The sequence below is a fragment of the Scardinius erythrophthalmus genome (genome assembly GCF_964197995.2).
Source record: "Scardinius erythrophthalmus genome assembly, chromosome: 1".
NCBI lineage: Eukaryota > Metazoa > Chordata > Actinopteri > Cypriniformes > Leuciscidae > Scardinius > Scardinius erythrophthalmus.
This window is the reverse complement of record NC_138221.1, coordinates 18,592,163-18,736,341: the sequence shown is the minus strand read 5'-3', so window position 1 is coordinate 18,736,341 and position 144,179 is coordinate 18,592,163. Positions and strand designations below refer to the sequence as shown.

At 38.2% G+C, this 144,179-nt stretch overlaps 3 protein-coding genes across 5 annotated transcripts; 2 read left to right on the top strand and 1 right to left on the bottom strand.

Annotated features, from left to right (window-relative positions):
• Positions 1-63,470: 63,470 nt before the first annotated feature.
• On the top strand, positions 63,471-82,261 carry LOC308704560 (uncharacterized protein). The gene is made up of 5 exons (XM_081388964.1): positions 63,471-63,484; positions 64,717-65,613; positions 67,227-68,102; positions 68,966-69,427; positions 80,757-82,261. Exons 2-5 carry the CDS (start codon positions 64,722-64,724, stop codon positions 81,896-81,898), a joined length of 3,372 nt encoding a protein of 1,123 aa, XP_081245090.1. The 5' UTR covers positions 63,471-63,484; positions 64,717-64,721; the 3' UTR covers positions 81,899-82,261.
• A 2,056-nt stretch (positions 82,262-84,317) lies between these two features.
• LOC308699855 (pregnancy zone protein-like) lies at positions 84,318-104,333 on the top strand. Of its 3 annotated transcripts, XM_081380969.1 has the most exons (35): positions 84,350-84,426; positions 85,238-85,407; positions 91,902-92,085; positions 92,158-92,314; positions 92,428-92,480; positions 92,615-92,635; positions 92,724-92,889; positions 92,965-93,049; positions 93,121-93,235; positions 93,307-93,427; positions 93,534-93,643; positions 93,718-93,888; positions 93,987-94,211; positions 95,363-95,575; positions 95,654-95,803; positions 96,020-96,169; positions 96,258-96,333; positions 100,525-100,630; positions 100,711-100,936; positions 101,017-101,140; positions 101,211-101,332; positions 101,411-101,462; positions 101,557-101,640; positions 101,729-101,905; positions 102,016-102,091; positions 102,178-102,334; positions 102,412-102,486; positions 102,711-102,873; positions 102,951-103,135; positions 103,207-103,428; positions 103,509-103,630; positions 103,737-103,818; positions 103,894-103,977; positions 104,053-104,158; positions 104,237-104,333. In XM_081380969.1, exons 3-35 carry the CDS (start codon positions 91,909-91,911, stop codon positions 104,275-104,277), a joined length of 4,194 nt encoding a protein of 1,397 aa, XP_081237095.1. In that variant the 5' UTR covers positions 84,350-84,426; positions 85,238-85,407; positions 91,902-91,908; the 3' UTR covers positions 104,278-104,333. The 3 variants fall into 3 exon arrangements, with proteins under 3 accessions (XP_081237094.1, XP_081237095.1, XP_081237093.1); XM_081380968.1 differs by having other exon boundaries at positions 84,318-85,407; XM_081380967.1 differs by lacking the exons at positions 84,350-84,426; positions 85,238-85,407 and adding an exon at positions 91,138-91,344.
• A 12,574-nt stretch (positions 104,334-116,907) lies between these two features.
• LOC308700775 (uncharacterized protein) lies at positions 116,908-123,790 on the bottom strand. The gene is made up of 2 exons (XM_081382545.1): positions 123,679-123,790; positions 116,908-119,138 (listed from the first exon to the last, which is right to left on the bottom strand). Exons 1-2 carry the CDS (start codon positions 123,755-123,757, stop codon positions 117,913-117,915), a joined length of 1,305 nt encoding a protein of 434 aa, XP_081238671.1. The 5' UTR covers positions 123,758-123,790; the 3' UTR covers positions 116,908-117,912.
• Between the last annotated feature and the right edge of the window lie 20,389 nt (positions 123,791-144,179).

Sequence of the window (144,179 nt, the reverse complement as noted above, 5' to 3'; positions counted from 1 at the left end):
AGATTTTATGTGGGCTCAATAACCAAGGAAACACTCAAATACCCAAAATGAGTCAGATGCAAATGTAACAATTTTATTTTTGTACTATCATAGTATTAAAACAGCAGGTTGATGCAATCATGACCATGTATTTGAAATGAATGATAATCAGCAATAAGTTAGATTAGAGATGAATAATACATCTACGGACATTATAATATATTCAGCAAGTGGTTTCAAAGGTTGTTAAATACATACATTAAATCAGTTCATGTGATCACCTAACATGCATAATTTCATTGCACAGCAAACCTCAAAGCCATATAAATATTAATGTAGGTTTAGGAAGGATGGTTGGAAAACAAGCATATGTGGAGAAGTAGAAACTGTGAGCCATGCACTAATGGACTGTTTATGTCATCGTACAGAAAGAAATCTCATGTACTCAGAGCTGTCAGAAGATTAATTTCAAGTTATTTATTAAAAATCAGTGCTTTGTACTAAGGACGACGAGACAACAAAACTTGTTATTGACTTTTTGCACTGGACTAGACTATATATTAGGATATAATCTGCTAAATCTATTAATTCTTCAAATGAACTGAGGAAGGCAGCAATACGCCATTGTATACGCCAAATACCAAAAGAAGAAGAAGAAGGTGAGGAGAGCAGTTCACGTTATCTGACACACCCCTATGCAGTATTGTATAAATGTGAATATTAGATCATTGTCATATTTAATCACTTCAGAAACGGGATTTGTGCCTATAATGCCTTGAAAATAATAATTGAAATATCAATGTACCTAATTCATGCAATTAATTTATGAAAACACACCAGAATTATGATATTTTATACAATAATCGTGATATTCAAAGCATGAAATATTGACATCATGTTAATTTAGAGTGTGACAATATACTGGTATTGTTGATAACCACAATGTTTAAAATGAACAGGACTCTTATGATAACATGACGCGCAATTACTCCAGCGCCAGTACCTGGTTGACCTCTCAGGTGGCTGTATTGCACCTATACCTATCAAATAAGAAGACGACGCAGCGCACGCCCGCGCAGCTAATCTGAGAAGAATGTCGTCTGAGCGAGAGAGTGAAACACTCTGTCCACACCCGAAAAAATTAAGCTCACAACATCTCCTAAAGAAACCATCTCCTTAAAGGGGGTCGCGCACGAGAAGCGCACGTCTTTAAAATTCGAACGCAGTATTTTCTATGAGTGTACACACACTGGCAGAATGTTAATTACATTAATTCACAGAAATCAGCTGCTTGAATGAGAATTGCTGATGTTATCTGATTTTCAGGTGAGATTCTCAATTCATTCAGTTAACGGATGCTCTGAGGTAAAGTGTTCAGATCGCAGACTCAGCAACTATTGTATTTAATTGTACAATACAATCATGACATAGTACAGACAGGCATTATCTTCATTTCATAATGTTCTTAGACATAACAATATTGCTGGCCATAAACTGAGAAAGTGCGTGTCTGGTGTGCGATACCTCGAGTTGTCCTAGACGCGTCTACAACACGCGCTTTTGCACCTCCTGCTGGTGAGGTCGACTAACAGCAGATGAAAAGTATGCTCGGTAATCTACTGCTTTTCCTGCAGTTCCTGGACGTCAATGTTGAATTTACTGTCGAATTTGAACCACTGAATTTGTGGAAGCGAATTTGCAAAGCGAAATAAAATGGACCGAAAATTGCCTGTTGAATATTATAGGTTGTATTTTTAAACAGTTTAAATATTTTGGAAGTGAAATATGAAAGGTGAATATGGATTATTACATTTTTAATAGTGAAAATGTGTTTGAAATATTTTTAATTGAAATATTCACTGCTTAAATATTCAACCATGTTGAATTTCAGCCCATAAAAATGCAAGCCCTAAAAATACAATGCATTAAAATGCAAGCATGGTTAATGCAATGCCTATTTTTTTCAAGTAGTGCAATTCAACAGGCTTTTTATTTCGAAAACATTTGACATTATTTTACTTCCATAATTTTTTCTGGCGTCTTCCTACTGAAATAAACATTTAGTGCAGCAGCAGCGAGCATGAGGAGAATATGTTGAGTTCATTCAGACCTGAGCGATTTTGTGTTTGTTTGTGTGATTGTCTCGATGTTTGTGTGAGAACTGTTAGAATGTCAAGTCGAGTTAAAGTGGTCATATAATGTAATTTTTGTACAAGCTAATATGATTATTTAGGGTCTAAATTAAAAGTTTGTAATATACTTTAATTAAAAATTCTCATTAGTATTGTAAGAAAACACAAATTTTACCTGGTCAAAAACAGCTCTGTTTTCAGCACGCCGTTTAAGTGCATGTGTCTTTAAATGATAATGAGCTTTGCTCACCCGCCCCTCTGTTCTGTGCGTACACCGTTTTTAATAATAACACAATAACCATAATGCGTTGTTCATTATAAACGTGGGTTTATGAATTATATTGAGAACGTCGTACATAGAAAACATGCCGTAATGTACCCTGAGTGTAAACAGCCGCATTCATCGTGAAGCGTGCAGCAAGCGATTTGCAAAGATTAATATAAATATTAATATAAAGGTTAATAAAACGTTACACTCACTTCTTCTTCTGTAGGTTCAGCAGGAACACGAATCGTTGGTACGGATCCTATTTTCAGGAGCAGCTTCTTAGCAAAACCAGCTTTATATTGACCTCATTTGTAAAGCAGTCTGGTGTGTGAAATGATTCGCGCAAACATGAAAGCATTGATGTTGATCGTGGGGAATTTTTCCCTTCGAAAACAAACTCAGCCACTGCGTCTTCAGCGGTTCGGATTTAGGAACATCAAAATGACTGCTGTGTTCGTTATTACACCCAAGAACAGAACAACACAATCGCTTAGACGCCATTCTGCTCATAGACAGTGCTCCAGTATCAACAATAACCGCGCCAATGATTGCCAGCCCCTTACGAAAGAAAAATATATTTACCAATATATTACATGAAATATATTGTAATATATTGTAATATATTATTTTTCCTTTCTATTTTCCAATATATTATATATTAGAATACATGGAATAATATATTTGTGATACATATATTATACAATATATTATATATTCATGTAATATATTGCAATATATTGCAAAATATACAAATGATTGCCGCTTTCAATATATTTCAATATATTGAACATGAATGTATAATATGTTTATATATCCCAAAATATATGCAATATTATATTTATAAATATACACCATAATGTATTTAGATGTATATGGGAAAATGTTTTGGTAATATATGTAAAGATATAGTGTCACATATATGTTTAATATATGGTAGAATATATTTAAAATATATGTAAAATTATATGGAAATATATACATGAAATATATGTACAGATGTGTGTTCAATATATTGTGGAATACATTTTAAATATATGTAATATTATATGAAAACATATGTACATATATATTGTAAAATATATACACAATATATGTGTACATATATGAGAACATGCCGAACAATGTATGTACATATATGGTGATATATACAGTATATGTACATGTAACATCTAAAATAGGAATACTTAATAAATATTCAACCTGCAATATATGTGCAAACCTTTATACAACATATTAACAGACTAATGGGTCATCTATCAAAAGCCACCTTTATTTTCTTTTAATCAGGCACAGATACTAAACCCAATTTGAGGTAGAGAGCTACACAGGCCTTGCATATGGTCAGACAAAGGAAATGTGATTGAACTCTACATTGCGTAAAACAGTTTTAAAGAGTGCCACTGAACAGAAAATATACAAAACATAAATAATAATTTAAAGCAATTTCAATGACCAATGTCTATTTCAAACCTTCAGCAGTGCTGTTATAAAATATAAATAAAATATCTATAACAAAATGCAAAAATAATTATGAATAAATAAAATATACAAACATTCATGGAACTGTGGAAAAGCAAAGAAATAAATTGTCAAAAGAACAGTCCGTTATCCTGGTTAGGAGTCCATCTTGGTTCTTCGCTGATTTAAACGACTTATCGTTTTTTAAACGACCACGCTTTTGCACTTCACCTGGTGTCTTAGCTCGCAGATTCTACTGTTGATGGATTTTCTGAAATCAGCTTCCTTGGCCGTTGGAAACTGGTTTACAACAGCATCTGTGGAACAGAACAACGATTACTCTCCCGCTCCTCACTCCTCCTGCTGCCCCTCTGGTTCGCGAAAATCTCGACCCCCTCCCCCCGTCTGGCAGAGATGCAATCAAAACTGGAAAGCACCAGCTCTGAAAACTATTTACCTTGCAAAGTTTGAAGTTTCCTCGGGTCGAGAGCCTGCCGACGATCAGCAGAGGGATCCAGCTTGCTGACTCCTCCTTTCAGGTTGGGCTTGAGGAGGACATCCACACTGAAGAGCCCCATCAGTAGCACCCGTGCCATCCCATTGGGGGTGGTACAAGCTTTTGCAGTCTCCCAACAATGTGACGAGACAGTGACGGTTCCATCATTCCCTATTTTCACCTTTTGTAAACAAATAAACAAAATTAATAAAAAAATAAATAAGAGCATAAGCAAAGAAATAAACAAGGAAAATCACCACAAGCAATAGAATGCAACGAAGGGCAAAAACAAAGGTAATTGCCACAAGCAATAGAATGGCAAAAATGGTTTAAGTTTTAATGTTTGTTCGAAATTTACTAATTAATAAATACTTACTTGTGAAGGTCTGCAAGGTGTGCAAAGTGACGTTTCACCTGGGCCGTCACTCTCAGCATCAGGGTCATCAACATCTTTGTTGGTGGTGTTGTTAATGGAAACAACCTTTCTCACATCCACCAACAACGCTGGAATTTCTAAGAAAAAGTGCTACAAGATTATACAGACAGCAACCATAGAAGCCAATATGTGCCTGAAAACCACATCTCCAGTTTTCTAATATTAACCCATTTAGAGCTGAACTTGTCCAAGAAGCTACAAATCAATTGACGTATTAACATAAACGCATAGAAACAGGAACAAGTGAAAGGACTGACACTGACCTCCATGAATGTACAGTATATCATTCTTGTTTGCACACATGGCTCATTAGACAGTAGCAATCAGTATAATGATACAGACTGTTGACTAGGGCTGTAATCTCCCAGTCGATTAGTCAATTCTGATTGGTCGATTTTTTGCCGCGTTCATTCATTTCATCAGCACTAATTGCTAATGGGGGTGTTTTCAGAGCACCCCTGTTTCACAGGTAAGAGTCTGTCTTCAGAACACCCCCCTTGTTTTCACTTCTTTTGGATTAGCCCAACCCACTGGAGAAGAGCGACAGATTGAAGAAAGTAGGCTACTAGAAGGTTTGCTGTACACCTTTATTACTTGATCTGGTTTGTTTAATAAACATTCTTTTTTTATTATAGTGGACGTGCCTTTTGTGTTTAAGCAGGGGCGTGTCTAGAGCATTTTCAGTGGGGGGGGGGCATGCTGGGGCACTGCCTCCAAACGGGGTGGCCGCCAGTGACCAAAAAAAAAAAGAAGCTAAATTCTACAGTAGCCTATATTACGTAAATCCTACTGATTTTATTTTTTTAACTTGAATAAAGTTACTTGTAAACAAATGTAGTAATAAAGCACATTTTTTATTAATTTAGTTTTTTGTCATCCCTGCATCCATTAAGTTAAATTTAAGAGCCAGTGTTTATTATTTTTTGTGTTTTCATAAAACTAACAAGTTTATAAAATAAAAGCAATTTTAATAATGAGCCATTTTAAAAACCCAGAAGCAGAAACGATGTCAACTATTTTCTTTTAATTAGTTTGGCCATTACAATATACAGTAGTTTTATTCACAATCTCTTTCAAATAATAATAATAAACAAATAAAATAAAAAAAATTCCCCCCACTGTAATAATTCAAATGGTTTGGCCAAAACATCAGTGTTTCATTCAGCATTTCTTTCAGACTCATTTACAAAAAAGCTGAGTAACTCAGAGTTAAAGGGATGGTTCACTTTGAAATTAAATTTTGGTATGTTTTAGCTTACGTATGTTTAAGGGCATTCAAGATGTAGGTGTCTTTTTTTTCCGCAGTAGTTTAAATTTTGATATTTTTAGGTCAAACCGTTCTTGTCTGTCAGTCATAATGCAGGTCTATGATCACTATCTCAAAGAGCATGCACAATGAAGTCCAAATTAAACAATTCCCCATCGTAAGTACACATTGATGGCCTAAGACACAAAACGAGCGGTTTGTGTGAGAAAAAGAGCAGTATTTATATCGTTTTTACCTCTACACAACCACGTCCAAGTGATCTGAGGGCGCGTGCGCTTCCTGGTGTGTGACGTGTGCGCGCGTTCTGGCTTAGTCTGCGCAAGCTCCGGAAAGAGCCGGATGTGTACAAGAGGTAAAAAACGATATAAATACTGTTCGTTTTCTCACACAAACCGCTCGTTTCGTGTCTTAGGCCATCATTGTGTACTTAAGATGGGTTACTTACTCACAACTTGCGACCGTTGTTTCTCTGGCGTTGTTATAATTTTTATATGTATGCAGTGTCATAACTACATCTCTGACGTTTATAACAAACCAAACCGTTTGAAAATCGGTAGAAAAATGAGCAAGTTATGGTTATTTAAAAGTACATGCACCATTGAAGTAGTGAGCGAGTACACTGTCGCAAGATGGCCGCCACGTGCGGACGTCGACCTCCATTGGCCAGCAGTGCGCACGAGACATCTAGCCTTTATATATGATATCTATGGGTGCCCCCCCTGGCCACCACGTAGACCCGCCCCTGTGTTTAAGAGTAAAAGCTTTAAGTTAATAGTCTATTCGTGTCTCAGCCACAAAGCTGAGCTCCTATGTTCAGCCTCTGGCTGAAATTATAGTGTCTGTCAGTTATTATAATACATATATGACAAAAACAATTGTCTAAATTATGTTGCATATTCCTCAAAAGTTCTTGTGATATCACTAGTTGACAACATAGTACTATTTTCGGAAATCATAGGCTCTGATATTGCGCAGGTGCACGTGATGCAGACGTCAGAGCCGACTCGTGTGTCAGACTCATTTCAGTGCAAAATAATGAGGTCAAAAACGATTTAATATACTGCAAATAGCCTACTATTTTTTTATGTTTATTTATAATTCATTTAAGCGGACAACAAGGCTACCAATTACTGCGCACAGTGCGCATCTAATTAATTTAACGTTTTTTTTTTCTTAACGTAATTTTTAGTCGATTTTTAGTTGCAAATTTCAGGCCTTCAGTCGACCAAGATTTTCTTTGGTTGATTACAGCCCTACTGTTGACCGATGGTTGTTACTTGTTACTTGAACAATCACATGGAACAAATTGCAACCTCATTTCCTGCTTATACCTGTGTAAGTGAGTGACAAATATGTTTCTTCAAGGGTCAATTCCTCAGATTTCCCACATTCTCAAAACCCACCTTTTTAGACTTGCTTTCCCCTCCTAATTTTAATTCTTCGTCATTTTAATTCCAGTGATATTTGTTCATTAAGTTCTTAGTATTTTAAATAGTTATTTCTTAATAAAGTTTCTTTCTTTCTTTCTTTTGTGAAGCGTCTTTGAGTATTTTGAAAAGCGCTATGTAAATCTGAGGAATTATTATTATTTTTTTGATTCTTCAAACATGCTCTGAAAATGTATGCGGCCAACCTATCTGACCACATAGGTGGGCAGCGAATGCCTTCTAGATTTAGAAAGCGTATTTAGAATCACTTTCAGGTCTAAATGGATTAATACCATTTGATATAGAGTAATATTTGATGATTTAATACTCAATACTTGCCTTTAACTGCCATGTTCCGCAGTTTGGTGTTTTCTTTCTGTAAGGCCTTGATCTGGCTCTGCGGGTCTCTGGTAAGGTCATTGTTTTCCTGGCTTGACGATTCTGCTCTGAACTGACTGTCCTCTGAGAGTAGTTCCGCCTGTCTTTGTGCAGCAACCTTGGCCTTTTTCCATAGGGCAAAGATGTTCATTTGTAATATTTAATCATGGATAATCCAATACACAAATGATCCCTAATGTGATATCAATCTTTGCTGTTTAATTACCTGTTTTGGATTTCCATAGCCAGAGTTTTTGTTGCCAATACTGGTATCTTCATCACCAAAGTCTAGGCATTTTGCTTTTCTCACCCTCTTGCCCGGCATGTTATCTGGATAGAGTTCCCGCTCAGCAGCTCTGAGTGTAAAGAGTGTAGCCTCTTTTTCTACATTCATATAGAAGGATAGATTTTCTTAATGCCAATAATCAACACCATACAATGAATAATTATAAATACTACAGAATAAATAAAAAATAATTATGTGTCCCATTTTCAGACTTCTTTAAAGAAGTAGTGCCATGAATTGATTTGTTTTTTTAATTATGTATGTGTCTATGGATAGAATTGATTTTAGTCCTGTAAACCACTTGGCCAATGGACCTTGCAGTGATATACTATAGTGATCAACAAACTTAACACTTACTGTATTTAAAAAAAAAAAAAAAAAAAATGTTCCTTTGTACATAATCTTGAAGGTAGGGTAAGTGATTTTCTTTTGTTAAAATAATTGTTAAATAGCTTTATAGAGTTCATTAGAGTTCAGTAACAGGAGTTGTTTGTTTAGTAACAGGAGTCTCCATGTCTCTCTAGATCTTTATTAAACAGAAAATGCATTTTCAGTTTAGTTTCAGTTCCAATTTTGTCCAACCAGGAGAGAGAATTCACACAGGTTACAGATTAAACAATTTAAATTGGAAGTGATGACATAAAGAATTGAGCTGACAAAATTAGAACTGAAACATCATAAAATTAAAGCTAATATTGGGCTGACATTTGTCACTGTGAGAAATAAAGTTATTCCAACACGAAGTGCCTTTTCTTTCCGTCCTTTATTTGGGTAGTGAATGAATAAAACAAAAAGAAAGAAACCAGCGCTGGGAAGCTCAGGAAGATAGCTTAGGCTTTCCAAGAGTCTGGACAAATATATACTGAAAATGTATAGGGAGTATCACGATCTCAACCAATAAAATCATCCATGATATCATAGGTATCATATATGCTTATATAACAATCCTATAAATGGTAAATATCCGGTAAAGTTTTCCTTCTGAGCCTTGTGGTCCAAAAGGCTTCTGTAACACACAATGCATAGAAAACACACATCTCTCTCCCCCCTTCTATATTTGGGGGTGCTTCTTAATATGAAACAGATGTGCATTACATACATACAAAAGAATGTGCAAGCAAGGCTTTCTTACTGTACAGGGCCTTTTGTTCTCTGGACACAACTTATGCTCTGGACAAAACATAGTTATGAATAAAGCTATTGCATGGACAAAGCTGAGATAAAGAAAATACATTTCTGACAATGGCCCCTTTGATAAGATAATTATCATGTAACAGAATTATCATATCACACTATTCTCAGCATGTCCATTATTTGTAGGATAATACAGTGAAACATTCTTCATTCAAACATTTCCTTCAAAATTATTAAGGTTTTACAGTTCTATTCATCATAGCATATTGAGAAGATACAAAAGTATTCATAGCTTGAATCTCAGGAGTTGATGATCCATAAACACCCAAAGTAGATAGAGGGTTTGAAGATGTTTTGGTACACAATTCTAAATCAAATTTTCCTTCTCCCGACAAACAGCTAAGACAACAGGGCATGTTTCGTACTTCACAACGGCGATATATTTGCTTACATTTACTCTCAGGAATTGTACCTAGTGTTGCAGCTCCTACTTTTCTTTCAATACAGAACAATGAGTCTGGAATGGGACCTACAGTTGCCACTTTAACATGTACTTGTACTGCAACTGTCACTTTCTTGTTGCTATCAGGGCAAGTCCAATTTACCGATGAATTTTGAGGTGCAACCATTCCAATATTACTAATGAATAAAGGGCAAAATAAGTCTTCTTCTGTCGTTGGTGATTTAACACTTACATGAGGTCCGGCAGCACTTTGCGGCATTTTTGTGCAAACATAACAGTCACCCTTTTTTCCTGTAGACTTAGCAGTGAAGTTGGCTAACCTCCACCACATATTGGAGGCAAACGCATGTGGTTCGTCTTCGTGGCTCAGCCAAGTTTCATTACCACTGCTAACAAGGGCTTGTGCATAAATGAGTATGCTTGTCAGCACGAACAGGTGTAATATCAACTTTGCAGACATGGCTTAGTTGATTCAATGATACTTATTGCCAATCTCAATCAGCAATCTCGTTCTTCGTCTACTTCTCTTCCTCGCTCTCCTTTCGATCAGTGCTGGAGGTTCACTTCCGCATAGGCTTATGCGTTCCCCTGGGATGGAGCTGCCTTCACTCTGCTAGCGTGGATCCACTGCGGCTGGAGGTCAGTCAGAACACCAGTCCTCGTCACAGCGATCACCGTGGCAGGCCCCAGATAGTTTGGTTCCCCAAGTTTCGTGGGCTTCAGACACTTTATCAGCACCTGTTGTCCTGGAACGAAAGGATGAGTTGGCTTTTCTGAGGGAAGAGGGAGAGACAGAGAAACATCACCATTTATGCCATTCAAAGTTCTAACAAGGGAATCCACATAATCCGCGATGATCACCTCCGTGTCACCTGTGGAAAGATTGCCAGCGCGACCTCTGACCCAAGGGGTCGGGAAAGGTCTACCCATGAGAATTTCGAATGGAGACATTTTTGTGGTGGCTGATGGAGACATTCTCATTTCTGTCAATACGGCGGGCAACAAATCAACCCAATTTCTGCCCGTATCTAGACATGCTTTATTAAGACGTTCTTTTATCGTTTTATTCGTCCTCTCTACGTTCCCAGAAGACTGTGGAGCGTAGGGAATATGAAAATGCCAATTAATATTAAGCTCTTTGGCTAATAATTGTGTCACTTTAGAAGCAAACGGAGTTCCATTGTCACTTGCTATAACGGTTGGAATGCCGAAGCGCGGTATAATTTCTTTTGCAAGAACCTTTACTACTGTCTTTGCATTTTCTTTTCCACACGGAAAAGCTTCTGGCCACTTAGAAAATCGATCAATAATCACAAGCAGATATTTGTTATTTCCACATGGAGGCATGTGTGTAAAATCGATCTGTAAATATTGGAAAGGAAGTTCCGGATGCGGTAAAGCATCATGGGCGATTGCCTTGTGCCGATTTGTTCGTGCACACACCAGGCAAGCATCCAATATTAACAAAGTATTCCTTCGAACGTTCGCTATGCAATATGATTGATTCAAATTTTGTATCACTTTCTCTTTCGATACATGCGATACACCATGATAATGCCTGCACAACATTACAATGGTGGATGCAGGTAGTGCAATTCTACCTTGTTTATCTCTCAAAATACCAGCTTGGTCTGGTTTTACTTCATTGGCTGCCCAATGATTCAAATCATCTTGAGTAGGATTCGCTTGTAGTATTTTTATGTCCAAATCATTAGTCAATGACGAATTCATCATTGGCACTTCAGTGCTTTGGTCATTTACATGTGGGCTACGTATCGCCTCTTTTGCTGCCCATTTCGCTACTTCATCTGCAAATCTGTTTCCTTTGGCTTCATCAGATTCACCTGTCTTATGACCAGCTACTTTAATGACAGCAAGCTTTAATGGCTGCTGTGCTGCACTAATCAGCTCGGCCACAATATTATGATGCGAAATTGGTTTTCCATCGGAGGTTTTGAAATTTCTTTCCTCCCACAATTTAGCAAAATCATGGACTACGCCATACGCATATTTAGAGTCAGTGTATATGTTGATGCACTGACCTTTCGCCAATTGACAAGCTCTTGTTAACGCAATTAGTTCTGCAACTTGTGCTGATTTATGTGGCAGCGAATATGCTTCAATTACATTGTCGGGCAATTCAACAATAGCATAACCACACAAATATGTACTGTCGTTTGGCTTAAAGCAGGATCCATCAATAAAATAATGCTTCCCCTCCTCCAGGACAGATGTAGACACATCTGGCCTGCAAGCAGTTGAAGTCTGGATCCTGGTCAGGCAGTCGTGGTCGTCACTCTGAAATTCACCTTGTGTCAGCAACCTGTGCAAATGTACAGTGGGACCATGAATAACAGAGGTTACTTTCAATGTTAAATTAGCAGTAGCTAACAATATAGCCTCATAGCCTGAACGGCGTTGAGCAGTCATATGCTGTGTAGAAATATTATGCATAATAGCTCCAACCTGATAAGAAGTATGTACAGTTAATGGATGTGATAAAACAACCTTTTCAGCATCCTGTACCATGATCGCTGTAGCAGCCACTGCGCGCAGGCAGGCAGGGAGACCCCTGGCCACTGAATCAAGGGTTTTGGACAGATACGCAACGGGGCGAAAACTACCACCATGGTCCTGGGCCAGGATTGCCGCGGCCGTTCCGCGACCCTCGTGCACATATAAATGAAATTCGCGAGAATAAGAAGGGAGGCCAAGGGCGGGAGGCCTTAGGAGAGAGGATTTCAAGTGTCTGAATGCCTGATCCATTTCAGCAGTCCATGTAATGTCCTCTTTATCACCCAGCGTAGCTTCTCGCAAGATTTTGTCATACATGGAGCAATTAGGAACCCATAGCCTGCAGTAATTCACCAGTCCCAGAAAGCTTTGCATTTGCTTCCGTGTTGCTGGATGCTTGAATGCAGCGATGGCTGTAACCCTGTCAACAGACAGGCGGACTTGGCCTTGTGACAGTTCATGGCCCAAGTAGGTGACTTTTCTCTGCACCCACTGGAGTTTCTCTTTGGATGCCTTAAATCCAGCCTCAGCTAGAATATTGCAGACAATTGTGGAGGCAGCAGCACACATCTCCGCAGAGGCGCCAGTAACTAGGATGTCATCCGCATACTGGAGCAGACAAGTCTCTGGAGGGAGTTTGGCATCTTTCAGTGTCGCTTGCACTACGGCGGCAAAAACGGCCGGGCTATCCTTAAACCCCTGAGGAAGGCGGGTCCACATAAATTGACAATTCTGAAAACAAAACGCAAACAGTGGCTGAGTTTCACGATCAACTGGAATGCTGAAAAAGGCAGAGCTTAAATCAATAACAGAAAAAAATGCATGTTCTGAAGGAATAGAATTAATTATAGTCTGTACATCTGGCACAATTGGTGCAAGTGGTTTTATCAAATCATTAATTTTTCTCAGGTCTTGCGTTAGACGCCAAGAACCATTTGCCTTTTTGATAGGATTAATTGGTGTATTATAAGGTGAATGAGTGCGAACCAGGATGCCTTGAGCCAATAGCTGTTCTATGAGGGGGGCAATTCCCTCCTCTTTTTCCTTTGAAAGCGGGTATTGCTTTTGAAACACAGGTCTATCAGTTATCAAATTTGCCCTGTAGGGCCTGACATCAATTAGCCCTACGTCATCCTTGTGTTCCGCCCACAATTGAGGATTGACGCCCGAAATGTCCTGTGGCAGCACAGTTGCAGGCAAATCAGCGACAAGAGCACTTCCTGTGTCGGTTGTGATGGAAAAAGCTGCAGGAAACATAAGTGTCAGAGAGTCAGCATCAAAATCCAATTTCATACCAAGTTTATGCATTAAGTCTCTACCCAACAGGCAGAATGGTGAATTCGGTATAATTGCAAAGTCATGCATTTTAAACAAGGATGATACATCCTTAGAAGTAACCGGTAAAGGTGGCGTCATTTCACATTTCACGGGAACGTTGTCAATCCCGACCGAACTGATTTTCTTCCCCGTGATCAGACCCTCATAAAAGTTTGATGACAATGATGATACACTGGCACCTGAATCGACGAGAAAGACATATGGTTTATGATCAACATTTAATTCAATGAATGGCAGAACATTTGACTTGTTACCATAATTTAATGTAATCATTGAAAAGGCAGGCTCCTGTGTATGCACTCGTAGTCATTGTTTCCTCCATTCAGTTGGATACTGTCTCCCTTGGTCGGAAGAGCGCGAGGAGGGGGCTCTTGGCCCGCAGCCATCAGAGCGCTGAAACATCTGGTTTCCATTAGCAACTCTCCTTCTGCAAAACTTGGCAATATGCCCAGGACGGCCACAGCAGAAGCAAGTGAGAGGCTTTTTAGAGGTATTGAACGGACGAATCGGAGCCTTAACCTGTTCAGGGTTAACTTGCAACATTAATGGAATTTTACCTTTAGAGTCGAAAGCACCGGCACATGAAAGTTCACGTAAACGCTTGCCAAGGTCATCAACTGACATCGTAAAAAGATTATTTGTCGTAAGCCGAATTAATTGTGAAGTCTCACTGTGCATGTTGTTCAGAAACGTGTTCACAAACAACAGACAATTGTCATCATCGATCGGAAGTGCTGATTCCTCAATCCACGCACGCTTGAACCTATTAAAAAAAACTGTTGGCGTCTCGCCTGATTTTTGCTTTGTATTAGCGGCATGCGAAATATCTTGTTTAGTAGATGACAACTTCAGCAAAAATGAAGTTAATTGTTTAAAAAAGAGTTTAAGTTTGCTAGGGGTCGCCCATAGCCATTCATTGTCCAAATTTTCGTCTTCGTCGTCGTCCTTAAATCTCAAACCACGAACTGATTTAGAGAGGTCAATTGGTTCAGGGTTTGTTTTCACAAGACGACGTGACGGCGGTACATCATTAACAGGATCCAAAAGATCAACCGCTTCAATTAATTCGTCCTCCGTAATGTCAGCAGGAAGAGTTTTCGTTAATATAAATCGATAATCACGCCCAGTCAACTGGCTATAGGCAGTCAAACGCTTCAAAACAGAAACATAATGATGCGGGGTTTTGGACGGATCTGGCAGTTCTTTACAGATAGCCATTACTTCAGAGATATTTAGCGGATGAACTTTAAATCCATCTGAAGTTTCAACGAAAGGAAACGCAGTCGCTTGCTTTAAATCTGGGTATAATCTATTTTTAACGGGTGCTTCAGCGGGAGCCTGAATGCTCTCATATTTGGGAGGGAGGGGTTGCGGCGTCTGTGTCTCTTCCAAGAGAGACTTTTTTTCCGTGTGCAGGGAACTCTTCTCTGTGTCTGACGGAGAGACAGAGACGGCAGAAACTGCACTGTTCCGCACAGCCAATTCAGGGTATGATAAACTATTATTTTCAGTACTCTTAACTCTTACTGGACCTTGATCCCAGTATTTTTTCATGGTTTGCCAAGTTTTAAAGGATTTCTCCATATAATCCCCGGGCCAGAAAGGGTCCCCCCATCCGTTAAAAATCATATTTTTGGCACTTTGCATGTCGGCGTCTTTAAATGAACCCTCTCGAGGAAATGGGTCTAATTGTGTTTTGCCAGTCGACCACCCTGCCAGGTTCGACAGGTAGGGCTCAGTATAAAAAGCCTGATCGTTTCTGATCATGAAATCTTTTGGAGATTCATCAATTAACGGAGGAGATATTTTATTGCCCATTTTAAGCCACACAAAAATTTCTCCTCAAATTCAAAGCAAACAAATTTCAAAACAGTCAAATAGAGAATGAAAGAAAACAAGTCTGCAGTTACAATTGTTAGTACATTTGGCCAAAGAAACAAAGAAATAAAAAGAATAGAAAAGGAAAGGATCAAAATAAACAATGTATTGTATCATTCACTCACAACCACAAAAAAGGAACGGAGCACTTTGAAATATCTCGCGACAATATTTCCTTCTTACAAAAGTAAGGTAAAACCAAAAACGCAGAAAAAGTGATCAATTTTTTTCTCACGCTCTTCTTGTATTAATTAAAACACAAGGAACACCCAAAAAGTAACGATAAAAGATCACTTTCTTTTGTCGTTCTTCCCGTCTTAATTAAAGCACGCCTTAATTAAACACGAGGTTAACCATAACGATAAAAGGACTGATCAGGTCACTTTACCGTTCTTCTTGCTAATGCAAGGATATCCAATCATAGCTCACGGCACGTTTTTTAAAATTCATCTATCTCAGCAGATAGTAATAAACTGTTCTTATTAATAAAAGAAATCTGCTTTACCATCTGGAGTAGATCGGACGAGCTCCCATTTGTGAGAAATAAAGTTATTCCAACACGAAGTGCCTTTTCTTTCCGTCCTTTATTTGGGTAGTGAATGAATAAAACAAAAAGAAAGAAACCAGCGCTGGGAAGCTCAGGAAGATAGCTTAGGCTTTCCAAGAGTCTGGACAAATATATACTGAAAATGTATAGGGAGTATCACGATCTCAACCAATAAAATCATCCATGATATCATAGGTATCATATATGCTTATATAACAATCCTATAAATGGTAAATATCCGGTAAAGTTTTCCTTCTGAGCCTTGTGGTCCAAAAGGCTTCTGTAACACACAATGCATAGAAAACACACATCTCTCTCCCCCCTTCTATATTTGGGGGTGCTTCTTAATATGAAACAGATGTGCATTACATACATACAAAAGAATGTGCAAGCAAGGCTTTCTTACTGTACAGGGCCTTTTGTTCTCTGGACACAACTTATGCTCTGGACAAAACATAGTTATGAATAAAGCTATTGCATGGACAAAGCTGAGATAAAGAAAATACATTTCTGACAGTCACCTACCTGAAAAAATATTTTCTGTTTATTAAAGAGCTGGAGAGACATGGAGACTCCTGTTACTGAACAAACACTCTTTAGCAATGATTACTATCAGAATATAGCCTTTTAACTTTTTTTTGTTTTAAATGGCTCATGCTGTAATTACTTTTTAGCAAGTTCGACCTCTAGAATTTAATTGTATGCAATTTTATCTGCAGGGTGCAGTTAACAACCTCAAGCTTTAATGAATATGCATCTCTCAGTGCAATAGTCAGATGTGACTCTGTTGTAATAGTTTAAGTGTAAAACAGCATGCACTTACTTTTCGTGTTAATACTTTGTATGTTTCCACATCATAGATAGAGGGAAAGTTGCACTAAAACGAAGTATCAATTTAGTAAAACATTCTCAAACAGAAAGACTATCACTTAAATTCTTAATTTCATTTATTTCTATAAACACTGAATGTTGACAGCTCTCAAATAAATGTCTTCACCTAAAACACGTACAGTCCAACATACAAAATGTGAAACAGTGTCGTCTGCTGTCTGAACAAGATGACTAAATCTAGTGGAGTAATAAAACCATCATTTGCGATGGTGCTGTCATGGTTCAGAAGAAAACAGTCAAGGATTCAATTACGAGTTACAATGATGTTTATTAACACAAAGTAGTAGAAGGTAGAGCAGGTCAGAATGGAAGCAGGTGGGATCTCTCAGGCTCGGCAACGCAGGGACGCAATGGGCAGACAACGAAGCTGGAAACAGGCAGATAATCCTTCGGAAACACTCAAGTCCACAGCATGGGACGCAGGAGAATACGGTGAGTAGTAGGGCTGTGCGATATGGACAAAAAAAAACCTATCACGATTTCTTGATTTTTTTTTTCGATTTCGATTCTAATCACGATTTTGACACAAACAGACATGCTTTACAGTTTTAAAGCATTCTGTGTGAATTTGAAACATATTTCCAAAGGAAACCAATTAGAATTAGCACGTCTCTAGAACAGACATATGGCCAAAATAAATAAAGATATAGCTGGAATGCACAGATACTTTTGAGCAAGCTTGCTCAATCTTGGGAAGTTAATTTGATATAGTTTCCACCATTGAAGAGGATCTTCCTCACTGTCGATAGAGGGAGTAAGCAGGTAGCTGTTCATCTCAGAGGCAATGGCATCTTCAAGCTGCAGAGATGCTGGCATGGCTGAGACAGTCTTAAAAAAGCTTCCCAGAGACTTCTTTGTTTTTTTTGCTGATGAAGGTAGATCTGTGTCTACATTCTGTCTCTCTGTGGTGCTCTCAGAATTCACTGCATCCTATGAGAACAAACACAACAGACAACAGAAAAATATTAAACCATAATTATACATATTGACCCGTGACACTACCAGTCAATTTACCCATACACCAACTCACCTTGGCCTTGATGTTTGGAAGTTTGTCTACAGCAATGTAATTTGTCTTGAATCTTGGATCTAGGAATGACGCCATATCCAGCAGTTCTTGGGTATCTTCATCATCATAATTTTTATTAATGTACTCAAGAACATTGGATTTTATTGCGTTGGTCAGGTCAGAATCCTCATCATTCACAGCCAGTATCTTTGTGTTGAACAGATGAAGAACTGGCTTCAGATATAAAACGCTGACATAGTCCTCGCCAGACAGGGCATCTGTAAACTCCTGCAGGGGTTTCAGTGCCTTGCTCACAGATTCAAGAACATCTGTGTCCTGCCATTGTGGAACCAGGTGTCTTGTTTTGCGATCAGCTAAAAGGACCTGAGACAGAGCCTTCTGTTGTTCCAAAACTCGTTCTATCATCCGTTGCCTTGAGCCCCACCTTGTTGGACACTCTGTTATGAGTTCATGCTTTGGAAGATGAAGTTCTTCTTGGACTTCAGTTAATGCCACCTTCTTCTTCCAACTATGAGAAAAATGCCCAACCAACTTTTTGAACAAACCTGTGGCTCTGGAAATGTGAGAGTCATCCTTAACTGCATTTTCTAAAATAAATAAATAAGACAAAGTGCATTTAAATAAAAAGCATTATCATTTAAATGAAAAACATCTTATACTGTACCAAACCTTTAAATAAGAGAAAACTAATAATGATTACAATACTGATTACATTACTAATGATGATTGCAATTCAGTGTTTTCCACAGACCTGCACTATATTTGTTGCGGCATATATTAGCAAATTATAATTTAATTTAATTTAATTAAAAACACTGCAATTATATAGGGCTGTGTAGAATATAATAGCAACTGAACACGCCGGAACATGTTCCGTCACCTCCGAATTTTGTTTTGTAGAAAACCTTTCTTTAAAGTGAATTTCGTTTTGTATAAATTGTATCTTAATTTTAACAAATTTTTCATCAACCAATTGCCTGGATTTAATAAGAAATATAACAGACAACAATGGAAGCGCCCACGGGGTCACTTGCACTACACGTTAACTGGAGTGCATCTCATCCTAACTTAACCAAACTCAGTGTATGCCTCACACAGACATGAGAAATACATCAAATACACAAAGCTTGAAATGTCTTTAAACAAAAAAATTAAAAAAGAAAAAAGAAAAAGGCTACTCTCTGATTATGTAATCCACTGAATAGCACCACATACTCTAGTAGTCTGAACATGGATCCTATTTTAATAACTTAATTACAATTTTAAAAGCTGTTACAATGACTAAAGATTTCTAAAAATATATACATTTTATATATGAAAAACGAAAACAAGCAGGACAAATTATCAGATGATTTTCCATTAATACACTACATTTTCATATTTTAAACGAAACAGTATATCTAATGAAACTTACCGATTGCAAGAGGCAGTCTATGTCCAAAGCATTGTAATCTTCTCCATTTGTTTAGAGCGACAGCCTTCACAATGTTCCTCACAAAGTCCCCAGGAAGCCAGAGCATCTCTCAAACCCTGAGACAGATTCTCTCCAGTGTGGTCATCAAGGAAATATGACGTTTGCAAGCATCGGCTTTTCATTTAGAAATCGTCATTAATAAAGTGCACCGTTAAACTTAAATAAGGCTCCGATGTTCTGCTTGACCACATATCTGAAGTAGTTGTGTAGTATTTCACTTGTTTTAACTCCGATTCAACACTGGCCTTGAATTTGGAATACATCTCAGGGATGGCAACTCTTGAAAAATAACTTTGCGATGGCAGTTGATATCTCTTATCAAGGGTCTGAATCATTTTATGGAAGCCGGCTTTACTGACGATATTTGCGGGCATAATATCTTTGCATAAATGGTACGTGATACTGGGATGTTGGAGCCGGGAGCGCAAAAAAAATAGTGCTATGAAGCGATTTAGAAATCGTGCATGCTCAAATCGCGATTTTATTACGATTTCAATTAATCGCACAGCCCTAGTGAGTATTCCCAGGGAGAACCTCCACAACCATCTGACAAAGACAAGACGAAGTGACAAACAATATATAGGACATCCTCATTCAGAACAACTGGCGCTGATCGGCTCATCAGCGGAGATAACGAGCCGTGCTGATGAGCCGTGCCCATTCACACAACATGCACACTCATAGCAAGGGCGAGTCAATAAATCCATGAACCGAATTCGTTAACCGAATAAGTAGGCTCCCCATCTACAAGTCGCGGCGGGGGAGGGAACCGGGGCAGGCGGGTTAAGACGAGAAGGAAACACGGTTTTATTTTAGATACATGAAAGGCGGGGTGAATTCTCCTGTACGCTGGAAGAAGGTTGAGGCGGACTGTCACCGGACTAATGATCTTGGTGATAGTGAACGGGCCAATGAATTTGGGAGCAAGCTTATTAGAAACGGAGCGGAGAGGAATATTCTTGGTAGAAAGCCACACCTTTTGACCACCTTTTGATCAGCCTTAGCCTTGGTGCGCGCCCCCACCTGGAGCAAAGTCTCACGGGCTCTAGTCCATGTGCGGCGACACCTCTGGACGAAGGCCTGAACGGAGGGGACCGTGACTTCGGATTCCAGACTGGGAAAAATATGTGGCTGGTAACCTAAACTACACTCGAACAGAGATAGGTCCGTGGATGACACTGGTAACGCATTGTGAGCTGAACAGTGTGTGACCGGGGTGTGATGAGTCCTGTATGATGGTTTTGGCCTTTTTGAAATATAACTTATGACTACCAGAACACAACAGGTATGAAGATATGTTTGGTTTTTAACTTTTTATTCTAACTTTAAAGAAAAGTGTAATACAGTATTTGATTTTAGGGGAAAATCTGGAAATCTGGTTCTCCCATCAGGTCTAAAAGAAACTTTAAATCATGTGACATATCAAATGAGAGAAAAAATGTGAAATAAAAAGTGAAGCCATAAGTCAAGATCACTGATGAGTTCAATAGTCATTTTAAACCCATTAAATTCTGTTTGAGGATGGTTCCAAACATGACAGGGTTTCAGGAACTTCATGCTAACCTTTAAATAACATTATATTAACATTCAGGAAACTGGACATTTTTATGTTCTTGGAATGTTAGAAATCAACTGATGATTTCAGACTACGGTGATGTGGTTTCTCCACTGCATGTATCTTCATGTGTCGCTTCAGGTGACTTTTAAAAGAGAAACTTGTCCCGCACTGATCACACGTGTGCGGCTTCTCTCCAGTGTGGATCCTCTCATGTGTTTTCAGATGTCCTGACAGACTGAATCTCTTGTCACAGTGTGAACACTTGTAAGGTTTTTCTCCAGTGTGGATCCTCTCATGTGTTTTCAGAGTTGCTGACCGACTGAATCTCTTGTCACAGTGTGAACACTTGTAAGGTTTTTCTCCAGTGTGAATTCTCTGGTGCAGTTTTAAACTGTCCACTGTAATAAAAGTCTTCTCACACTCAATGCACATGTACTCTCTCACACCAGTGTGTATTTTCTCATGTTTATGTAAATGTTGCCGCAGTGAAAAACTCTTTCCACACACAGAACATGAATGTGGCTTCTCCTTCATATGAACTGTCAGATGTCTCTTCAGGTTTGCTGCCACAATAAATGTTTTGCCACACTGATCACACGTGAATGTCTTCTCTCCAGTGTGGATCCTCATGTGAACATTAAGGCTTGATGATAGTGCGAAGCTTTTCCCACACTGACCACATGCATACGGCTTTTTTCCAGTGTGGATATGCATGTGCTTATTAAGGTGAGTTTTTTGTGTGAAACAATACCCGCACTGATCACACGTGAACGGCTTCTCTCCAGTGTGAACTCTCATGTGAAGGTTAAGATGTTGTTTGTCTGAGAATCTCTTTTCACACTGATCACATGCATACGGCTTTTCTCCAGTGTGGCTTCTCATGTGAATCTTAAGGGTTGCTGAGTGCATGAAATCTTTCCCACATTGATCACATGTGAACGGTCTCTGTCCAGTATGAATTCTCTTGTGAATCTCAAGATTATGTTTGTGTGTAAAACTCTTTCCACACTGATCACACGAGTACGGCTTTTCTCCAGTGTGGATCCTCATGTGGCCTTGAAGATGTTGTTTTTGTGTGAAGCTCGTCCCGCACTGATCACACGTGTGCGGCTTCTCTCCGGTGTGAACTCTCATGTGAATCTCAAGATGTTGTTTTTGTGTGAAGCTCGTCCCGCACTGATCACATGTGAACGGCTTCTCTCCAGTATGAAGTCTCATGTGAAGCTTAAGACTTGGTTTGGTTGTGAAACTCTTTCCACACTGAGTGCAGGTTGCAGATTTCTTGGCTCTTGTTTTCTTAAAAAATATAGTTTTAGTCTTTGAGCGACTCAAAGGTTTTCCTCCAGGTTTGACATGATGTACCTCCTTCACTTCACTCAGTTCTCCACTCTCCTCCTTCACTTCCATCAGGCCTGAAATCAAAAAGAAAAGGTAATTACATTTTCAGTACAACAAAAATAATTCAAAGAGAGGAATATGAAGTGAAAGGACATAAAAAGAGCTCTGGGGCCGTATTCACAAAGCATTTTATCTTACCACTAGGAGTACTCCTAAATCGCACTAAAAGATTTTAGCTAGGAGTTTTCTCTTAAAAGTTATTCACAACACCTTTCAGACCTACTCTTAGTAAAGAAAAATGACAACTCCTAAACTAAGAGCGAGTCTTCGTTGCTATGGATGACGTCATTACTCATGCACGAGCTTGACTGAAGTGACCACCTTGATTGGCTGATGATTGTAACGCGGGAATGATTCCAAACACCTCCCCTACGATGATGAGTGACAGGTGACAGGTCTGAGAATGCGTGCGCTACACAAGTAGTGCGAAGGACGGAAGATGATGAATAACTGAATAAATAGCCTAAATGAATAAAGAGTAAGGCAAAACAAATAGCCTAGTAGCCTAATGAAACATATGGATTGATGCAATATCTTTGCAACATTATTGAATTAATCTGTCACTATATGCCTTTGCCTACGTTTGCAAAGAGAAGAACATTTTAATTTGATTCACAATGAAACGTTACAATTAGTTTACATGCAATGAGTAGCCTAGTTTTGGTTGTTGTTGGTGGCGTTATTGCAGCCCTAGTTATGCCTACAATGCAAAATTGTTCCCTCGCGATTGGAAGCTCCTGTAGCCGCCGTATACGCATTTCAAAACATCGCAACGTGAAATGCCACAAAAAGCGGTTTGTGAATAGGTCTTAGTGAGTTAGGAGTCCTCTCAACTTCTTTTAAGCTGTCCCAGGCTTAGGTGCTACTTTTAGGGCTAAAATGCTTCGTGAATTACTCTTAGTAAAAAAAATTAGGAGTCCTAAAGTTACGAGAGACACGCCCATTATTTTTAGGAGTTGCTCCTAAATTCGCCAGTTAGGAGCTACTTTTAGCCTTAAAATTCTTTGTGAATACGGCCCCTGATGTAATAACAAAAACTACTTTCCATAAATGAGGTACATTGATCTTCTAATAATTATTTAAAAAACATTATAGACACAAATCCCATGTTCTGTAGCAAGAACTGTTAAATATATTTGATCAATGGCACAATTATCTAATGTATTATTAGCATTAAAAATTATACAATAGTGTCATAATGTTGATACCAATGTTTAGATTGATATTTAATTTATTTTACTTAAAACTTATTTTATTTAAAACTTTTATTACAGTCCAGTCACACTGTAATTGTGACTGGACTTTTAGACTTTTAATTCCAATGACTCCAATTCATCATTCCAGAAAATAATCCCAGTCCATTTTTACACAAACTGTAGCATTGACTGTATTCATCAACCCTTTTACCAAAGTTATTGTAAGAAGAATGATCTCTATAACGGTATAACTTATATCATTTATGATTAATTAATACAAGTTATACAAATAATCGCTTAAGTTACGCTAACAACCCTGTCAGCCATCCTGGAAATGTAATTTCCTTAATACAGTTGATTGTTTATTGCTTAAAATATATATTAATAATTATAAAAATATTGAGAAATGTCCAACAAAAATTGCGAACCAAGTATAAACCAGAGCTAAAATTTTACTTTGTTTGACCTGATATTGACAATAAATATGAAAGTTTCCCCTTTACTGAACATTTTTTGAAGTGTTCCCTTGTCCCATTTCACAGTTTAACTGTTTATCTAAAAGTGATGAAGTGCTTGAATGTTTCTAACATGAATGTTCTTCAGCATCATGAATGAATGAAGAATAAACACCAACCTCTTTGTTCTTCAGGATCTTCAGTGTGTTTCATTCTGCAGGGTTCTGGATCACTCATGTTCTCACTGTCCTCTTTAATAAACTCAGTCTTTGCAGATTTCAGCTCTTCCTGATGCTTTGATGCTCGCCTTCCCTTTGTAGGATGATGGGAATATTCCAGTATTTATGGGTGAATTGCTGTGGGAGGGGCTTCAATGACCATGTGACTGATGTGGGAGGAGATTCATTGGTGATGTAAATTACATGGGAGGGGCCTCAGTAATGGTAAATTTTAGTGGGAGGAGCTGATCTGCCCAAAATAAAAATAATATATTTACGTTACTCCCTTAAAAATAGCTAATAGCGTTACTTAGTTACTTTTTTAGAAAAATAATGTGTTACGTTACTTTTGCGTTACTTTTTTTTAACTGGGCTGGGCTTGTTTTTTTATAACAAAAAAAACAAAAAACAGACACTTTCACACCAAAAGTGAAATAATACCAATATAAAATAAAAAATCTATAGCTTTTACTTGTTTACTTCTGGTTTAACTGAATCATCAAGAAGCAAGTACATTGGTCAATAAGATTAAATGCATAAAATTGTATGTTTTATTTGACATATTTAGTAATTGGAGGTTTGCATAGGTCACGGCCGAGGGGAAGCATATAGAGAATGAACAGGGTGGGGCCGAGCACCGAGCCTTGAGGGACACCACAGGTAACGTTGTGTGTCAAGGATTTAGCGTCTCCCAAGGCAACATGCTCAGCTCTCCCAATGAGGTAGGATGAAAACCTGTTATGAACAGAGTCAGAAAGACCCACAGTGGAGTGTAGACGATGGAGGACAATGTTATGATCCACATTTTATTTTACTTTAAGTGTCAATTTACAGGAGATCTGAAGACATCAGCATGAATGAGGTGAAAACAGGATCTATTGTGTCTTCTATATGTGTTTCTAACAGCAAACACTCAGAATAAAGTGAGATGATCTGCTGATGATCCTGAATGGCTTGTTGAATGAGTGTTGATAGTCTGAGGCTCATCAATATTAACAGATCTGCTGAAAACACTCTTTATTTCATGACAATAGTTCCTGTTTTCACCTCATTTATTATGCTGATGTCTTCAGATCTCCTGTAAATTGACATTTAAAGCTCATTTCACTGGTGTCAACAGACTGAGGGGATTTGTTGGCTACTATATGTGTTTATTTCTGTGTTTTTACGTTTTCATATGTTTTTTGGTTTTTTTGCAGTTCTTTAACACTTTTCTAGATATCTGCAGTTATTTTAACGAAGAAAATTAATAATGTTAGAATTGAAAATAAAGAATTGTGAATTAGCATCAGTTGTTTTACAATAGACAGACAGACTGATATAAATGCTTAAATGTGTCAAATAGTATTATAGGTCAAAGACAAATATTGCAAAAAAATCTTTTCAGGCATATTAAGAAGAATAATTATTTGATGACATATTCAAAGACTGTATTTAAGGATCATAGTTAAACCACAAAATACTCATTCATTGTAAATTGAAGTATTTATACTTCCCTTCAAACCACTAGGTTTGAAATATAATTTAAAATATAATACAATTTAGTATGATCACGTATTTTATATATTTCAATAAGTACAGGTAAGAATAACTATGTAATTTTATTTTTACATAAATATATTTTATTTCACCCATATTTTGACATTTTGTTTTCACCAAGGTTATTTGAAACATTATAGTTTTTCACAATTGCTACGACACATTTCACAAATGCCTCACATTGTCAAATGTGTTTTAGTGAGTGAGAATGTGTTTAGAGTTTTGCAAACAGTGTTTTAACTGCCTGAACTTGTTTAAGGTTTTGCAGAAAGAGTGATTTATTCAACAAATTGATTTAGACTATTGAGAATTTAGTTCAGGGAATGGAGTTGTATCTAAGCAATTGTGAAAAACTGTAAAATAGACACTTTACATTGAATGGGTTTTCTGTTTATAAAAAAAAATAGTAAATTTAATTCAAAAATTAAATCAGATACAGACATAATAACTTGAAATCCGGTATTTGACCCTATTAAAACAAACAAAGTAAAGCCCCTCCCATGTCAATCACATCATCAGTGAAGCTCCTCCCACATCAATTCTCCAATAAATGCTGTAAATTCCCATCAGCTACAAGTGAAGACGAGCATCAGAGCATCAGGAAGAGCTGAAATCTGCAAAGACTGAGTTTATTAAAGAGGACAGTGAGAACATGAGTGATCCAGAACCCTGCAGAATGAAACACACTGAAGATCCTGAAGAACAAAGAGGTTGGGGTTTATTCCCAATTTTAAAAAATGCTCTGTTTTTAAAAGGAGGAAAATCAAACACAGTTGAGTGAAACGTTTAACACAGATAATTCTAATAAAAATCATTTATTAAAAACTTGTTCAAGGGGTGCTATTATGCTTTTTCCCTTTTCCAACTTTAGTAAGTGTGTTAATTTGTTTGTTCAAGCATTGCAAAAAAAAAAAAAAAAAAATCCCTTTGGATTGGACTTTGAGCTTTGTACCAAGAACTACAACGAACTGCTCGTTTGGACTACAACACGTTTTTTCTGGATCTTGTGAAGTCATAATTTTACTCATTTAAATAATCTACGCCAACAGAGGACAAGGCCTGTTTGAGTTGCACTAGTGAAGATAGAGGGCCCTATTTTAACGATCTGAAATGCAAGTGTCAAAGCGCAAAGCGCAAGTAACTTTGTGGGCGGGTCTCGGCGCTGTTGCTATTTTCCCGGCGGGATAAATGACTCTTGCGCCTGGCGCAAATCTAAAAGGGGTTGGTCTGAAGTAGCTTCATTATTCATAGGTGTGGTTTGGGCGTAACGTGAAATAACCCAATCAGAGCATCATCTCACATTCCCTTTAAGAGCAGACGCGCTTTTTCCTTGGCGTATTGCTATTATAACGGCGGATTTGCCAGGCGCGCGCCAGGAGCGGTTCACAGCCGAGGAGAGCAACGCTCTCGTCACGGCCGTAAAAGAGAGAGAAGTCAAGTCAAGTCAAGTCAAGTATATTTGTATAGCGCTTTTCACAATACAGATTGTATCAAAGCAGCTTCACAGTATTAAATTAAAATAATACAACAAGGTTTGTTTCTAGTGGAATTTATTGATTGATAAAATCAAATTAAATATCCCCAGAATATCCCCAGTGACATTGGGGATCGAGAAACACACCCAAATTAGCTTCGGTTAAACAGGTATATAATAATGTGGGTAAATGTGTAAGCTAGATGTATGATTTTATAATAATTATCTATCTATCTATCTATCTATCTATCTATCTATCTATCTATCTATCTATCTATCTATCTATCTATCGTTTGTAATAATATGATTTGCAAAAATGAAAACGGCTGCTTCTGTGTAGATTAGAGAAAGTGTATGCGCGTTGTGCACGCGATACATTATGGTCAAGCATGCGCCCTTAAAATAGCCTAATGAACAACGCGCAACGCGCCACTGACTTTAGACTAGGTTTTTTCTGGCCAGTGGCGCAATTGTTTTATGGAACAGTAAAATAGCACCAGGGATTGTTTGCGCCGGAACACGCCTCCTTTTTTGCGCTGAACCGCCCAGGGAGCGCAAGTTCATTCCCTAGTTTAGCGACGTGCTTCTGTGGAGGGAAAAGCGCGCTTTGCGCGGGTGCAAAATAGGAATGAAACATGCGTCGGTGTACAAAGTCAATTTGGCTGGGGGCAAGATAGGGCCCTAAGAGTGTTGTCGCTGTTCTTTCAACGTTTGTCTGTGCGCTATTTGTGACTTTTAGTCTGTCCATTTTCAATGGTTTTGGCATCAATTTACCCCCATAGTATGGACTTCATACGGTGTTCTGTGAAGTGGAGGCCATTTTGAATGATCGGCCTATTACTAAGCTCTCGGATGATCCCAGAGACCTGGAACCTCTTACTCCTAACCATCTTCTTCTTCTGAAGGGTAAACCAGCTTTGCCACCTGGAGTGTTCTATCCTCACGACCAATACGGAAGACGACGTTGGAGACAGGTACAATACCTCTCGGATCTTTTTTGGAAGAGATGGATGCGAGAGTATTTGCCCTTGCTTCAAGAGAGGCAAAAGTGGAATCAAAGGAAGAGAAGTTTGATTGCTGGGGACATTGTGGTAATAATGGATTCTTCAGCTCCCCGTGGCTCTTGGCCACTTGGCAAGGTTCTGGAGGTTTTTCCCGACAAACATGGGCTTGTGCGTTCTGTAAGATTACAGACTAAAACAAACATCTTGGAAAGGCCAGTGACTAAGCTTTGTTTGCTGCATGGATTATAAATATGTTTGTTCATGCTGGGCTTGACTGTATTTTGATGGATTGTAACATTTGGCTCTGTTTTTTTTTTTTAATTGTAATGACTGCTGGTCAATAACAATTAGGGGCCGGTGTATAGAAGCCAAATGTGGTGTTTGTGTATCTAGATATTGGGTGTTGTTTCTTGTTTTGTACAGTGGGTGTCGCTCTAATGTTAACTGAGGTCCAAGTTATAAAGGAAGTATCAAACTGCCAAAGGGGAGGGGGGTTTGACCCGGTAGGGCAAATGGTTTTTGACCGCTGTGGCGCATAGGCGCTAGAAACTGATTGTTGACAAGTCTGTGTGTGTATATGTATACGGATGGTTTGCCGTTGAAACTGGATAAATGGACATTTACCTCTGCACGGTAAAACAAATAAACGGAATAATCAGCAACACAACGAAGCCTGCATATTCTTAAGATCAGTATGGTAAGAGAACAACAAGGACACAGCGCGTCAGCCAGGCATACCGGGGATAAACCACCCCAGCGGTCAGTATTAGACTGAACGGCTACAGTACCGCATTACTGCCTGATGAACGTTACTGTGAACTCGTTCATTCTGGTGTCTGTGAACACCACGCTCTCTCAGTTTAAATTCGTTCAGTAGGATGCCAGATTTCTAAAAAGCCTTCCAGGCGAAAACCCACCTAAAACACACCGTAAACCGGCCTTAATATGTAGCGGAAAAACACCCAATCTGGCAACACCAGCCACCAGACTCTCTCTCGTTCATCAAAATCAACAAATCTTTTTTCGAGTCATTTCGTTCATTTAAGGGGCTTTAAATGTTACTATTAACTGACAAATTCCCCAAACACATCCACCTACGCAATCTTGATCATATTCTGAATTAAGAAATCATTATAATGCAGTCAAAAATCGTTTACAGGGAACATAAATAATTACTTCACCTCGAGTCTTTCGTTTATTTGTCTAACTTAGTGACAGACGCAATAGCATAACTTACAATAGCCGCATCAGCAGTTAGCTGCTGTTTGTTACACACAGTAGAGCAATAAACTGTCTTACCGTTTCAATTGTAGGCAAGTCTCTGATTGTTGGAATGGCGCTTTTCCCGAGCTTCGATGCCAACTTCGCCTGAGATTGCCCCAAATTTGTGAAGGATTCCGGCGTACAATGTTTAGCACAGCACAGACACCTAACGATAAGCCAGTGGGAAGGGTTGAAGGAACCACGTCATTAAAAATGAATTTAATCCACTGGTCCCTGATAGCTAGGTCCGTTCTTGGTAGAGAAAACACATTTAGCTGCTACATGTTGATTCTGGCAGTCAACAACAGAGCAACTCACGTGTGCACTACGTTTCTGCATCTTTCTCGACTGAACTGAATATGAGGGGGAGAGGGGCAGGGCTTCCTGCAGCGGTGTCCATATATGGTATATCCTGCCCCGTCTTGACGTCAAGACGGGGCAGAAATCAAAATCTCGTTTTTTAGTGCGCGTGCACGTGGGCTATTTTACAAACCCTGAGGTAAACAAACGCTTCACTTTTAAATATCGGCTTCCCGGCCAGTGTATAATCATTATGCAATCATAAAATACATTGATTCTCGTGGAAAAGTGAAAATTGTAGGTTATGACTCCTTTAAGGAAAGTCTTGTGTTCAATTTCTTTAAAAAGCATCAACATTTCACGCCGAGCATAGTTTCAATCGAGTTACGTCGACCTACATATTTCGAACTGTTACTGATTAAATGTTGATTATTATCGAACCGTTTAAACCTTGTTCATGTTCATTTGACAGTGCTTCCCTAGATGAAACGAAAAGAAAGAATTCAGAACTCGAATTCTATTAATTCTATTAATATGAAAGCTACTGGCGCGAACGAAGCTAACGTTGACTAACGTTAGCTGCGCTGTTTTTGCGCTAGCAGCTCATTTTCGTTCTGCTAGTTGGCAAAGAATTAGTTGCTAGGCTAGACACCATTTTTATTGAATGCAATTTACGTGAATAATATTTACGAGCACAGTCTTTGATCTGTGGAAGAAAATAAAGTGGAACAAATGTTAAAGGCCAATTCATACCGGACAAACGCCAACAAACATGTTTTGTCCTAAAGTATGTGCACATTTTGATCCTGTAAGAAAATATTTATTTTTCTTATGTAAATAGAGGAATGATGTGGGACTTTGGTCTGCTGAAAGCTGGGTCATGTCTGTTGCTGAGTGAGATCGGGACTCTTATTATGAAAATGAACTGAGGACTCTTATAAGCAGCTGCGCCGGCCACCTCACAGTTGCTGGGGATTATGATTTACGCTAAAACGTTTGCTCCTGGTTTTACAGGTATGATACAATATATGTTCATGCTGCAAATATTTTATGTTCTCGGTTGTTAAGATCTATGTGCAGACCGTCCGCCATTTTGTGAACGCTGTGTATGACGTCGTGAAGTGCATTTAATGGCCTTTTGCACAGGGGCCTGTAACAGATGCACTCTCGACATTTAACAAAATATAAAACGAGAAGAAAGTTGTGTCTGAAAGCTGCAATCTTTTACTTGTATTGGTTAAAATGAATGAATATCTCGTGTTTTTCCGTGGGTGCTTGAGTTTGTCGGTGTCTGTTGGGGCAGTGTGAACATGACACTTATTTTTCATAACATTCTGAATACAACGACCAACTTTTGTTGGTGACTTTTTTTTGTTGGTGTTTGCTGGCGTTTGTCTGCGGTGTGAATTGGCCTCTAGTTGTACTTATGGCGCCAACTGAAATCGCACTTTATAGCTAACATCAACATTACCTTTGGCTAAATGCGGTACAGACAGGTTTGAAAAGTTTATTAGCTACCCTAGGGCTGGGCGATATGACTGAAAACTGTATCATGATGATGTAAGCGTTTCATATCGGTCGATAATATTGATATTTTTTATGACCTAGCCTATTTAAAATAAGGACCAGGAGAAAAATATATTACATTCAACATTTTTATTTTAAACTTAACCTTCCTCTGATTATAATCCCCTCAGTTATAAAGGCAGAAATGTCAACACAACCATGGAAAACAACACCATGGAAGACACAAAAGACAGGTCTTCTCGGGAGGCTGTGCCCACAGGTAGGAATTCTACAAAGTGATCTCTCTCGGTTTACTCTGACATATCTACGTACAATGTTTTGCTACTAATCTGTTATGCCTGCTTTTTCTTGTGTCTTACAGCAATTGCTAAGGAGATCCTCATCCAGCTTGATTCTATCAGAGAGCAGCAGTTGCTCATCCTGATGCAGCTCCAACAAATCTCCAGCAGTTCCAGACTTCATTCCAGACCCAACACATTTTGGGCTCCCACTTTCAACTATTGAGGAGCTACAATGCTTGGAGGAGACATTAAAGAATCCAGAGGAGAAGAAGAATTTGGTGAGTTAAATTATGCATTAATCAGATCATTCCTAAAAGTCAGTCCCCACTCTCACTCATGCTATATTCCTTAAATAACTAACGAGTTACATGTCTTTGTTTCAGACTGTTCTCCTTGGAATGGTCGGAGGCATGACTCTTAAAGACACTGTGGGGTGGGTCCTGAAAAGAGCAATGAACACTTCGCTGGCGAGACTCATTAAAAGTGTGGTTCTGGGTGAGTGTCAGTGCTGGATAACTGCACTGTGGTGACATCCCAGGGCTCTACAGTGCAACCTATTTATTTATTTATTTATTTATTTAACTGGCTGTGAAAGTGACAAAGTATTTAAGAGCACCAGTGCGACTGACCTGAGCAGGTTCTATGGGTGCACCCTCCATTGAAACTAGGGCTGTAACGATTCCTCGATTAAAGTCGAGCACTCGATTTAAAAAAAATCCTCAATTGCAATTTACCCGTGTTGAGTAACCGGCAAAATACCGGAAGTGGCGCATTCCACAGACGAGAATCCATGAATAACATTATTACACCGTTTTCTAAGGCTACGCGATCTATTTAAAACCATTTACAATCATAATATAGCATAGTGCTATCATGAAATCACAAAGGCTGTGATTTAGTTAAGAAAAAAAAATGCCCCGGCAAGTAATTTTATCAAATATCGCCTTTTAATGGGTAGGTTAATTTCTCATTGATCAGAAGGTGCTCCTAAATTTTTCACTGTGCTCCTAAACTTTTTAAATTAAAAAGAAATGTAAGTGTAGAGCCCTGCATCCAAATTAAGTTTTGGTGGTTGCTGAGTAACATCACGTGGTCATGCTGCCCTCTTCTATCTTGTGTTTTTCTCAGATGCAGTCCACCGGGATGCCCTGACCAAAGATTCTACAGAAGAGGAGACAGAGCTGCTCATCACCAGGTGTCTGCAGTTAGCCTCTGATAGGGATGCTGGCCGAAGCCAGAGGGCGAACAGGCAGACAACGTAGACAACTCAAACGCGGTGGGCCAGAATTAAATGTTTCAAAGTTAAAAATGTTGATATTGGAAAATGGTATTTGAACTCCTTGATTCTACATTAATGCTGTGATATTATTTCTATTATATTCTTTTCAATTCAAATCTGTTATTAAAAAGTGTGTGTGCATAGACGACTCAAAAACGCAGTGGGCCAGAATTAAATGTTTCAAAGTTAAAAATGTTGCTATTGGAAAGTTGTATTTGAACTCCTTGATTTTACATTATTGCTGTGATATTCTTTCTATTCTATTCAAATCTGTTATTAAAAAGTGTGTTTATCCTATTTTTGTAGTGTGGTCCAATAAAAAATGCATTAAACATGAAACCTGTCTTCCTTGTGTGCTGTTTTACTTTGTTTATCTTGCATAAATAACGGCTGCTAAGCAATTTTAGTATTAACCTGATATGAATGGAAATCATAGTTCAAAGTTCAAATAAGCCCAAATAAGGAACGGGATTGAAGGCGAGTTTACGTCCTCTCACGGGTTTCCGCAATCGGGCCGCGTCAAAACCGAGCGCTCGGCCGAGTGTCTTTAGCCTTAATCGGGCCGCGTTAAAACCGAGCGCTCGCAGAGCAATCGGACCTAGATTCATGCCGAGGATTGGCCGAGTGTTATAGCCTTAATCGGGCCGCTTTCGGCCCGCACATTTTTTGCTAGCTGGGGGAGTCCCGAATGTCTAGCGTTAGACACTATTTCTTGACCGCAACCTGAGAGAATCAATCTACTAGCACTTTAATCTTAGGTCGTTTTCTTAATAAGATTTGCACCAGTTCAGCCAGAATTAGGAGATTGTGTACTTGCGTTTTGGATGTTCCTGGGCGCGTGCGTTCCCATCTGTGACGAAGTTGCTGGAGGGAATCTCTTCAGAGCTGATTGGCTGGCAGTCGGTCGATGATGCGTTCTGAGGGACAGCACTCGATGGTGAGTGGTTGGTTGGCCTTACCGGGTGGCGCTTCGTTCGCGGGATTTCCTGGATTGCGGGTTGCTATGAAACGGAGTTTCCTCTGAGTCTGGAGCGACTCTGAGAGGGTTTCCTTTGACGAAGTTCAACGAAGGATCTTACGGAAGAGTTGATGAGTTTTGAGTGAGCTCTTGTTGGTTTGAAAAGTATGTAAGCATACACACTGGACGATGGAAAGGTCAGCACAAACATAAGCAAGAGCAAAAGTCACTGCAAAAGCAAGGCAAAAAGCAACGCCTAGCTGCTTGTCATTGGGTTATAAGCGTGTCCATCTGACCCGTCCTTCTTAGTGTGACAGCCAATCAGATATTGTCTTGGGCGGGACCTACGCGTCGTTCTCCGGTTCTTGCATATGTCCACGTGATCGCGTGTGCACTCGTGTGAGTTTAGTTAAACGCTTTAATAAGCATAATAGTTTAAATATGGTGTGCATCCTACACACATCTACTTTATAACAAAATTCTAGAAATCATTTACCCATCAAGTAGTATGAAGGTAAATCAGTAGCAAAACTCGAGAGCACGTAGATGCCCAGCCAGCACAGCCATGTGGGGCCCAAATGGGTTTGACCTGGGCTATCTAACTGGGACCCAGCCAGTTTTGTCCTCGGTTTCCATGTAGGCCCCACATGGGTTTGCCCAGATGAAATGAACACTGCTTAGTATGCACAGTACAGGCTGTTTAATGTAACACTGAATCAGTGTTGGAGGTAATGAGATAATTAAGTGATTGAATAATGATTGTGCATTAATGATGAACACCTGCTGTTAACAAGCAGAATCACTGAAGGAAAGAGAAACACAAGAACTACTTCCAGCCACTGCCTTGGATGAAATCAACTGAAGATAAAATACATTAAATCTCTCAAGATCTGATTAAACAACTCCACAAACAGCATTACCAGCTTCACTTATTACTAACCAGACTGACTTTATTTCTGTCAGACGTCTACAGAAAAGAATTAAGAAGAGGTTTAGATGTTGATTACTTATTTGAAAGTAATAGTTTGATTTGATGTTACCATTGTGGCGATCAGTGTGTGCTTTAGTCAGGCTCTTGACTTTTTAACATTAGTTTTTCTCTGGCAGCTGTATCTGTTTGTTGTGGTGAGAACAGCAAGAGAAAATATGATCAGATGCTGTAAGCTGATTGATGATATGAATATGATCGTCATATAGTGGCTTAACTCTTTGATTATTTGTGAGGTTCATACGGTAGTATGTTATTCATTTTGTTTTATTGATGTGATTCTACAACAAGAGAATAATAGAATTTAATCAGAACGTCAAATTATTTTTAAAACACCATTTACATATTTTGGGCTCCTCCTAATCTTACTCACACACAGACATCAAGAATCAACATATGAATCTCAACAATGGTGACATGCTTCATGCTGCAATGCATTCTGGGAGCCATGGATAAGTTTTGTATGATGCACTCAGAATGCATTGCAGCATGAAGCATGTCACCATTGTTGAGATTCATATGCTGATTCTTGATGTCTCTGTGCAAGTGGAACTTTCTGTAGTCCAACATGTGTAAATGGTGTTTTAAAAATCATTTGATGTTCTGATTAAACTGTGCTGGATCTCTTGCTGTAGAATCACAACAATAAAACAAAATGAATAACATACTACCCGTATGAACCTCAAAAATAATCAATGAGTTAAGCCACTATATGACGATCATATTCATATCATCAATCAGCTAACAGCATCTGATTATATTTTCTCTTGCTGTTCTCGCCATAACAAACAGACACAGGTGCCAGAGAACAACTAATGTTAAAAAGTCAAGAGCCTGACTAAAGCACACACTGATCGCCACAATGGTAACATCAAATCAAACTATTACTTTCAAAAAAGTAATCAACATCTAAACCTCTTCTTAATTCTTTTCGTTAGATGTCTGACATAAATAAAGTCAGTCTGGTTACTAATCAGTGAAGCTGGTAATGCTGTTTGTGGAGTTGTTTAATCAGATCTTGAGAGATGTAATGTATTTTATCTTCAGTTGATTTCATCCAAGGCAGTGGCTGGAAGTAGTTCTTGTGTTTCTCTTTCCTTCAGTGATTATGCTTGTTAACAGCAGGTGTTCATCATTAATGCACAATCATTATTCAATCACTTAATTATCTCATTACCTCCAACACTGATTAAGTGTTACATTTAACAGCCTGTACTGTGCACACTAAGCAGTGTTCATTTCATCTGGGCAAACCCATGTGGGGCCAACATGGAAACCGAGGACAAAGCTGGCTGGGTCCCAGTTAGATAGCCCAGGTCAAACCCATTTGGGCCCCACATGGCTGTGCTGGCTGGGTGTGAACTTGAGAACTTGTACAATAAATATTCGTACTTGTACATGAACATTTACACTCACAGCTCCAATGTGAAAACCTGTAAAATAAAAATCTGAAGTTGAATGTTGAAATTTGCACTCGCAGACAATAGTCACAAACCTGTATTCTGAATCTGAAGCAGCAGACAAGTAGACACAAATGTGTAAAATGCCATTCACAGAAATACAACGACAGACACAAACTTGTAATATATATTTTGCGTTTAATCTTACATTCACATTCGCGGTACAACCTCAATTAGGCACTTGCATACTACAGAAAAGCAGATGAGCACAGAATATGACGAAAGAAGCAAATGTGTGTTCAGTGCAAATAAACTTGCTGCCTGTGTTTTATTAATAATGCAACGAATTATGTTTTTTGTTATTGTTTTTTTTTTATATATATATAACTGTTGATCCATTAAGCCTCATTAAGCGTTTTCTTGGTTTTCTATGGGAAGAAAACGTACAATTGTTGCGTTCATATTCTGTGCTCAATTGCTTTTCTGTGTGCTTTGTTTGTATGGTGTTTCCTGAGTTTGGTCTTTTAATACCACTGTCTCAATTAAACGCGTTGTGTTCATATTCTGTGCTCATCTGCTTTTCTGTAGTATGCATTATTAGCATGGTGTTTACTGAGTTTGATAATATTGTTTATTTCTTTTAATATCAGTCTAATAGCGTTTCAGTGCACGTGGGTTTCGTGACATCATCGAAGTCCCATTTCATTGGCTAGGTGCCAACCAATAAAACGGCTCCTTTGACCCCCCCTCCTCCCGCCCCCCTTTCTCTCTCACCGCCTCTGAGTTTCAAGTGCACAAGTTAGTTTTGCACCTGATATATCGCGAAAAGAGTAGCAAAAGTCAAGGCGCGAAATTTGAAATTGCAGTGACAGATTTGAGAAGTTGCAAGTGCCTAATTGAGGTAGTACTGCGAATGTGAACGTAAGATTAAACGCAAAATATATATTACAAGTTTGTGTCTGTCGTTGTATTTCTGTGAATGGCATTTTACACATTTGTGTCTACTTGTCTGCAGCTTCAGATTCAGAATACAGGTTTGTGACTATTGTCTGCGAGTGCAAATTTCAACATTCAACTTCAGATTTTTATTTTACAGGTTTTCACATTGGAGCTGTGAGTGTAAATGTTCATGTACAAGTACGAATATTTATTGTTCAAGTTCTCAAATTCACATCTACGTGCTCTCGAGTTTTGCTACTGATTTACCTTCATAAAGTAGGTACCAAAATACGGATTTATCTGTTAATGTGAAAAGTGTTTAACACACAAAATTAACTTGAGTAATATAAAGCATACATAGAGGATACACATGTATGAGGCAACTTCTAGTGATTAGTTCCTATAACTGAGGTAGACAACCCTATACGAATAGGCTGTAATGAGAGTTAAACACACAGAAAGAACTCCACAGGTTATATAAAACATACATGATACTGAAGATATATGTGAGGTAAATACTGGTGATCAATTCAGTTTATTGGAAGCAATTTTGAGACTGTTGTTTGTATTAAACCACAATTAAGTGGGTTAATTTCAGTCTATTGGTTTTGGAGACAAAAGTCTCTGTAATTTACAGCTGCAGGAAGGAGGTTCCCTGGTTTAAGATTTGTGGCCATGGGAATGCCTTAGCGTCCTTCGTTTCCTGATAAGGCTGTGGATTTATGCATTGGGGTCACCACAGGGTTTCTTGGCCATTTGGTCTTAAGTTTGGGGAACAAAGAGAAATCTGTTCCTGCTGTACTGGCATCGCTGATATGAGATTAGACACGCACAAAAAGGGGAAGGGGGGTGACATCTCCTTTAGCCATCTCGGCACCATGACTGTGTTTTATGACTTACTAATGGTTCAATGGGGAATCGTTCCGAACTGTGGAATGCGGTGTTGGGTTCATATGAAATGGACTGCTCAAGGATAATCCATGCCTTTGCACTGCATTATGCTCAAAACTGAGCCACTAATATATTTATAAAAGTAAATATAAAAACATAGAGGTTATGCCCTTAAATGAGCCACCTAAAAACAATTAAAGGGGTTCACCCAAAAATGGTTCAAGGTGTTCCAAACCTGTTTGTAATATTCATTTGTTCATTCATGTCTAGTATGAATGTGTATGTATGTTCGAATCTGTAGTTGATTGGTTCACTTTAAATTGGTGAAAGGGTATCACCTAAGCTCTAAGCTGATATTAACATTTTCAATGATCTGTTTGATGTTGTTGTTTTTATTAACCATTATTATTTTTTATTAAAACATGGCTCAGTTTAGGGCATTACCTGTCAGCTGTTCTAAAGAACTTCTGATAATACACTTATATTTCATTTTAAGAATATATTAAAAGGATAGTTCACCCAAAAATGGTTCAAGTTGTTCCAAACCTGTATGAGTTTCTTTCTTCTGCTGAACACAAAAGATGATGTGTTTAAGAATGTTGGTAACCGGACAGTTGACGGTGCCATTTGACTTACATTTACATTTACTCATTTAGCAGACGCTTTCATCCAAAGCGACTTACAACTGAGGACTAAAACAAGCGAGTCATCGTGAAGTGGCAAAAAACTATGTACTGGATCACTTATTTCCACGTTTTGTTTCTTCATTGTGCAGACCGCCCAGGCAAAACCGTCACACTAGCCTAGTCAAAGTTTAAAGGTAATATTAAATAGTCATTAAAATACAATAAAATAATCAGTGTTGGGTGTAATGCAATACTAACTTATTAATTAACGAATTACTGTAATTTAATTACTTTTTATTCTAATAGTAAAATAAGGATTTACTCGTAAAAAAAAATTGGTACAGTAATCTTATTACACTGCTGAAGATGTAATTAGAAGCTTTTAGTAGAATAAAGTAAAAATTACGAGACAGTCTAATGTATAAGTTTTTTTTTTTTTTTTTTTTTTTGTAAGGAAATGCGCTAATCGAACTGCCTCAGACATGGATCTAAACATAATAGTAGCTTTTTACTTTTATCTGGGGTTTCAACAAAAGGAAATTCTACAGGTGCTAATCTACCAAAATGGCATTACTATTTGTCTTAGGACGTTACAGTATATACCAAGCCGGACTTTACAGGCGAAAAAAGACTTTACATTGGAAGTGTTTTAACCTTTCATTTCTCTGCTTGGTTTGACCATTTAAACTGCAAACTTAAGAACAAGCTTAACAGGATAGTGTTGATGGCTATAGTAAAATAGTAGAAAACCCCCCAAAACACCTGACCCAAATATACACTGACAGAATGAGAAAGAAAGCTAGGAAAATCGCTGTAGATTGTATACTCACCCTCTTTCTGGCCAGTTTGAGCTTCTGAAGTCTGAGAGGCGCTAGTACTTTAATATATATATCCCAAATGCCATTAGTATCCATAACCAAACCAAGTGACAACAACAAATAAGTTGTTATCCTAATGTATTTAAGTAGCCTATATTTGTTTTCATTATGATATTTTATATTGTACATTTTTTCTGTAGGCTATGTTTATCTGTCTTGTATGTTTGGTGAGCCAAAGAAAAAAATCCACCCTGGTGAACAAAGATGTATTCTATTCTATTCTATTCTATTCTATTCTATTCTATTCTATTCTATTCTATTCGGCAGAATAAGCTGTATAGACCATTCTAAACACTTTTCAGACTGGATGGAGGCGATCCTCCTATTTTGTGCTTCACTTGAAAAAGTTCCTTTCACCTTTAGTAACTGGAGTCACTTCAGTTCTATAATAATAATAATGGATGGAAGGCTATTAGTAAAGCTGAATCTGCGTGGCCCTGATTGGCTGTGAGTGCGTCCCGTACGCGCGTGCGTTGGAGGCCGATGACGTCACCGCTCGCTCTTTTGAGTTTCAGCGTCGAGTCTTCTGAGGTGAGGAGAGCAGTTTAAGGTATTTCTCATATTTGCACGACCATCAAACACACTTTACACAGTTTAATTAAGCGACAGACTCATTTCTGTATTGTTTTCATCGATCACAGCGATACTTGTGCGTCTTTTTTGGCGTCTTCCTACTGAAATAAACATTTAGTGCAGCAGCAGCAGCGAGCATGAGGAGAATATGTTGAGTTCATTCAGACCAGTCCAGGGGTGCGTTTCCCGAAAGCATCGTTGGCCAACTATGGTCGCAAGTTCCGTCGTTACCAATAGAGTTCAATGGACATTGCGATGAACTTGCGACCACAGTTGGCCAACGATGCTTTCGGGAAACGCACCCCTGAGCGATTTTGTGTTCGTTTGTGTGATTGTCTCGATGTTTGGAGTGAGAACTGTTACTGAATGTAAAAGTTAAAGTTTGAGATCTGTGAGGGGAATTTATGGGAATCGATCGATCCCAAGTGTTGCTGTTGCCATTTTCATGTTTACCTTGTTTATTTATTTGTCGACATTTATCTTTGGCAGATTACATATTAAAATTGATGTAGACACTTTATATTGTCCCTGTATAAGTTAATGAGCGTGGGAAATTTGCATGGGAATATTGATAAAGTTGAATGAAGTTTGACATTTTCTTTATTTTTAAGAATTTTATGATCATTGTCAGTTTCTGTACAAACATGTAACATGTTAATTATGGACATACTTAATTGCAATTAGTAGTTATTATAAAGTCAAACTATATTTAGAGATCTCCTGTAAATTGTCACTTAAAGCTCATTTCATTGGTGTCAGCAGTTAGTCAATAGTTAAGAGAGTGAGTTAGTTACTTTGTTTCACGACTGTGTGGTCCTTTACAGGTTTCTGAATGATATCACATCCTGTGACATGATATTGAATGCATGACTTTATCAAAAATGGGGCCTTTATATTGGTTACTCCGAATGACATCAATTAAATTCATTTTTACGGACATTCTTTCACCAAAGAAATTACTTTTACACATAATTTTAATACCATTTTGCACTATGTTGATATATAGTGTTATAAAATCATGCCAGAATAAATTAATATGTAGTAAAATATAGGCTACTTAAAACCTTTTGGATTCAATAAAAGAGATCAAGTTGTACTATCTTACATACTTTTGATGTAATATCTTTGTTTTTTATTATTATTAAGGCCTTTGGCATTTAGATATCTCCTGCAAATTGTCACTTAAAGCTCATTTCATTGGTGTCAGCAGACTAGTACCAGACAGGGTATTTGTTGGCTAGAATGGCTACTATATGTACGTTTATTTCTGTTGTTTATGCATTAACTGTTTTTCTTACCATTATTTCTGTTTGGAATAATTACATTATTTATTATTTTCTATTTTTTCTAGATACCTGTATTTTAATGAAGAAGCAGAATAATATTAGGATTAAGTGAAACTCCTCCCACTGCAATCACATCATCAGTGAAGCTCCTCCCACAGCAATTCTCCAATAAATGCTGTAAATTCCCATCAGCTACAAGTGAAGACGAGCATCAGTGCATCAGGAAGAGCTGAAATCTGCAAAGACTGAGTTTATTAAAGAGGACAGTGAGAACATGAGTGATCCAGAACCCTGCAGAATGAAACACACTGAAGATCCTGAAGAACAAAGAGGTTGGTGTTTATTCTTCATTCATTCATGATGCTGAAGAACATTCATGCTATAAACATTCAAGCACTTCATCACTATTAGATAAACAGTTAAACTATGAAATGGTACAGATTTTCAACAAATGTTCAGGTTTGAGACATTTTTATATTGATTGTTAAAGGGTTAGCCTAGTTCACTCAAAAATGAAAATTCTGTCAGTAATTACTCACCCTCATGTTGTTCCTACCGCGTAAGACCTTCGTTCATCTTCGGAACACAAATTAAGATATTTTTGATGAAATCTGAGCTCTGTCTGACTCCTCCGTAGGCTGCTAGGTGGCCCAAACTTGCTGGCCCAGAAAAGTTATTAAAGAGATCGTTAATATAGTCCAAGTGACTACAGTGGCTCAATCTTAAGTTTATCAAGCGACGAGAATACTTTTTGTGCGCAAAAACAAACAAAAATAACGACTTTATTCCACTATTAATTTCCTTCTCTCTGGGCCTTTAGTTGGTTCACGTAGTGTTTTTGCGCAGCGCGTCTGTGTTACACGTCACCACGTAGGCTCACTATTGGCCGACGCTGGTCATGTGTGTGATGCGTGATGACGTACAACACAGAAGCGCTGCGCTAAAACACTACGTGAACTAACTCGAGACCCAGAGAGAAGGAAATGAATAGTGGAATAAAGTCGTTATTTTTGTTTGTTTTTGCGCACAAAAAGTATTCTCGTCGCTTGATAAACTTAAGATTGAGCCACTGTAGTCACTTGGACTATATTAACGATCTCTTTAATAACGTTTCTAGGCCAGCAAGTTTGGGCCACCTAGCAGCCTATGGAGGAGTGAGACAGAGCTCAGATTTCATCAAAAATATCTTAATTTGTGTTCCGAAGATGAACGAAGGTCAACATGAGGGTGAGTAATTACTGACAGAATTTTCATTTTTGGGTGAACTAACCCTTTAACATCATATCAAACTAAATACTATTTTAACTTATTTTATTTTACATTTATTTTATCTGGTTCCCAATTTGCAACAACGTTACCAAAATTTTTCATTTTCTACATTTCCAACAAATATTTTTTTTAGGAATAATCAGTAAAGTTACTGATAAAGTTGTATTTGTCAAATATCATACAATTTATTCATAGTTATAGAGATTCTTCTTACAGTAACTTTGGTAACAGGGTTGATGAGTTCAGTCAATGCTACAGTTTGTGTAAAGACTGAGACAATGTATTGAGATTATTTTCTTGTCTTCCCATCATGCAGTAGAAAGAGCCCAGATGATGTCACTTCCTGGGTGGCACAGTTTTAAAGTTGTGTTTACGCTGTGTAGTTTTAAGTTGATTCTTAGCAAATCTGTTAAGTTGATTCTTAGCAAAAAACTATTTGTTCTTTCAAAATTATATGTGCTCATTCATGTGTAATTACTTTCACCAACTAATCAAGTATTCTCGTAAGCATAGAATCTGCCATTCAGAATAAATACGAGTGAGTCGCTCAAATGGCGGCAGCCATGTTGCGTTGAAATTACATTAGCCAAAGAGGGACCAACCTGGAAATTCAAGTTTCGCTTTTCGCGCTTTTACACTCGTGGCACCGTGACGACTGCGAGGGGGAGATTACTCGTGACTGCCGGCAGATTTGAAAGCCTGTTGAAGATGGAGGATTGTGCCTATTCTCGAGGACATGCAACAGAGTCGCCAATATAAAGAATTACGATAGCACTGATACTTTACTAACATTAGCTTGCCATCGTTTGGGAACCTGATAGCTGATGTTAGCAATGAAATGGTTCCAAAATAACGAAATCGTAAAGCTATTATTCATTTTACATAGAGGTCATAACCTACAGTACATGATAACAGACTAAATAACTAAATTCAATTTGTAATAGTTTTCTAAAGTAAACTCATCACTTGAAGGAACCCTCATGGACGAAGTCGAACTGGAAGCCATGTTAATCTTGGAATAATACGGCCACCATAGGAGTTAAAACTAGAGGTCGAACAATTCATCGGTTTTGTCGATATATATCGGTACTGATAGTTGATTGGTGGAACTATTGTTATCAGCAAAAATCCACACCGATGTTTTTTACGGGTTGCGTCTGTTGCTGGAGCGTCTGAGAAGAGAGCGCAGTCATTGCACAGTACGAGAGCGCTAAGAAGAGACTGCTGGCATTATACAGAGCGAGAGCGCCCTCTAGAGGACAAATAACAAACTATCACTGGCTGAGTTGTTTACGTTAATACGTGAGGCTGCGCACAGCACGGAAAGAACACATTATACGGAGAGCGCTGACACTTCAGATGCGCATTTAAAACACAGACAGCAACACAGTATAAATACAGAACTCTAAAGTACATATTACCATTTCAGTATAAAGTAATTGATTTGTTGACTAGATGCTGCATTAGCAGAGAAAGAACAGCAGTGTGTTTGCCGTAGGGTTGCAAAGGGGCGGAAAGTTTCTGGTAAATTTCCATGGGAAGTTAAGCTGGAGAATTTTGGAAATATTCCATATTAGAAACTTTCCATGGGAATTTAGGGGAACTAACTGGGAATTAATTGTAATGTAATCGATCATTGTATCATATCCAAGCATAAATATAAACAGAAGTCATAAGAAAACATTCATGCAAAAAGTTTACAGATATTTCAACAGATTTATTTGTAAGTAGAACAGAACAAGTTTTAATTATTTTATTGGACAATCACTTGTTTCACGGAAGAACAAAAACAGGAATATTGGGTTAAATATTACTCATCTCCAACCCCACTCAATCAAAAATGCACCCCCATCCAAAAATCCCCACAAAGTCCCATTCAAAATGTTAAATGAAAAAAAACCCTCTCCCTCCAAAACGTCCCATTAAACATGCAAATCTTCCTTCAAGCAATCCTCTGCAGTTTTGCTCAGTCAGTGGGCTCTTCGTGGGCCTCATCAACATCCAACAACACGTCCACTTCCTCAACTTTCTTTCTTTAAACGTTTGTCTGTGCGCTGCACATTTCATGAAGGATGAGAGTAAAATGCAGGCTACACACAAAAGCTTTTCCCGAAATAGAGAAGTTCTCACTTTGTCGTGACAGTCTGTTGTTTTTAAGACTTATAAGAATGTCTTATTATTAGTTGTTTTCTATTAACTGTTCCAGTTATAAGTTTTATGTAGCTGCTATGTTGTAAACAAAGGGCAAAGCTTTGCCTCTGCTAGCCTAACTAACATAACAGTATTGATGTAGTGTTTACTGTAGCTTTTGTAAGACCGTTCACCGCCCGTTAGGAAAATTATTCATAATTTTGTGATCGATTAGAGCAAATTTAGACAAATAGAGCAGAACCCTCAGGGGTGGGACATTTCCCGAACATGCGCTAAGCAGTGCTAATCACAACACACTGGATAACAACAGACCATCGTGTCTTAATGAGTGTGTTATTTATTCAAACGATTCCTTCAAAACACTGAATCATTCAGCAATGAAAACACGTTTGAGTGTTTCTGTGAGATGTTTAGTTCTTTGTTTGGAACTATTTTCACTGCTGAAACAGATAAAAAAGAGTCTATATCGTGTCTAAAATGTGACTTAATATTAACTGAAATCAGTGTCACATTTTCAACCATGATTTATTCAGCAATCTTACTCGTGTGATGTTCCTTTACTGTATCGTTATAAATATAAAAAAACTCAACATTCATTTTTTACTACAGTATTTTAAGTGAGTTTCTGTGTGTGTGTTTCGCAAATTCACTCATTTGTTTTGAGCTCTCCTCGAGAGCCTGCGCGAGCCTCAACAGCGTCAGTACATTATATTATTATTCACTATCAATCGACATTTACACTAAATTAATGCAGAATCATTCTCACATTTTTGTTAATTTCCTATTTATTTTTTATTGACGTTTTAATTAGGCTAAATAGTGTGTTGGGCAAGTAAAATTCACTTTCACTTGTTCCAGACAAGCGTTATATTATAAGTATATAATATATATAAGCGTTATATTATAAGTATATAATATATATAACCCCCCAACTCTCCCCACTCTATCCTATTGTAGACAGAAATTGGAGATTATAATAAACATTCTGCAACAATAAAAACATAGAACATTAAAAATAAAATTCATGTATTACGATTATTCCTCTGGCGGTATAACTTTAAGTAGGAATGTCCCGATCCGATCACGTGATCGGAAATCGGGCCCGATCACGTGTTTTCAGACTCGATCGGAATCGGACGTTACCTCCCGATCAGGACTCGGATATATATGTATATATATTCTCATTATTTTTTAACACATCTATAGTTATGCGGTGGCACAGAGTTACGCCGGTTTCACACTGCACACGTTAGCAGAGCATAAGCAGCGCAGGAGCAGTGCGTATGGTGAGCAGGAGCAGGACACGCGTGTTTTGCTTTCACACTGGCAGCGTTTGTCACGCGCGGCTGAACCGCGGGTTGTGTACAGAGTAGCCTACTCTATAATGAATAAGTTGGCATTGCTTTATTTCGTTTTCAAATACATTTAGGAGAAAAGACTTGTCATAGTCAAGAAGCTTATTTTATTAAAGGGGTCATATAATGGTACATGCACTTTTACAAGTTGATTGCACTGAAATGTCTGTTGGCAGTGCCTGTACACAACCATCCTATCATGATAAAAATCCATCCAGTGGTTTTGTTTTAATCTCCTTATATGTTTGACCCTCTCTGAAATCAAGCCGTTCGATATTGTGACGTCATAATATCCAACGCCCCTCCAGCGATTGCTGAGTGACAGCTGTGTTTCAACACAAGACCCGCCCTGAGCGAGCTGTGACAGCTGTCGTCATAGTAGTCCGCCATTGTTGATATGCTGGAGCAGAATGGCGTCTAAGCGATTGTGGTGTTCTGTTCTTAGATGTAATAAGGAACACAGCAGTCATTTGGATGTTCCTAAATCCGAGCCGTTGAAGATGCAGTGGCTGAGTTTTGTTTTTGAAGCGATATGCCCAAAGGATTGACGCGGGGATTCCCTCACGGGGATTCCCCACGATCGTCTGTGCTTTCATGTTTGCGCGAATCATTTCACACCAGACAGCTTCACAAACGAGAAAAAACGGATCGGTACCAACGTGTTCCTGCTGAACCTCCAGAAGATGTGAGTGTAATGTTTTATTAACCTTTATATTAGTATTTATATTAATCTTTGCGAAATTTGCAAACCTTGCTGCAGGCTTCACGATGAATGCGTCTAAGGTTTACACTCAGGGTACATTACGGCATGTTTTCTATGTACGACGTTCTCAATATAATTCATAATCCCACGTTTATAATGAACAACACGTGGTTATTGTGTTAGAAACGGTGTACGCACAGAACAGAGGGGCGGGGTGAGCAAAGCTCATTATCATTTAAAGACACATGCACTGAAACGGCGTGCTGAAAACAGAGCTGTTTTTGACCAGGTAAAATTAGTGGTTTCTTACAATACTAATGAGAATTTTTAATTAAAGTATATTACAAACTTTTAATTTAGACCCTAAAGAATCATATTAGCTTGTACAAAAATGGCATTATATGACCCCTTTAATAATTTCATTTATATAACTTTTGGTTCATCTTTGTTTTTATTGTTATGGCAACAAGTTTGTTTTTGAACATTTGTTTTCTTTTTAAATTGCTGTTGGTCATTTGATTGACTGTTTAAAACCCAATAGATGTCATCAATGCACTTTTTGGATAAAACTGCGGTGTATTTTGTCCATGATCAATGTATGATCACATTAATTCAGCGTATGCGGCGCAGCAAAAATAGACTCTGCGCCGAAACGATCGCGGCACTCCTGCTCTGCTCTGCTACGCACTGCCGCGCCACCTCTGCGTGCAGTGTGAATGCTCTAATCTGTTAATTTACATGCTTGCCGGGTATTTTAAATTGAGGTGCTATTTGTTTATATTAGGGCCGGGACTCGATTAAAAAATTTATCTAATTAATTAGAGGTTTTGTAATTAATTAATCGAAATTAATCGCATTTTAATTGAATATAAATTAGGGCTGTCAATCAATTAAAAATAATTGTTGAACATGTTATTGAAATAATGTTCAAATGTTCAAAGGGTGAGCATTGAAATAATTGTGCCTAGCAAATAATCAATACAATACAATTGAACATTATTAAATTATTGAACATTATTAAATTATCCATTTAATATTAAACATTCAATTATAAACATTATTTACACTTGCTTTACAGGTTTTTAACATTACTTCGAAAATGCTGCAATTTAAAATTTGAGATGTTTTTTCATCTGTTTTAGAAAGTATTTTTAGACTTTTGTTTTTTCAGAATAAAACTTGTTTTACAATCTTGAGCATGTGTTATATTTTTATTAAACTTAAGCCATTGCTGCAAGTAATTTGACAGTTAACAAAGTTTCAGTAGTCATGTCAAAGCAATAACTAAATCAGCATACTATCATCTGAAAAATATAGCAAGAATAAGATGCTTTGTTTCCAGACAAGACTTAGAGAAACTTGTTCATGCTTTCATCACCAGCAGGGTGGATTATTGTAACGGACTCCTCACTGGCCTTCCCAAAAAGCCCATAAGACAGTTGCAGCTCATACAGAACGCTGCCGCCAGGATTCTGAGCAGAACCAGAAAATATGAACATATCACACCAGTCCTCAGGTCTTTACACTGGCTCCCAGTTAAATTTAGGATTGATTTTAAAGTATTATTACTGGTATATAAATCATTCAATGGCCTAGGACCTCAATACATTGCAGATATGCTCACTGAATATAAACCCAACAGATCACTCAGATCATTAGGATCATATCAGCTTGAAATACCAAGGGTTCACTCTAAGCATGGAGAATCTGCTTTTAGCTATTATGCCAGCCGCAGCTGGAACCAGCTTCCAGAGGAGATCAGAGGTGCTCCTACTGTAGTCACATTCAAATCCAGACTCAAAACACATCTGTTTAGCTATGCATTTACTGAATGAGCACTGTGCCAATGTTCGTCCGACTGTTTGTACTGTATTTTATTTTGTATTCTTCTAAACTGTTTTAATTATTCTTATTTCTTTTTATTATTTTAATTTCTTCTATGTAAAGCACTTTGAATTGCCATTGTGTATGAAATGTGCTATATAAATAAACTTGCCTTGCCTTGCCTTGCCTTGCATAATTCAACATTGGTTCAACAACGTCGACATACAATCTTTTGAAAGAAGAGACTGTGAAACAACGTCACGAAATCAACAATGAAACAACATCACGACATCAACGGTGAAACAACGTCACGACATCAACGGTGAAACAACGTCACGATTTCAACGTTGATTCGTTTTGCACAATCGAAACATAATCCAACATTGATTCGACCTTGGTCCCTTACGTTCACCGGTGAATCAACGTTGAAATGCCGGCTGTTTTTTTATAAGTAAATGTTCCAATCAATGATCCAGGCAGCGCCAGCGCGTTCTCGTCTCCCTCCTTCATTTTACAGTCGAATGGTGGCTAGAACGGCTCCAGGTTCAAAGGTCAATATGGAATGGATTAATCTGCGTTATTTTTTAAACGCGTTATTTTTTTCTCAGATTAATTAATCGAAATTAACGCGTTATTGTCACAGCCCTAGTTTATATATTAGACTTTTTATATTTACTGTTGCACTAAAGTCCAAAAGTGAAGAATTGATGTTATTTATTACTTGATTGTTCAAGCTACCTCACAGAAGTGCTCTGTTTATTAACGGAGTTGTTGAATGTTAAAATAAGGTGAATTAAATAAAAAATAAGGAACATCCTGGATCTGTTTTTTTGCTCTTCTTTATTCTTTTTTTATATATTATAGAAGTATCGGATCGGGACTCGGTATCGGTAGATACTCAAAATCAAATGACTCGGACTCGAGGGCAAAAAAACCCTGATTGGGACATCCCTAACTTTAAGTCACTTGAGCAGCTTGCAGCTCTTCATTTAGATCTCGCTACTGATTTACACCGGCATTGCTGACAATGACCTCATTCTGATAATGTTGCACAATTAAAATCAAAGATGATGACGCATACGAAAGATAACGCAGCCTCTATTGTTATTGATTCTTTGCGGAAGTCTACCGGAAGTTAAGTTTGGGCAACAAAGGTGCGCATGCGCAGTAACGGTTGTTTTTGTTGCCGCCTTTGAAACCATCCATTTAAATGCATGATATTTTTTTATATATTTTATGTCATTTCACTTCATATTGCTCTCTTCAAATTATTTTGATGTACTGAAAATGCAATTAACTTTCTTTTTTTTCCATGTCAGACCTGATGGAAGAGAGTGAGGAGAGTGAAGAACTGAGTGAAGTGGAGGAGGAACATCATGTCAAACCTGGAGAAAAACCGTTGAGTCGCTCAAAGACTAAACAGACATTTTTAAAGAAAACAAAAGCCAAGAAATCTGCAACCTGCACTCAGTGTGGAAAGAGTTTCACAACCAAACAAAGTCTTGATATTCACATGAGAGTTCATACTGGAGAGAAGCCATTCACATGTGATCAGTGCGGAACGAGTTTCTCAGTCAAACAACATCTTAAGATCCACTTGAGAGTTCATACTGGAGAAAAGCCGTTCACATGTGATCAGTGTGGAAAGAGTTTCTCAATCAAACAACATCTTAAGATCCACTTGAGAGTTCATACTGGAGAAAAGCCGTTCACATGTGATCAGTGCGGGAAGAGTTTCACACGAAAATACTATCTTGAGTGTCACATGAGAATGCACACTGGAGAGAAGCCATTCACATGTGACCAGTGTGGGAAGGGCTTCAGTCAATCAACACACCATAAGATTCACATGAGGATCCACACCGGCGAGAAACCGTATGCATGTGATCAATGCAGCGAAACATTTCTTGATTCATCAAACCTGAAGAAACACCTGATGCTTCATAAGAAGGAGAAGCCACATTCATGTTCTGTGTGTGGAAAGAGTTTTTCACTGCTGCCATATTTACATAAACATCAGAAAATTCATACTGGTGTGAGAGAGTACATGTGCTTTGAGTGTGAGAAGACTTTTACTTCAGCGATCTGTTTAAAACTGCACCAGAGAATTCACACTGGAGAAAAACCTTACATGTGTTCACACTGTGACAAGAGATTCAGTCAGTCATCATCTCTGAAATCACATGAGATGATCCACAGGAAAGAGAAACCGCACACGTGTGATCAGTGTGGAATGGGTTTCAGACACAAATCAAGTCTTAAGTATCACATGAGTATTCACATCGGGAAGAAACTGTTCAAATGTGATCAGTGTGGGAAGAGCTTCAGTCAAACAACCAACCTGAAGCAACACATGAGGATCCACACTAGAGAAAAATCATACATGTGTTCACACTGCAACAAGAGATTCAGTCGCTCAGCACATCTGAAAACACATGAGAGGATCCATACTGGAGAAAAACCGTACAAGTGTTCACACTGTGACAAGAGATTCAGTCTGACAGCAAATCTGAAAAGACATGAGAGGATCCACACTGGAGAAAAACCGTACAAGTGTTCACACTGCGACAAGAGATTCAGTCTGTCAGCACATCTGAAAAGACATGAGAGGATCCACAAGAGAGAAGCCGCACAAGCTGTGTGATCAGTGTGGAAAGAGTTTTTCTTTTAAAAGTCACCTGAAGCTACACATGAAGATCCATACAGTGGAGAAACCACATCAACACAGTCTGAAATCACAGTAAGTAGTTAATCAAAATTAATGAAGGTCTAATGAGGTCTAAGTCAAGTCTCAAGTCCCTGAGGTCCAAATCAAGTCTCATGTCCATGATGTCCAAGTGAAGTCTCAAGACCCTGAGGTCCAAGTGAAGTCTCAAGACCCTGAGGTCCAAGTGAAGTCTCAAGTCTTTGAGGTCCAAATCAAATCTCAAGTCCCTGAGGTCCAAATCAAGTCTCAAGTTCCTGAGGTCCACGTCAAGTCTCAAGTTCCTGAGGTCCACGTCAAGTCTCAAGTTCCTGAGGTCCACGTCAAGTCTCAAGGTCCTGAGGTCCACGTCAAGTCTCAAGTTCCTGAGGTCCACGTCAAGTCTCAAGGTCCTGAGGTCCACGTCAAGTCTCAAGTTCCTGAGGTCCACGTCAAGTCTCAAGTTCCTGAGGTCCACGTCAAGTCTCAAGTTCCTGAGGTCCAAGTTAAGTCTCAAGTTCCTGAGGTCCAAGTAAATTCTCAAGACCCTGAGGTCCAAATCAAATCTCAAGTTCCTGAGGTCCAAATCAAGTCTCGAGTCTTTGAGGTCCAAGTCAAGTCTTGGTTCTATTTTATCAATAGGTTTTTGTTTTCAGCTAGATTTTTATTGTAATTAGGCTAAAAGTGTATTAAATGATCAATTCAGATTACCTTTACTTTAAAATTGCCTAATAAAGCAAACAAAATACGACATTAATATTTACCATTACTTTTCAACTTTTTATACATAATTATCTATTTGAGTTGTGTAGTTTGCTGTGGTTTAAGCAATCATGGATAATGTAGTCTTCCAGTAAGTGTTGACAGTAACAAAACCTGTGTACAGACAAGCACTAACAGGAAACAACGCAAATGACAACATTTACGTCTAAACTGGACAAGCTCAAAACATTTTACTCCCCATTTACACCTGTATTTAGTATCGTCCACGTTTGATCCAGTTAACCAAAACGCATCTTAATACCAGGCGTAAACAGGGCTATAAAGCTTGCACGCCTTACACTCTAAGCTGGTTGCTATTTGATCGCGTCATCTAAAATGTTGATACAATTTATTCCGTCTTTTCACTTATTCGGCCTGAACACTTTTTTGCTATTTTCAGTAGAATAATTTTTTTCTGCCGAACACTTGGTGCATCCCTACTTACATGGTTTAGACCAGGGATGGGTAAACTCGGTCCTGGAGGGCCACTGTCCTGCAGAGTTTAGCTCCAACCCTGGTAAACTCTCTTGCCTGTATCTTTATAGTAATCCTGAAGACATTGATTAGTTACTTCAGGTGTGTTTGATGAGGGTCGCAGATGGCAAGCAACCATCAAAACAATGTTAAATCAATTCTAATTTGTCAATTTTTAACTGCGTTGACTCAACAATCAATTTTGCTCCCACAATTAATGTTGAAAAAATGTTGAAATACAGACTTGACCTTGCTGGGCAACTCTGTGCCTAAACCAGGGTCTTGGTGATCTGGATAATTGATGATAGACGATATGCTTCTGCCTATCTTGTTATGGAAATGTGAATGTACGCAGAGCGGCCTACGAACTCCTTGTGAGTCTTGAGGCTGACTTCTGCCTGATGAAACTATCTCCAATAAAATTTTCTACCATGTTTTCATCAATCATATCTGGTCCATGAGTCTTTAAGTGTAAATTCCTCTACAACGGCAAAAAGCGGGTACACTGTAAAAAGTGAACAGTTGGATCAACTTAAATTACTTCAATTGGTAACACCAAAAAAAAAAATTCTCAACTTAAATTATCACGTTTTATCAACTTCATTTCACTAGGTCAATCACACTTATATTATTTCAGTTCATTCAATCCTATTATTTACATTAGTCTAACTTAATTTCACTGCATTCCAACTTAAATATATTGATTTTTCCTACAGTTGGATTAACTTTAAAAAATTACTTCAATTGGTAACACCTAAAAAATAAGTTAAATTAATATATTTTATTAACTTAATTTCACTAGGTCAATCACACAAGACTCAAATTGCTTTAGAAATATTTATTAACATTAATTCATTTTATATGCTAACAGTAATTTCCATATTACAAACTTTGAGAAATCATTACAAACTGTTCATATTTGTTGTGTCAATGAAATTTCATTTACTGACAGACTTAACATCCATTCCATTAACAGTCTTTTTGCAAAGCTGCCTTTGCACTGCATTATGCTCAAAACTGAGCCACTAATATATTTATAAAAGTAAATATAAAAACATAGAGGTTATGCCCTTAAATGAGCCACCTAAAAACAATTAAAGGGGTTCACCCAAAAATGGTTCAAGTTGTTCCAAACCTGTTTGTAATATTCATTTGTTCATTCATGTCTAGTATGAATGTGTATGTATGTTCGAATCTGTAGTTGATTTGTTCACTTTAAATTGGTGAAAGGGTATCACCTAAGCTCTAAGCTGATATTAACATTTTCAATTATCTGTTTGATGTTTTTTTTTTAACCATTATTATTTTTTATAAAAACATGGTTCAGTTTAGGGCATTACCTGTCAGCTGTTCTAAAGAACTTCTGATAATACACTTATATGGTTATATTTTAAAGGGCACCTATTATGACTCTTTTCACAAGATGTAAAATAAGTCTCTGATGTCCCCAGAGTGTGTATGTGAAGTTTTAGCTCAAAATACCCAACAGATCATTTTTTACAGAATGTTTAAATTGTCATTTTTTGGGGCTCAGAAAAACGCACTGTTTTAGTGTGTCTCCTTTAAATGATAATGAGGTGTGGTTCCACGCACAGGGGGCGGAGCCTCACGAGCTCACGCTCAGAGTCAGGATATTCCCATTAGCTACAAGTGAAGATGAGCATCAGAGCATCAGGAAGAGCTGAAATCTGCAAAGACTGAGTTTATTAAAGAGGACAGTAAGAACATGAGTGATCCAGAACCCTGCAGAATGAAACACACTGAAGATCCTGAAGAACAAAGAGGTTGGTGTTTATTCTTCATTCATTCATGTTGCTGAAGAACATTCATGTTAGAAACATTCAAGCACTTCATTACTTTTCCATTTCTTGTGCTGTAATGCTACTCCCCACCTCAAGGGGGATCTAGAGAGGTTTCTACGGGAAGGGCCATCCTTTTAAGAGAGACAAGTAAGAGTGTTTAGAGAGGGGGTGTTTCTCAATATGCGTTCTTCAGCGATCTTGTGTTCTCGTTTTACGTCATCATTAACCGTCGAAGTTCAGACCCAATTCTCAAGAACGCAAGTACAGAGGACGCATGAAAGAACCCGGATGTGTTCTTGATACCGAGGATGCATCGAATGCAGACTTGAGCTAATACTCGCCTGGTGTCCCAGAAGTAATTGCGGCCGGTTCCGAGTTCGTTCTTCCAAGGAAGCTTGGCAAGACCGGTCTCCACGAGAACACAAGTCCGTTCTCTGCGTTCTTGGTATTGAGAAACAGCCAAGTTCTCACACGACAGCATCAAACTTCTGTCACGCTGACACGTTAACCCCAGGGGATCTTTTAAAACGTTGATCTTTCCAGGAGATCAACGTTAGTGGCTGGTGGGAAACTCTAAGTGACAATGACATTCACTTGAATAAGTGAAATAAAAACATTTAAACAGAATAATCAAATGTGTATCTAAATTATTGGTGTTTCATCCTAAATTTGAGGATGTGGAAAAATCAGATAAATACCTAATTAAATTACTTTGAGCACCGAAAAGACAGCATGCAGGAAACCTTCTACCACACCATTGGATTCAGACGTTGGGAAAACTGGTTTGACCTTGCATTTAAGAAATTTCTGCTATTACATCAGGCTCACTTTTACGTCCTTTATCTTCATATTTCTATCTTATAAGACATGGACTTATAAGGAGGAGAGTGAAGAACTGAGTGAAGTGAAGGAGGAGAGTGAAGAACTGAGTGAAGTGGAGGAGGGACATCATGTCAAACCTGGAGAAAAACCTTTGAGTCGCTCAAAGACTAAAAATATATTTTTAAATAAAAGAAGAGTCAAGAAGTCATTCACCTGCACTCAGTGTGGAAAGAGTTTCATAACCAAATATAATCTTGAGGTTCACACGAGGATCCACACTGGAGAGAAGCCGTTCACATGTGATCAGTGCGGGAAGAGTTTCACAGAAGCATCATCCCTTAAGAAACACTTGAGAATCCACACTGGAGAAAAGCCACATGTGTGTGTTCAGTGTGGAAACAGTTTCACATTAAAACAAAATCTTGATGTTCACATGAGGATCCACACCGGAGAGAAGCCGTTCACATGTGATCACTGTGGAAAAACATTTTTTACTGCATCAGACCTGAAGAGACACCTGGCAGTTCATACAAAGGAGAAGCCACATTCATGTTGTGTGTGTGGAAAGAGTTTTTCACTGCGGCAACATTTACATAAACATGAGAAAATTCACACTGGTGTGAGAGAGTATGTGTGCTTTGAGTGTGAGAAGACTTTTATTACAGCTGAACAATTAAAACAGCATCAGAGGGTCCACACTGGAGAAAAACCTTACAAGTGTTCACAATGTGACAAGAGATTCAGTCAGTCAGAAAATCTGAAAAAACATGAGAGGATATACACTGGAGAAAAGCAGCGGAGAGAAGCCGTTCACATGTGATCAGTGTGGGAAGAGATTCGCAGAATCATCAAACCTTAAGAGTCACATGAGAATCCACACTTGAGAAAAGCCACATATGTGTGTTCAGTGTGGAACTAGTTTCAGACACAAATCAACTCTTAAGCGTCACATGAGATTTCACACTGGGAAGAAGCGGCTCAGGCTTTTGCTCTGAAATCACTTCAGCTTCTCATTCTGAAGAAAGACCATTTAACTGTGATCAGTGCGGTAAACAGTTTCATTGGGCATCAGTTCTAAAGAAACACCTGAAGATTCACACAAAGGAGAAGATTCATTAGTAATATTACAGCAGAAAAGACACAGTGGTGTGTATTTCAGTGCTGGAAGTCCTTTATTACAGAAGATGAACTGAAAGACCACCAGAAAATTCACACTGGAGAAGAAGGCCATAACACTTTTAAAGGAACACTCCACCGTTTTTTGAAATAGGGCTTATTCACCATCTTTCCTACATTTAGATAGGTGGGCAAATGCATTTTTGTCTCAGTGTATGCATTGTTTTAGTTTGACAGCGCCGCCACTAGCTTAGCATAATGAATGAAACCATTTGTTGCCAGCTAGCATGTTGTGAGTAAATGTGATTAAAAAAAATAATAATTCTGCGTATTCACAACGAGTACAAATAGCAATGCAGATTAAGACTAGGCGATTTCGAGAACGACAGGAGGTTGCGATCGCTCAACAGACTCAGGACGTGAGAGTCAACACGAAAAGGTGGTGTGAGTGTATGTCCTGTGCTTGTTTTCTCACAACTTTTTGCTATACAGGCGATTACCATATTTGCTGTAACTGTAGCTGTAACTTCTCAAACTCAACACAAACCAAAAGCGAAGATACTCTGTGCAGGTCACGCCAGGATTTCAGGTAGCAGTGCTTCGCCTGTGCTTCACCCTAATATAGTCCCAAGTCAATATCTGCCTAGGAAATCTGGCTTAAATAGTCTTAATCTGCATTGCCATTTGTACTCGTTGTGAATACACAGGCCACAAGAAGTAATTGTTTTTTTTTTTTGTTTTTTTTGGATCAAAACTCAGGACATGCTAGCTGGCAACAAAGGATCCCATTCATTATGCTAAGCTAAGCTAGCGGTGGCGCTGCCAAACTAAACAATGCATGCACTGAGACAAAAATGCATTTGCCCTCCTATATAAATGTAGGAAAGACGTTGAATAAGCCCTATTTAAAAAAACGGTGGAGTGTTCCTTTAAAAGCCTTCTTCTCCAGTGTGAATTTTTCTGGTGCTCTTTCAGTTCATCATCTGTAGTAAAGGACTTTCAGCACTGAAACACACACCATCGTGTCTTTTCTGCTGTAATATTATATTTCTCTGTGGAGTGTTCCTTTAAGAGAGACGTCAATCCGATATTACAGTTTTTCTGAACTGCTTAAACACTAAACCCTATTCTCTGAACCAAATTCTCAATAGCCTAAACCAATTTGTCGAATAAATCACTCTTTCTGTAAAACATTAAACAAGTTCAGGCAGTTAAAACACAGTTTGCAAATCTCATGTACTCTTTTTTTATTTTAACTTTAAAGGGATACTCCACTTTTTTCGGAAATAAGCTCATTTTACAACTCCCCCAGAGTTAAACAGTTGAGTTTTACCGTTTTAGAATCCATTCAGCCGAACTCCGGGTCTGACGGTACCACTTTTAGCATAGCTTAGCATAGATCATTGATTCTGATGAGTCCAGTAGCATTTCTTTCAAAAGAAATGCTGCGTCATATCATTACGCCTGCTGCACTCATGGTACAGCCGCACAGTTCCTTGATTATTACGCCGGAATGAGAGTAGTTCCTAGCCATAGTTGCACTGAATGTTGATACCAACAATGTATGGAAACAATACAAGAGGGAGAAGAGGAAGAGTGTGTTGTTGTATTCAAGGTTTCCAGGGTAACCAAGGTTACGGGGGTTTCTGTGTGCACATGAGTTGTGAGTAACACAAGAGAGTAAAGAGGTTATTGTTTCAAGCTCTGGTGTGAAATTGTACTTCATGTGATAATTCATATGATAATTAGGAATGTAGAACTTACATCTATGGTCCAACTGAATATTAATGGACAGTTAACAGAAAATTCCAAAGAAATATCAAGATAGCCTATGTGGCTGAATTTTATGAGAAATTGTATTCTTATGATAACAAATTGAGTAATGCACAGTCGTTCTTGGATTCTATTAAAGATGACGTTCAAAAAGATAAGTGAGTCTTCAAATGAAATGTGCGACCAAGAGATTTCTTTTAAATTAAGTATCTCACTGTATTAAACTCAAAGACAATAAGTCACCCAGGAATGATGGTTTAATTAGTGAATTTTATAAATATTTTCAAAAAGAATTATCCCCTTTTATGTTAGCTGTATTTAGAGAAGCTATACAATTACCCAATTAACTGAGACAAGGTTTGATAACTTTATTACCAAAGCCCAATAAGGATATATTATTTTTAGAAAATTGGCGTCCGATTACGCTAATCAATAATGATGCAAAAATTTTTGCACGAATATTTGCAGAAAGATTGAAGAACTGTTTTGATCCCATAATTGATGAATGTCAATCAGGATTTATGAAAGGTCGACACATTTGCAATACTATAAGGCTCATTTTGGATTTAAACGACTACAACAAATTTATTACAGATAATAGTTTTTTTATTATTTGTTGTTTTTTTAAAGCGTTTGATACTATCGATCATAACTTTCTGTTGGAGACCTTAGATTATTTTGGTTTTGGAATGTACTTTAAAAAAGCTATTCAAACACTGTACAATGATTGTAACAGCTCAGTTAAGTTATCATATCCTCCTGAGAATATTTTTTGAATTTAGTTTTTTTTTTCTTTTTTTTTTTTCATGTCATCACATTGTTTAGAGCAATACAATTATAGTTTATTCATATGTTATGCTATGTCCTCTGTAGTGGACACCAGGACTCAGTTGTTTTAAAAATAAAATGACATTGAATGATATGTATATGAAAAACAATGGGATTTTTATTTTTCAATCACCAATACATTTTGGGGTTTCAGGATTTTTTTTTAACTAAACTTTGTATAAAGATGATTCTCAACTATGTTATGAAAGATATAACGGAATGAATTGATACACCATTTTACTTTATGCAAAATGTGGGTAAAATGACCATAAACTAATATTCCCATTCAATGCAATGTATCTACAGTATACACTGCATCTAATGTGCACATTAATGTGTTCTTGGAGCAACATTTAATGAAAAAAGAAGTATAATAATTGGAGTAATAATTGGCAACATTGTAATAATAATATCTAATATTTCATAGGAATATTGATGTATAATTTATTTCCATATTCACTTGTTGTGTCTCCCAAAATGCCTGATAAACATGATGTAAGTCCTGATGTCCTCTACAATGGACATGTATGAAATAAATGCCCTGTTCTGTAACAAAAAGGCATTTTTTTTATTTTAACATTTTCCTGAGATGTTGGTTTATGAAATACAATTTGAAAAGTAGTCAGACTTTGGCCCTATATAAGAGAAATTGTTTTCATGGTGAAACCTCAAAACATTTGGTGTCTCTGAAAAGCCCTGAATGTGCTCTTTACAGCACACCCAGGCTGTGACATGTGACATGTATGGTGTCAGAGAAATCATTCAAGAATCGAAATCGAGGTTACTAAACTAAAGATTTTCTATAAAATAAAAATATTATAGTTATTATTATTTTCTATTTATTATTTTGTAACTTTTACATTTACATATAAATTAAAATGACTAGAATCATAATATTTGGAATAATCATTTTGTATAATGTTTTTTTAATAATAATAAATCATCATAATTATTATTAGTATTAATAATAATGTCAAGTGCAAACAAGCACAACAAACCTGGTGTTCTTTATAAAAAATATACAGTACCAGTCAAAAGTTTGGAAACACTACTATTTTTAATGCTTTTGAAAGAAGTCTCTTATGCTCATCAAGCCTGCAGTTAAAAAAAAAAAACCACACTAATATTATGAAATATTATTACAATTTAAAATAATGGTTCTCTTTTATACTTTAAAATGTAATTTATTTTTGTGATGCAAAGCTGAATTTTCATCAGCAAGTACTCCAGTCTTTGGTGTCTTATGATCCTTCAGAAATCATTCTAATATGATAATTTGATACTCAGTTATTATCAATGATGGAAACAGTTGTGCTGTTTAATATATTTTGTTGGAATACTTTTTTCAGGATTCATTGAGTAAAACGTTAACAGCATTTATTCATAAAAACAGCATTTATTCAAAATAAAAACATTTCTAACAATATAAATCGTTACCATCACCTTTTATCAATTTAACGCATTCTTGTTGAATTAAAGTACTAATTTCTTAAAAAAAAAAAAATTAGTTATTGTTCCCAAACTTTTGAACGGTAGTGTATATTGTTACAAAAGATTTCTATTCTAAATAAATACAGTTCTTTTTAACTTTTTATTCATCAAATAATCCTGAAAAAAGTATCTCAAGTTATAAAAAAATATTAAGCAGCACAACTGTTTCCAACATTGATCATAAATCAGCATATTAGAATGATTTCTGAAGGATCATAAGACACCAAAGACTGGAGTACTTGCTGATGAAAATTCAGCTTTGCATCACAAAAATAAATTACATTTTAAAGTATATTAAAAAAGAGAACCATTATTTTAAATTGTAATAATATTTCATAATATTACTGTTTTTTTTTTTTTTTTTTTTTTTTAACTGCAGGCTTGATGAGCATAAGAGACTTCTTTCAAAAGCATTAAAAATAGTAGTGTTTCCAAACTTTTGACTGGTACTGTATATGTAAAAATAATAATAATAATAATAATAATAATACAAAATCACAGTTTTAACTAGAATTGCAATTAGATTTTCCCCCAAATTGTGCAGCCCTAAATACTTGACATCTGAAAGATACAGTGTATGGAAGAGATTTAATGTTACAAAATCACACTGAGTCTTTCACAGCCTTTTTTTAAAGGGGTCATATAATGGTACATGCACTTTTACAAGTTTATTGTACTGAAATGTGTGTTGGCAGTGCCTGTACACAACCATCATAAAATGCTAAAAATTCATCCAGTGTTTTTTTTTTTATCTCCTTATATGTTTTCCAATCTCTCAAATCAAGCCGTTCGACCTAGTGACGTCACATGGTTGGACGCCCCCCCCCACGTTTTTTGATTGACAGCAGCATTTCAACACAGTCCCGCCCTCACTCGTGAGCGAGCTGTCAATCATCATAGTCCGTGCATCATTGTTGATACCTTTTACAGTCTGTGGTTGATACTCACTGGAGCACTGTCTATGAGCAGAATGGCATCTAAGCGATTGTGGTGTTCTGTGTAATAACAAACACAGGCTCAACAGTCATGCTGATGTTCCTAAATCCGTACCGCTGAAGACGCAATGGCTGAGTTTTGCTTTTGGAGGGAATATTCCCCACGATCAACGTCAATGCTTTCATGTTTGCGCGAAACATTTCACACACCAGACTGCTTTACAAACGAGGTCAGTATAAAGCTGGATTTGGTAAGAAGCTGCTCCTGAAAAAAGGATCGGTACCAACTATTCGTGTTCCTGCTGCACCTCCAGAAGAACTGAAGTGAGTGTAACGGTTTTTTGATCTTTATATTAATCTTTATATTAATCTTTGCAAATCGCTTGCTGCACGCTTCACGATGAATGCGGCTATTTTTTACACTCAGGGTACATTACGGCATGTTTTCTATGTACGACTTTATAAATTTAATTCATAATCCCACGTTTATAATGAACAACGCGTTATGATTATTGTGTTATTATTACAAACGGTGTACACACAGAACAGAGGGGCGGGGTGAGCAAAGCTCATTATCATTTAAAGACACATGCACTTAAACGGTGTGCTGAAAACAGCTGTTTTTGACCAGGTAAAATGAGTGTTTTCTTACAATACTAATGAGAATTTTTAATTAAAGTGTATTACAAACTTTTATACCATGGTCTGGGTGAATACTTGATTCTGATTGGCTGCAGGGTGTCCATTAAAACGTGATAGAGGACACTTGGTAAATAAACCGTCAGGCGTAACCATGGAAACCAAGTTATTGTTTGTAAAAACTTTAGATTTCGATTGTAAAACTAATATAATATAAACTAATGTTTTAAAAATGTGTTATTTGGCAAGTGACCATGGTATAAGCGGGTTAATGCCCTTCGAGGTGTCCATTGTCCGACAAGGTGTCCATTGTCAGGTATTAATGGACTTCGGTGGAGGCAACCATCCTCCGCTGCGCGTCAGACTGTTCACGCCTCGCCGTCGTCCATTAATACCTGACAATGGACACCTTGTCGGGCATTAACCCTTACTTAATTTAGTCCCTAAAGAATCATATTAACTTGTACAAAAATGACATTATATGACCCCTTTAAGTACTCAGATCAGGATAATTATGGAGACATTGTATAACAGCTGGAGTTTGCATTGACTGTCTGTTGGTCTCCGTCAGTCTGTGTCCTCTTTGCTTCGTGATTTTTCTGTGCGTGAGTAAATGTAGGTGTGGCGTGAGAGCGTGTGAAAAGTGTCAATTGCCCAGTAGCAGCACGACTCTTTGTACTGTCCAACTTCCGACTTTTCGCCTATTTTTTGTAGATGGATATATATAATTTGTTGCGCCTAAATATGAATCAGGATACGGTTATTGATAAATCTAATTGTTATTGTTGTTCTTATTATCATTTAAGGGGGCTTAGGAACATTTTGGGGTAGCTTCAGCCCCCCTAAAATAGGCCTAACGACGTCCCTGCATACAGTTCCTTTAAATCAGTTCATGTGATCACCTAACATGCATAATTTCAGTGCACAGCAAACCTCAAAGCCTTATAAAAATCCAAAAATATAGGTTTAGGAATAATGGAGAAGTAGAACTGTGTGTTTGGAGTGAGAACTGTTACTGAATAGGCTTGTTTGAGATGCGTCTTGCCTAGCCTGAATATGCGAGAGGCTGCAGTGAGAGGAGAGGAGTGAAAAAAGCACAGGCATTCCGGACAGATCTCTCTTCGCACAGTGGTGTGGATCTCCAAGATCAAAGGTGGTTTTTGCGGGATTCACGCTTGTGCACGGTGTTGTTAATAAACTGGATGTGTAACCGGGTTGAACTTATATCTTTACTTTTACGGTTGAAATGTCACCAAATTCTGATTAACATTGTTTTCTAGGTTTAAGATGTGTTTTATTGCCAATATTTATGCCTAAATGTTGTATTCAGACCGTGGTGTTAATAACTGTACTGTCACTTTAAGAGGTCGCAGGCCTTGTGTCGTCATTTATGCGCTTCTTTCAGTCTGCGCTAGGCCAGCTGAGAGGAGGTAATGTATTATTTTTCACGTCAGTTTTAAACATTTATTTCGGTTTTTGGACGATGTAAACCTTGTTTTATGCATGTTTAAATTTTAGTTTTGAGGTTGTGAACATGCAGTTAATGTGTCAATTGAATATAAACCTTGTAAACAGACTTTTTGCCAGCTTTAAAGTAGATGTTTCCACCTGCTAGTCTACAGGGTTTTCTGTATGTTTATCTGCTAACCGGAGCTTGAGATCTGTGTGTGCTGTGTGGAGGAGACTGCATGTAACAGAGCCTTATGTATTTTTTTTGTTGATTTGTACAGGTATGTGTGTAATGTTCATTATTATTCATCTGGCATAGTGTTTACATTGGTTGTAGGCATGTAAAAGAAATTCATGTTGTCAATTACATTGAGCATTTTATAATTTAATTCATTTTGACATTTTTATTTAAAAGTATTTTTGCTGATAATTCTAAAAGTTTTATCAGTTGTGTATGGATGTGCAGTCTGCGCTAGGCTAGCTGAGAGGAGGAGCTTGAGATCTGTGTGCTGTGTGGAGGAGACTGCATGTGACAGAACCTTACTTTGTGACTCTAGCGTACTTTGATGGCATACGTCACAGCCACGTGGAGTCGGCGCTGTCTCAAGTCGGACAACATTTCTAACCAGCATGCCCTGCTCCAAGCCAGACACCGATTGATCTCCGCAAAGCTGCATTAAGTCGAACAAGCCTATCCACTAGCTTCATTTCTAAATGAATCCGTCATTATGAACAAATTGTTTGAATGAATGATTCAATTAATCACTCATTAAGACATGGACTTGCCGCCAATTACTGGTGGTTTTATTTTCATATTTATTTAACCATGACAGGTCTGTACCGAACAAAACAGACTCGATAAACATTGTATCATTATTGTTATCGAAAAAACCCTAACTAATATCGAGATATAATATTTTTTTGTCAATATTGCTCCTAGGCAGTATTGTATAAATGTTATTACATTAAATATTTATGTCATTAATACATTTTTAATAGTTCTCACTTTAGAAATGCCTTGAAAATAACAATTGAAAGATCAATGTACCTCATTCATGCAATTAATTTATGAAAACACACCAGAATTATGATAATGTTATAACAGTTGTCTACTAGTACTTTCTGCTATTACATCAGGGCTCACTTTCATATTTCTCTCTTCAAATTATTTGTCTGTGCTAAAAATGAAATTAAACCTTTTCTTTGATTTCAGACCTGATGGAAGTGGAGGAGAGTGAAGAACTGAGTGAAGTGAAGGAGGAACATCATGTCAAACCTGGAGGAAAACCTTTGAGTCGCTCAAAGACTAAAAATACACTTTTAAAGAAAGGAAGAGCCAAGAAATGTTTCACCTGCACTCAGTGTGGAAAGAGTTTCACAACAAAACATAAACTTGAGTATCACATGAGAGTTCACACCAGAGAGAAGCCGTTCACATGTGATCAGTGTGGGATGAGTTTCACACAATCATCAAACCTTAAGAGTCACATGAGAATCCACACTGGAGAAAAGCCACATATGTGTGTTCAGTGTGGAAACCGTTTCAGATGGAAAAGTAATCTTCATGTTCACATGAGAGTTCACACCGGAGAGAAGCCGTTCACGTGTGATCATTGCGGCAAACACTTTCATGGATCATCAACCCTGAAGAGACACCTGACAGTTCATACGAAGGAGAAGCCACATTCATGTTCTGTGTGTGGAAAGAGTTTTTCACTGCTGACATATTTACACGCACATCAGAAAATACACACTGGTGTGAGAGAACACATGTGCTTTGAGTGTGAGAAGACTTTTACTACAGCGAGCCTTTTAAAACAACACCAGAGAATTCACACTGGAGAAAAACCTTACAAGTGTTCACACTGTGACAAGAGATTCAATGATTTATCAGGTCTGAAATCACATGAGAGGATCCACACTGGAGAAAAACCTTACAAGTGTTCACACTGTGACAAGAGATTCAGTCAGTCATCAAGTCTGAAAACACATGAGAGGATCCACACTAGAGAGAAGCTGCCCTCATGTGACAAGAGCGGATCTAGTTTCAGACACAAACCAACTCTTAGGCATCACATGAGAGTTCACACTGGGAAGAGGCGGGAGTCAGGTGTGAATCACAGCATTATTCATGATGTTTCACGCCTCCCCGCATACAGCCATTCTAACATTAACGGCAATATTTTAACAATCTAAGCGCATTATCTAAAGCAAAAGGTCTTTAAATAACAAAAAATACTGCTTAATTTATTTAAGACTAGGTTTTTGTTGGTCAATGGCTCAGTCTATGTCAGTTTCCTCAAAATAGCATCAGAGAATTCACACTGGAGAAAAACCTAACAAGTGTTCATGCTGTGACGAGATTCCGTCATTTAACAAGTCTGAAACTTAGGTTGATGCCTAATGCGGCATCACCAAACTCCTGCGGTGAGTTTAGTGTGGGGTATTTGAAATGAATGGGGGAAAGTCGAAAGCTGTGATTATTGTCACTGTCGTGAACGTGCACCCATTTGCCAACGACAATGGCATTTGTTGGTGATTTCGCAAAACCTGTCGGCGAAAGAAAATCTGGCTTAAAGGGATAGTTCACCCAAAAATGAAAAAGCTGTCCTTATTTACTCGCCCTCATGTTATTCCAAACCTGTATGAATTTCTTTCTTCTGCTGAACACAAAAGATGATATTTTTAAGAAAGTCGGTAACCAAACGACTGATGGACCCCGTTGACTTCCATAGTAGGGAAAAAAAATACTATGGAAGTCAATGGGGACCAGCAACTGTTTAATTATAAAACTTCTTTAAAATATCTTCTTTTGGGTTCAGCAGAAGTAAGAAAGTCATACAGGTTTGGAATAACATGAGGGTGATTAAATGATGACAGCATTTTCATTTTTGGGTGAACTATCCCTTTAAAGTCGTGCAGTGTGAACTCGGAATTAGTTTAGCTGAAGGTGTGAGAATAAACACATGATCGTTGTCATGCGGTGAATCCGGCCAATAGTGGACAAGCAGTGTCGTCATAAGAAACTGCGCTGGCTGAGTCATCTGGCTGCTCTTGAATCGCTCTCGCGTACTTTGATGGCATACGTCAGTCACGTGGAGTCGGCGCTGTCTCAAGTCGGACAACATTTCTAACCAGCATGCCCTGCTCCAAGCCAGACACCGATCGATCTGCGCAAAGCTGCATTAAGTCGAACAAGCCTATCCACTTGCTTAATTTCTAAATTATTCAGTAATTATGAACAAATTGTTTGAATGAATGATTCAATTAATCACTCATTAAGACATGGACTTGCCGCCAATTACTGGTGGTTTTATTTTCATATTTATTTAACCATGACAGGCCTGTACCGAACAAAACAGACTCAGCTAAATATTGTATCATTATTGTTATCGAAAAAACCCTAACTAATATCGAGATATAATATTTTTTTGTCAATATTGCTCCTAGGCAGTATTGTATAAATGTTATTACATTAAATATTTATGTCATTAATACATTTTTAATAGTTCTCACTTCAGAAATGCCTTGAAAATAATAATTGAAAGATCAATGTACCTCATTTATGCAATTAATTTATGAAAACACACCAGAATTATGATAATGTTATAACAGTTGTCTACTAGTACTTTCTGCTATTACATCAGGGCTCACTTTCATATTTCTCTCTTCAAATTATTTGTCTGTGCTAAAAATGAAATTAAACCTTTTTTTTTATTTCAGACCTGATGGAAGTGGAGGAGGAGAGTGAAGAACTGAGTGAAGTGAAGGAGGAGAATGAAGAACTGAGTGAAGTGAAGGAGGAGAGTGAAGAACTGAGTGAAGTGGAGGAGGAACATCATGTCAAACCTGGAGAAAAACCCTTGAGTCGCTCAAAGACTAAAAATACACTTTTAAAGAAAGGAAGAGCCAAGAAATCTTTCACCTGCACTCAGTGTGGAAAGAGCATCACAACAAAACATAAACTTGAGTATCACATGAGAGTTCATACTGGAGAGAAGCCGTTCACATGTGATCAGTGTGGGAAGAGTTTCACACAATCATCAAACCTTAAGAGTCACATGAGAATCCACACTGGAGAAAAGCCACATATGTGTGTTCAGTGTGGAAGGCATTTCAGATGCAAAAGTAATCTTCATGTTCACATGAGAGTTCACACCGGAGAGAAGCCGTTCACATGTGATCAATGCGGCAAACAATTTCATGGATCATCAACCCTGAAGAGACACCTGACAGTTCATACGAAGGAGAAGCCACATTCATGTTCTGTGTGTGGAAAGAGTTTTTCACTGCTGCCATATTTACATGCACATCAGAAAACTCATACTGGTTTGAAAGAGTACATGTGCTTTGAGTGTGAGAAGACTTTCCTTACAGCGAGCCTTTTAAAACAACACCAGAGAATTCACACTGGAGAAAAACCTTACAAGTGTTCACACTGTGACAAGAGATTCAGTCAGTCATCAAGTCTGAAAACACATGAGAGGATCCACACTGGAGATAAGCTGCCCTCATGTGATCAGAGCGGATCTAGTTTCAGACACAAACCAACTCTTAGCCATCACACGAGAGTTCACACTGGGAAGAAGCAAGAGTCAGGTGTGAATCACATTATTATTCATGATGTTTCACGCCTCCCCGCATACAGCCATTCTAACATTAACGGCAATATTTTAACGATCTAAGCGCATTATCTAAAGCAAAAGGTCTGGAAATAACAAAAAATACTGCTTCATTTACTTTAGACCAGGTTTTTGTTGGTCAATGGCTCAGTCTATGTCAGTTTCCTCAAAACAACACCAGAGAATTCACACTGGAGAAAAACCTTACAAGTCTCAAGTCGGACAACATTTCTAACAGGCATGCCCTGCTCCAAGCCAGACACTGATCGATCTGCGCAGAGCTGCATTAAGTCGAACAAGCCTATCCACTTGCTTCCTTTCTAAATTAATCAGTAATTATGAACAAATCATTTGAATGAATGATTCAATTAATCACTCATTAAGACATGGACTTGCCGCCATCTACTGGTGGATTTATTTTCATATTTATTTATCCATGACAGGTCTGTACCAAACAAAACAGACTCAGCAAAATATTGTTCCATTATTGTTATCAATAATCCTAACAAATATCGAGATATATATTTTTTTGTCAATATTGCACACCCCTAGGCAGTATTGTATAAATGTTAATATTACATTCGATAATTGTCATTAATCAAATATATTTAATAGTTCTCACTTCAGAAACGTGGTTTGTGCCTATAATGCCTTGAAAATAATAATTGAAAGATCAATGTACTTCATTCATGCAACTAATTTATGAAAACACCAGAATTAGGATATTTTATAGCAGTTGTCTACTAGTACTTTTTGCTGTTACATCAGGGCTCACTTTCATATTTCTCTCTTCAAATTATTTTGCTGAAAATTAAATGAAAAAGTTTTCTTTCATTTCAGACCTGAGTGAAGAATTGAGTGAAGTGGAGGAGGAACATCATGTCAAACCTGGTAAAAAAACTTTGAGTCGCTCAAAGACTAAAAATATATTTTTAAAGAAAGGAAGAGCCAAGAAATCTTTCACCTGCACTCAGTATGGAAAGAGTTTCACAAGCAAACATAAACTTAATGGTCACATGAGAGTTCACACTTTCACATGTGATCAGTGTGGGAAGAGTTTCAGGCAATCACAATGCCTTAAGAGACACATGAAAATCCACACTGGAGAAAAGCCACATATGTGTGTTATCTGTGGAAACAGTTTCACACACAAACATCATCTTCATGTTCACGTGAGAGTTCATACCGGAGAGAAGCCGTTCATGTGTGATCAATGTGGCAAAACATTTCATGGATCATCAAGCCTGAAAAGACACTTGAAAGTTCATACGAAGGAGAAGCCGCATTCATGTTCCGTGTGTGGTAAGTGTTTTTCACTGCGGCAAAATTTACAGAAACATGAAAAAATAGCGAACCGTCTATTTCCTCTAATAGACGTCTATTTCCTGGTGCTATTTTGCAGTTTCATTAAACAATTCCGCCCCAGTCCAGGAAAAACCTATTCTAAAGTCAGTGGCGTGTTATTCAGATGCTATTTTAAGGGTGCATGCATGGCCATAATGTAGCTTGTGCACAATGCGCATACACTTTGCTTTTCTCTGCACTTACGCAGCAGTTCAAATTTTTGCAAACCATTCATAATTACAAGGAAAAATATTACCACATGAGGGAAATCATTGTGGTGTCCATCAAGATGTGAAAAAATAGGCATAAATCTAGTTTGCATATTTACCCAAATTATTCAGGCTAATTGTAGTAATGATGGATCAAAACTGTTTGATCAATAGTGGCAAGACACATAGGTATATAAAGACATCTGACAAAGTGAGTTGTCCGTCAAGAACCGGGAAACAAAATTCTGAAGACTGCGAAATCACCTTTACTATCATGTAAGTTGTGTGTGCCTGGCAAATTCATCATTATAATAGCAATCCGGCATGGAACAAACTAGGGGTGTGCGATATGACGATTTTTGATCGTGGGCGATTAAAATGTCTCCACGATCTGCTTTTGAAGAAATATCGTAGAATCGTGCATTAGCCTATATCTGTTCTGGCGCCTCTGTCCCAACATACTGAACAACGCGACGTATATTCACATAAAATGTTAACGCAGCGGAACGGGACACTGCAGTTCACAAAAGTTCATAATTTGCATGTGCTTTAATGCCTTGTCGGTTAAACATTTAATTCGCGTGCTGATGCGCTGCTCTAACATGTGTGTTCCTCAGCGCGTACATGTGAAGCTCACGCACTAAAAGCCTGTCTACCAGCGCCTGGATACTGGACTAAGTTATCTTTCGAGTCTTATTGTGCTTATACTGTCAAATACACACAAGGTTTACATAAAGTCGTTTATGTCTAAAGTGAAAGCAAACTTGAGAAAATTGAGAGAAAATCTGCTTGTCTAATGCGTGTATATTAGACGCGTCGCGCGCAACTCTTAAAGAGACAGTAGCAATAGTAAACACGCTGCCGCTTGTCCTTAAAGGGATATCCTTTAATGTTAATAAAACAACAAAATGCAAAGAGAAAATCACTCATTGCTCTTGACTGATAACTTTAATAGTAGCTTTAATAAGTATCAATGTTTAATTTATACAGTGAAGTCTGTTTTGTTTTACTTTCATATTTGTTCATTTAATTACTTTCTTCAATGCTACTGTTAAATACACCTACTGTAGCTGAAAATATAAAGCACTGTTTAGCCTATTTAATTTGAATATTAAGTTGTGTATGTGTAATGTGTATCTGTGATCTTAATATTTAATAACAAAGAAAATAATGACAAATATTTTTATCTTTGCCCCTGTCTGCCATTTTTTTTTTTTTTTTTTTTTTTTTTTTTTTGTTACCTAAGGTTTTGTTTTTAGAATATGGACATTAGATTGGCTGTAATGCTAAGTCACAAAATAGTAAAACCAACATAAAAAGAATAGTGATAAAATCGTTAATCGTGATTTTCCTGAAAAAAATCGTGATATGATATTTTTGCCATATCGCCCACCCCTAGAACAAACGCACCTGCTCTTAAAGGGAATGTGAGATGATGCTCTGGTTGGTTTATTTCACATTACACCCAAACCGCACCTATGAGTAATGTAGCTACTTCAGACAACCCATTTTAGATTTGAGATCCGCCAACAAAGTTACTTGTGTTTCGCTTTTGATTCTTGTGTTTCAGACCGTTAAAATAGGGCCCATTCAGTCATCATGTCTGACAACACTGGAGAGGATCCACATAGCATTATTCATGATGTTTCACGCCTTTCCGTAAACAGCCATTCTGACATTATTGACCCTATTTGAATGATCTAAAGCCCTATTCGGACGGGATTATCTTTATAAGGGTAGATTATGTCCGGTCGAACAATGTATTAATTGACTTCAGATTGGATCATGCAATGGCACTTACCTATTGTAAAAGATGTTTCGTGCCTCTAACACAGGGGTCACCAAACTTTTTTCTCTGGGGGCCACATTATCGTTCCTGACTGTGATGGGGGGCCGGGGCCGGGTCAGCTATATAACATAGAATTGTATGACCCAGACCAAAATGACCACCAGCAGGCCTCATTGTGTAGTAGAGATTACTAGCCTGGCACAGCCATCCCCACTACTATATCCACCCTACAATATCAACACTTGATTCCTGGCACATATTTGTTTATCTTTACTAGTGGTTTGCAAATGTTGTAATCGAGTCTTCACACTTTGTTTTATTTAAAGTTATTCTTCACAAATAATCGCTGGTCCACTGTTCTTTGAAAACTCTGCACTCTCTTTTAGGGGTGGAACGGTACACAGAAATCACGGTTCGGTTCATACCTCGGTTCAGACATCACGGTTGGGTACAATGAAGGGAAAAGCAAAACAAAAATGTAGAAGGCTTGTGCATGTCTCAGGCTAGACCACCAAAAGAAAAATAAATGTCTTAAGCCTTGTATTTTTTTTTAAATAAGTTTTATTAATAAAGTAAAGGCATAGAACCAGTTTATTTGTAGTGCACTGACAATAGTTTTATATAATTAGTTCATTAATTCAATTAATAAAAATACCTTGATATGTTTGGTAATTGTACCTGAATTAATTGAAAATTAATCTGCTACATTTCAGATTAATATATTTGTTTTCCTTAAATGTAATTAACAGTAACTTAAACACTTTGCAGTTTGAATGATGTCCTGTATAAACTAAATGACGGAGTATGTTTTTATGTTTCCACTGTTCGATCGCGGCCGCGCCACACACACACACACACACACACACACACACAAATATAAGTAAACACTTTACGACTTTTCGATCGCGCCCACACCTCTCTCTCAACATTTTCCAGCATTGCAATCTTTACACCGCAGCCTGCTTCAGAGCTAAGGCGGAGCTACAGATTAGGTGTCCCGAATCCGCGTATCTAACAGTAGTTCCGCATTACATTAATTAAATTGCACGCAAGTTTTATTTATTTTTATACTGTGTATTCTCCGTGTAAATGTATGCACCAAACTGTGACGCCCGTAGCCTACCATGACGTACCGTCCATGACGACTTTTGGGGATTGCCTCATAGGGCCGATTCAAGTAGTGGGGGGCAGAGGGGCTGGGGGACAGTCAAAGGGGGGTGGCGGGCCTGAGTCGGCCCGCGGGCCTTAGTTTGGTGACCCCTGCTCTAACAAGTGCTTTCGATTTTTTTTTTTTTTTATCGGAATGGTGTGTGGAAAACACTTGAGTTTTGCCACAGACTCGTCCCAGCATCTAGAATGCAACAGAATGCTTTTTCAAGCGTCTCCATACTTGAAACACAGTGGAAAACTACTTTTAAACAAAATGAATGAATGTTTACGTACATATTTACAGTGGGTCTATTCGCACAGGATTAGTATTACCTGAGGTCATTTTTCCGGACCTTTTTACTAGAGATGCACCGATTACAATTTTCTAGGCCGATTCCGATTTTTCATTGAGTTTGACCTGCCGATACCGATTTTAGCCGATTCCGATTTAATTTTTTTCTAACCACTTTACAGCACACACAAATATTTATTTTCGATCTTTTCTTTAACTCTTTCACGCGTAAGTTTAAAATATTCTAACTGACACCCCCACCTCCAGAGTGAGTTTTTTCAAGGGAAACGTTCCCTTTAATGTTTCCATGGCGACGCTTTACGCGATACACCGCAGCCACAATAATACTGTTTGACAGATGTGTCGCTTTTATTTCGCTTTTCCTTTTTTATTCAAAATATTCACAAACTTGCTTACCATGTCATCAACTAGCCTATCTGATATTCCGATTCTCAAATACATGTAAGTGAGTGTGTTTGGTCGTTTTAAAAACCTTTATAAATAATCTTGATCTATAACATGAGATGGGCACCACAATGTTGTCCTGTCAGTCAGATTTAAAGCATGTGAATTCATCATTTTCTCCCAAAATAAATGAAAGAAAGTGGCCGGTGAACTGAGAAGAATAGAGTAAACTTTATAGTTACTTCCACTATGTTTGTCTGATATGAATAACGTTAACACATGTCGGCAAATTATATTTGAATAGATTGTTATTGCTGCTTCCACAGACATCAGTGTGTATTTTACAAACTCCAAATGTATTGTTTTACTCGTGCTTATGTGTATTTAAATATCTGAAACTTAAAATAAACATTATGAGGTTGAAATCACTGCGTAGTTGTGATAAATGACAGCGCTGAGCTTCTGGCTCAAGATTCTGGCTCAGCGCCAGCCAAAGCACGAAAGCACAGTTTGAATCTGGCAGTGATGTGAAGTCACTTTTCCTTTCTAAATCACATGAGGTCCCCAGATAATACTAATCCAGTGCGAATAGGGCTTTAGTCTATTTCAGTTTCCTCAAACTGTGGGCCTGAACACACCTCGTTTTCAGATCAACACACCCATGGGCGAGCAAATGGTTGAAAATGCATTTGCTATTTAAACAACGTGGAGCAGGACGTGAAAATGATAAATGCGTCGAGCTGAAACTAGCAAAAAACACTGGTATCCAAAAAGGCTGAAGAGTTGAAAGGTTTGTTTGAGCTGTGCCCTCTACTGTACACGCAAGAATGTGCATTTCCTTTAGCCTGAGGGATATTTAAATTTTGGTTTGAAAGGGTCTTTACATTTTACACACAAAAAAACAACACTTTTATCCAAAACGACTAACAAATGAGAACCCTAGAAGCAGTTAAACTAACAGTACGACAACAATATGCAAGTGCTATGACCCTTCTCAGTTTAATTTAACACAGAACTTGTACTTTTTATATATATATATATATATATATATATATATATATATATATATATATATATATATATATATATATATATGAAGATAAAGTGTTAGTATTACTGGATCAAATGCTGTCGAAAAAGAAGCGTCTTCAGACGTTTCTTGAAAGTGGCTATGGACTCAGCAGCTCTGGTTGAGTTAGATCAGTCACGGTAAAGGTCAGAGAAAGATTTTGTGCCTCTTTGAGATGGCACCACAAGACGTCGTTCGTTTGCAGAGTGCAAGTTTCTGGATGGCACATAAGTCTGAAGTAATGAGTTTAAGTAAAAGGGAGCAGAGCCATTGGTTGTTCTGTAGGCAAACATCAGTGACTTGAATTTGATGTGAGGGGCAACTGGCAACCAGTGCAATTTTGTGAGGAGAGGAGTAACGTGCTCTCTTCGGCTTGTTAAAGACCACTCTGGCTGCAGCATTCTTGATCAGTTGCAGAGGTTTGACCGTGCAAGCTGGAAGACCAGCCAGGAAAGCTTTACAATAGTCCAGTCTGGATAGAACTAGTGCTTGGACAAGGAGTTGAGTAGCATGTTCTGATAGGAAGGGCCTGATCCTCCTAATGTTGTACAAGGCAAATCTACATGACCGGGCAGTTCTAGCAATGTGGTCTGTGAAGTTCAATTGATCAACAATTACCACTCCAAGGTTCCTGGCTGACCTTGATGGAGTTATGGATGACAAGCCTAGCTGAATGAAGTTGTGATGGAAGTGTTGGGTTGGCCGGGACCACAAGTAGCTCTGTTTTCGCAAGGTTAATTTGAAGGTGGTGGTCCTTCATTCAACTAGAAATGTCTGTCAGGCAGGCTGAGATTATATCAGCTACCGTCAGATCGTCAGGCTGGAATGAGTGCTAGAGTTGTGTGTCATCAGCATAGCAGTGATAGGAAAAGCCATGTTTCTGAATCACAGAACCTAGTGATTTCATGTAGATGGAGAAGAGAAGTGGTCCAAGCACTGAGCCCTGAGGCACTTCAGTAGCTAGATGTTGGGTCTTAGACACCACAACCCTCCACAATACCCTAAAGGACCTACCTGAGAGGTAAGACTTGAACCAGCGACCCCCGAGATGACCTTTATCTCTAGGATTGACAGGAGGATCTGGGGCCTCATTTATAAAACTGTGCGTAGGATCCTTACTAAAAGTGTACGTACGCACAAAAGCCAAAAATGGCGTACGCAAAACAATATTCAGACTTATAAAACCGTGCGTACGCCAGAACCTGCGCAGAATTCACTTTATAAATCCCAGTCAGCGGAAGATTGTGCGCACATGCGTCTCCACCCGAAATAACCATATATGGAGCTTACAACGCCTCGTTTTACTATGCAGATCCTCATCTACATATCATTTGCATATGATTATTCATCCACGTGATAACTTAAACGTTATCACGTGGATGAATAATCATATGCAAATGATATAAACGGTACAAGAAACATTACATTAATACAAATCAAGTAGTTGTCTATCCTTGCCTTGTTTTTGAATAGCCTACATAAATCAAATAGTGTAAAATACATTTCAGAGAAAGTTTTTCTCAATCTTTTCCACTTGCCGAATTTTATTTTTAATATTCTATTTTAATTCCATTTTTAATGGAAACGGATAGACCTTGTGCATTATTTGCACGAAACTATTTTCTCAGACAATCTGGTATTATCATGATAAGCAATTATCTCTGTGGTTAAAACATTAAAGCACGCCACAGAAAAAGTGTTCAAAAACAATCGCATCCACAACAAATATTTATATTGATTGAATATAAAAATTTTTTTTTAACTATTCAGTATGAATTCATGTTTAAGTGTTTAACTCCATAATTTGAATGGCATATTTAATCTAAATGTTTATATCAGAAGTAAAACATAGTTTAAATCATTATTTTATTTATTTAAACTGCGTCAGTTTCACTAAACGGCCAACGCGCTCGCTGCCGCGGACATTTAAGAAGGAATGGATATTTGCTTCAAGCGACAGGTTTGGTGAGTGAAATTATATTTGTATTATCTTTCTGTATTATGTTTAATTTTAATTCTTAATTCTAAAAGTGACCAAAAATACATTTAACTCCAGCTCACCATCGGTGTCGCCAAACTGCTCCTTCTCCAAAATGTGCGTACGCATGGGTCAGAGTTTGCGTGCAGGTGCGCATATTTTCACGTCAAGTTTTTCTTTATAAATCCCACCTTTTGCGCAGGAACTGGCGTACGCATGTTTTCAGCCCCGTTTTGTGCGTACGCAAGCTTTATAAATGAGGCCCCTGGTGATTAACTGTGTCAAAGGCAGCAGACAGATCCAGCAGGATGGGAACTGAGGATTTGGAAGCTACTCTTGCCAGTCTCAGAGCTTCAATTTCTGAGAGCAGGGCAGTCTCAGTTGAGTGTCCGCTTTTGCAACCAGACTGGTTGCTGTCCAAGAGGTTGTTCTGTGTAAGGAAGGAAGAGATCTGGTTTAAAACAACTCTTTCAAGTGTTTCACGACAAATGGAAGAAGAGATACTGGTCTATAACTTTCCAGATGTGCTGGATTTAGAATGGGGTTCTTAAGCAGTGGGGTTACCCGAGTCTGCTTAAATGCTGTGGGAAAGGTACCAGTGTGAAGAGAGGTGTTTATGATGTATGTGAGTGCGGGTACAACTGAGGATGAAATGGCTTGAAGTAGGTTAGTGGGAATAGGATCAAGAGGACAGGTGGTAGGGCGATTGGAAAGGAGGAGTTTGGAGACTTCTGCCTCTGAACGTAAAGGCAAGGAGGGTAAAATGTGTGTGTTAGCTGGTAAAATGTGTGTGTCCGTTTGTGGATTGGTAAATTGGCCGCTGATGGTGGTGGTTTTATTTATGAAGAATGTGGCAAAATCGTCAGATGTTACGGTTGATGAAGGAGGAGGAGGGTTGAGAAGAGAGGAGAAGGTTTTGAAAAGTTTGCGAGAGTCTGAAGAATTGTTTATTTTGTTGGGATAGTAAGTCATTTTTGCAGTAGAGATATTAGCAGAGAAGGAAGAAAGGAGGAATTGATAAATACCAAGGTCAGTAGGATCTTTTGATTTGCGCCACTTCCTCTATGCACTGCAGCCCTGAGTTAAGAATGATGTTCACGGAGATCATCAGATAACCAGGGGGCAGCGGGTGTGGCGTGGGCTGGCCTGAAGGAAAGGGGGCAGAAGTTGTCCAAGCAGGATGTTAAAGTGGAGAAAAGATGATCAGTTGCACTGTTAGTATCTAGTGTTCTAGTACTCTTGCGTACTTGATGGCATACGTCACATCCACGTGGAGTTGGCGCTGTCTCAAGTCGGACAACATTTCTAACGGGCATGCCCTGCTCCAAGCCAGACACTGATCGATCTGCGCAGAGCTGCATGAAGTCAAACAAGCCTATCCACTTGCTTAATTTCTAAATGAATCAGTAATTATGAACAAATCGTTTGAACAAACGATTCAATTTAGGGGTGTCGCAATATACCGGTGTTGACGATAATCGTGATATTCAAAGCATGAAATATTGACATCATGTTAATTTAGAGTGTGACAATATACTGGTATTGGTGATAACCACAATGTTTAACCCTCTGGGGTCTAAGGTGTTTTTGGGGATCCTTGAGATGTTCTGACATGCACTGACATTTGTGCTTTTTTCAGTTGCTTATAAACATATTAATGTCAAAGGTGTAATAACACTCTATTTAGCACAAACAGGGCTACCATAATATGTGAGCAACATGTATGTACATGTTTGTATTTTTGAGAGAATAATGTTTAATGTGAAGTAATGTTTATGCATGGTTATTGAAAAAACTAAAGTTTCTGAAATAAGGCCTCAAAATACTAAAAATGTGTCCATAAGACTTCTGAAAAATGCATTTTGTCGCCTAGAGTTTTTTCTTAAAAATTATGTGAAAATCATCCTGCCTAATCACTCACATAAAACAATACATTGATTTAAATTTTGTAAGACACTTTCTGTTTGGAAAGGCAAGGCGAGTGGGCGTCAACGATCCAACACCATCATGCATATGTAGTGGTTCACACCTGAGGAGACAATGGGGCCCGCATACATAATGAGCCATTCATTCAGATGTGTCACTGAGCCAAAAGAAAGAATGCAAGAGCAATGTTCATGAAAAGCTTGTTCATTCATTCACACACAGAAACGCGATTAATTTTAAAACAGTCTTTTTTGCCAGCTGTAGCATCTGTCCATTCATTCATTCATACATAGAAACGCGATTCATATTTAAACAGTCTTTTTGTGTGTACAGACACTTGCGATTAGAACAAAGCAGATATAGAACTGACCTATTCCTCAGCAGGATCCTTCTAGCACTTCTGAGGTAAATTTTCTTTATTAAGGAATTTAAGGATTATTATTAAGATAGTATTATTCCTCACAGCGTCGTAAAGTACATGACCCGCGGTGTGTGTTATCCAGCTGATGTAGGCATTCACATGTTTGCCTGGATCACCTCAGATTTTTTGCGTTTGAATAGTGCGCACTCTCAGTGGGCGGGGTCACATTAAAACATAATGAGATGAGATGAGAACGACTGACATCTCTCTCTTTTCATACATATTACATAAACTGAGAATATTTGTTTTTTATAAAAATTACTTCATTTAAAAGAAGAGAATTTAAGCTTCATGCCTGTGTGTCTGTATGCCTGATTGACTTGAGTATTCGCTGAGTTACAGTTCATTTTCGGACGCGTTTCAGAATGGACTACACTGACAGAGAGAAAGCAGAACTCGCATCATGTTTATTTTTCTTCATTTGGCAAAAAGCAAAACATGTTTTTTATTGTGAATATACACAAAAATAATACACACTTAACAGGATCGATTGATGTATAACACAAGCATGTAAGATCAAAATCAACAGATTATTTTGAATCTCTTTTGCACTGATAAGAAAAAAAACGAGCAGATCCCGCCGGCGTGATTGCTGACCCCAGGGGTTAAAATGAACAGGACTCTTATGATAACATGACACGTAAATACTCCAGCGCCAGTACCTGGTTGACCTCTCAGGTGGCTGTATTGCACCCGCTGACACCTATCAAATAAGAAGACGACGCAGCGCACGCTGCAGAAGAATGACGTCTGAGCGAGAGAGTTAAACACTCTGTCCAAACCCAAAAAAATTAAGCTCACAACATCTCGTAAAGAAACCATCTCCTTAAAGGGGGTCGCACACCGGACAAGAAGCGCACGTCTTTAAAATTCGAACGCATTTTTCTCTATGAGTGTACACACACCGGCGCTGTCATTCGGTGTCTATCCGCGGTGCCCAGCAACTGCGCCCAGCAACGGCTCAAAATCCGGCCGCGACACAGAGCGTTAAGATTCTCAATTCATTCAGTTAACGGATGGTCTGAGGTAAAGTGTTCAGATCGCAGACTCAGCAACTATTTTATTTAATTGTACAGTACAATCATAACATAGTACAGACAGGCATTATCTTCATTTCATAATGTTCTTAGACATAACAATATTGCTGGCCATAAACTGAGAAAGTGCGCGTCCGGTGGGCGATACCTCGAGTTGTCCTAGACGCGTCGCGGCACTTCTCATCAGGTGTGCGATCCCCTTAAACCCAATCTGCAGAATGTGTAGCCACCAACCTTTTAACCCATCTCCATGTCCATCACTCTGCGGATTACGCCATTTTACAGAGAGTAAATTGCTATTATTTTACTAGTCATGGAATGGGAAACGTGACATTAACCTGTTAACAGGGGGTTTCTGTGATCATATATCCTATTTTTTTACTCATCTTATTTTTGCATTTGTATTTGCACTTGATTTTTTTGTTCAAATCTGCTATCTGCATGACTTTATTGGTGCCGGCGCAACAGGTTTAAGAGCTTTTCAGTTCTACAGGAAACATTCAGACAGTGTTTTGCAAAAAATTTGCCATAGATTGAGTATACAAGGAGTAATGCATAATAATTAAATTCCTAATTCAATTCCTAATTCAATTAATCGCTCATTTAGATATGGACCGTCACCTACTGGTGGTTTTAATATTATTTCATGATTGTTTCATTAGCAAAATATTGTTTCATTATTGTTATCGTAAAAATCCTAACACATATTGAGATATGATATTTTTTGTCAATTTAACACACCCATAGGCAGTATTGTATAAATGTTAATATTACATTAAATATTTGTCATTAATCAAATATGTTTAATAGTTCTCACTTCAGAAATGCCTTGAAAATAATAACTGAAATATCAATGTACCTCATTAATGCAATTAATTTATAATTTACACCAGAATTATGATGTTATAGCAGTTGTCTACTAGTTCTTTCTGCTATTACATCAGGGCTCACTTTCATATTTCTCTCTTCTAATTATTTTCCTGAAAATGAAACCTTTTTTCTTTCATTCCAGACCTGATGGAACTGAAGGAGGAGAGTGAAGAACTGAGTGAACTGAAGGAGGAGAGTGAAGAACTGAGTGAACTGAAGGAGGAGAGTGAAGAACTGAGTGAACTGAAGGAGGAGAGTGAAGAACTGAGTGAACTGAAGGAGGAGAGTGAAGAACTGAGTGAACTGAAGGAGGAGAGTGAAGAACTGAGTGAAGTGAAGGAGGAGAGCGAAGAACTGAGTGAAGTGAAGGAGAAGAGCGAAGAACTGAGTGAAGTGAAGGAGGAGAGCGAAGAACTGAGTGAAGTGAAGGAGGAGAGCGAAGAACTGAGTGAAGTGAAGGAGGAGAGCGAAGAACTGAGTGAAGTGAAGGAGAAGAGCGAAAAACTGAGTGAAGTGAAGGAGGAGAGCGAAGAACTGAGTGAAGTGAAGGAGAAGAGTGAAGGACTGAATGAAGTGGAGGAGGAGAGTGAAGAACTGAGTGAAGTGAAGGAGAAGAGTGAAGGACTGAATGAAGTGAAGGAGGAGAGTGAAGAACTGAGCGAAGTGAAGGAGGAGAGTGAAGAACTGAGAGAAGTGGAGGAGGAACATCATGTCAAACCTGGAGAAAAACCTTTGAGTCGCTCAAAGAATAAAAATATATTTTTAAAGAAAGGAATAGCCAAGAAGTCTTTCACCTGCACTCAGTGTGGAAAGAGTTACACAGCCAAACATAATCTTGAGATTCACATGAGAGTTCACACTGGAGAGAAGCCGTTCACATGTGATCAGTGTGGGAAGAGTTTTATACAAAAAACACATCTGAAGGAACACATAAGTATCCACACTGGAGAGAAAACACACACATGTGATCAGTGTGGGAAGAGTTTCACACAATCAACATCCCTTAAGAGACATGTGAAAATCCACACTGGAGAAAAGGCACATATGTGTGTTCAGTGTGGAAACCGTTTCACATACAAACATCATCTTAATGTTCACATGAGAGTTCACACCGGAGAGAAGCCGTTCACGTGTGATCAATGCGGCAAAACATTTATTGGATCATCAAACCTGAAGAGACACCTGACAGTTCATATGAAGGAGAAGCCGCATTCATGTTCTGTGTGTGGAAAGAGTTTTTCACTGCGGCAAAATTTACATAAACATGAGAAAATACATAATTGAGGAGCCACACTGAAGAAAAACCCACTTGTTTTCACTGCATAACTAGTTTCAGACGCAAATCAACTCTTAAACGTCACATGAGAGTTCACACTCGGAAGAAGTGGCTTAGGCTTTCTGGGTTGTTTTTTTTGTCAATATAAAATGTTAATATTACATTAGATAATTGTCATTAATCATATTTAATAGTTCTCACTTCAGAAATGTGATTTGTGCCTATAATCAGGGTTTTCTCTGAAATCCCATCAGCTTCTCATTCTGAAGAAAGAACATTTAACTGTAATTATTAATTAAACTCTTTAGGCCTACTCATTTTATCAATTTTGTTGTCCATTTTTATTTTCTAATAAAATAATTTTATTTCTGAAAGCCATGAAGCATTGTTTGCTTATTGCACATTTCATGTTTTAAATTTCTCATGAGCTTTTAAATGTTTAATCAAATTATATTTACCCACACATGACTGACATTGAATGAGATTGCTGTCTTTCTACATTATTAACAGTTTCACCCTTGATAATCCAGTATCATATACATTTCATAGAGTTCTAGTCAGTTTGATGTTTCATTCACACCATGAGGCTTCATGAAGTCAGAACAAATACTATGAACTTTAAACAACATACAGTTTTCACATGATTACTGTCTCCATCTCAACACAGCTTTGCACAACCCAATATTATCTGCCTGCAGAGCCGGAGGCTGCATTTTCAGGACCCCACTTCTAGGACCGCATTTCTAGGACCCTAGTTTTTTTGTGACAGCGCCACCTACCGACTCGGAGAACCGCAGTCTCAGGAACGCATTTCCAGGATCCTAGTTGTGCCAGGCAGTATTTCCACCCACCCAGTTTTAACTACATTAGAGTTTTACAGTTTTATTACACCCAAATACTACTTTATTTATTGCAATTAAACCTGGTTCCTAGGAATGTTGAGAAATAATTGGGTCTAGCATAATATAATAACTCAAGTAAAATAAACAAGGAATCATGTTATAGTTTTTTCAGTCACTAGATCGACCACATTTTCAAGTATAGAGGGAAGACAAGGATGACTCTTGGGGTAGATTGTGTATATTTTACAAAATAATATATCACACCTCAACTTGAACACACTAAATATTTTACAAAATAATATATAATAACTGAACTTGCACACACAAAATATTTTACAAAATAATATATAATAACTGAACTTGAACACACACAAAAACAAATTTGTTCATGATGTGGACCACAAACAGAACTTCATGGACAACATCATCACTGACTCCTAAGAGAGAGAGAGAGAAAGAGAAGTGAATTAAATAAGGAACATTTAGTTGAACATGTTCTACTCTTTAATTTTTTTTTTCTTAGTTACCAAACAGTGCACACATATCAATTAATGTTCATAATACTATTATTGCATACTGTTCAAAGATTTGAAAAAAAAAAAGGTTTTGATGTTATGGGAACAAAGGTTCTAGAAACACTCATGTCAATAAAGCCCATCTCAATTGAGAAATCTGAATAGAAATAACATTGACACGACTTTTTTTCTGACCATATATATATATATATATGGTCATATGTGTGTGTGTGTATATATATATATATATATATATATATATATATATATATATATACACACACACATTTACATATGTATATAATATTTAAAGCACACATTATAAAACCATGTCAAAATGAAGAGACGCATGTAGACGCATACTACACATAACATGTATTGTGGGTAACGTTAAACAGGCTGACTGTGAGCACGTGACAGTGAAAACATTAAGATTATTTTAACTGAATTAAAATGGAAGAACAATGAGTAATTAACAAGCTTTCAGAACGAACATGCTACAGTTTTATTGTGCTGTCAATAAGTCAACACAGGCTTATCACGCAACAGTTCCGTTAAATGAACGTGCTAACAATTCATTTTCAAGCATTAGAGGCTAAATACTATGGCTATGCATTCAAGACTATTTATTTAGCAAATCGCCATCACGTTTGCTACGTTAACTTTTCAATTAAATGCATCGCAATTGTAAAAAATTATTCGCATTTGATACTCACACTCTGATTGTCATCCATCTTCGCTGGTCCTCTAATTCGGTAGGTGGCGCTGTCACTAAAAACCTAGGGTCCTAGAAATGCGGTCCTAAAAGTGGGGTCCTGAAAATGCAGCCTCCGGCTCTGCAGGCAGACCCTACTCGCACAACCAGCAGAAAGAGAGCAACTGGAATACAGAGAAGCGGTGTGTAATCCTTATTGTTATTTTTGTGTGATTATGTTTATGTTTACATGTGCTTAGTCGCTATGAAAATTATTTTGAGGCGTCTTTGATCTACCGTTGGCTGTCTATGACGTCACCGCTTGCGCGCGCCTCATGAGTTTTCAGTTAATTCGAGCCGCCAATAGCTGGGTTTCAGTCACGTGATTATTATGACGCACGAAGGCGGGGCGATTTCAAATGGAGGGCAGGAAGTAAACAAGGAGAATACGTCTATGGAGGAAACCGCTGCGGAGTGTCCGTAATGTACATTTATCCGATTTTTTTGACCGTCCGTTTACACATTCTTTAAACTGTGACCCATATCCGATTCATGTGTTTACACTTGCCATACTATCTGAAACATCGCGCATGCTTAAAGGGTTAAATTCTCTTGCACAGATGGATGAACGCGAAATATACTTGATGCTCTGCGATATATGCGAAGTTCGCCAAACATCACCATGATTATGAGGCGAAGGAGGACGAAAAGTGTCATCATTGCACATATGCTTCAGTTATTGTGTGTGAGAGAGATCTCAGGACTGGTGGGAGCATATTGTGTTTAAATATTGGCTTTAACTGAGGAGACGTTGCCTAATGTAATGCCTCAGAAAATGCGATCTGCCTGTTTACATGACAGTCGTACGTGGCACATATCCAATTTATTTCCACATATGAATGAGGCCTGAAACCGATCTCGAAATATCCAAATGCATGCGTTTTTTTCCTGTTTACACTGTCATGGAACACATTGGATCTGTGTCACATATGAGCAAAAAATCGGAATTGGATCACATTTCACTGACAGTGTAAACGAGGTAAATGAGCATTTAACGACAACCTAATGCTATATAAACACAGACACAAAAAACACGTTGTTTAGCTAACATACCTCCGACGAAGTGATCGTTGCAGACTCGGGCATTAACAGACTCTGCTCCTCCCGACCGCAGACGTAACTTGCGTTAAAAAATCCACTTTTTACGGCATTGTTCTGTGAGCTTTTTACATTTCTCACCTTTATGAGTGACGTTCTTAGGTACTCTATAAAAACCCTTTCCCTTTTCTCGATTAGAGTGACTGGAGCAGCCGCAAACTACACAATACATTGACATTTTTTCAGGTGGCAGATTCAGCTATTTCACTTCCTGCCCTCCATCTGAGTTTCGCGCTCTCGTCATGCAGTAGCGTGACGTCATGTGAAAACCTATAAAGAAGAAGAGTATCAGCGTCGAGTCTTCAGAGGTAAGGAGATCAGTTTAAGGTATTTCTCATATTTACACAACCATCAAACACACTTTATACAGTTTGATTAAGCGACAGGCTCATTTTTGTATTGTTTTCATCGATCACAGAGATTCTTATGTGATATGCGTCTTTTCTGGCATCTTCCTATAGGAAGCTGTTGCATGCTGTTGAATCAACACTGAAATTAACTAAACGGGGAGAAATAGGACAAAAGCATTTCAACCTTTAAAAATAAAATTGGCTTCAGAAGTCTGATGTCATAACTGCAGGTGGTCCAACGTACAGTTCAGGTTTTTAAAAATCTGTCTTACATCAGACTACTGCCTCTTTTCCTTTGGGTTCTCTGAAATCTGAAAAAAAGAAAGCATGAGGTTACTCAAGAACAAGTCAATTCAGTTGCCACATTCAAGAATGTTAATATACTAAACACAATATGATTTTTGATTTTCATGAAGGTACACATCTCTAGTGTTGGAAAATGTGTGATAGCATCCGATCCATGGTAGCTTTCATGAGAAATGAAAGCTACCTATTAAAGGTTAAATTTTTTACCCTATTCATGTGAGAAAAATAATGAATAGGCGTATGAATAGGCTATATTTGGGTCTTTTTCTGAACTTTCCCCTAATGGGATTCTTCGGGGCTTTTTTTTCCTTACTCAGGACATATTGAGGATACAAAATCAGTTGAGTTTGATTCTGTTGCAATTTGTTCACGGTTGACCCCCATTTTGGCTTAAAACGCCTGGACTACTATACAAATACAAATTTGTACAAACTCGATACTCTTAAGCACACCTGAAGCAGCTAATCAAGGTCATTAGGATCAATGGAAACTTCCAGGCAGGTGTTGGAGCTAAACTCTTCATGAAGAGGAACAAACACCTATAAGCTATAGCCATTAACTATATCTCAGTTAATTTTCTGTGAAACTACATAGTATTCAAGTAACAAGTTTATCTTGTAGAATAAAAGAGCTTAGTTTTTTTCAATGAAAATTTCTTTAAAGGGATGGTTCAGCCCGAAATAAAAATTGTGTCATCATTTACTCACCCTCAAGTTGTTCCTTGAGTTTCTTTCTTCTGTTGAACACAAGAGACGATATTTTAAAGAATGTTGGTAACCAGAAATTTGACAGTGGCCATTGATTTCCATAGTAGAAAATAAATACCATGGAAGTCAATGGCTACCATCAACTGTCAGGATGCCAACATTCTTCACTCTATCTTCTTTTGTGGTCAGCAGAAGAAAGAAATTCATACAGTTTGGAACAACTTGAGGGTGAGTAAATAATGACAGAATTTTCATTTTGGGTTGAACTATCCCTTTGAAGCTGCAGATTCACCTTATGTAGACCTTGATCTCTTTAAATATCACAAAATAGCCATTTTAGTCACTTTCTTAATAAACACAAGATGTTTTTTGTTATTGTGTTTCAGTGGAAACAAGCTAAACTGAATGGAAAATCGGTTACATTTCTCAAATTTAAAAAAGATTCAGAAATATGAATGCTTTTTTTTTTAATTGTCCATCTTCGACGGCCTTCATTCCTACTAAAGGAGCAATGTGCTCTGCATGCAAGCACTGACGGATGCAAGACATGGGCTATGTTTACAGTGTAGGCTAACTTTCTTGCTCATGTTCATGTCTCCTGCACTTCAAGAAATGTGTTAAATGACGTTAGAACTTTATTCAGGAAATTCGTAATAAATTTTACTAAAGCAATGTGCATTTTTTAAGAATGTAGATGCACCATTGTTTGAAACTGTGCTAGAGAAGTCATGCAAGTAGGGATGGGCGATATATCGCATGCGATTGTTATGCGCATCTCATCAGTAAAGCCGGTTCCTTGATTAGTAGTAAATCGCCTTCACCTGCTTTCAGATGGAGCGGTGTTAAATTAACACTCCTGGGGCTGGGAGTGTATATGAGTCCACACTCAAGAGTGTTAAAGTTAATGAGATAATTAAGTGATTAATTAAGTGACTATTGAGCATTATTGAAGACACCTGATGTTAACAAGCAGAATCACTGAAGGAGAAAATCACAAATTGTAAGTTACCATTAAGGTGATGGGTGTTTGCTTTAGTTGGGCTCTAGACCATTATATGTTTACTTTAATATTTACTGTTGTTTGTCTGCTGTTATTGATTTATAACAGTTAAATGAACAAAGTAAAATATTATCTTATAGTGTTGGTTATGTGTTGACATAATCATGCTGTGATCTGAAAAAGGAAACTTATTGAGATAGTTTGGTTTAACTTGTTAGCAGCAAATTAGTGATTCTTCAGCCTATGATTATCAGTACTTTACTTATAATTCAAAATATTTAATAAACATTGTTCTGATCAAAAGACATTTAGATAAATTCATTTAAAACACAGACATCAATAATCAGCCTGTGAATCTCAACAATGGTGACAATAATAAAGCATGTTGCAGTGGCTGCCACCAATCACAACTCATTAATGGCTCCCATCATGCATTGCGGTATGAATAAATTATGATCTGAATTGTCTATGTAATTTACTTTTCCTAATTGAATATTCTGCTCGTCAAACGAAGAGAAATGTCTCCATTTTTCAAAATAACCATATACGTGTAAACGGGGCCTCAGTAGTCTAATGCTTCCTCATTAGAGGGAAAACACAGGTGCATCCTATACAGAAGTCTTGTTTGTTGAAGCACATGACATACTTGCATGTAGGGATGGGCGATATATCGCATGCGATTGTTATGCGCATCTCATCAGTAAAGCCGGTTCCTTGATTAGTAGTAAATCACCTTCACCTGCTTTCAGATGGAGCGGCATTTACTACAAAGAGCCGTAGTTAACTGACAAGCTGAGCCAAATCACATCAATATCGCGGACGTATTGGCAGCAATAATTAATGCGATATGGCTCAGCTTGTCAGTTAACTACGGCTCTTTGTACACAGCAAAAACTCCAGTAAATTAACACTGCTGGGAGTGTATGAGTCCACACTCAAGAGTGTTAAAGTTAATGAGATAATTAAGTGATTAATTTAGTGATGATTGAACATTATTGAAGACACCTGATGTTAACAAGCAGAATCACTGAAGGAGAAAATCTCAAATTGTAAGTTACCATTGTGGTGATGGGTGTTTGCTTTAGTTGGGCTCTTGACCATTATATGTTTACTTTAGATTTTGTTTGGCTGTTGTATCTGAATTGTAACTGCCAGTTGAACAAAGAAAAAAGTGATCTGTTGCTGTTGGTTACATTATAACATTCATCATTTGAACTTGATCACTGAACTCATTAAGATCTTTCATTCTGACTTCGATTTATGTTGTTGGTTAGAGAATCTGCATAAATGGCCAGAATTTTTTATATAATTTAAAGGATTTCTTAAAAGTTGTTTTTTTTTAAAAATCGTTCTTTTAGGCACACACAGATGTCAAGATTCAGTCTATGCATCTCAACAATGGTGACGAGCAGAATATTCAATTAGGAAAAGTAAATTACATAGACAATTCAGATCATAATTTATTCATACCGCAATGCATGATGGGAGCCATTAATGAGTTGTGATTGGTGGCAGCCACTGCAACATGCTTTATTATTGTCACCATTGTTGAGATTCACAGGCTGATTATTGATGTCTGTGTTTTAAATGAATTTATCTAAATGTCTTTTGATCAGAACAATGTTTATTAAATATTTTGAATTATAAGTAAAGTACTGATAATCATAGGCTGAAGAATCACTAATTTGCTGCTAACAAGTTAAACCAAACTATCTCAATAAGTTTCCTTTTTCAGATCACAGCATGATTATGTCAACACATAACCAACACTATAAGATAATATTTTACTTTGTTCATTTAACTGTTATAAATCAATAACAGCAGACAAACAACAGTAAATATTAAAGTAAACATATAATGGTCAAGAGCCCAACTAAAGCAAACACCCATCACCTTAATGGTAACTTACAATTTGTGATTTTCTCCTTCAGTGATTCTGCTTGTTAACATCAGGTGTCTTCAATAATGCTCAATAGTCACTTAATTAATCACTTAATTATCTCATTAACTTTAACACTCTTGAGTGTGGACTCATATACACTCCCAGCCCCAGGAGTGTTAATTTAACACCGCTCCATCTGAAAGCAGGTGAAGGCGATTTACTACTAATCAAGGAACCGGCTTTACTGATGAGATGCGCATAACAATCGCATGCGATATATCGCCCATCCCTAATCAAAACTATAATAAAAACTCTGACAAGGAGTTTTTTCCCCTTGCAGAATAGGCTACATACCTCTAGTTTTACTCTTGATACTAAAACTTGTTATTAAAGGAGAATTGCGTAGCTTCTGACATTTCTAACAGTTACTGACACCAGTGGCCGTTAGAGGAACTGCAGCCAGTCTCATGCTTGTTCTCGGTGCGCACGCGCTTGTACGACCACATCAACAAGGGTTGCCGCAGCAACCACTGACGGCTCATCGAGATTCACCAGCATAATGTTTGAGGTAAGAAAACACTATTTGAAAACACTACAGATTGCCGCTCCTTACTAATAATGGCTGCTGTGCCGTACGGATGTAAGCCCAAGTAGACGAGAACGCGCGTGACTTCACATTTTGTGAATTTTCGCGCTGTTTCGGGCCCGACTCCTCCACACACAATTGAGCCTACAGGCTGTTAGAGGCAACCGTGGTGGACAGTCAAGGTGTCATTCTTTTTATTACATCATGGTTGGCTCATACATGTACAAATGAAAACTCTATCTTAAAGATTTTTTTAAGTAAAAACCTACACAGAGCCCCTTTAAAAGTACTTTTTCCAGAAATTAGGCCTACTCTTTTTGAAAAAGAAAAAAAACCCTCAGTGACATGGCAGCCATCGATTGAGTCAGCCCTGCAAACCTGTTGGTAGACATCTTAGCGGATAGTGGAAATATGCACTCAAACACTCTGGAGACCATCCCATATGATGTCCCACCAGCAGAGAGGCCTTACCAGGGGCAGCCCATCCCAGTCCAGCGGCACCACCAGGGTCTCCCTACTCAGCTCAATAAAAGTCTACATCATTTTTTTTCTTATTTTATGTACTGTAAATGTTTGTTGATTTTGATATGTTTAACGTATGTTGTTAATAGTTGGAAAAAGTACTTTAATGTAGCCCGTGGAATGAATGATTTTCATTCACCAATTTTATTTGAAAAAAAAAAAAGGTATACAAGAGTTTGTTTCATGTAGAAGTTATGACTGTCAAAAAAATAAACAATGGGGGGGGGGGGGGGGGGGGGGAGAAGCGAAAGAAACCTCAAATTCAAGGGACAGCAGCATGTGTCCAAATTTTAATCTTAACCATTCTATTTCATCAGAAACTATTTGTAAACAGGGCTTTAAGTGTAACATACCGAACTTGTCCTTTACATTAGATCCAGTTTATTTGCAACACTGTGCATGAGCGTGAATCCCACAATATCCATCTTTGATCTTGCTGGTGTCAGATCCACTGCGAGAAGAGAGAACTGTCTGGCTTGCCTGTGCTATTCTCACTCCTCCTCTCACTGCAGCCGGTGCATTTCAAACAAACAAGCATAGACAAACATTGGCAACCAACCATAGATATTATATAGAGATGTCTATGTTGGCAAACCTGTGATTAATTACCGGGGCTCCGCCCTAAAGATGTCCAGATTGCCTGTGAGTGCTAAATCAAGCTGTTCTGAATTATTAAGAGCGTTTAAATAACGCTGGCATCAGTGCAGCTGATTTAGAGTTAAGCTGTAGAGCCCTGTGGATCTTAACAGAAGTGCTGCAGGGTTTCTGAAAGAGACTCTTGATTTCTGTCTAGTCTTGGATGATTGCTCTTCATGGCTGTGAGGGAGATTTGTGTTTGGAAAGGGCTCATTTTAGCCCTTTTCCTTTTTGCTGTTAATGGACAGAAAAGGCCGTAAGTACATGGGCTTTGAAGAGAAAAGTGGCCTAATGTCTAATCTGTGCTGAATGATGCAGTCGTAAAGATGGCAAAATGAAGCACCGAAGCATTAACTGTTTAAGTTCATTAATCATGTTGTACTTTTTCCCATCTAGTGGTCAAGGGATGAATGGGACCCACCAAATTATTATTTAACACTTGGTTTTTTTTTGTGTGTGTGTTTGAGTCACTGTTGGACGGAGTTTGTGCTATTGGAGTTATTGTTCCTCAAATATTTCTGAACAAAAAGGGCTGTATTGTGGTTTTTTTGTTTTGTTTTGTTTTTTTTTTTTGTTTTTTTTTGTGATGATGGCACAGTGCTGCTAAATCAGGCTTTCCACTTTATTTACTTTATTTTTTCACATAGGCTACTTCAACCCACTAGCCGATGGAGATCACCACTTTGGCTTATTTTGATGCACAGACCTGGCAACCCTGTGGCATCCACTTTCTGTGAACATTCAGCCAACATGCAAATGCTCTGACCTGATTCCCTTTGGTTCCTGAACCTAAACTTAATGCTGTTTTCACAGGTTATTCATGGTGACGTTCCCTGCAGTGATTGAAACTGGATCTAATGCCAAATTGTGTGCAAGTCTTCTGAAACCCCAAGAGAGACTCACAATGACTGTTTCTCTGCTTGATGAGGAAAATGGGATGACTCCACTTGTGCAGCAGGTTTCTTCAAAGCCATTCCACCAATGCTTTAGTTTCCAGGTCTGTTGTCATGAGACATGATTTTTATTTATTTATTTTTGTCTGGTTTGAGTTAACTGGGTTTCTCTACAGGCTCCTCGAGTAGATGGAGAATCTGTGCAGATGCTGAAGGTAGAAGTCCAAGGGAGGGTTTTCAGAGCGACTCAAGAGAGGAAAGTCATGTTCAGACGTTACCTGCCTTTGACCTTCATCCAAACAGACAAACCCATCTACAATCCAGGACAAACAGGTGAGCTGTGAATGTCCCTTGGTTTAATATTAGAGTTGTAGATAGTCCAATACGCTACAAGTTCTGATTGTCTTTGCATTATGAAAATAATTTGAGTTTATCTGTCTTTGCAGTGAATTTCAGAGTTGTCACCATGGATGCCAAATTTGTGCCACTTAATCAGATGGTAAGTTCTGGCCATGAACAAATTGCAAATTTATTGCAGGTTATTTTTGCGTGCATAGTTTTTTTGCAGTTCTCTTCAATGACTGCTGCAATAGTGTCTTTTAAATGCTTAATATTCCTGTCTTTGTCTTTCAGTACAATCTGGTGGTGGTGGAGGTGAGAATTTGTTCTTGTCCAAGTCTTTGAATGGAGCCACTGACACTTTCTGTTTGCTGTTTTTCTGAGCCATTCATTGTTTCAATAGGACTTCAATAATAACCGCATTGGTCAGTGGACAAACGTTTCCTCAACGGGTTGGATCTTGCAGCTTTCTCACAAGTTAAACCCAGAGGCTCCAATTGGGATGTACACACTAAAGGCTTATATTGGTGACCAAATGATCTCCCATGTTTTTGAAGTGAAAAAATATGGTAAGTTATTGTGAATGATGTGCAACAGTTCAATGACAGATCTGAGGTCTTACAGCGTTTTTATTTCTGGCTTAGTTTTGCCCAAGTTTAATGTGACCATAAACGCACCAGAGACGTATAGCGTTGCAGATGTGGGACTGAAAGTTGAGGCTTGTGCTAAGTGAGTGAAAAGTACAGATATTGTCTTGTGGTTGGTCCGTTCTTAATTTTGTTCCTTGTGATGTTTCTCAGATACACATATGGCCAACCTGTACCCGGTCAAGCCTTGGTGGAAGTGTGCCGTGATCCCTTTCCATTTGCAGTGGTTCCTGAGTTGACCCGTCGTTGCCTGACTAAAACCGCAAAGGTTTGACTCCTGACTTACAGTGGAGGGTTTTACTTCTGCTTGACTTTAATGTGACTTTGTTCTGCTACCAGATGAATGAAACCGGCTGTGCCTCCCTTATCGTCGATACATCAGTGTTTTTCAACACGGAATTTGAAAATGATATGCCAGACACTTTTCTTGTAAATGTGAATGTCACTGAGGTGGGAACAGGTGAGCTATGGCTAATCCGAACCAATGGTAGCTACTTGCTTTAAAGTTTGTTCACTTTTTTTTCTTTTTTTTTTCATCTATCAACACCCATCCATCCCTCCCCCAGATGTATTGATGTCAAAATCTGCAACAGTGTCCATTACGTTTGAAGTTGGCAGAGTTATGTTTTTGGACATCCCAGAATATCTTGAGCATGGATCAATGATCAATGGGAAGGCAAGTAAAATTAATTCCTTGTTGCAGAAGCTTTCACATTGGTTACCTTTCCTAACCTTGATCGTTCCCAAAAGATCTCAGTGTCTCATTTTGATGGGACTCCAGTCGCAAACAAAGTGGTTTATCTCCTGGATGGTAACCGCTGGCCCAACAAACTGCTGCTGAAACTGACCACTAACCAGAAAGGACTGGCCTCATTCTCCCTCAGCACTGCTAGTCTTCCTAAAGCTGCTCTGAATCTGGTGGTACGATTTGCTCTGTGTTTTGTGAAATGTAGACTCGGATCTCAAATGTAGATCTCAATTTCTCTCGCAAGAAACCCATTCCATTCGTTGTTCCCCAGGCAAGTGTGACTCCAGAGGTTGTTTCTGGTTACAAAACGCCACACTTCACCACAGATACCAGGGTTGTTAAGCTTCTCCAACCTGATTCTCCTGACACTCCATCTAGTGAACTGACTATAGTGAAGCTCGAGCAGCCACTCAAATGTGGTGCTGTGTTTCCAGTGACTGTGAAGTATTCTTTTGTTGGAGAGGCTGGAGACTACAGCGTTGACATTGTCTATATGGTGAGTGGATATCAGTGTTTTTTTTATATATATATATATATATATATATTAGGGCTGGGGGAATTAACGCGTTAATCTGTGCGATTAATTTGAAATGTTTAACGCGTAAAAAAAAAACGCATTTAACGCAGCACTTTTTTTTTTTGCCTCGTTTTAATGATTTCCTGTTGCGGCTGCTATTGAAAAGCCGAAAATATGTGCATCGGGTTTCATTCTCGCGCAGCTTTCATGAGTGGGTCTTTTCCGCTCCGTGTGCGCCGCCGCACTCTCCGTTCCGTGTGTGTGTGTGTGTGTGTCGGCCATAGGTGTAGGCGGCTGCGCTCTCTGCTCAATGTTCGACTCCGTGTTTGCGCTGCGCGTTCTGCTCTGTCGTTCACGGCCCAAACGCTTCAATCATGTACCGAGCACTGGAAAAGTAAAGTCCGCTCAAATAAGGTGAAATTTCTCTTTAGATTTCTGTTTGCTGAGCTGGTATAGTAGGATATTGCTGGGCAGCAACAATGTTAAAGGAATAGTTCACCCAAAAATGAAAATTCTGTCATTTACTCTCCCTCAAGTTGTTCCAAACCGGTATGATTTCCTTTCTTCTGCTAAACACAAAACAAGATATTTTAAAGAAGGTTGGTAATTAAACAGTTGCTGGTCCCCATTGACTTCCATAGTATTTTTTTTTCCTACTATGGAATCAATGGGGTCCATCAGTCGTTTGGTTACCGACTTTTTTCAAAATATCTTCTTTTGTGTTCAGCAGAAGAAAGAAAGATATAAAGGTTTGGAACAACTTGAGGGAGAGTAAATGATAATCATACATGCTCTGGTAATAATAGCTTTTTTAGGACTATAGTTCATTTTTATAATTAGTTAAAAAAATTGAAAAAAAAAAATCTTAAATTGATTGTTGATTGATTATTGAAAAAGAATAATACATTGATATATTGATGTTTAATATTATTTTAATATAGGGCTATTTTCTGTTCCTTTCTTTCAGGTGATTCTAAGTTTAATTATTGATGATTGCAAGCTTGGAGGAAATGCAATTAATTGCAGCAAATTGTGCAATTAATTAGTTAGTTTTTTTTAATCGATTCCCAGCCCTAATATATATATTGCTCTCGCCTGTTTTATGCACCCACTTGTCTTGTTTTTGTCAGGTCTTGTCCAGAGGATTGATCGTCCTCCATGGATTTCAGACGGTCACAGCGAGGGCTTCTAATACAGTCACGAGCGGCTCTGTGTCGTTCCAGCTGTCTGTCCGTGTCGATATGGCTCCAGTTGTACAGATTCTGGTCTACTGTGTTCTGCCCAGTGAGAATGTTGTTGTTGGCAGTGCATCGTTTGACACAGAAACATGTTTCCAAAACAAAGTATGATGTGCACTAGCATCTTTTGCCTTCAAGTGGGGTATAATGACATGTCCTACAGCGTGTGGGTCCTTGTTCCAGGTGTCTCTACAGTTCTCTCCAGCTACGGCCGTTCCTGCTGAGGAAAATGTTCTGACTGTCTCTGCTCAAGCAGGATCTCTGTGTGGCATCAGTGCTGTAGATCAGAGCGTCTGGATCTTGGAGCCAGGAAGACGTCTGAGTGCTAAAATGGTATCCGTGTGCAGTTGATTTAAATTGTTGTTGTTCTTGACTGACATTCAGGTTCAGCTTTAGAATGCGTAATGCTGAGAGAAATTGAACAAACCTATTATGATAGTAGGTTTAGTGTACATCTTAACACTTATGTATTCTGTGACATAACATTCCAAACAGTAATGAATTTGTAAAACACTTTTCAAAAAGTGACCTTTTTTTCATGGTTTCAAGGTGTTTGACTTGCTCCCGGTGCGATCGCTATCAGGTTACCCAAACAGCGTTCAGGATGAACCAGAGTGTCTAGGTTTTCGACCACTTCTAGCTTTTGAAGCAGATCGTGCCTACCCTGCTCCTACAAATCAAGCCTACACAACCTTCAAGGTAGAAAACCGTATTTTGTGACTACATGTTCACAAACTGAGTCATTGACTTTAAATCTGTCTTGTGTTTTGACTTGTCTCTCTGACAGAGCCTGGGAATGAAGATCGTAACAAATCTCGCTGTACAAGCCCCTCCGTGCCCGCTGTATCCCAGATTCCCAGATGGTAGGTCTATGCAGAGAAGCCATTCTTTCACTGAAATTCTGCATGACTTGGTGAACTTGCATTTAGTTATGTGAGGTTACCCTTATGAAAAGTATACTTAAAACGTACAGTATGGACTTTTTTTGCCACTAGGGGTTGCTAACCTCTTTACATTAGCAAAGGCGTAGTTTGACATAATATTTGCAAAGAATTAAAGATCGTTTTGTCAACGTCAAGCCAACCGATCTAATGTTTATGGATAATCTGAATAATCAATACTTTTATTATGACTGATCTAAAGCAGTTCGGGATTGCTAAGAGTAAGCTATCAACTCCACACGTGATGTGAGTCCCGCGGATAGAGGAATATGGACATTTCGTTCTACCGAACTACATGCGAGTGCAGAATTACAACTCGCAGGTCAGTTTATTAGGCAAATTAAACTTGTGAGGTAATGCAGCGCTGTTTCACTTGGTCTAACATTACACTATCACACTAAACTGCATTTGAGTGTTGAAATGTATGTTAGTTTGTCTGTATGAGACTAGCAGTAAGCTAGATCAACAGAATAACATACAGATCATATTCTAACATTTTATCATTGTTGAACTATATAACACTTGATTAGTTTTATGTAAATGTGCTCACCTGTTTAAAGTACATGTAGGAGCGGTCGGAGTCCCGGACGTGGAGCTCTCGTTTATATAATGTCTATGCGAGCTCTCGGCATCTTAAACACTGCGCTGATATATCTTGCTTTAGTTATTTTATCCAAAGTCTGCTTGCCATGGTCCATAATGTTTGAATGAAACCACAACAGCAACTGCGTGCAAATAGACATTGCGAACTACAGTTGTCCACGTCAGTCACTTTTGTTACTATCAGACGGCTCTGGTTACCATGGCAGTGTGAGCGGAAAAGTTTTCTTAAAGTGAACTTAAAATGATACTTGGTTTACTATTTATTTATCGTTTTTGCACTTTCAGTAGGCCTATACCATTGTTCAAATATTTTTTTTTTTTACTCAAAATACCTTTAACTGTACTTAATTTTTATAAACATTTTATTAGCTTCATGCATCTTTTTATTCAACACTTGAATGTTGGTAAGTTTGATAAAGGCACAATTTTAAACAGTTGAGAATCTCATTTTTGCTAAAGACTACGCCTTAAAGGGATAGTTCGCCCAAAAATGAAAATTGTCGTTTACTCACCCTCAAGTTGTTAAACCTGTATGCATTTCTTTTTTCTGCTAAAAACAAAAGATATTTTGAAACGTCGGTAACCAAACAGTTTATGGACCCCGTTGACTTTCATAGTAGTTAAAAAAGATACTATGGAAGTCAATGGGGTCCAACTGTTTGGTTACCGACACTTTTCAATATCGTTTGTTTTTAGCAGAAAAAAGAAATTCATACAGGTTTGAAACAACTTGAGGGGGAGTCATTTTTGGGTGAACTTTCCCTTTAATCAGGTTCAGAATGATGATCAAAACACAGTTGGAGTCCAACACCCCAAACGCTTCAGTTGCTTTCTCCATGGGCTACACTTCATTTGGTAATATTAAGCCGTTTAAATTTACACACCGTTTAATGTTTGATCACATTATCTTACATTTGTGAGCAATCTTTCACTTGTTTCAGCATCTATCTCCATGGGCTACACTTCATTTGGTAATATTAAGCCGTTTTAAATTTACACACCGTTTAATGTTTGATCACATTATCTTACATTTGTGAGCAATCTTTCACTTGTTTCAGCATCTATGTTTGGATCCGGAGATTCTGTACTAGATGTGTCATAGTGCCCCCTACCGTATAACAGTGAAAACATGGATAGCTGGAGTTCAGCTACACAGAAAAAAAAATCAGATACACAGATTTAAAAGCATGTTTTATATCTATTTTAATCAATATTTTCAAACGATGTAAATAACATAGTTCTTCCATATACGGTCTTATGAAAGAGTATATAATAGGCTACTTGATCAAGAGTTTCAAGAGTTAATCTTTTGATTGAGATATACAAAAGTATTAAGTATTCTAGTTGTTTTGAGTACAAGTACAGGCCAAATACTTTTCTCGCAGTATAAAAGTACACATGTAATTAAGTTTATGTGAGGAGTGTATATAAAATGTTACTGAAAGTATGCTTATTTTTAGTTGAAAATCAGTATACTAATAGAGAACTTAACCCTTACAAAAAATAAGTTCATCACCGTGTACAAGATCAGGTTCAGTTCCATATTTTTTTTTACTCTAAGCTATTCCACCCGAAAGCTTGATACTGTATAAACATGAACCTGCTAGTTTATAAGACAGTGTAATGTTTTAAAGTGTTTACCATTTTGATTGAGTACCTTATTAAATACTAGTACAAGCTTGGAATACTTGGAATTCTTAATTATACTTTAACCCTCTGATGGTCTTCGTTTAGCAGTCACACTGGGGGCCTTCCCGGTCATAAATGACCGGACACCTAAAAATGAAACTTCCTCCATCCCAGTAAAAACCAATGCAATTTATTTTTGTTCTATAATATTTATTCTTTTTAATTTAGAATTGAGACAATTTGATTGAACTTATTAATATTTATGCAATATTTATAGTCCATTTTTTGCCATTGAAAATGTTTTTTTTTTTTTTGATTTAAAAAAAAAAAATTCTATGCATTATTTTCGGGTAAAATAGAGACTAGGCTTTCAGAAAAAAAAAAATTAAAAAAAAATTCATCAATTCATTAATCATAAAATTAAATAAAACATGTTATTGCATGGGTTTACCACTAGATGCCTGTAATAGCTCTAAATGGAGATGTTTGTGAATTCTAGTTGTTTTTGGACCAAAATACTTTTAAGATGTGGATTGAATATTTTTTTAGAAATTCTCAAATAATACTTTTTGCCAAGGTTTATAACATTTTATTAGAAATTCTCTAATACTTTTTGCCAAGGTTTATAACATTTTATTAATTATTATTTTAATAATTTTAATAATTATTATATTAATTATATATACATATATTAATTATAATTATTAATTATGTTATGTTTTTCACTCTTGATGTTTTAGAGCTTCACCCCTTCATTGCTGAGCATTTTTTTCTGCATCGTGGCTGATTTGTAGAGAATTTGTGTTTTTGTCAATTTCCCATTCATTTCCTATGGGGGTAATTTTGACCGAAGACCAAAATCATAACTAATTTTTTTACGACCACTTAGCATGCTCGGATCATGAACTCAATTTTTTTGTGTGTTCACATACCTAATGCCAGAAAAGTCACCAAGTTTCGTAACATTCTGATGAAGCTGTGATTTTTTTAAAAATTCAAAACAGATTTTTGTAATCTGAATTTATTGGTGTGTATGTGTATAAACGTGTGTTTGTATGTGTGTGTGGGTGTGAATTTTTTGCACTCTTGATGTTGTAGAGTGTCACCCCTTTACTGCGGTGTACTTTTTTTTTTTTTTAGAATCGTGTCCGATTTGTAGATTGTACAGACAAAAATTCAGAGAATTTGTGTTTTTGTAAATTTCCCATTCATTTCCTATGGGTCGGTCATTTTTGACCGAAGACCACGAGTGTGACTCTTTTTGTTTACGACCACTTAGCATGCTCGGATCATGACCTCAATTTTTTTTGTATTCACATACCTAATGCCAGAAAAGTCACCAAGTTTCATAACCTTCCGATGAAGCTGTGATTTTTAAAATTTCAAAACAGAAAATTATTCGGTCAGAAATGACCGAGGACCATCAGAGGGTTAAGTAGATCCCGCTCAAGTATAGGCCAAATATACTTGGACTTTTCTGTCAGTATTAGTCAAGTATACTTAAGTGCAATTTGAAGTGTATTTCTGAGAAGTCCATACATGCAAGTAAACTGGAAAAAAAAAAAAAAAAAAAAAAAAAAAAAAAAAAATAATAATAATAATAATAATAATAATAATAATAATAATAATAATAATAATAATAATAATAATAATAATAATAATAATAATAATAATAATAATAATAATAGCACACTTTATTAAACTTTTTCGTAAGGGTACTCCTTGTGGATCAACAAATTGTGTGGTGTTGGGTGTTTTAATTTCCATAAATGCAATAAGGGGCAGTTACAGTATGAACCTGTTTATCCTGCAGATACAAAGACAGTTTGGTGTAAAATTTCTTGTCTCTTTCACTGATTATTTTGAATGGTTCTGTATCAGTCGCCTTTGCAGCACAACCAAATTCTAGACGTGTCCCTTCATCTTTTGAAGTTACTGTCAGGACTTACTTTCCAGAAACATGGCTCTGGCAGCTTGCTCGTGTGGGGTTAGTGAAGCATCTTGTTCCTTCTAAAGCTACTTGCCCAGTTTTTTTTCCTGCTCCCTTATTTTTCTCCTGTCTGTCAGAAACACTGGATCCACACGAGTTCCTCTCACTGTTCCTGACACAATCACCACATGGGAGACTGAGGTGTTCTGCCTGTCCTCAAAAGGTTTTGGTCTGGCTCCTCCTGCTCTGCTGACGGTCTTCCAGCCCTTCTTCTTGGAGCTCTCCCTGCCGTACTCCATTGTCCGTGGGGAGTCTTTTGAGCTGAAGGCCACAGTCTTCAGCTATCTGTCCAAGTGCATCATGGTCTGCCATGGTTTTCTTTTATAATTCATCTGTTTAGAGAAGGTCATGTCTTTGCTTCATGTGTTCCATTTCATTGGCAGGTTAAAGTAATTCCAACTTCATCCACGGCCTTCACTCTTAAACCATATACTGATCCGTATACATCCTGTATTTGTGCCAATGGGAGAAGAACCTTCAAATGGGTTCTCTCAGCTTCTGTTCTTGGTCAGTTTTGGATCATCTCTAAATTAAGTGTATATTAAGGGTGTTGCTCACTTCCTGTCTGTCACTGCAGGAACTGTCAACGTGACTGTCAGTGCTGTAGCTGAAGCATCCCGGTCTCGATGTGGCACTGAAGTCGTGACTGTGCCTACGAGAGGACGCATCGACGTAGTCACTCGAAGTCTACTTGTCCTGGTGAGTGTTAACTAGCCTTCTGGAGTTTGATCATGGAGCTCCTGCTGCTTTACTAATGTGGTGTTATTGCTTTTATAGCCTGAAGGAGTTGAAAGGACAAACACCCAGAGTTGGTTACTGTGTCCAAAGGGTTTGTTTGCACTCAGTGATTCCCAAATACGTTCTCCTTGTATAGCCAAACATTAGCCTAGCTCTAAAATGCTGATCCCTTCTCTTGTCTGCAGGAAGAGATCTTTCTGAAGACGTGACTCTGAGATTTCCAACAAACATGGTTCAAGGATCAGCTAGATGCTCCGTTTCAGTCCTTGGTACTACATTTCATTCAGTAGAAACTGGCATGTGAATTTTGGTAGAATAACTGTTTCTGATGTGGGTTTTATGCTTGACCTCTCATAGGGGACATAATGGGTCGTGCGCTGAAGAATCTAAATGGGTTATTACAGATGCCATCTGGCTGTGGAGAACAGAATATGATCATTCTTGCTCCCAATATTTACATCCTGCTGTACCTGAAGGTCACAGGGCAACTCACTGCAGCCATCCGAGAGACTGCCACAGGCTTCCTTCAGACTGGTATGGATGACCAAATCCACTTTATATATGTAGGAGACTCAATTTCAAGGAAGCTTTGTCCTGCTCTTCCCATTGGACTAACACTTACATGTGCTGTATGATCCAATCAGGATACCAAGGAGAACTGAACTACAGACACAACGATGGATCATACAGCACATTTGGTTATGATGAATCAAATACATGGTGATTTTTCTCACTGTTCTACTGTTGTGTATAATCTGTTGTGGCACAAACAGTTAGTTTAATTTGTCAACCTTTTTCACAACCAGGTTGACCGCCTTTGTCATGAGGTCTTTTGGTCTAGCAAGGCAATTTGTCTTCATTGATCCACATGTCCTGCAGAGTGCAAAGGATTGGTTGATCAGCAAGCAGGGTTCAGACGGCTGTTTCATTCAGCAGGGAACTCTGTACCATAGTGACATGAAGGTGCAATACATGTTTCTTAATGCACTGGAACAATGGACTGTTCTTCTAAATCAAAATTTTTTTTTTTTTTTTAAAAGGGTGGAGTTGGTGACAGTGTGACTATGACTGCCTACATTGTTGCATCGCTGCTTGAACTAGGTGTCCCCACCATGGTAAGACCAATCCAGTAGTTGTATGAGCTCCTTGCAGATGAACTTACTGTTCTGGGGTGCGTTTCCCGAAAGCATCGTTGGCCAACTATGGTCGCAAGTTCCGTCGTTACCAATAGAGTTCAATGGACGTTGCGATGAACTTGCAACCATAGTTGGCCAACAATGCTTTCGGGAAACGCACCCCTGGCTGTCTGATGTGTTTTTTTTTTTTTTTTTTTTTTTAGGATTCTGTCATTACCAACGGTCTGTCATGCTTGAGGCCTGTCGTTGGGAACGTTGGGAACACTTATGCCACGGCTCTGCTGGCCTACACCTTCAGTCTGGCCAGAGAGACCACCACTCGATCACAGCTTTTAACTGCCTTGGACAACCTTGCAATATCTGAAGGTAAGATTTACCAGCCTCTTGATGTTGATTCGTCAGGTTCTTTGTCATCAACTTTCTCCCCTCCATCTCATCCTAAGGCACTAAGGTTCATTGGTCTCAGACGACATCTGGTGATACTCTGGCGGTGGAGATTAGCTCTTACGTGCTGCTAGCGGTTCTCGCTGTTCAGCCTCTCACGACGGCTGATCTGGGTTATGCTAACCGCATTGTCAACTGGCTCGTGGCCCAGCAGAATCCCTATGGAGGGTTTTCCTCCACCCAGGTGCCTCTGACTACCAAACATGAGTGCAATCATCATTTGAGTATTTATTTTAATCTTGTGCTTGTTTTTAGGACACAGTGGTGGCTCTTCAGGCTCTGTCTGTGTATTCTGCTCAAGTGTTCAGCTTGGATGGCTCCAGCACTGTTACCGTACAGTCCTCAGTAGTAGGAGGAGACTCTTATAGCTTCAAAGTGAATCGGGACAACAGGCTGCTGTATCAGGAGAAGCCGCTGAAGAATGTTCCAGGCAAATATAGTGTTAAAGCATCAGGATCCACTTGTGTGTCTGTGCAGGTCTGTATCTTCCTCTATCTATATTTGTTGTGCACAGCCAAATCTAAATGTGTTTGTTTGATTTTCTACTTGTACTTTAGGTTGCATGTTTCTACAACATCCCAACACCCGTTAAAGTCTCCATGACGCTGAGTGTCGAAGCGAAGGTGACTGGAGACTGCCAACCGCTTGGAGCCAATCTCATGTTGAAGTTCACTGTTAAGTAAGCAGCATTGTGTCCTGAAACCAACTGATGTTTATGACTCTTACAAAAAGGGAAGCTGTATTCTTGATCTTGTTGACTAAACCTCTTTTTCACCCTCATTCAGATACAATGGTGTGAAATCAAGCACTAACATGGTTCTAGTGGATATTAAGCTCCTGTCAGGCTTCACGGCAGATACGTCACTGGTTTGTATTTAAGAAAGTCCCAAGATGCTTGAAGCTCCTTCAATTGTAATTGTGTAAATGGTCTCTTCCCCTCAGCTTGGTTCTTCACCCCAATCGTTTGCACAACTAGTGGAGCGGGTTGATGCTGAAGATGATCATGTCCTAGTGTATCTGAAAGAGGTGAGACTGTACACTGGGTATATTCATTAGCTGCCATTTTCCCATGTGCTGCTGTTCATCCTTTCTGTCTTGCAGGTTCCCAAAGGTGTCCCCATGAGTTACACTCTGCAGCTGAATCAGGTTCTTGCAGTGGAAAATCTCAAGCCAGCAGTCATCAATGTTTATGACTACTATCAGACAAGTATGCTTTCATCCTAATCATGCTTTGCTGTGGCTGAATTACTGTTAAATGATCCAGGTCGTTTTGTTCCCATTTCAGGTGATTCGTTTGAGACGTCCTACACATCTCCCTGTCCATGATTTGATTCAGTACTGGCTGTAGGACATGTGACTTGAATAAAACCACTATACAACCAGTTCTATTGCCTCTTGTTCGTACTGCACTTTTGCACTGCATTTTCCTTGATCTTTCAACAGTTAAGAGTTCATTACACTATAAAAGTACCCTGTGAGTTTCAAAACTTTCTTATTCCAAAAACCCACTTTATTGAAACCAAGGCCAGAAAACGACAGGTTCTCAAGTGGAAACTTGTGACCTCACAGGGCAGTTGTTGACTGCCTTTGCAGAATATCATCAACGTCTGTCTACATCACCATCTTTGGCCCCGCCCACTGGAGTGTTAGTGAATAGATGTGAAAAGATCGACACAGGATCAAAGCCATTACCTTCCAAATGATCCTAATGCTAGGAAGGTGTGTGTTTTTTTTTTTTTTTTTTTTTTACTAAGGGACCGTTCGGTATTTATGGAAGGGGCCACCGGAGGAATCCAGTTTGGCGCTGTTTGACAGTGCGCGCGCTTCAGTTCGCGCTTAGAAAAAGTGCATCATGTCAGAACAGAATGCCAAAGAAATGTTTACCTGGCAAAGCTTTAAAGCACGAGCAAAATAATGAACTTTTGTGATTGCGAATAAGTGCACAGTGTCCTGTGAGTGTAACTCTACCGCTGCATTAACATGTGATGTGAACGTACGTCGAGTTTTACAGTTTTGGGACTGAGGCACCAGAACTGCAGCCGATAGAATGTGCGCTGTAGCGCGATACTACCATATTTTAGTTTCCATTCTTATTGTTTCCACGATGTGTAAGATGTAGGGCTACCACCTTTATATTAGTATTATTTAAGTTAACATAATAAAATACATAGACCTACACCACAAAAACTAGTTGAGGATAGATTCGTTAAAATTGGGCGATTCTGGACGTGACATTTGCAGTCAAAACTTGAAAAATAAATTCTCAGAAAATGCATTTAATACCAATATTTTGAAACGTCTGAAAGGAGTCAAGACATTAGAAAAATATCAGTCTACACATGCATTTTATTTAATATGAGGGAAATACACATGTGACGTGACACAAAATCTTTAACTTTTAGGTGGCAAAATATTTTTTAGTAATTCTATGAATTACACTGCAAACCAAAAGATATATACCCACCGGATGAATAAAGATCGGCCTCCACAGAACATAAAATATTATTTTTATTTTGTTTTTCGTGTTCGCATTTATGTGAAAACAAAAAAAAACACAATGTTACGGGCGTGACAGTTCTCCATTACGGACATGACTGCTCTGAAAGCGACATTAAAAATTTCACAGAGACCTCAAACCGAAAGCACAAAGCCTTTCTTTAAAGTGAATTTTTATTTTTTTACTAATTGTATCTTTATTTTTTTACTAATTGTATCTTAATTTTAATCAATGTTTCATCTGGATTTAATAAATAAGTATAGTAGAAAATAGATAATCATGACACGGAGGCGCGGGCGAGTGAACTGGACTCTTGTCTCATAAATGAACCGAAACTCAGCGTAAGGTAGGCTATGCTACTTGCCTCACAGACCTGAGAAATGTATAGAAAGCTTGAAATGTCTACTTTTAAACAGAACAATTTAAAACGAAGGAAAACAGACTGCTTTCTGCTTATGAAATGTGCATTTCTTTCTGGCGCGTTCTGAGAAGATCGTGACGCATTGTCAACTTCATCTTTGCAGTCGACACAGAAAACACTTGTTTATTAATAATTAAAATGTCTCCTTGCTATATTTGACATATTAATAATCATTACTTTTGCTGGTTCTTTGTGACAGCTTTTAGATGCCATGGCAGCGCCACCCACATGTTGAACGAGTCACACCGCATCAGCACCGAAAACATGATTTTTTTTTTCAAATCTTACAGCCCTAGTAAGATGAGAAAGCAAGAGTTTATGGTTTAAAAAACAAACAAAGAATGGCTATCTGAACATCTTTGCCAAGCGCAAACCAGTACAGAAGTAGGCTAATCAATAAATTATCGGGGAGGGTCATGCCTTTTTTCACAATCATTTTGGAGGGTCATAGAAAAATTTATTGCTGGCGAAGGGAGGGTCATGACTTTTTTGACAACAGATCTCAAAACTCCTCCGGTGGCCCCTTAAATAAATAACGAACAGTCCCTAAGAGAACGTCTCAGCAGTGCATTGTTAGTATTCGGTACATTTCACTGGATTATTTGGTAATTCATTCATAGTTTCTACACAGGCTTTGCAAACAGACTTTTACGATATGGATCTGCCAGCAAAACCACAAACATGGAAGTAATCATATTTATTCCAATCTCTGATCAGTGATTTCTGATGTGTAATCAAGTTCAGACAATCTTTCTCATTGTTCAAGACTGTTTATGCATCTGTATATCAAGCCAGTGACTAAAATATCTACTTTCCATTGTTTCACTGAGGTGAATTTAATCTTAAACTGATTAAATGTATACAGAAAGTAATCAAAGAATGCTCCCTTTCCAATCGCTCAAGCTGGCAATCACACATCAGAGTTTAACTGGACACTTGCCAACAAACATGTCAGCAAATGACAGCAGTGAGCGTTTACATGTTTCACAGCAGACACACCCCTTCAAACAGTGTTCAAATCAGAGGCTAAAATCAGGAGAGGAAAAATGCCTTTTATTTCTAAAATATGATAATGTATGTAAAAATAATACTAACATTTTAAAATAATATAATAGTCCAGTTCATGACCCCTTTAACACAGCTTTTAAGCCTGGGTAAAGCATTTCACTCTTGTAATTTAAAAACGGGGTTCAATCACACTACTTTTCACCCGGGCTTTGAATCCCTGTTCTGGAGCAGGATTAGCTTTGATTTTATTGTGTTAACTCCACATTGCAGTGCCAAACTTGCCCAGTGTGACGTGGTGGTAGAATGTTACAGAGTAAAGAAAGGAAAAACAGAAACTAAGTGTGAATAGTGTCAAAATGCTTGTTTTAGTTATAAAATATTTGTTCTTGTTAAATCAATCATTCATTGGTTATTTAAATAATGCATCTTGGAAAAAGGGAGACACCTACAGGCAAGAAGAGTGTACAATGGGTTGAATCAGCCATCTTCTCAGTTCACACAAGCTGTTGAGAAGGATGTTTTATTGCCGGACCAGCAATATTTATTGTCTGTTTGGTGCTCTTTGTGTCTTTTCTAGATTTCCTCAGTTGCAGTAAACACTAAAGTGAATGGGCTCAGCAAAATTGCTTTCACATGGTCATTATTGAAATGAAAGAACACACGAACCAAGATGGGTTACATTAGCAAATGACAACTAATCGTGAGCCTTCTATTCACACACTTTGGGCAGTCACTGAAACACTGAGTGTTGTAGGTCTATATAAACAGTCGTTTCAGCGTATGATAGGAAAAATGTCAAACGGTGATAGAAAACAGGACAATTGGAGGCTAAATACTGCCCTATTTGAGGGTATATTATCGGGCGATTTTGGATTCAGCCGTTGTCGTTTAAACATACCTTTAGTAATCCTTAAGATATTGATTAGCTTATTCAGGTGTGTTTTATTAGAGATGGAGCTAAACTCCGCAAGACAGTGTATATTTATTTCTTGATATACCCCGAATAGAATGGAAGTGAAATGTAACAACATGCCCCATAGGTGAAGTACATTGTAACTTGACCATATGACAGATTAAAATGCTATCTGATCTTATATATAAAATATATATAAATAGACAAACTAAAATGTTTTCTCAATAAAATACAATTATTAGCCTATCTTTTTTTGTATAAAATAATGCAAATTTTTAATAATTAAACAATGAACACACAGCTATACAACATAGTTCAAAACATAATAATAAATAACAATTTCTGAACATTGACACACACACACACACACACACACACACACAACCCACAGATAGACACACGCCAGTATCGTACAGACTGTGCGCCAATATCAAGTTCTCTTTCGCGGAAGAACGAACAACACACACATACATGTCAAAATGAACGCGCTGCCTGTGAATGTCCTGACTGTGACACACAGAAAGACTAGCCTATATCGTGCGTGCGCACAAAACAGCATGCCAGAATACAGTTCTCTTTCAAGCTTGAACGAACAATAACACACACAATTATGCCAAAATGTATTTTTATCGAGTATCTTCATAACATAGTCTTATGATGAACGTGAAGAGTTGTGACTAGTGAGAGAATGAGGCGCGTGTGAGATCCGCATCTTTGACAGCAGCGGCTGGTCTTAAAGGGACAGTACACACTAGCCACTAATAATATCTGTCGCTAAAGTTAGTCAAAGAACAAAGGGAACAGAGAAAAACACTCACTGCTCTTGACTAAAGAACTTTTTTTCTTTAGGCAGATTATCACTAATCTGTGTGTGCATTTGTTTTCCTTGAGAACCAAGCAAGTTGACTCATGAAACCATTTGTTTATTATATCGCATATCGCAGTCGCAATGGTGACCTCTATTATCGCAATATGACATTTTCCCCAAATCGTGCAGGAGATTAAAATAATATCAGATTTGTCTAAATTAAAATAAACATCAAAAATAGAGATGCAAAATTAATGTAAGAAATTTACTTTACTAACTCAGTAAGTGATGCATTTTTTTTATTTAGGCAGATTTTTATTTCCTCCCACTGCAATTCATCATCAGTGAGGCTCCTCGCACTACAGTTACATAATTACTTAAGCTCCTCCCACAGCAGTCACATGGTCAGTGAAGCTCCTCCCACATCAATTTCATCACCAGTGAAACTCCTCCCACAGCAATCACATCATCAGTGAAGCTCCTCCCACTGCAATTCTCCAATAAATGTTGTAAATTCCCATTAGATACAAGTGAAGACGAGCATCAGAGCATCAGGAAGAGCTGAAATCTGCAAAGACTGAGTTTATTAAAGAGGACAGTGAGAACATGAGTGATCCAGAACCCTGCAGAATGAAACACACTGAAGATCCTGAAGAACAAAGAGGTTGGTGTTTATTCTTCATTCATTCATGATGATGAAGCACATTCATGTTAGAAACATTCAAGCACTTCATCACTTTTTTTTTAAATGGGAACAAAATTGTATTATTATTGTTATTATTTTTTCGTTTTCAACAAGTGGTCAGTAAAGGGAGGTTTGAGAAACTTTCAAAATGTCAAAATAATATAATGTATAAATATTATAGCTGTTTTATTTTACATTTATATCAAGTTAACCATTTTTGCAGCCATGTTTCCGAAATATTGGACATTTCGCAATATGGTTCTTGCAACTTTCCTTTCATCAAAAAATCCAGAAAACAAAACATGCACAACTGTTTTCCACATTGATAATAATCATAAATGTTTATTGAGCATCAAATCATCATACTGATTTCTGAAGGATCATGTGACACTGAAGACTGGAGTAATGATGTTGAAAATTCAGCTTTGATCAAAGGAAGAAATGACACTTTAACATATTTAAATAGAAAACGTTTATTTTAAATTGTACAAATATTTCACATTATCACTGCTGTATTTTGGATCAAATACATCATGAACAGAAGAGACTTCTATAAAATTATCTTACAGATCTAAAACTGTTGATCAGAAGTGTAGGTCTAAAGTTTTTACTTCTTTTAAGTGGACAATGTTAGGTTCCAAAGTTTTGGTGCTAAATAGGAGAAGGATCTACCGCCAGCAGTCGATTTTGATATTCTAGGTATTATCAACTGGCCGGAATTTTGAGATCGCAATAGACGTGAAGGAGTATAATGCGCTAAGAGCTCGCTCAAGTACAGCGGAGCTAAACCATTTAGTGCTTTGTAAGTAATCAGCAATATTTTAAAATTTATACAATGTTTAATAGGGAGCCAATGCAGTGTTGACAGAACTGGGCTAATATGGTCATACTTGCTGGTTCTGGTAAGAACTCGAGCTGCTGCGTTTTGAACTAGCTGTAATTTTTTTGGGCAACCACCCAGTAGAGCATTACAATAATCTAGCCTTGAGGTCATGAACTAATTGTTCTGCATTTTTCATTGAGAGCATATGATGTAATTTAGATATATTTTTAAGATGGAAAAATGCGGTTTCACAGATACTAGAAATATGACTTTCAAATGAAAGATTAGTATCAAAGAGCACACCCAGGTTCCTAACTGACGACGAAGACTTGACAGAGCAGCCATCAAGTGTTAGACAGTATTCTAGATTATTACGTGAGGAAGTTTTTTGTCCAATAATTAGAATCTGTTTTTTTTTTTTTTTTTAGAATTTAGTAGTAGGAAATTAGTAGTCATCCATTTTTTTATATCAGTTATGCATTCCGTTAGTTTTGTGAATTGATAAGTTTCGTAAGGTTTTGAAGAAATATACAGCTGAGTATCGTCGGCATAACAGTGAAAGATAATTCCATGCTTCCTAATGATATCTCCTAAGGGTAGCATGTACAGAGTGAACAGCAGCGGTCCTAATACTGAGCCTTGTGGTATGGCATACTTGTGATCGATGAGCAGGGCAGGACTTAGGGTGGTGGGGGCCCCTGGGCTTGAGTCACTTTCGGGCCCTACCTTCTATACATTACTTTAAATAGAACAAAATGATACATACACAAGCTATGTATTAGAGCTACACAATTCTGGATAAACTGAGAATAAAAATAGAGATCATGATTCTGAACAAACAACTAAACAAAATAACATATTATATACATACAATCAGCGAGCAGGATCAGTGGATAAAGAATCTGTAGTTGGACATTGTTCGGTCGCTGTTTCTGACTGAAGAGATGATGATTCATTGATGGGCTCCCCTGCTCGTGAATTCTAATCGTTTCTTCCATCGGGTTTGGGTTGTTGTCCTCTGGATTCTCCGCTTGCACATCAAGCTGTGGTGTCATGGGTGTAAAAAATCCAGTAATCCTTTTCATTTTACTGAGAACTTCCTTTTTGCGTTGCTGTCTTTCATTCTTTAATTTTCTTTAAGCGCACCACTCTGATACCGTTTGTCCGCCATTACATTACTGTCTAATGCAGACAGGTTTTTTCAACCAATAACCAATCAGCAAACCTCAAGATGACTGACATTTAATTTAGCTAATTAAATAATTTTTTTCATTGCAGGGCAGGACCAGGTAACAATGCTAGACCAATCAACAAACTTTAAATGAAAAATTAAATGAATGACATATTATTGAAAAAATCTAACGTAAACGGACGGGGCCCCCTATTGGGCGGGATCCATGGGCTTGAGCCCAGTCAAGCCCAATGGTAAGTTCGGCCTTGTCGATGAGACACCTCATCATTTACTGCTACAAACTGATAACGGTCAGATAAATATGATTTAAACCATGCTAGTGCAATTCCACTAATGCCAATATAATTTTCGAGTCTATTTAAAAGAATGTTGTGGTCAATGGTGTCAAATGCAGCACTAAGTTCGAGTAACACTAATAAGAGATACAACCACGATCGGATGATAAGAGCAAATAATTTGTAACTCTAATGAGAGCAGTCTCAGTACTATGGTACGGTCTAAATCCTGACTGAAAATCCTTGCAGATATAATTTCTTTCTAAAAACATAGTTGTTTAGATAAATATAGAACATAGTTGTGAGGATACGATATGTTTTTGGAACGTATCCTAATGACAAAGATGAATTAATGTTATTAAGAAGAGGATCTATGACCTCTGAAAGCATTTCTTTCAGTAGCTTAGTCGGTATAGGGTCTTACCTTTAGTTTAGTGAATTCTTCCTCTTCTATAGCAATGAATTAATCATTTTTTTCCTTAGGGAGACCACAATATACTGCCTGATACGATACTCTAGTAGACGGTTGCATAGTTATAATTTTCTCCCTGACATTATCAATCTTATTAGTGAAGAAGTCATTACTGCTGTGTTGCTTGGACATTTCTGGGCTTGAAGCTTTCTTGTTCGTTAGTTTAGCCACTGTTTCAAATAAATACCTAGGGTTTTGTTTATTTTCTTCTAATAGGGTTGAAAAATCTAGATCTAGAAGCTTTTAAGGCCTCTCTGTATGCAATCGAGCTCTCTTTCCATGAAATGCGAAATACCTCTAGTTTTGTTTTCTTCCAGTTCCGCTCCATTTTTCTGGCTGCTCTCTTAAGGGCCTGAGTGTGCTCGTTGTACCACAGCGTTGGACTACCGTCGAACTGCACCGGCTTGTATTTGAGACTGGCATCTATACGAGACAGGCCTTTAATTTAGTGTTGAGATGAGCATGACAGTAGGAGGTTACCAAATCTGTGTTTGTGTTTAAAAGATTTAAAAGTCTGAATTCAGACATGATCTTAATTCCATAATATCCTTAAACATAACAATATTGCTGGCCATAAACTGACAATGTGCGCGTCCGGTGTGCGATACCTCAAGTTGTCAGACGCGATGCGGCGCTGCGCTTCTCGTACGGTGTGTGACCTCCTTTAGATTATTGGCAGCATAAAAAAAAACGAAACGATGAGACAGCCATGGGCTGAACAATACAAGTTACCGGTAATATCCATTGAGCCTATGAACTACTTGCCAGAAACACATCAATAAGAAAGAATGAAGGTTACCCTGTAAAACAACTGCAATCTTGTGATACAAAAGGACCCTATTCATCAATATCATCATCACCGCGATCCTCAACTACAAGTTGGTGAATTTCTCCTCCTCGTCGCTCTCCTCCACTTCTCACTCAGGTTTCTGTCAAACACAGCACATCTAGATCATAGTCTGTAATCATATCATTAACAATAAGTGCTTTTGAAGTAAGGGATTGAATATTTAGCAACCCAAGCTTTAGCATTTGCTAATTTGTATTATATCTGTTTTTTTATTTGTTGTATCTCAATTCGATTTTTACCCGTAGATGGGTTTGAAAGTTTTTTGTATGTCCTAATTCAGGGAACAGACACATGCTGAGTCCCAATTCGCATACTATCCGTCCTAAATAGTATGCGAAACTAGAATTAGTACGTCCCAAATCGTAGCATGTTGAAATGAGTATTCCAAAGATACCCGGATGGTCTACTATTTCCGGTTAGAATTCGAAGTGCAGATCAATGCACACTCTAACGGCTAATATTGCCCACAACCCATTGCGTGCGGGAGGGAGGAGCTTTGCGGTGATGATGGTGATGTAAACCTGGCAGTCGGATGCAGCAACGGAGATGCGCCCTCAGTTTTTAAGTGTAAGAATTCAAATGTTTAACCCTAATTAAACTTATATTTTATTGTCTGGTAATATTAATGGCTTTATGTTGTGCCAAAAAAGTACCGTGTTTATCTTGTAGGGTCCGATGAAGATAACGAGCGCCTCATTGCAGGCTACAAAACAATAAATAAAAAGGCTCTAGTACAGTGTCATGCAAGTGTCTTTTTTTTATGTATTTCTTTTGATGTTTCTGTCTGACTTATTTGTAGTAATACTGTGGCTGTACATATGTTAACTTTATCAGTCCAATCAAAAGAAACATGGTTACTACACTTTTACTATAGTAAAAGCATGGTTCATTTTCATCGGGGTATTTTTAAGTATTATACATAAGTATAAGATTAAGTATAAAATACGTTAAACAATAGTTACACTATAAACTTTAAATATTTTAACTCAGAAAATAAGTAGCGCTAGCTTTCGTTACACACATTTGCACATGAACGTCAGAACCAGCCGCCTCACAAACGACCTGCGTTTGGTTGATCTACGACGCCCTGCTTCACTCCTCAATTTGGTAAACACGTTGTAAATGTATTGTGGAAAAAAAGATGGGAATAGTAGCTAAATAAAATGATATTGGATATATAAGAATGATGAAATGTTAAATGTTTTGTTAACAGTCGAGGTGTGCGTAACTAGGCAACCACGTTCAAGTTCACGTTGCATGACGTCATCGAAGTATGTCCCAGAACGTGCATACTTTTTTGCTACACACTCAAAAGTATGTACTTTTTCATCACAAAAAAAGTACATACTTTTAGGTCGTAGTATAAGTAGGCGAATTGGGACTCAGCAACAGTCTCTATATCAGTGGTTCCCAAGCCTGTCCTGCCGGCACCCCAACACTGCACATTTTCTTTGTCTCCCTAATTAAACACACCTGATTCAACTCATCAGCTCTTTATCACATGGGTTAATGAGCTGATGAGTTGAATCAGGTGTGTTTGATTAGGGAGACAAAGAAAATGTGCAGTGTTGGGGTGCCGGCAGGACAGGTTTGGGAACCACTGGCCTAGTGAGACCTTGATTAGCTGGTTTCAGGTGTTTATAATTGGGGTTGGAGCTAAACTCTGCAGGACAGCGGCCCTCCAGGGGCCTGTTTCAATAAGGAGGTTCAACCAACTCTGAGTTAAAGCTTGAACTCTGAGTTGACTTACCCTGAGATGGGAAACTCTGAGTTTTCGGTTACAGAACAGCTGAAATGAGTTAGTTCAATCAACTCTGAGTTGACCTACTCTGAGTTAAGCACGTGCACCACAACTATAAAAAGCCATTATCAATGGAGCACAGATATTATGAGTCACCATGGCAACAGCCCCAGACAAAAAGAGGTCGGCACGTTTCTCACCTTTACATTTTAATTAGTTATACAGTGTTGGGTGTAATTAATTACCAAGTAATCTAAATACTGTAATTTAATTTTACTGGATTACTCTTAATTCTTCTGTAATTTAAAGTAAAATCTGATGTAATTGCATTAGACTATAGAACAATTCTGTATATTTAACATACATTTTTAAAAGGTATATTTTTTATGTAACCTTCTCCCTCTACACACTTTGGTCAATTCAAGAATAATTCATGCAATTGTAGATTGTTTATTTGAAAGCATTAAAGGTGCAGTTTCTTGTCTCTCCTTGTATTGTTCAAGTGGTTGAGGTTGATGTGGGATTTAGTAATTAGTAATAAGTAGACATTAAATCTAATTACACTGCTGAAGATGTCATTTGTAGTTAGTAATACAAGTAACTTACCCAACTGTTATAATATCAGAGGTGAAACTGGAAGAACAGTATGTTATTCAACCTAATTTAAATTTTCATAGGTACAATCCTACAGGCATTAAAAGAACATGGCAGCAGCTGAAAATGAAATATAAAAAATAATTCAATTAGGTAAGGCTTGAGCATATCATGGGTGTAGGCTACCTGACTTTACATTTGACATATTAAATAACTAAATAGCATCCGGTGTCTAGCAGTGTAGCAGCATTTTTGGCTGAGGGAATTCCTGGAGGGACTTCAGAGCCAGTCACTCCCGAAGATCCAAGGGCCTTCATAAAATGTAAAAGGTTTACATGTGTAATTTTTTATATAGGCTATTTTTGATATTTCCATTTATTTTACTTTGGGTTGGGTTTTTTGTTGGTCCCAACATATTCTGATGGTAATATCTGCCTTTTGGAGCCACCTGTCCCAACAGAACCCCAGGCAGTTGTAAGTAGCCTACTCAATACACCAGAAATTATGTCAAATAGTGCTATAAAGTGTACTCAACCAAATGCTCATCTTCACATGACAATGAGGATAAAGAGTTTCTGCTGCCACAGAGAGGTAATGTTAATATTATGTGTCTACACATCACACAATCAGATTTTTTTCACATATTTATGTGGAGTAGCCTATAGAATGTAAGTTTATATCCAAGTATAAACGGGTACCCCCCCACCCCCCACCCACTTCTGTTGCACAGATGAACACAGTTCAGTGATTTTCAGTAAATGCCACAGTTTAATTCTGTAGAATTTGTTTAGAACTACATTATATAACTCTAATCTACACTGTATTTTCATTTGCCAGTTAAGGAGTTATATAGACTTCATCTTATTAAAAAAAAAAACAGCAGTAAAAATAGCAATATTTTATTTATAATTTTTATTCATAAAAATGTACTGAAAGAATGAATGAGGCGTTTAAACACCACTTCCTCTTTAAAAAAGGGGAGGAGACCGAAATAAACTCTGGGTTTACCAAAGAAAACCTGCTCCCGACCAGGTTAGGTTCACAGAGTAAGTTACCATGGTAACTGACTCTGAGTATAAGTTACCTCTCTTTCAGAAACAGGCTTGACTTACTCTGCTTTCTCAGGTTTAACATACCTCCCATTCTGAAACAGAAAACTCAGAGTTTCCCTCATTTCAGGGTTAACATACTCAGAGTTTTCACTTAACCTCCTTTCTGAAACAGGCCCCAGGACCGAGATTGGTGAACCCTGGCATACTGTGATGATGAAGACCATTGTCCCACATTTAATTCACATGCATACTTTTAAAGTGATAACTCTTGTACTAGGGCAGTAAATAGGCTAGTTATACCCATATTTAACATCAATAGTTCCTTTTTTCACCTCATTTATTATGCGGATGTATTTAGATCTCCTGTAAATTGACACTTAAAGCTCATTTCATTGGCGTCAACAGACTGAGGAAATTTTATTTGTTTGCTACAAATATGTACATTTATTTCTGTTCATGCTTTCAATTGTTTGTGTTTTCAGCATGTTAAAGGCTTGCTCTACTATGCTTTGCTCATGGGAGTGTTTGCTGTTTATGATATCGGAACCTTATATACAGAGTTCAAGTAGTGCTTTTTCCACTTGTTCTTAAATACGCAATTAGCATAAAACAGTTTTTTTTTTTTATAATGTGCTTCCAACTTAAATGGAACAAAATATCCACCTCTTTTATAAATTTTTACAGTTTTGGATAATAACCTTTCCTTTTAATGAAAGATCTCTCATTCACCATGAGTTTAATTTTTGTTTAATTTTCCTAATAATTGGTGTAAAATGCAAATTATTTCTCCGTTTTTGATCTTTACAGATATTAATACCTAAATAATCTACTATCTCCTTTTTCTGGAATACCAAGTATGTTATTATGATTACGTGTTCAAATGGAATAACAAACATTTTTTTCAGAAGAGAAAATATTAAGGCACTCAATAGCTTTTTTTTATTATTATTTCAGGCCATGGTTTGTGTTACAAGAAAGAAAAGAAACGGTGAAATGGGACAGCCTTGTTGGATACCTCTATTGATTTTAAACCTGGATGACGTTTCATATGATAACTTAACTGAGCTGTTACAGTCATTGTACAGTGGTTGAATAGCTTTTTTAAAGTATACTCCAAAACCAAAATAATCTAAGGTCTCTAACATACCTTTTACTCACGACATGCTAGGTGGCAACAAAGGATTCCATTCATTATGCTAAGCTAAGCTAGCGGCGGCACTACCAAACTAAAACAATGCATGCACTGAGACAAAAATGTGTTTTATGGCCTTCTCCAGTGTGAAGTTTCTGGTGATCTTCAATTAATCTTTTGTAGTAAAGGACTTCTGCACTGAAACACACACTGCCGTGTCTTTTCTGCTGTAATGTTATTAATGAATCTTCTCCTTTGTGTGAATCTTCAAGTGTTTCTTCATGACTGACGCCCAATGAAACAGTTTACTGCACTGATCACAGTTAAATGGTCTTTCTTCAGAATGAGAAGCAGAAAGCATTTCAGAGCGAAAGCCTGAGCCGCTTCTTCCCAGTGTGAACTCTCATGAGACGCTTAAGAGTTGTTTTGTGTCTGAAACTAGTTCCACACTGAACACACATGTGTGGCTTTTCTCAAGTGTGGATTTTCATGTGCCTCTTAAGGGATGTTGATTGTGTGAACCTCTTCCCACATTGAGCACATGTGAACGGCTTCTCTCTGCTGCTTTTCTCCAGTGTGGATCCTCTCATGTGTTTTCAGAGTTGCTGACTGACTGAATCTCTTGTCACAGTGTGAACACTTGTAAGGTTTTTCTCCAGTGTGGATCCTCTTATGTTTAGTCAGAGTTGTTGAATGACTGAATCTCTTGTCACAGTGTGAACACTTGTAAGGTTTTTCTCCAGTGTGGATCCTCTCATGTGTTTTCAGGTTTGCTAACAGACTGAATCTCTTGTCACAGTGTGAACACTTGTAAGGTTTTTCTCCAGTGTGGATCTTCTCATGTGATTTCAGAGATGCTGACTGACTGAATCTCTTGTCGCAGTGTGAACACTTGTAAGGTTTTTCTCCAGTGTGGATCCTGTTATGTGTTTTCAGAGTTGTTGACTGATTGAATCTCTTGTCACAGTGTGAACACTTGTAAGGTTTTTCTCCAGTGTGGATCCTCTCATGTGTTTTCAGATTTTCAAACAGGATGAATCTCTTGTCACAGTGTGAACACTTATAAGGTTTTTCTCCAGTGTGAATTTTGTGGTGCCGTTTTAATTGTTGAGCTGTAATAAAAGTCTTCCCACACTTAAAGCACACATACTCAGTGTGAATTTTCTGATGTTTATGTAAATGCCACCACTGTGAATAACTCTTTCCACACACAAAACATGAATGTGGCTTCTCCTTCGTATGAACTCTCAGGTGTCTCTTCAGGTTTGATGACACAACAAATGTTTTACCACATTGATCACACGTGAACGGTTTCTTTCCAGTGTGAATTCTCATGTGACACTCAAGATTACGCTTGTTCAATAAATCCTTTCCACACTGAGTGCAGGTGAAAGATTTATTGGCTCTTGTTTTCTTTAAAAATGTATTTTTAGTCTTTGAATGACTCAAAGGTTTTTCTCCAGGTTTGACATGATGTTCCTCCTTCACCTCACTCAGTTCTTCTCTCTCCTCCTTCACTTCTTCACTCAGTTCTTCACTCTCCTCCTTCACTTCTTCACTCAGTTCTTCACTCTCCTCCTTCACTTCTTCACTCAGTTCTTCACTCTCCTCCTTCACTTCTTCACTCAGTTCTTCACTCTCCTCCTTCACTTCTTCACTCAGTTCTTCACTCTCCTCCTTCACTTCCATCAGTTCTTCACTCTCCTCCTTCACTTCCATCAGGTCTGACATAAAAGAAAAAGGTTTAATTTAATTTTCAGCACATCAATAATTCGAAGAGATGAATATGAAAGTGAGCCGTGATGTAATAGCAGAAAGTACTAGTAGACGACTACTATAAAATATGATAATTCTGGTGTTGTTTTCATAAATGAATTGCATGAATGAGGTACATTGATATTTCAATTATTATTTTCAAGACATGTAAGGCACAAATCACGTTTCTGAAGTGAGAAATATTAAATATATTTGATTAATTACACAATTATTTAATGTGATATTAACATTTATACAATAGTGCCAAGGGGTGTGCAATATTGAAATACAATTATCTCTTAATATTTGTTAGGAATTTTCCGATAACAATAATTAAAAACTATTTTGCTGAGTGTTTTGTTCGGTACAGGCCTGTCATGAATAAATAAATATGACAATTAAACCACCACTAGGTGACGGCAAGTCCATGGTAGAAATATGAAGATAAAGGATGTAAAAATGAGCCCGATGTGATAGTAGAAAGGAGACACATTTTTTAAATGCAGGTCAAACCAATTGTCCCAACGTCTGAATCCAATGGTGTGGTAGAAGGTTTCCTGCATGCTGTCTTTCCGGTGCAGAAAGTAATTTAATTCCAATTAGGGGTGTGCCATATCATACCGTCCACGATAATACCGGTATAAATTTTTACATGATAAAAAAAGTGTCATATCGCGATATCACTGATATGGCGCATTACGTTCCCTACCCAGCGGGCACCTTGACGTCAATTTAACATCAATATGACGTCAACATTGATGTCAAAATGACGTCACGAAATAGGTCAAAAATGAAAGTCATATTGACGTCAGAGTGTCGATGTCAATTTGATGTCAAGATTTTGACCTCTGCTGATGTCATTTTGCCAAACAAAAAGGTGAAATGCATGGCCGTACACTTATTACCAGCTTCACTTAAAACTAACCAGATGTACTTTATTTAATTTCCGGTTTGATGAAATCATATTTTGTATTTTAAAGTCACCATGATGGTGGTTAGCGTTTCCTTTAGTTGTGCTCTTGATCCTTGACTCTTAAATGTAAAATTTTCTCTGGCTGCTACAGCTGTGTGTTTATAAAGCACATGTGTTGAAGCTAAAAAACCATGAGAAAATGAGATCAGGTGATGCTGGCTGTTTTTTGATGATGATGATGATGATGATGATGATGATATTATCATCATGTACTTGCTTGAATCTCTGATCTTATTCAGTGTTTTGATTATATAGGACTTAATATTGGATTCAATATTGTTTTATTCATAATAGAAATAATTAGATTCTTCAGCATGTCTACAGTTTTATTAAATAATATACTCTTCTTATTTTTTTACCATTTAGTGCACAAAACCCTTTAGTCTATGGCAGTACTTAGACACACATAGACATCAAGAAACAGCATATGAATCTCAACAATGGTGACAATCAAACAAAATAACCAGATAATCAGATCAACTCCAGCTACATAATTTATTAAAGCCGCAATGCATGCTGGGAGATAAGGGTGAGTTTTGATTGGTGGTACCCAGCATGCACTGCAGCTGAAGCATTTCATTGATTGTCACCATTGTTGAGAGTCATACACTGATTCTTGATGGCTAAGTAATAATGTAGAGGTAAAAGTTGTATGCACTAAATGTCTTTAAAATCATTTATATTATTTGATAAACAACATTACTCACATGCTGTTAAATTAAATGGCTTCTATTATAAAACTTTAAAAACACAAGTCCTATATAATCAAAGCATTAGACTCTGAATTAGATCAAGGATTCAGGCCACTACATGATGATATCTTCATCATCAACACTAAACAGCCAACATCACCTGATCTCATGACTTTATTTAGCTATAACAAATGTGCTTTATACACACAGAAAATTTAATATTAACAAGTAATGGGTCAAGAGCACAACTAAAGCAAACGCTAACCACCATCATGGTGACTTTAAAATACAAAAATATTTATGATTATGATTTCATTAAACCGGAAGTTAAATAAAGTAAATCTGGTTAGTTTAAAGTGAAGCTGGTAATAAATGTACGGCCATGCATTTCACATTTTTGTTTGGCAAAATGACATCAGCAGAGGTCAAAATCTTGACATCAAATTGACATCGACACTTTGACGTCAATATGACTTTCATTTTTGACCTATTTTTTTACGTAATTTTGACATCAAGGTACCCGCTGGGTAGCACGCACAACAACAACACCTGAGCGCGAGAGCAGCAAGTCAGCCTCCAATGACGATTTAGTACCTAAAAAGGAGCTACTTCAAAAGTATTTTAATAATTCCCGCAGGTCTACCACTTATAATGCGGGAAATTCCCCCGCAAACACTGATTTTACCAACCGCGTGAGTGTTCAGCGGTGTTCAGCGGTCTTCTCTCTCTCGCTCTCAAAATGGGTTGCACAAGTCAAGCGTCAATACCACACTCTTGTGTTTAGCAGTCAGGACATGACGGAATCTTTTGTCACTTGCATCGTAACTAAAGTTTAGCATTTTCACTTCTTTTTAAGTCTCATCAGTTTAAACATTTGCGATTTTAAACTACTCTTGCACTCTCTCTGAGAGATGTTTACTCTGCGGGCATACATTAAAGCCGTCTCACAAACAGCTCGCGAGTAACAAAAGTTATTTTTCGCGGATTAAATCGCTTTAACGGGAAAAAACACGCAAAATAGTGTAAAAATTCCGGTCATGGTTAGTGTATTCGTAAACAGTCGGTTATGTCTGAAATAAGCATAAAACACGCGTGACAGTGTGACAGACAGTATAACAGTAATGGATCCGGGCACTAGCTCTAAAAGTGACAGCAGCCATATGTGTCTGTCATTAATGTTGTCGTCAAAACAACAAAAGATAGCTCTCATTGTAAGGAATCAGAATTATAGCCTATGTATTTAATTTAGTCAGGACTCAGGACTAGTGTTATTTTACATTTGATTACCTTATTCAGTTTCTGTAGTATTTCTGAATAGTGTTAGACAGACCTACTCAAAAACTTTTATCTTTATTTGTATCTTTATTATTTTGTATATAGCCTATTTTTGCTACTTTTTTCAATTTAATTCAAAGATTGAAATCAAGCTTCCTTGTGCTGTGTAAACTCTTAAAAACAAAATTACCCAATTGTAAAAACACAATGAGTGAGCAAACATTTTGGTGAGATAAATGTAATAATAATTAAAAAAAATCTACATTTTTTTTATATCGTCATAAATATCATTATCGCAAATATTCTTGAAATATTGTGATATAATTTTGAGGCTATATCGCCCACCCCTAATTCCAATTAGGTATTTATGGTTTAGTTTAGGTTAGGGTGGGGGATTTTTGTTCATGAAGGTAATTCAATCATAAAACTACTATTGTTTTGCATTAAAAATAATGCAGTAACTAATAATATTACATTTAATTCTTGGAATAAACATTTGACATGTACAAACCTAATTTGTATATTTGTGGTCATCACATTAAAAAGAACATTTAAATGGGATAATATTAAGAACTTTAAATTTAACTCTCAAAAAGTTGTACGAACTCTGAGATGAATAATATAAAAACACTCTGCTATTTGTGCCACAGTATCAGCTCAAAAGCTCACCAAAACCCACCCACTCCAAGAAAAACTCATTAACCGATGACTTTAACTCTTGGAAAAACACATGCATCATTCTCAATGCCAACAGTAACAATGAGCCAATTTAGGAACAAAAAGTGTTTTAATTAGCAGGCATTTCACACACGTTTATGCACACACCATGATATCCAAAAACATGTCATTCATTGATGCACAGACCTCCTGTACGATAATCCGTCAACAAAAAAATAAACAGCAATAATGCTCGTGCCTTTGTGTTGCACTTTGACTTCGGACAAAACAACAGTACATCTTTCCTTAAGTACATGAAACATAATGCAGTATTAGTCTGGACGCTTTAAAATATATCCTGATATTTGAATTCTGTTGAGAATTTACCGCTTTAAAACACAATGGAGAATGTCAAGCATGATGTGAAACAGCCACATAAACTAAAAAGACTCATAAAAAGAGGGGAAAACATCATCCTGCACCAACATCAATTTCCACAAAAATGTGTTCTGCTAATAACACATATATTAGCCAAAACATGGCTTTCAGATATTCCAAGAGATTACAGGAAATTAACATTATCAATATAAAAAATGTTAAGTAAAGGTAGTTTGACCTACCATAGCACTTTGATTAAAAAAAAAATACTTTAAACTGATAAGTTAGTTAAGTCAAGTCACTTGTATTTATATAGTGCTTTTAGCAATAGGTGCATAAATAAAAAAAATACATTATTATCCTATGAAAACAAGTAAATGCTTACTAGGCTATTACTTTATTGAAGTTACTTTATCAATGTATGTGTGGATGATACCACATGTGTTGATGAACCCTCTGAACAAATACTCACACAAATCAAAATATGCAACTGACACATAATAAACATAGAATTACAAAATATACACAACTTACATTGAGCTGTAGAACCAATAAAGTTCCTCATAATAGGGTTTCTTGCATCCGGCTCAGTTGAGCAAACACTCAAAACCATGCCAGTACCTCTCTAAACACTCTTACTTGTCTCTCTTAAAAGGATAGCCCTTAACGTAGAAACCTCCCTAGATCCCCCTTGAGGCGGGGAGTAGCATTACAGCACAAGAAATGGAACAGCCTTTCAGAACTGTTACAACTGTATTTATAAAAAAAAAAAAAGGTGACCCAGATATAAAATAAGTGTAAATAAGGGAGATAATCTGACCTGAAGTTGACAATCTATATGAAAGTTTCTCCAACCTCCCTCTACTGAACATTTGTTGAAAATCTTTACCATTTCATAGTGTAACTGTTTAAATCTAAAAGTGATGAAGTGCTTGAATGTTTCTAACATGAATGTTCTTCAGCATCATGAATGAATGAAGAATAAACACCAACCTCTTTGTTCTTTAGGATCTTCAGTGTGTTTCATTCTGCAGGGTTCTGGATCACTCATGTTCTCATTGTCCTCTTTAATAAACTCAGTCTTTACAGATTTCAGCTCTTCCTGATGCTCTGATGCTCGTCTTCACTTGTAGCTGATGGGAATTTACAGCATTTATTGGAGAATTGCTGTGGGAGGAGCTTCACTGATGATGAATTCCAGTATCGAACATATATACACCTAAGGTAATCAATACATACCATATACTTGTGTTTTAAATAGTGAAAATATATGAGCATTTCCATCCATTCCAGTCGGATGCTTTGCTTCTCTAATGCAGATCTGAAGACATCAGCATAATAAATGAGGTGAAAAGAGGAACTATTGTCATGAAATAAAGAGTGTTTTCAGCAGATCTGTTAATATTGATGAGCCTCAGACTATCAACACTCATTCAACAAGCCATTCAGGATCATCAGCAGATCATCTCACTTTATTCTGAGTGTTTGCTGATAGAAACACATTATTTGAATAGGATAGATGATAAAAGCCTGTAAAACTGATCTATAGGTGGTTTGCAGTAACGCGATTGTGATGACGCGCGAAATTAAGATGGAGGGCAGGAAGTGAAGAGCGGAATGGACGAGATGGAGTAAAGTCCGAACTGTATTACTTTAGACGCTATTACAAGAGAAAAATATAACAAAAAATTTAAACATATGTTGGACGTGATCCTTATGTTATGAAGAGGAGCGATTTTTCAACTGAATTGAAAGATTTGCCTGAATAACGTTACGTTTGTCTTCAGTTACAGGGGTAACTTACAAACTCAAAGAAAAGAAGAAACAATTACTTTAACTTTACAAAGTTCTGAAAATGGTACGTTACACAAACATCCACATAAGTTGTATTAACTCACCTTTGACGAAATTATCACTGCACACACGGGCGTTTTCCGATTCAGCTCCTCCCGACCACAGACGTAGGTTTGCAAGCCATTTTTTTCCGCCGTTTTTCGGTCAATTTCTTGCATTTGTCCCCCTTATGAACAACAACTTTTGGTACACGATAAAAACTCCTCGTGTTTTGATCGATTTGAGCAACCATAAACGACGCAAAACATCGGCATTTTGAGTTTGTTATAGTGCTTCCTAAATGTATCAAAGTGACGTGACGTCATATGCAAACAAGCTATTGAAAGACAATACTCTAATTGCTCACACTATGACATGGATAAATCATCAATAACACAAAAACATGAATGACACTCAGGTAAATAACTACACCATTATATGTCCATATGAATCTAAACATTGTTTGATTTTCTCAAAGCTGCATTAATTACAATAGAATTATTAGATCATTATTAAATTCAGTTTAAATCTAATTTATAGTTACTGCTGAAGTTGCATTTCGCATAAATAGTAGAAGTTATTCATAGTTCTAGAGATTTTTCTTCTTACAGTAACTTTGGTAACAGGGTTGATGAATACAGTCAATGCTACAGTTTGTGTAAAAACTGAGACAATGGATTGAGATTATTCTCTTGTCCTCCAATCATGCAGTAGAAAGAGCCCAGATGATGTCACTTCCTGAGTGTTTCACAATTTTAGAAATGCTCTGTTTTTAAAAGAGGAAAATCAAGTCAGAAGTAACAGTTTAAGGCTGAAATAACCTCAGATACTTTGATCTTCTTAGATACGGACAACACAAACACACACAGGCTTCTGTTTCACAGCCCACAGAGTGAAGATGCAGGAAAGCTTTTTCCCTCCAGTCCCTCCTTCTCATTCGTTCCTTCTCCCACTTCAGTCCCTTTACCCATTCTCTCCTTCACTTAGTTCACTCTGAGTGATCATAGCAGAATATAATGATCTTTGCATGTCTGGTATCATTTGAAATGTCTCATTGCGACTGGTACAATGCTCTTGTGTCCAGAAAAACAGAACAAAATGTAAAAGAAGTGAGAGAGTTTAGAGATGCTGTTTCTAATGTGTGTGTGTGTGTGTGTGTGTGTGTGTGTGTGTGTGTGTGTGTGTGTGTGTGTGTGTGTGTGTGTGTGTGTTTTTTCCCAAGGTGTGAACTCCCCCAGTCTGTGATCCCAGTCAATGCAAACTCTAGCTGTTATTCCATGCCTCCATTTGGAGAATAATTTTCCTGATCTGAGTACTTAAGGAAAGGCTGTGAAAGACTCAGTGTGATTTTGTATAGTCACATGTTTGCCGGGCACCAGAGCACCTGACATCAAAGCAAATTTAAAAGTGCTGGCTAATGCTAATCGTAAATTCTCTAAGATACTAATGGCACCAATGATGTTAGACTTCGCCAGTCGGAGATCACAAAAATGAACATTAAAGAGGTGTGTGAACTTGCAGGTACGATGTCAGGCACTGTAATTTGCTCTGGCCCCCATCCTGTTCGCAGGAGTGATGAGATAGTTAGTAGATTCTGTTAAGTTGTTTGTGTTAAGTTCACTTGTAGGAAGGTTTCTTCAAGCATCTTGGAGACATTCCCGCAGTTCTTCTGGATTTAGTCTGTCTCAGTTTTTTCTGTTTCTTCATGTAATCACAGATGGACTCAATGAAGGTGAGATAAGATCATACCGGCTGTTGTCAGACTCCTTGTGCATACACAAATCTGATCTGATTATTACATTTAATGGCAAAAATAATGTTTGGAAATGTAAACTGATATTTCCTACTGACACACTACAGCAAAAGATATAAAAAAAGGACTTAAAACCATTTTTTTGGGGGGACGGGGGTGGGGGATATTAACATGCCTAAGACTTTTGCACAGTACTGTATATATATAATATATATATTTAACACGTTTGTAGATCTATATTGTCTCATTTATCATTGTAGCCTTATTTAAGTTGATTTTCTTTACTGTATATTTATAATGATAATGATTAATAAAGTAAAATAATGGTATGAGAGAGTGTCAGTCATTGTGTTCCTATTGGTCAGTGTTAGAGGATCTGTGTGACTACTGAGGCTTAGCCTGACAGTTAGCCTACCCTGGACCAGGCTAGTTACCTTTCAGTCGCTCACGTTCGACGTGACGATGTAATTGGGATCACTTCAGGGAGCCCTATCAACTTCGAGTGTCTACAGAACGAGCCAATGAACGTTTGCATGCGTGAATTGCGTTACGCGCCCCCGCCCCGTAGTGCGGGTATAAACAGGAAGTTTAATCTCAGCACTTAGATTGAGACTCGCTTACCTCAAGGGAGGTGCAGTCCCCTCGCCTATGCCCCGATCTAGTGTTTATTCTGCCCCGCAGAACAGACCTACTTCGGCGCATGACCAGGGTGATCTGAGGATTACCGTAAGGGCTTCCCCGTCGAGACAACCTCCGCAGGCCCCTCACGCCTCACAAGTGCTGTTGCCAATGGAGTCCCTTAGCGAACATCTTGGTCCTTCTCCGGAACGACCAACTGCTGACGACCAGATGTCGATAGCAGCATCGGAGGGGGAGCTTCAGTCCTCTGGAGATGATGACTCGGCTGCGTTACCCCCCTCGGGGCATGTAGCGTTGTCCTAGACCGATCCAGAATGGGCACTATGCTTTCCCGGGCCGTCGAGAAGGTCGGCCTTGCGTGGAACCCTCCACAACATCCCGAAACCTTCTCTGTTGGACGATTGGTTTCTCGGGGCGGGCCGTGCTGGTTCTCAGTATGCGACCCCGGTACCTTTCTTTCTGGAGGTGCATGAGGAGCTTTCTAGGATGTGGAAGGCACCTGTAGTGCTCGAGGGCGTGGCAGCTAAGGGGTTTGTGGATATCCCCCCAGTGGACCGGGCCGTCACGATGCAATTGTGTCCGGCGTCCACCTCCTCTTGGTTGGGTAATCCACGCCTCCCGTCCAAGGCCTGTAAGTTCTCGTCCGGTCTAACGGCGAGGCTATGCGATTCAGTTCGCCCGGCGCCCCCCTGCTTTTAAGGGCATTCTGTTCACCCATGTTCTGGCGGACAATGCCACTGTGCTCAGGGCAGAGATCGCTGTCCTACTGGTGAAGGACGCGATCGAGCCGGTCCCTCCAGCTGATATGAAGACCAGCTTCTACAGCCCGTACTTCATTGTACCCAAGAAAGGTGGTGGGTTATGACCAATCTTGGACCTGCACGTCCTGAACCGGTCCCTTCACAGGCTACCGTTCAAGATGCTTATGCAGAAATGCATTTTTCCCCAATGCATCCTTCCCCAAGATTGGTTTGCAGCGATCGACCTGAAGGATGCATACTTTCATGTCTCGATTCTCCCTCGACACAGACCATTTCTTTGCTTTGCGTTCGAGGGACGGGCATATCAGTACAAGTTCTTACCCTTTGGGCTGGCCCTGTCGCCCCGCGGAGGCGGCCATTGCTCCCATGTGCGAGCGTGGTGTTCGCATTCTCAACTACCTCGACGACTGGCTCATTCTGGCCCAGTTGAGAAAACAGTTGTGCAAACACAGGGACATGGTGCTCAGTCACCTCAGCCACCTATGGCTTCGGGTCAGCTGGGAAAAGAGCAAACTCACCGCCTGGCAGAGGATCTCTTTTCTCGGTATGGAGTTGAGCTCGATCAACATGACAGCGTGCCTCACCGAGGCCCACGTCCAGTCAGTGTTGAACTGCGTGAGCACGCTCAGACGCAGAACAAGGCAAGCTAGAGCGGCCTCCAATCTCTCAGAGATGGAGCACCCTATGGCACCCGTGTCCAGACCTCTGGAAACTCCATGTCTGTTCCCTGGACGGGACGCGGAGGTTTTAGGTGACCTACCCCCTGCGGTAGTTGACACCATCACTTCCGCTAGAGCCCCCTCTAACGAGGAGAACCCCCGATCTTGCTCGATCAGAGCCGTGCTTTCCTTCCTGCACGAAGGGCTGGAGCGAAGGCTGTCTCCCTCCACCCTTAAAGTGTATGTTGCCGCTATTGCCGCACATCACAATGCTGTTGATGGTAAGTCTTTGGAAAAGCACGACCTGATCATCAGGTTCCTGGGCGACATCTAACACGTTCGCTAGGTTTTATAGCCTACGTGTTGAGCCGGTTTCTTCCTGTGCCAGTAACACCAAAGTTCCCGCTCTAGTGTCGGCTTGCTGCTTCCTTCCTAGGAACGGATACGTGCGTTTTTTGCTCCAGTCGAGTTCCCCACTTGGCGAACCCTGTGAGTTCGTCCGACGCCAGGCCTAGTGCTCGTATGCTTGTGTAACTTGTGCTAGGCTGGGTTCCATATGTGTATTCTTCAACGACCAACTCCCTGCGGTGAGGCTGTGTCTTTCCCTTGGCAGAGTCTGCTCTGCGGTCACTGTCCAGTGTAGCCTCCCCCTTCGGGCTGGAGCCACCCCAGTGACATTCCATAAGTTGCACTGCCCCTTTGGCCAGTCCATATTTGTATTCTCCTCGTTACCTCCATTCGGGCAGGATGTGGCTCCGCAGCGCCCTTTCCCTGGAAAGGCACACTTTCTTAGTGTTATCCAAGAGTTCCTCTGTGTGGGGTTTAATGGAACAGCCGTTAAACTCCCTCTATGCAGATCTTCCGCCCCAGCCAATTGGGGGTCTGAGAGTCTTGCGCAAGTCGCTGGATGTGGCAGCAACCGTGGCGTTTTCCAAGGGATCCCAATAACGGCATCATGTCGAAGTTACGTCGAACATGAATGGCTGAAAGGGAACGTCTCGTTTACTAATGTAACCCTCGTTCCCTGAAGGAGGGAACGGGAGATGTAATGTCCCATCGCCACCGGTGCTGACCATCGCTGCATGGCCATCACAAATCTCGGCTCCTCTGCGAAAAACAATGTGTGCGTGCACCCGCTTCCTGTTTATACCCGCGCTGCGGGGCGGGGGCATGTGACGCGATTCATGCACGCCAACGTTCATTGGCTCATTCTGTAGACACTCGAAGTTGATAGGTCTCCCTGAAGTGATCCCAATTATGTTGTCACGTGACGTTATGTTTCCCGTTCCCTCCTTCAGGGAACGAGGGTTACATTAGTAACCAAGACGTTTCCCAGCATAAGTTGCCAGAGTAACTGAGTTCTAACCATTTTAAGTTTGCTTTATGAAACAGAATCAACTGACAATAAGTCTGAATAACCGAAATTAGCCTGGCTTGTATTCTAATCTTTTTTTATGGAACAACCCTATGGTATTTATCTCATCCTCCTGAATAACCCCTAGTATCGAAGTTGCTAGGTATTATTTTGCTGTCAGGTCAGAATATCACTAGCTTGTTTAATTTATACCAGTAAATCTAAGGGATGTCTCTACACCCTCGTAAACAATAATATTAATTAACAACTAGGCATATGGATCAAATTAATGCTTACCCTCCAGCAGAATCGTTCCTGGAACCTTTGTTGTCCTGGGTCTTGCAAAAATTATCATAATGCTCTGTATATTATTAAAGGTGAACTAAGTAACTTTTTTACCTTGACCAAACAGCTTTGGAGTCATTGTAATGTTTATATTACTGATTTCGTGTTGAATGGTGGTCGTCTCGCACCCCCCTGGTGCCTGTGAGCCGCAAAACCACCCTTGCAACTTTGGGCCGGCGGGTCCGTTTTTGATATCAGGTCTCGCGAGGTAACGAATTGCTTTACGGCACTGCACGTGTACACACCCCCATCCAGTATCCGGCTAGCTATAAGAAAAAGGTAACGCTAGATATTGAGTTCTTCAAGTTTTCGTAATTGCTGATGTAAAAAAGAAGAAGAAAGCTCGGAAATCTTTGTCAGAGGACCAAAGAAAGAGAAAACGGGAGACTGACCGAGCGAGAAGTCAGACTAGAGTTAATATTGGACCGGCTTTTTCAGAATGGAGAGAACTGAAAGAAAGCGAAGCCTGAAAACCGATGCTGACCTGGCCTTCTTGCTGTTGCACTTGTAAGTATCTTTAGCTAAGTATCTAAACACATTAAACTGTGTTTAATGTTTGTATTTCTTGTAATTGTGGATGTTTGCTATTGTCTGTTTAGGTTTTTATTATGGTCGCTGTCTGTTACGGGCTTACTAGTATGCTAGATACTGTAACTTAGATGTTAGCATTTTCATTAGTAAAAAAAACGTGTTTGTTTTCTGTAGTGTTTTGTCCATTCCTCTATCAGGTTTTATTTGTGTTACTGAGATCGCCTATAAATCGATATGAAATTCTTCAAATCATGCTTTAGTTTAGCTTGTCGTCTGCCTCAGAATTAGTAACGTTAAATGTTACCGTGCTGACTTGACATAAAATACATAAACCGACACGAGAGCTGCTAGCTAATAATGCAACTTTGTATATTGATTTACCCACATATACACAAACAGAACTGTAAGTAAACGAGAAATTTCATTGCAACTTCACACACGCAACTCCATCTGTGCTAGTTTGACCTTGTGTATAAATTACGTTGATAAAGGTTGATACATTTTTTTTTCCTTTTAGCTACAAGCGTTGGCAAGTGTCATCAACTCAAGGGGCACCCCAGACCACCGATCTCAAGCTTCATGGAGAATCTGACCGTGATCAGTATGTTCCTATCTAATAGCTTTACTAAAACTAGCTTTCATGGCTTTGCACATGCATATCTATAAATTACCATATTTTCAAACAGTGATGTAGCCATTCCTGAGCTTGTTGTTCGTCCACTAATTGGAGAGGGAGAAGTTGGTGCTTTGGAGTCAAGGTGAGTGTCTTTCATTGGGTCATGTTAATTGTTTTACCTATATTTCTATACAATTGGTGTATGTTCACCAGAGGTGGAAAGAGTAATAAAATATTTTACTCAAGTAAAAGTACTATTACTACAATTTTTTTTTACTTAAGTACAAGTAAAAGTACCGGTCGAAAAATCTACTCAAGTAAAAGTAAAAAGTAGCTCATTTAAAATGTACTCAGAGTAAAAGTAACTGAGTTACTTTTTTAACAGGGGGGTGGGTTGGGGAGTCCCCCGAGTAGGGTTGTAAAGGTATGAGATTTTCACAGTATGATAACCGACTAATATAATGGTATTAAACAATTATTAAATATAAAAACTGTATTATTAAATTAGGGTTATTATTATCATCAGTTAAAATGACAGTTACAGTAAATGGGATGAAAACAGTATTTTTGGAAACATTTGTTTTGTTTATTAAAATTTCAATAAAACATGTCTAATCAACTAATTTCAATAAATGATTATGAATTTGATTAAAGGAGTAGTTAACTTTAAAATGAAACCAGCCCATGATTTACGCACCCTCAAGTCATGTATATGACATTCTTCTTTCAGACGAATACAATCAGAATTATATTAAGTCAAGTCTCCTTCATTTATACAGCGCTTTAACAATATAGATTGTTTCAAAGCAGCTTTACAGAGATAATAGGAGATTACAGTAACAGAGAGTGTTTTGGCTTTACAGCCGCTCTAGAATAAAGTTATTGTCCAGCTAAAGTTAGTTTTTGATTCATTCATTTTTGATTGATTCGTTGCGAAAAGCACATTAGTTATTAACTTAGGGGCCGCTAACACGACACCGCTTTAACAGAAAACAGAAAACTTTAATGTGTTCTGGCCGTTCATTTGCACGACAACAGTGTTTGGAGCTCGAGAATGTGAACCTTGAAATAGGTTACAAGGTGCAAGCTTTGAAATTTTTTGAAAAACGCTATCATCTCTGTCTAAACTTCAAAAACGTGAATCTGTGAAAACGCTGACGGCGTTCACATGCGTATTACGTGTTTAATCTATAGGTATGTGCATTTGAATGTGTGCATGCGAGTAGTCTTTCTTTACAAATTGACCTCACCAAATTACTTGTCTGACCTGCATAATACAAAAAAAAATTTGTCGCTTCCGCGTATCCATGCGAACTGGAATCATTTTGATAATGTTTTATCTATACAGAGGTGAAGGAAGCCTCTGATATTAATAAACACCCTGACGCTTCCTAGCTTGATAATGGCTGTGGATTGCAACCATCAGTTTGAAGCTCATAAAAGTGCATCCATCCATCCATCATAAAAGTGCTCCACATGGCAACGGGGGGTTAATAAAGGCCTTCTGAAACAAAACGTTGAGTTTGTGTAAGAAAGATAGCCTATTCATATTTAAATCTTTATGAAGTAAAATAACTAGTTTCCGGCCAAACGAACATATGTATTCGACTTAAATCTAAAGCGCAACTTATGCGAGTAATGCGACGTACTGCTGATATTTACGCTACGCCAGGACGCACTACACTACTTCTGACGTCATGAGTTGCATAAGTTGCGTTTAAGGTGTAAGTAGACTGCGTATGGTGTACTTTTTTGAGCTTTAAACTGATGGTTGCAATCCACTGCCATTATAAAGCTCAGAATCATCAGTGTTTATTAATATAACTCCGATTGTATTCGTCTGAAAGAACAAAGAAGAAAGTTAAATAGCCTGCACCTAGGATGGTTTCAGGGCTGATAAATCATGGGGTAATTTTCATTTTAATGTGAACTACTCATTTAACAACTTCTTTATCATTAATAATTTATTAAAATGTTCAAGAACAAGACTTCTATGAAATGTATTTAATTCAGAAAAATCCTTTTTGTTTTTATGATTTAAAACAAATATATTATCCAAAACGGTGGTTTATCAAATAAAAGTTTAACACATTTTTTTATCCTTTTATTTTTTGGCAAAGTGCTGCAAAACAGATTTACTCAATTAAACCATGGACAAAAATCCTTAAATAATGTTTAAATAATCTGTATTATTATTGTTGTTGTTAATATTATTATGAGAAGTACATTCTATTGTAGGCCCACAACAGTTATGTCATCATTTCTTCGCAGTTAGACCAAACTTTTATTTTGATGGGTTGTAATGAAGTCCTGTTTCAGAGTGTAGGCTATTTGACAAGGTTTTTCTCAAAGGTCATTCTCTCAGAGCAGCTCTGGAGATGTTCATGTTTTCATGTTCTCATATTGTTTGTGAGCTGCTGAAAACACTATTAGCGCGTCGCGTACTTGAGTATGTAGTAGACGAAACGGCTCGTCTCATTCGCACTGATTCACACAGACACGCAGATTATACATTTATATAGCAGTCTCTTGTGCTTTAATATATAGACTACAGACCATGTCGCAATTTGATTTATTGTACAGCTTTACTTTCATGTGTTTTACGTGACGTCTGCGTTACTGTAGGCTAAATTCCATTTTCATGATAATAATGAAACTCCGGGATTCCCTCTGCATCACAGAAATCCTTCGACCTTAAATTATAAACGGGACATATCTTAATCTGCACGGAGGGATGGTGTTCCCGAACACGTTCTATGTGTTTCCTTCTTTTGCAGCCAATTTGCGTCCACAATTTTTGCAAAATGAATAGGCTATGCTCGAGCCTCGAGGACAACCACGCGTTCGTTTTTCTATATCCAAAGTATCCCCATACTTACCTGGGGTTCGCCTCACGTGTGTGTGTAAATAATCTGTGTTGTCCGTCTCCATATTTTTTGTGGTTTTTGCGTGTCTGTTCTCCCGCCCTTCAATCAATCAATGCTGAGCACGAGCGCGCGCGCTGTAGGCTAGTTCATTTTTTTTAATAATGATTTTTTTTTTTTTACTCAGTAACGGATACGTTTTAAAATGTAGCGAATTACAATACTTTAAACAAAACATACTTAAGTAAAAGTAAAATTACAGATTTTAAAAACTACTTAAAAAAGTAGAAATACACAAAAAAACTACTCAATTACAGTAACGCGAGTAAATGTAATTCGTTACTTTCCACCTCTGATGTTCACATATATTTATTTGTTGATTGTAGCATGCACTCCATGGACATTACTGAAGAAAATTGTGACTCTCCAGATGAGGGGGGTGGTGATTTTTTGAGGAGACCTTGTAAGTATTTCACAGCAATGTTTCATATACTCACACTGATCTGTCCCTCCAATCTAAGATGTATGTTGTTTTTCACACACAGCATAGAGATGGATGATTTTTATGGGGACCCTAATAATTTGAACTTGGAAGACGGGGACAGCTCGGACGATGATTTTTTTCCCTTCTCTTCATCTACGGTATTTTACTTGCTGTACATTTTGTGTTGAAATAAAGCTGCCTCATTCATTCCTTCAAACACCTTACATATGAAACTGAATGATGAAAAATATTTGAATAAGTCAATTTTACATTTGTTCATATAATGAAGTACTACATCATCAATGTACTCATAGTTTGTCTCTTTACACAGGACTGTTAGCGGCAAAGCACATGATTTGACAGAAATATCTATGACAAGCCAACATCACATATAATTACAACCTCCAGGCACTGGCCATGTACTTGAGACTTCCAACAGAAAAGTTCAACCACAGAGACAAGTTGTCTGGACCATGCCCTGGTGCTCAGCCATTCCGGGTGACGCTGAAACCACGGGGTACCGGAGTCGTCATGGAATGGGTAAGATTATTGTGTGAGCGACTAACCTCCTCAATGCTTGTCGGCCCAATCCTCATATCCCATTTGAAAACTGTATGGTGGAGGTGGTCACTTGGGGTCAGCTGATGTTTATCAGTTCAGCTGTGTGAATTAGCATACCTATGGCATAGCAGTTGGGGTAAAAAAGCTTAAGAAAAATTGGTTGTATTGTAGCATAACTATCTTTTAATAAAATTTTAATGTCTTTTCAGCTCATTCGGACACATGGTGTGGCGTTGGAATTCCCAGCCAACACTGAAATTCGGTATGCAGTCTGGTGATTTCATGTTGTCTATGAACGTATTCCTGTCTGGAAATAACTACCGAAAAGTGGCCACTGTCATTAAAAAGTGGTCACTGTGCACAGTACTGTACATATACGACCATTGAACAGGATTCCAGAGACATTGTGCACATTGTCTCTGTTGACAAACATGAGACCAACCGGAATTCTGTAATCATGGAGAGGGAGTGTTTTGTAAGGACTATGGATGCACTGCTTACAGAAATAAAAATAAAAGAAGTGGTCACTGATGCCCACTCACAGATCACTGCCTTGCTGAGTAAGAACTTAGTATGACTTATTACTATTATATGCAGAACAGATTTGCATCATACCATCAATACAAGGCTTGGGGTATCCACCATCGACTGGATATTTAGCATGCTGCTAAAAGTTTAAGCAAGAAACTTTGACGGGTAAGCTTATATCCCCCCCCCCAAAATGTATACTGTGATTAACCTTCAACATGTTGGTTTGTCCTAATCATGGTATAGACATAACATGATATAAGACATATGTTTGAAAGTTACATATTTACATTGTTATTTTAATCAGGCTGTATCAATAAAGAACCAAACTGGAATTCTGGTGTGGAAAAAAGACATTGTAAATCACTTCTGGTATTGCAGCAAACAAGCGAAGAGCATTTCAAGGCATGTTATTTGAATTTATTTTGTCATATTGACTCATATAGTTTGTGTCTGCATAATTTGTATTCCTTTTGTACAAATGATGTGGGTTGGTGTGCTACACCATGTAAGCAATGAGCATTCGTGGGCAAGTGGCTTTTGTGAGCATGAACCTCTTGAAGAGGGCAGTGAGAATAAACCCTTGGATCATTGCAGGTAATATCAAACAGACAATGAATATTTAGGATATAGTGCCCTGTAATGATGCAGTCATTTTACTCCCAATGATGTGGTGTGAATACAGGTTCTGCGGCTCACCAGGCACTAACCGCCATCGTGCTGGAGAAAAGGTGGTTGACACAGGTGAAGAAGTTCATAAACCTCAGGTCAGCATCTACAGTCAAAATAGCCTTATTTTATGAGCAGATTGGATGGTTATTCGTGTGTTGTTTTTTTTTGTCTATTTCCCACACAGCACCACATCAGACCTGGAAAGCTTCCAGAACCACATTTTAATGTATGCCGCAAAGCGCATGTCATACACACCTTTTGTTTACAAGATCCGGACTTTGCTTCCAGCTATCGACTACAACAAGCATAACCGACGGCTGCCAGCTCGCAATTGGGAGGGACACAAGATGTAAGTTGTAACAAATATATAAAACCTGTCTTTTGTTAACAATCTTTTTATGAATAATTCATATTAAAGGCTTCTTTTATCTACAGGTACCGGCGGTCGTACAATAAAAAAAATCAAAGACTTGGGGGGTGTACACAGTGAAGGAAAAAAAACAATACTCCTACATCCCAGACATACAGAGAGCCATTCTGTCCAGGAGGTTGAGAAGTGGTACCGGCCTTCCCAGAAATGTTTCAATTAGGCCTGACGACCCAAGACGGCTGGGTCTTCTTGCTTCAGTACAGCCACCACCCACCCACTCACGAACTTGTAAGAGGACACATAGCGAGAGGAAACATAGTGTCCGAAAACCCACAAGACTAACGGAACTGCAATCTTCTATACAGAAATTTATAGATGAAAATATGTCATGCAGCACTGGCAATTATATGTTTGATTCTTGTAATTTATTATAATAAATATATTTTATATGAAAAAGTGTGTAATTGAATAATTGAAACACAACAAAGTTGAGGCAAACATATTTATTTAAAATGGTTGAAAAGATAACTATTTACAATAATGGCAATATAATCAATCTAAATTATTATATTTACTCTAAGCGGCGCACCCTGTAGCCAGTGTAGTGGGCCCTGGGATCAGGAAATGTGTCCCTGATCTTCCACACACAGCAACTTGGTATAACCACCCTATTGCCCACACCCAGGCGACCATGCTGCCACAAGACAAACTGTCTATAGGCTGCATGTCGGAATTGTCTCTGCTCGAGTCCGGGCTCCGGGTTGTCCGAAAGTGCAAAAATGTCATTCCATGCAGCTCGGGCCAGCCGCAGCAAACCTTCATCCAAAAAGTCATATATTGCATGTATGCCATCTGACTAATGCAATGTTGCAGGGATTGGCGACAGAAAACTCTTTCAATATCTGTGTCCATCTCCCTGCAATTTTGGCAAGTGCACCAGTGGAGAGCCGCTGGGTCTGGGACTGGATCAGGATGTGGGGGTACCTCCATTAATGACATTACATCAAATACAATTCCTGGAGTCCTGTTCAAAATCTTCAAGCAATTTTTCTTTTTGTCCAATCTCTAGATAATGAAGTTTTTCCTAAAAAAAAAAAAATTATTACTTTCTTGTCTGGTAATAAACCAACCTTCATTTCAGCCATGCGCCGCTCCTGCAGCTCCTTCATCCTCCTCTGGTTATCTTGGTCAAGATCCTTAGATCTTGCGTCTCTTGCGCTGCTTTAGAACTGTCTTTGTAAGCTGAAGTAAAAATTTAACGGTGCTTGTCTTTATGAAATAAAAATTTATTTAAACAAAAGATAAAAAAAAAATAGTGGTTACACAATGATTAATATTTGTAGCAAATCATCAAGTTACAGGTTATAAAACTTCAGCTTATCCAATCTCAACAGGGCAGTCCTGTATGAGTGGATATTACAAAGGCTAATTACCTTGTAAGCAATTCAAGCAATAGAAATAAAAAATTAACTTGTTCTCATCCGAGGTTTTTCAAGTTAACTAGATGTACCGCATGGCGGTACAAAATATGACCGCCGCTCAGGCCTGCACTGGCTTTCCACAAAAATAAATGACGTGGAGCAATTTGGCTGTATTGCGTGTTTATGTATATAAGTTGTATATTTTAAAAGACTGTCTGGAGTATTCCTGTGGATCATGGATAATTTAGAGTTTTGTAATTATTTGCCATTACTATTTAAGTTTTATATCAAAAGTCATTAGTTTAGACACTTAACATCCATAATGTGAAAACGTCACATCCATAACAGTGGTTTTCCCTACATAATGTATTACAAAAATGAGTTTCAAAAACACACTTATTGTGTTCAAGCAAGTCTTTTTCATGCTACATCGGCAGTTTGTTTAATAATTCACAGAGTTTGTAGGACACTTGTAAAGTGTGTGTATTTCATGTTATGTCCATAACGCTGATAAAATGTATTCATAGTGTGTGTCTGTGTGTGTATGTGTGTGTGTGTGTGTGTGTGTGTGTGTGTGTGTGTGTGTGTCTGTGCGTGTATGTATGCGTGCGTACATGTGTGTGCGCGTGTGTGTTTGTTTGTGTGTGTGTGTCTGTGCATGTGGATTTGTATGTGTGTGTATGGGTGTGTGTCTGTGCATGTGGATGTCAGTGTGTGCATGCTTGCATTTGTTTGTATTCCTGCATGTGTGTGTGTGACAGTATCATCCTAAACCAGCAACCCTTCACTCAACAGCACCATCTACAGGCCGATGAGTGTACAGTCACTAAATGTGCACATAAATGAATTTATTTTATACCCCCCCATGGATGAAATTCTATGAAACTTAGCATACCCCCAGAGGATGTCAAGTTAATCATACACATGAAATATGGTGCAGTTCTGAACATCTCAACTGAAGATAGGGGCGATTAAAGCAGAATAATATTGCATTTTCATTTTTTATGGGAGGGGCGCAAATCACAAATGAGTGATTATGGGCTAGGTTGATGTGGGCCCTTAAGACCAACATACCATAAAAATTTCTTCATCGTCGGTGCCACGGTTCAGGTAGTTATTTAGGAAAAACTGAATTTTTTGGGTTTGGGGGGGCCCAGCGCGGGGGGGGGGGGGGGGGGGGGTGGCCCCCGGGGACCAAACTAAATTTTTCCGTAAAAGTGTATTGGGGCTACATGCCCACCAAATTTCATGTTCCCCGGTGTTTCGGTGTCCCTGGTATCGTTGACGAAAAATTCAGTACATGACGGGGAAAAAAAAAAGAAAAAACTTTGACAATCCCTATATGACCGCTTTCGCTAGCTACGCTAGCGGCGGTCATAATAATAGAGCAGAGCAATTTAAGCAAAAAAACTGAGCTAGAAGAGAACTAATTTCTCCCCAGGGATGCAAACGACATCAAAAATAAAAAAATGCAACAACTTAAAATCAAAGAAGTAGTCATATTTATACGGAACTGGGTTACATTGTTCCTATGCAGTTTCTTAGGTTTTTCCCAGAGGAAATAAATCTTGTGACATCAACCTTCTATTGCCTCAGTCAAGGGGGTTTTTGGTGACAACATTGTCTCCCTAAATGAGCATTCTTCCGTCCTTTTCATCCTCTGCGCTTTGGGCCTTTGTGTAAGTGTGTGCGTGCGAAAGTATTTGGAAGTGTATTTGTAGGTCCAAAATATCTATCAAAATTCAAATATTGGCATACAATGTAAAAGGAAAAAATAAAAACACAACATTTAAAATTTCTACACAATCTTCATAGTTTATTTTAAAATAGGCCTACATGTTGACTAAAGCCGTGATCTTTCTTAATTTGCCTGACTGAACTTGGGGCATTGGCAATGGGAGTTCCTACGTTACCTATACAGCGAACATCCCGTTAAGTGAGAAGAAATTAAGAAAGGACATTTTGGTACAACCATGTTGTTTGCATTTTCTTCTTTGAAAACAAAATAGCAGTGGAATTTCCATGAACTGAAAGCGTTTTTACCTTCTACTAGCAGCAGTGATTCGATCTGCGTCTGAGGAGATTGTAGACAGCTGTATTTGCGCATGTACCAGCGGGTGGCACACGCGAGTCATTACTGGCAACAGAACCAGGAACTACTGTATAATCAAGCAGCGCTTAACCCTTTAGGCGCCAGAGGTTTTTTCCTAAAACGTTCAATTTTGACATCTTAATTTCAAAAGGATGACCCAAAGTTTATGTAGGGATTACATTTCCCCATCTAATTTGCATATTATGACGTCATATGGTGGCGGCCATCTTGGATTATAGAATTTTCATGAAAAGTCACATTTAAATGATAAAATGCAGCACTTCTTTCCCCCCAAAATGCCCCTCACCTTCTGTATGCTATATTGCACAATACTGAATGCTCAGGTAAATAGTAAATAGTATACAAACTGTAAATCATTACTAATAAACGGTAGAAACAAACCGAATGCATGTAGCGGTTGGCCTTTTGCTGTAGAGATTTTCCATTTACTACATACAGTAGGCACTCTGATTCCATGTATGGGGCACATATATATTATTCATATGACACAGAAACACATAATAGCCCCTCTGCCCCGTGTCACACTGCCTCTGCTCCTGCTACGAGCAGCGCGGCCAGATCTGCCTTGCGCGCGCGTCGAGTGTGCACAGCTCGGACTACTGTCATTGTCATTGCGACTCCCCACCCTGCCTCCACGTTGCCCCCTATCTGTCCTATGAATACTTCGACCTTGTCTAACATACCCAGTGGCATTAGACAAAGTCTCCACCACAATACTGTCGCCGCGATTGCGGAGAGGCACACGGTCACCATGGCTAGCGCGGTAAAAATCTCCCCCCTCGTTCCCCACAACACTAACACGCCTGCTAACTTCGCGATGAACACTCTGATCCCTGGGAAACATTGTTCCCACCACTGACATTAGGCAAAGGACCATCTACATTGGGCAAAGGATTCACCGTTTGTGCTTGGTGTAGGGCTATACTTTCACTTTCAGAATCACCGTCATCTTCTGAAGGCAGATATTCCCCTTCAGAATCAGGGTCCGCGGATAGAAGACCCAACACTTCATTGCGGGTAAGCTTTATTGATGCTAGTGATGGCAAAATGAGGCTTCCTGAACCACTGAGACCTCGCAGGCCATTGCTTCAGCTAAAGGTTCATTACTCGAAGCTTCATTCAGCATTGCTCACTAGTGACACCTAGCTACTGTGCAAAGAAATAGCAGACAAATTAATTCATTCTGAACCAGTGTTGCGCCCTCCCTCCCTCCCTCCCTCCCTCCCTCCTTCCTTCCTTCCTTTTATATATATATAAAAATGTATATTTTATAAAAATAATTTTATAAATAAAAATATTTATTTGTAATGTAAATATACAAATACATATTTATATTTATTTGTATATTTATATTTAAATGTATATTTTATAAAAAATATATTTTTAGAAATAAAAATATTTATTTATTTTGTACTCACTGTTGATGTCTGTAACCTTTCTTTTGCAATAATAAAAAATACATGACCATTTGTCCATTACTGTGTATAATATAAAATATGTATCTTTCTCTCTCTGAATTTACTTGTGCAGTCACACACACAGTTAATTAATTATTCATAAATTGTTTGGATAGTGACAGTATGAACAACAACAGTGACACTGTGTTGAGTGCAGTGCTTATGTTAGAGGGAGTGTAATAAAGTACATTTATTCATTTAGCAGATTATAGATAACAGATTAAAGTAAACTGCAACAGAATAGTTCCGGAAGGAAGGCTTACACTAGATTTTTATTGAGAAACAGAATTATTTCAAGTGTGTTGGGGTTTAGACGATTCCTCTTCTTGGACAAAATCTCTCTAGCCTTGGAAAAGATCCTTTCACAAGGAACAGAGGATGCATCATGCAGGGGAGCATAAAAATGGTATAAATGAGGATACTGCTTCTGTTGAGCCCAGACAGGGGAGGATTCCCTCTTTCTTGCTGCTCCATTACCAGGAAAAAGGAAGAGTCACAAAAAGCAAACAAATCCAAAAGGGCAATCCAAATCAAAAAGCAGTCTAGTCCAGATGCAAAAATCCAGAGCAATCCAAATAAACTTAACTAATTAATATAACAAGACTATAATATAGCTAGGCCTACTATAATAATAATATAACTATTCTAACCTGATAATGTAATAATGTACAGCCCTCACATATGACACAATAACGACAATAACAAATTGACAATGATAGTTATCTAACTCTCTGACTCTCTGACACTACTACAACTGCTTCTACTACTCCTGACAACACCCACAAGGTGGCGCGAGTTTCGAACCGCCTTTTATCCGGAAGCGACACTCGGACCGAACCGATGACGTATTCATACAAACCGAGGCCTCGTTTGTCATTAGTCACGTGATTTTCACATTAACAACACAAGCCTCGAATCGCGGCTTCATCTGGCACGCCCACTTTTTCTCGACACACGCTCCGATGCCTCGGTTCAAATGTCACATCACTAATTGATGCCATTAGATAATAATAATAATAATAATAATAATAATAATAATAATTTAATGCAAATACTTGCTTACATTGACAATATTGCTCAGATAAAATGGTTTACTCGCACACTAGCTCCGCTTTTGTTGGCACTGATTCAATGCGCTCTAGCTCGAAGATTTTGTATAGAAGCATGACTTTTGAGTCGGGGGTGAAGTATGACATGTCTGACATCTAGTGGAGGGGAGGTCGAACGAAATTTGACACCCTATTTGACAAAATCAGCCATTTTATTCAGTGCCGCATCTTGTCGAGTAAACTCAACCGTGGTGCCTAGAGGGTTTATATAATGATATTATGCCAAAATACTGATTTATTTAGTTTTAAATTAAACCATTGTAATCCTGAATGTATTCCTCCTTTTTTCAAAATGTAACTAATCTGATTACAACGTTTTTTGACGTAACTGTAACGAATTACATTTACTGGATTTTTGTATCCTGATTACATAACGCCGTTACATGTATTCCGTTACTCCCCAACTCTGCTGAATACACACGTGGCTTTTCTCAAGTGTGGATTTTCATGTGACTCTTAAGGGATGTTGATCGTGTGAAATTCTTCCCACATTGATCACATGTGTGTGGTTTCTCTCCAGTGTGGATCCTCATGTGTTCGTTCAGATTTGCTTTTTGAGTGAATCTATTCCCACACTGATCACATGTGAACGGCTTCTCTCCAGTGTGGATCCTCTCATGTGTTGTCAGATTTGCCGACATATTGAATCTCTTGTCACAGTGTGAACACTTGTAAGGTTTTTCTCCAGTGTGAATTCTCTGGTGCTGTTTTAAACTGTACGCTGTAATAAAAGTCTTCTCACACACAAAGCACACGTACTCTCTCACACCAGTGTGAATTTTCTCATGTCTATGTAAAGTTTGCAGCAGTGAAAAACTCTTTCCACACACAGAACATGAATGTGACTTCTTCATATGAACTCTCAGGTGTGTCTTCAGGTTTGATGCAGAAAAAAATGTTTTTCCACAGTGATCACATGTGAACAGTCTCTCTCCGGTGTGAACTCTCATGTGAACATCAAGATT

What these genes read in the sequence shown, in the direction of transcription:
- LOC308704560 (XM_081388964.1), top strand. Translation starts at nt 64,722, where the DNA reads ATGGAAGTGGAGGAGAGTGAAGAACTGAGTGAAGTGAAGGAGGAACAT. An exon ending in TGGGAAGAGGCGGGAGTCAG is followed by an intron (nt 65,614 to 67,226) that starts GTGTGAATCACA and finishes TTTTTATTTCAG; the next exon opens with ACCTGATGGAAGTGGAGGAG. An exon ending in TGGGAAGAAGCAAGAGTCAG is followed by an intron (nt 68,103 to 68,965) that starts GTGTGAATCACA and finishes CTTTCATTTCAG; the next exon opens with ACCTGAGTGAAGAATTGAGT.
- LOC308700775 (XM_081382545.1), bottom strand. Translation starts at nt 123,757, where the DNA reads ATGGTTTTGAGTGTTTGCTCAACTGAGCCGGATGCAAGAAACCCTATT. An exon ending in TATTGGTTCTACAGCTCAAT is followed by an intron (nt 119,139 to 123,678) that starts GTAAGTTGTGTA and finishes CTTTTATGTCAG; the next exon opens with ACCTGATGGAAGTGAAGGAG.
- LOC308699855 (XM_081380967.1), top strand. Translation starts at nt 91,265, where the DNA reads ATGGCTGTGAGGGAGATTTGTGTTTGGAAAGGGCTCATTTTAGCCCTT. An exon ending in TTGGTTACTGTGTCCAAAGG is followed by an intron (nt 101,463 to 101,556) that starts GTTTGTTTGCAC and finishes TCTTGTCTGCAG; the next exon opens with GAAGAGATCTTTCTGAAGAC. An exon ending in ATGCTCCGTTTCAGTCCTTG is followed by an intron (nt 101,641 to 101,728) that starts GTACTACATTTC and finishes GACCTCTCATAG; the next exon opens with GGGACATAATGGGTCGTGCG.